General features: G+C 43.8%; 1 long non-coding RNA gene and 1 pseudogene across 1 annotated transcript; one reads left to right on the forward strand and one right to left on the reverse strand.

Moving 5' to 3' along the window:
• Nucleotides 1-18,259: 18,259 nt before the first annotated feature.
• LOC112545528 (uncharacterized) lies at nucleotides 18,260-77,348 on the reverse strand. The gene is made up of 4 exons (XR_003089025.3): nucleotides 77,113-77,348; nucleotides 71,229-71,372; nucleotides 20,759-20,853; nucleotides 18,260-20,126 (listed from the first exon to the last, which is right to left on the reverse strand). It is a non-coding gene; the product is annotated as an uncharacterized LOC112545528 (long non-coding RNA).
• A 4,555-nt stretch (nucleotides 77,349-81,903) lies between these two features.
• LOC149525584 (uncharacterized) lies at nucleotides 81,904-94,163 on the forward strand (annotated as a pseudogene).
• Nucleotides 94,164-144,179: the final 50,016 nt, after the last annotated feature.

The raw sequence follows: 144,179 nt of genomic DNA on the forward strand, positions 1-144,179 counted from the left end.
AAGCTATCAGGAACTCTGAACTTGATTAGGCTCTTCAACTGAGATTGGGACTAGCCCACTCAGTCTTCAGGTTGGCTAATGAGCCATCTGGGCTGCAGCAAAATCACTTGATTGACCAGACCACCTAAATGGCTATAAGAAGCCAGCAGGTCTGCATTCAAACTCAGCAGCAGGCCAGGAGTTGCTCAGTGCTTATGCCTTGTTCCTGTTCTGCTCTACCCCTGTGCCCTCACCTGGCTTCTGACTCCTGTTCTGACCCTTGTCTCCAGGTCCCCAACTGACGCTCTGATCCTTAGCTCTGGCTTTCACTTTTTTTCTGGCTCTACCCATTAGACGAGATTACAGTTCTAATTTCTAGGTCACACTGTACACATCGTGGCCCCTGCTGCAGGGCTGGATGCAGCTGATTCACACACCTAGATTTCCCTTTAGAGGAGTGGCAGTTTAGCTGGGCCTTCCTGAGCTGGTCTGTCTCCTGCCCAGCCTCCAAAACTGAAATAGTCTCTCAATCAAGCTGGACTTTTGCTAGGGGCTGTGCAGATGACCCCATCCAGAAGTCTCCCCATAAGCCTCAGAAAGAGTTTCTTGTTCTTTCTGTGCCCACCCCTGACTCAAACCACTGTAGGAAACAGTGTGAGGGGACTCTGGTGTCCATCTTAGTTGCAGTCCTTTCAGGTGTGTCTGCTAGAGGTTCCATCTGGTGCTTCAGAAACTAGTGTACTCTTAAGTGGTGGCCTCATATAAACAGTAGCTAAACTAAGTGACCTTGTAGAGTACGTAATGGAAAATGTTTGGTATCCTCTGATTTTACAATCTGTTCCTAATTAACACTATTTGGTACTTTATAAATGTCTAGTAGATAAAAGTGAAATTTTTAAAAAATACATATGGAAAAGGGGGAGATTCTAGCTCTTCTCTGTAGTATAAACTGCTTGTTTTGGCACATGGTGGGGGAAGCAATAGTCACTTGTGGTTCAAGATAAAAGGCCAGTGTTTCCAGCTGCTAAGAGATTTGGGATGTTAGAAGTGATCATGAAAGAGCAATTATTGGACAGGGTGCAATTTAGGTGCTGAAAGGACCATCATAAACTGGGCCATAAACAGAGGCAATTAACAGGAAAGTTTCAGGTGTGGATGGAGGGGGAATAGCTGTAGACTCTTTCCTTAGAGGTAGGGGGCCTTGGTGACAAGTTTGTTTATTTGTTCTCTTCAACAGACTGCAGTGAGGCTGTGGGCTACTGCAGAAGCAGCTGAGAGAAATCTGTTTGTTGATGTGTTAGTATAGGCCAGAAGCTCTGATCCTGGGAACTTGGATCAGGCATGTTGTTTGAAGTCTCTGGTGGTAAAGGGTGGAGATGTTCTGACCTAAACAGTGAAACCTGGTATAAAAAGTCACTTGCTAGACAAACTTGAAAACCCCACACATAGGCCGTGTCCAGACTCAGGGGTTTTTTCGGGAAAAGTAGCCTTTTCCCGAAAAAACTTCCCCTGCGTCCAGACTCAAGCCGCGTTCTTTCGAAATTATTTCGAAAGAACGCAGCTTTTCTTTCGATGGCGGTAAACCTCATTTCACGAGGAAGAACTCCTTCTTTCGAAAGTTCCTCTTTCGAAAGAAGGCGTTCTTCAATGTAAAGAGGCCGTCTTCGAAAGAGAGCATCCAGACTCGCTGGGTGCTCTCTTTCGAAACAGCGGATTTTTCTTTCGAAAGATCCGCCTGCAGTCTAGACGCGATCTTTCGAAAGAGGCTCTTTCGAAAGATGCTTTCGAAAGAGCCTCTTTCGAAAGAAGCCTGCAGTCTAGACATAGCCTTAGGCAGCTAGCAGGAGAGTTCAGGGAGTGTGAAAGGCTTTCCTTCCAGGTCCATCCCTATGTGCAATTTCAAGAAGACAAGAGATGGAACAGTAGCAGTAACCTGCAATCGATAGGCCATATTTTCTTTTGTGCCTGAAGGAACTTTCTGTGTATTCAGCACAGGTTGGTGGCTGTACTAGAGGAAAAAAATCTTGGTTAGGAGGGGCAAGTAGAGATGATACTGATAATCAGAGGCACTGAAAAGTTCTTAGACAACCTGGTTCAGGCAATGCCAGTACCCCAGGTTCAAGGAAGTCAGAGGTTGGCCACCAAGGAGTCAGGTTGGAAGTCTAAGAGGAGACCTGGCTACAGCCAAAGCACGAGATCACATCAACATTCATCAAGAGCGCAAGCAGATAAGGACTGACAGGCTGTGGCTATCAGAGAAAAAATGATCAAGAATTGTTTGAATAGGTTTTCTCTAATGCTTTTGCCTTAAAAATAAATGTGCTTGCTTAGAAAGGGTTGTGTGCTAGCTGGGACATTTTGGGATTCATCCAGACCAGTAGGGGATTCAAACAATGTCTGTGTTATAATCCAGAGTGCAAAGTATTAACCCCAACAGCCTACCAGCAGCCCAGAATCCTCATCCTGGCTTTTCCCAACTTGGTTACTCCTGGCAGGCTGAACTTAGTACCCTTCCAGGCCTGAATTCACTCCAAAATTGTACTCCTGAAAGGATCCACTCCCTTCCAGTGGACAATTAAAAGGGTATTAGGTTTGCCGCCTCCACAAAGACAGGTTAACATTCCAACCTGTCAGATCTCTAGAAGCGCACACAAAATAACAAGTTTACTAACAATAGTGCTTGAATTAAGTGATACCAAATAAAAGAGATAAAAGTAGAGATGTTTACAAGCAAATAAAAATGGAAACATGCATAGAAATGTCTACAATTTAATTTTGCATGATACTGTCTTCGCTCACGATAGTTTCTCTGACCCCCAGTCTTTCCAGCTTTTTATGGGCTGATCTGGCCAGGAACCATCACAGAGATCAAATGTCTTGGTTTCTTTGTCTCCTTAAAATGAAGGATAATTTAGAGGTTTGTTTCCCCCCTCTTTATATATAGTTCAATGAAACTGTGAAGTGTATTCTTCTGAAGAGTACCCCCAGATAAAGGTCATTAGCTCATGCTGAGAAAGGAGCCATGAGGGATGGAAAACAAGGCTCCATGCTGGTTCTTCCCTACTGTTGGTTGCTAACTATTATGCAAATTATCTCTTCCTGCTGCAACTTCCAATACAAATGAACAACCCATTGAATTTGGGCCTCACCTACTTTGAGGTGTCAGCCTCTTTCTTTTGTCTGGTTTAAACATTTTTTAGTCATAGACTAAAAGAACAACATAGTAAAACAACAACAAATAGTCCTGTGGAACTCCAACTCATCCGATGAAGTGGGTTTATCCACAAAAGCTCATGGTATATTTGTTAGTCTCTAAGATGCCACAGGACTGCTCATTGTTTTTAAAGTTACAGACTAACATGGCTATCCCTGAGACTTTTTAAAGTATACGATTAGTGATTATTCATAATTTTACAATGACACGACTGACCAGTGTGTTATTGGTTTTTAAATGATTCCTCAGAAGGCATATTTTGTTTTAAAAAAATCATTGCAGTCTGTGTAGGTTGTTAATACAGGGAAGCCTATGGTCACAATAACATCTAACTGTGGGCAATGTTCCCTCTAATCTTTTCCACCTCTGTGTAGAATAATTTTTATGTTCACTGAGGCACATGTGAATGTGCACCACCAACAGAAACAAAACTTAGCTGCTAATTAGCTGAGTGGCATTTGAATCACTTCTGAGTGGCTGCACAAACACATAGCTTACAGGGAACACTGGCTGTGAGTATAATTATGCTGCCCATAGCCTCAGAGGAGAAAGCAAGGCAGGATTGCTTAGATAGTCTGATTTGTGGAAGAAGTTGCAGTGCAGGCAGGAAACTCTGCAGAGGCTAGAAAAAAACTCAGTCAGGAGGAAGAGAGATGAGGGACTCCCTCCTACAGAGGTGACAGCTGAGGATGTGGGAGCCTACCGTGGTTACCCTGCTGAACCATAGGTAGAAAATACGGGTGCAATTTCCCTGAACTGTGACACAAAAGTTTTAAAAGAGCAGGGTAAGATGCTTGCTGCACTGTTAATATAGATTTTCTGTAAGTCTTTGAATCATGTGGATGTTCCAGAAGATAGACACAAAAGGTATGTCTAGACTACATAGCTCCATCGACGGAGCCATGTAGTTGAGTTTACTAGACATATGAAAATGAAGCGGCGATTTAAATAATTGCCACTTTATTTACATAAAAATGGCCACTGCACTGTGCCAATCAGCTGTTTGGTGGCACAGCGGGGCAGTCTGGATGCACCACGGTCAACAAGGGAAGCCTTTGTTGACCGCTCCAGTATGCCTCGTGAAATGAGGTTTACCGGAGTGGTCGACAAAGGCTTCCCTTGTTGACCGCGGCGGGTCCAGACTACCGTGCTGTGCCACCAAACAGCTGATCGGCACAGCACGGTGGCCATTTTGATGTAAATGAAGTGGCAATTATTTAAATCGCCGCTTCATTTTCCTATGTCTAGTAAACTCATCTACATGGCTCCATCGACGGAGCCGTGTAGGCTAGACATACCCAAAGAGTGTATCTACACAGCATCCTACACTCGAAATAATATGCACAATTTGTGCTATGTAGCACCAAATTTCAAATAACGCACTATTTCGAGACATCCTTTAATCCTCATGGAACAAGGGTTACCGGGATGCTGAAATAGCGCACCTATTATTTTGAAAAATATTTTGAAATAATGTGTGGCTTGTGAAGACGCGGGGTAGCTATTTTGGGATACCTCCGGTTTCCTGAAATAACCGTGCAGAGTAGACATACCCAAAGTGAACGTTGTGCAAAATTTTAAAAGGATAAACAGGACAACCCAAGTAATTATAGGCTTGTCAGCCTGAAATTGATCCCAGGCAAGATAACAGAGCATCTGATATAGAATTCAATTAACAAAGAATTAAAGGAGGGTAATATAATTAATGCCAATCAACATGAATATGGAAAAATAGATCCTGTCAAACTAACTTAATTTCATTTTTTGATGAGTTTACAAGTGTGGTTGAGAAAGTAATAGTGTTGATGTAATAGATTTCTGTAAGTCATTTGACCTGGTAACACATGACATTTTGATTAAAAAACAGAAGGATATAAAATTAACATGGCACATATTACATGGATTAAAGGCTGGCTAACTGATAGGTCTCAGAATGTAACTGTAAATTGGGAATCACCGGTAAATGGCTTTGTTTCTAATGGGGCCCAGGAAGATCTGTTCTTAGTCTTATGCTATTTAACTGGACTTCAGCAAGGATTTTGACACAGACCCACATGACATCCTGAGAAATGCAAGCTTGGCAGAGCTACCATTAAGTAAGTGGATACATAATCTGTTGAACAACCGCAAACAAAGAGTAAGTATTAATGTAATGATGTCAGAATGGAGGGAGGTCTCAAGTGGAGTTCCACAAGGATCATTTCTGGGTCCATTGTTGCTTTACCTCTTTATTAAAGACCTGGATGTAGAAATGGAGAGCATACTGATCACAGATGGCAGGGGTGAGGGCATTGCAGAGGGCAGAGCTAAAATTCAGAGGGATCTTGATAAACGGAGATCTGGACTATAGACAACAATGAACAAGTTAAAAATCACTTAGGAAAGTTAGATGTCAGCAAGTCACCAGGTCCTGATGAAATGCATCCCAGGATACTCAAGGTGCTGATAGAGGATGTATCTGAGCCTTTAGCTATGATCTTTGAAAAATCATGGCAGACAGGGGAGATTCCAGAAGACTGGAAAAGGGCAAATATTGTGCCCATCTATAAAAAGGGGAATAAGAACAACCCAGGAAACTACAGACCGGTCAGTTTAACGTCTGTCCCAGGGAAGATAATGGAGCAGGTAATTAAGGAAATCATATGCAAACACTTGGAAGGTAATAAAGTGATAGGGAATAGCCAGCATGGGTTTGTGAAGAACAAGTCATGCCAAACTAATCTGATAGCTTTCTTTGATAGGATAATGAGCCTTGTGGATAAGGGAGAAGCGGTGGATGTCATATACCTAGGCTTTAGTAAGGCATTTGATACGGTCTCGCATGACCGGACATTCTGTGGCCAAAAGAGCTAATGTAATGGTTGGATACATAAATGGGGATCTCAAATCGGAGTAAAGAGATTATTTTACCTCTTTAATTGGTACTGGTGTGATCACTGCTGGAATACTGTGTCTAGCTCTGGTGTCAACAATTCACAAAGGAATCTGATAGAGTGAAGGGAGTTCAAAGAAAAGCCACAAGAATTATTAAAAGATTAGAAAACATGCCTCACCGTGATATACTCATGGACTTCAATCTATATAGATGAATAAAGAGAAGATCCAGGGATGACTCAATTACAATCTATAAATACCTACACAAGGAACAAATACAGGTTGAACCTCTCTGGTCCAGCATCATCGATGGTCTGGCATGATTTTAGTTAGCTGGATGTCCAGTTATCATGGGAGTGGCCAAATTTCCTGTGGTCCCATAAAGTTTGTTTACAGTCACCAGGGCTGGCTCACAGTGTTCTGTGCTGTTATTTAGCTCTGATTTACTTCTAAATGTCGTCTAAGAGCCTAGTAAGCAGTGGAAGTGTTGGTAATGCTGCTAGACAATACTGACCTTCTGTGGTTTGGCAAATTCTCTGGTTCGGTACCAGTCAGGTCCAAAGGGTGCCAGACTAGAGAGGTTCAACCTGTATTTGTTAATTTAGCAGAGGAAGGTCTATCATGATCCAATGGCTGGAAGTTAAAGCTAGGCAACTTCAGATTGGAAATGAGGTGTGATGGGTCTAGTCATAGAAAGCCCCTTGTGATTGTCACTTTATGTACTGAAATACCACCGAGCCCATTTTCCTGTTTCTTGGTTACTCCCTTTATTCTATCTTGCTGAGTGAGGCCCTCTGGCCTCCTCCAGCACTGACAGAGAGATGGGATCACAGCCCTATATAGTGTAATGCAGACCTTGAGATCAGCTCAGCTCTGGGAAGGCTCAGTTAAAGGGACTTGCCTCAGTGCCTAGGTGCAGAGCCCCAGTGGGACCTAAACCCCAGATAAACGTGTCTTAACTCTGTACAGTTTTATGCATGAGTTTTAAGCTCATGTTGTTTGCCCTCTTTCTCCCAGGCCTTGTCTTCACTTGGGCCTGTTCAACAAAACGTTTGTCATTCGCAGGTGCTTAAACACCCCCTCACACTCTGAACAACAAAGTTTTGCCACAGCAAGTGCATGCGTGAATGCTGCTTTGTCAGCAGGACTGTCCTCCTGCCAACAAAGCCAAATCTGCTCATATTGCATTTTGTCAGCAAAAGTGGCAACAAACAGCATTCACACAAGCTGACTTTTAGCCACAGTGCTATGTTGACACAGCCTTGCTGCTAATAGCTGCTTAGTGTAGTCATAACCTCATTTTTACAAAAAAAACAAGACCACATCTCTAAATAATCCTTGCATAGATTTTTAGATATGGTCTGAATATTCAGCTTTAGCTTAAAATGCTTGGATCTTCAGAGATACAGTTTTTTAAATAAATTCTTCAAAAGACCACCCTTATCTAAAATACATATTTTTATTTTAATTACTATAGTACAAAAACTTGCTTCCAAAGTCTTCCTGTCCTTTCTATTCATCCATACTCTCCTGTTGAAGAGAGCCCTTAAAGGGACGACATTGATTTTTTTCCAGATAGTTGGGAAGTAAAGAAAGTTGAGTTTCCCTTTCTTTACTTCTGACTATTTGATGAACTAGTTTAGGAACCCTCCACCAAAATTGGTACTTTACTAAGACATAAAATCCTTTGTTATGCCTAAAATCTTTGGAAAAATACTTTTAACATAAACATATGGTGAAATTTCATAAACATGTCTATTGTTATGGAGATCACACACAATAAAATAGTGTTCCTTTTTCTGAACTTTGGCATGAACACACTAAATCACTCTGACTAATTTTAAATAATGTCTTTGTTTCAGTGTGTTAAATATGTAGTAACCTGGAATGATTTCTTTACGGAGGCTTAAGAGTACAATTGAAATATGAAATCATCTTAGAAAGGCTGATTAAGAAAATGAAAAAGAGAGAAGGGTTGCATCATGCATTCGATAATATTTAATGTTGTATTCAGCAGGACAGCTGACTTGCCTTCATTACAAAGTTTTTGCTAATAAACCTCTGATAAACTTCAGAGTATATCAAGAACCTCTGACTGACATTTTTTATTCCCAAATTTAGTGTTTTAATTAGATACTTTCTGAATATCCAGACTTCACAATCTGCTCCATTTTCTTTAGAAAGAAATTTCAAAAGAGTGGGTTTTTCCCCCAAGTATTTGCTACGGTTGAGTTCAGGTATTTGGCTGGAAGGGGTGAGCAGAGAGTGGGAGGAAAGAGAAGAGGGAGACAGTGGGGGGAGGGGCAATGTGGGGGGCAGGACGGGGCTGAAGCAGTAGAGGTAGAGTATGGGTGGGGCCACAGACTGGGGAGTTTGCTTCCCGAACAACAGCTTCACCCACTGCCCATGATGGTCTGTGCTATGCAGAAGGTCAGACTAAATGATCACATTAGTCCTTTCTGGCTTTGGAATTTGTGAGTCTATAACATGGCTCCACATTTTGCAATTAGTATATCACCACCATAAACACACCTATACCTACATTTCCCTATGCACAGTGTTTATAAGAAAGCTGCTTTAAAACCATTTTCCCTTTTTTTTTTACTTTCTCCTAGTCCTCCAGTCTCTCTCCTCACTTTCTCACCATGCCTTATACATTTGTATCTCTGGCAATGGTCTCTAGTAACAGAGAAGCTATGAATTTCCTCTGGAGATAGTCACTGCTAATACCAGCCATTAAGATTGCTAAGAGAATTGCTTTAATGGTAGAGTTGGGAAATTACTTGCCACATTATCTTCACCATTATTCTTTGGATTAGATGGACAACCATGCCTAAATGTGCTTATCTTCTGGCACCTGGAAATTCCTGATAATATTGGGAAGGCATCAACGATACACCTGAGCTCAATAGTACAGGGTGGGAAAAGCAATTCTTTAAATGTTAAGTTTTTAATATTTTCTGCTGTATCCCTGTATACATACATAGCTCCCTAATGGTAATGTTCAACCCCATAGTGTATCTGACTGAATGCTCTGAACATCAACTTCTTCATGATGTCCAAGAGTTGTACTGAATTTTAAAGGTTGGTCATAAGTAAACACAAAAAGAGAATAGGTCAGAATCCCAAATGAGTCATTGGAGATTTAGGGTGATAATTAGCTTTTTTTTTTTTTAATTTCCTGTAGCTCTACACATCGTCGTTTCACCCCTAACCAGAAGCTGAAGGACTGGACTACCACTAGGAAGTCTGTTCTTGTGGTATATACAGTCCAGTCAAACTGGACTTACTGGTAAATTTCACAAGCAAGTATTTCGTCCAAATGCCCCATCCCATCTTCCAGATCAAACAGGTTCTGATACATGTTCAAAGTTTCACATACTTATATTGAGTGAAACAAACAATTGACTATTTATGAATTCACACAAGAGATAGGTAGCAGATTTGATTTCAACCAATAGGAAAACGTTTTGTGAAATCTTGAAGCGTTCTACCATATTAATCTTTTTGTTGTTTTATTGCATTTAAGACGGTATGGTATATGCATAATCTCTTTTTTCTATAAAATTAGCATTTAGGAAACTCTTTTAATAGTTGAATGGAGGAGATATAGACCCTGTCCAATCCTTCATTTATGCAAAAACTTAACAAAGTACATAAGTGTTTGCAGTACTGGAGTCTAAAGTTTCTTTTTTTTTTTTAAGAATTTTTTCCCAACTTCCAGAAATTGAAACATGTATTCATATTTAGCATCAAATTCAGATTACTTCCCATTAGACTCTTCAGAATTTTCCAACTTCTGTTACTCCAGGGGTACTAAAGATGGTGGAGAGTAGTGATCCTGGGATCTAACCAAGGGTGCCATTTCGGGAGAGCAGGTGGGACAGCAGCCAAGCGTACTGGGATATGGCTTGCTTTTCTTCCCACTCCCTTGACAATAAGGGAGCAAGGGGAAAGTACTTGGGTTCTGTGAATTACTCCTTTGCCCCCTTCCTTCACCAGCCAGGAGTGAGAGGCATGCACAGAAGCCGTGTACTTTCCCCTCACTCCCTTACTATCAGGGGAATGAGAAGAAAAGCAAGCCGCATCCCAGTATGCACGGCTGCTTCCTTTACCTCTGTTCTCCCAAAACAGAGCCCTTGGATCTAACCACTAGGCGGTTCCTAGCCTTATCACCAGGTGCAGGTTAGGATGAGGTTTCTAGGGTCCCGTACATATATTTGTACATTGAAAGTCACACACAGGTGGCTTTTTAATTTTGAGAACATGCCATTGTCATTCCTTGTTTTTTCTCGACTCGCTTTTTCAATAATAGGGGTAGCAGTGGTAGCCAAAAAAAGATGCCCAGGTGCTCCGAAAATCAGGATGTGACAAGGGCCAGGATATTGGCTGTACACTCACTCAATGAGGTAGAATAAAGGGATATCATTTAATGTAATAGCATGCTCTAATATAAAATGTACTCTATTTTAGGTGAGAGTGTTAAAGCTCTAGCAATAGAAAAGAAGGATTATGGTCATTAATTTCTCTGAGCCCAGATTCACCCTCATGTCACTCAGCAGGCGATCCAGTTCTGTAAGACAAAAGAATATTCTGCAGATACTTTGGGAGCAGAAGCTGCCATTCTTTCTGAATTGTCATGACAACAGCCACTCCCTCAGTGGCAATCCACATGGGACAAGTGAGCTGACTGCGTTTCAGAGGAACCAGCTGTAAAAGTTCTAGCAGCATTATAAGGCATTTCTCAAAGGCACACTGATTCTTTTGATCATTGTCACTGCTCAGGACAGTTTGAAGAGACTAAAAATCTATGGTAGTAGCTATTGGAAAACAGAAGGAGATTACGAGGCTGTCTTTTTGCCCAAGAGATATGTATGTGACCAGACATGACTTGATTATTTATAGCTGTGCTGCCTAGAAGGAACGCATGACCTACAAATGGGTTCTGATATGTCTAATTTGTAAATACAAGGGTTAGTGAAATTCATGTGTGGTACAGAAAAGTTAGGACATGAATGCTATGGTGTCTGGCGTCAGGTGTTCAGCCTTAGGCAGTAGATTGTACAACTTCGTAAGCCCTGAAAAACCATTCTGGGCCAGATAGTTTGTTATATGAATGCTAATTTTGTGGTTAATAAAGCTAAAGTGTTTTCCACAAACACTCTATGACCAAAATGAAGCCTGCAGCGTGGACACCAACTGATGTGACAAAAAGATGGCATGTAATAATGAGAGAGTTATGACTACAGTTGAGCTCAAACAGTGACGGTGTGTGTGTGAAAGTTCTGTTTGGCATTCCTTTTCTGGAGAGGTCTTTAGGGCCTGCAGCTCAGGGCCCTGGGCTAAAGGGACCCAGCAAAAAGATCTCCCGGCCACCAAAACTGCAGATCATTTTGCAGGACCCCCTTAGCCCAAGGCCACAGCCACTAAAGACCTTGTGGTCCAGCCCTGCCCGGTGGGGTGGGGAGAGAACACAGTTCTGTGTGCTCTAATTCCTCCCACTCGGACTGGAGCTGCAGTGCTGGGAATCTCTGTGCACTTCCCTGGCATGCAGGCTCCATCCCTGCAGCTCCCATTGGAATCACAGCTCATGGGAGCTACAAGGGGCAATGGACGTAACGTGTAGAGCGGGAATGGGGAACCTTTCTTGGGTCGGGGGCTTGCTGAGCCACAGAAAAATCAGTCAGGGGCCGCACACAAGTGAGAAGCAAAAACAAAACACAACAAAACCCCACTGATGTGGCTGCTGACTAATTTTTCTGCGAGTCAGCAGCCCCTGACTCAAGAAAAGTTCCCCATCCCTACACTACATACCAGAAGTATGGGGGACACAGGCTAATAGATTTTGTGTGCTCCAGCCCCGTGGTGAGGCAGCAGAGGGGCTGGAGCGCCAGCGTGGATGCCCCACTGCTGGGTAGGGAACCCTGAGCCACATGGGCTGGATCCAGGCAAGATGGATCGAGCCCCCAGGCATTGGGTTCCCTAACCCTGATGTAGAGTCATCTGCTTGCTCCACTCCCTGAAGACTGTGCCACCAAAAGAAAGCTGTGCCAGGTAAATGCTCCACTCCCCAACCCTCCTACATCCCAACTTCTTCCTGGACCTCATTCCCCTCACCTCCTGCCTTGAGTTGCCTCCCACACTCCAGCCCAGAGTCCTTTCCTGCACATCAAACCCCACATAGTTGGCCCCATCCCAGAACCAGCACCCCCAGCCCTCACACCCTCTCACATCCCAACCTTCTACCCCAGCCTGGAGCCCCGTTCCACATCCCTTATTTCTGGCCATTCTGGACCTTAGGGGGCCGCACAAAATGTACTAGCTCTGGGTCCTCAGAAGAGTTAATCCGGCCCTGGGCCCAACATTTAACATTACTCCAGGAATCTTCTCAATGGCTGCTATTAGTAAACTCTTGCATCTCCTCCTCAGCATACCTGAATAGTCTTGTGGCTACATGCTCATCTCTGTCCAGATGAACTAACTCTCCAAAAGCTTCAGGGGGGTAGCCAAATAAGTCCGTAACTGAAAAAACTTAAAAAACAATGAATAGTCCTGCAGCATCTTAGAGACTAACAAAACATGTAGATGGTATCATGAGCTTTCGTGGGCACAACCTACTTCTTCAGATGAATGGAGTTATTATAGGTCCAGTTTCTAAATAAATAGGAGATCTGGGAGGAGAGAAGGCAAAAAAAAAGGAAAAAAGTGGGGGAAGAAACAGTCAATTAGAGTGTCCATGCTATATGTAAGAATTAATAGACGCAAATTAGATATCTGAAAAGGCAATGCACAGAAACCGGTTGGGGAACATTTTAACTTGCCTGGGCACTCATTAATGCATCTCAAAGTCACAGTATTGTTTCAGGCCAATTTCACAAGCCAACTCCACAGGGAAGCTTTAGAACGTAACTTCATTTACAAGTTTGATTCCTGTAACAGAGGTATGAATAAAGACATTGGCTAGATGGTCCACTACATTGCACATCCTAATGACATAAAAAACCAAACCATGAATACTTAAGAACAGTTAGTACCTAAAGTAGCATGGACACTTTAGAGTATGTCTACACTACAAAGTTAATTCGAACTAACAGCTGTTAGTTCGAATTAACTTTAATAGCGGCTATACATGCAAACCACTAGTTCAAATTTAATTCAAAATAGTGCTTAATTCGAACTTGGTAAAGCAAGTCTCTACCCCTGACCCAGTGGCCCCAGGATGAGCCAGGCAGCCAGTGACAGCCAGCCATCCCACACCCAGTCCCCCAGCACCCAAGGGCCATCCAGGGGCTGTAGACAGCGCGCGCGCCCCTGGACTAGTGTGGAGGTCATGGATCTCATTGAGGTTTGGGGGCAGGCCCCCAACGTCCATGATCTCCGCACTAGGAGGAGGATTGTGGCCGTTTATGGCCACATAGCAGCCACCATGGCCCGAAAGAGACACAGGCACACCCAGGAGCAGATGCACCTGAAAGTTAAAGACCTGCGGCAGGCATATGCCAGGGCCACCAGGGGAGGCACCGCAGCAGGGGCTGCCACCTGCCCCTACTTCCCCACCCTTGACCAACTCCTGGGTGGTGGGGCGGTCCACACCAGCCTGGGAGGCAGTGAGCCGGGACCGGAGGGCCCTGACCCGGGCGCACCGGAGGGGCCACCGCCAGCTGTTCCAACACCGGAGTCAGTAGGGTTGGCCAGGAAGGCCATACTGGGTAAGTGCCAGCACTGTCCCCACCCGGGGAGGGAGACCAGGGACCGCGTGCATGGGCCATGCCTCCCATGGATCACGCAGCCACCTGTGCACGTGTGAGCACGTGCTATGCCACCCTTGGGCAGGTGGCTCCAGCTGCATGACACCCAGGGGCTGTGGCCCAATAGGCACATGCATGTGTGAAGAGACCTGACATGCTCCCAAGCCCAGAGAGGGACCCAGCAGGACGCTCTCCCTTCACACACCCTCTCGAGGCAGGGGACATCCCCCCCCCCCCGCCTCGGCTGCACTCTACACGGCACAGGGGCATGGGTGCAGTCTTGGGGCAGCTCCCAGTCCTGGGGAGAGCCAGGTGTACAGATAGTTCAGAATAGCTAGCTAGTTCGAACTATCTAGCCCGTGCCGCGTGTAGCCGCGCGGCACGGGGTTCGCACTAGCCGGCTTTTAAAAATGGCGGCGCTGGCTTTATGCTAATGAAGCCCGGGAAATTCAAATCCCGGGCTTCATTAGCAAGTTCGGTATGCATACATTACCCCCGCTAGTTCGAACTAGCGGGGTAGTGTAGACATACCCTCAGGTGCTACAGGACTATTGATTGTTTTTTAACTAACTCTCCAAATTCAGCAGAAGAAGCAACTGTCACTGCCTTACTGTGGAACACCTGCACTTCAGCCACAGGCAGATGTCTCCCACAACAGGTTGGTCCTTCTGATTACATTTGGTAAATTAGCACTCAAGTTTTGGCACACAGTTTTAAGATTTGTAGGCAGAATGATCTGACTGGGAAGTTGCCATAGCTCAGGTATCTGACAGTGTCTTGGGGGAATTTTTCTTTGTAAAACATCATACTGCTAACATTTGATGTTAGAGTAGAATCTCAGCCACTCAAATTAAAAAATAAATCAGTTTCTCAGGTGAGGATATTTAGAATCCCAAACACTGATGGAGGAGGAGACCCAATAGACACTATTGCCCCCCTGTCCCCCCAGTAACTCAGACAATACATAAAATGCAGGCTCACAGCCCTCAGGCTACAGGTATGTCTAGACTGCATGCCTTTTTCAACAGAGGCTTTCTCAACAGATACTGTGGAAAAAGAGCATCTAGACTACAACCAGTACTGTCAACAAAGCAAACCACTTTTTCAAAAGAGAGTCTAGATGCTTTCTTTTGAAAAAGCACAGTTTGCATGCAGTAGTGCCTTTTTTCAACAGAGTACTATCGAAAAAAGGCGTTATTCCTCATAGAATGATATGTACCACTGTCGACTTACTGTTGACAGAACGTGGCGATAGTGTAGACGCAGGTATAGTTTTGTTGACAAAAGCCCACTTATCAACAAAACCCTGTAGTCTAGACACACCCTATGTCTAGACTGCATCCCTCTGTCGACAGAGGGATGCAAATCATGCACGTCAAAATTGCTAATGAAGCAGGGATTTAAATATCCTGTGCTTCATTAGCATAAACATGGCCACCGCTTTTTTTTCCTACATGGAGCTTTTTCAGAAAAAAAACGGCAGTCTAGACGTGAATCTGTCAAAAATAAACCCTTTTTTGACAGATCCTGTATTCCCCAAAAAACGAGGTTTACATGATCTGTCAAAAAAGGGTTTATTTTCAACAGATCCACATCTAGACTGCTGAGTTTTTTTCAAAAAAGATCCGTGTCGAAAAAAAGCAGCGGCCATGTTTATGCTAATGAAATGCGGGATATTTAGTGTGACGGGTACCCGGGGTGCGAGCTCCTCGCCCCTCTTCCCCCGGCCACTCTCGGCCCAAGTCCGGGGACGGGGGCGGGGCCCAGCGTACCCCTCCCGCTGGAACTATGTTCGTTGGTTCGCCCCGCCCGGGGTCCGTCTAGTAGGTCCTAGCTGCGGGGGCGATCACCCCTCAGCCCTGAGGGACTGGGGGGGCTCTGCGACCCCTCCGTCTCTTTCCCCTGCTCCTCTATCTGGCGGAGTAGGGGCGGGTAGTGTCGTGGGAGAAAAAGGGGAGTGGGGGACCCGGGCCCTCCCTCACCTCCGGGTCCCAGCCCGAGGCCCTAAGTGGGGTTCACGACTGGTCGTCGCTCCCCACGGCGGACGGGGCGGTAGCCCTCAACTCGTCCGCCCACGGGCGCCACCAGGGCCCCGCCTCGGGCCCCTTCCACTCCCTGTTGACCGGTCCCACAGGCGGAACAAGCCCCGGGTGACTCACCACGCCGGAGTCGTCGGGCGCGTCCCAGGGCGAGCCGCCAGCTGCCGAGTCCGTCTCGCCGTGTCGCCCCAAGGGCTGGGGGCTTGGTGCTCCTGAACGCCAGGGCGCCCGTTGTTGGAGTCTTCCCCCTTTCTGGCCGGGACGCCCCCGGCTGTTATAGTCGCCGGGGGATGACGTCGGAGGGGTTAGCTCCGCCCCCCCCGGCGCGGCCCCCCTCCCGGGTGTCCCGACGCGCTCCCGGGTGCGCGCCTGTGGTGTCAGTCGGGGCGGCAGGGGCGGGCGCTTCCTGGCCGCTCGCGCTCGGCCCCGTCTCCCGCTCCCGGCTCTTTCCGGGGTTGCGGGACGTCCTGTCCCCAGTGCCGCCGCCTGGGCCCGCTCGGCGGCCGCTGCCGCCGCTTTTCCCCTCGCGGATGGAGTTCCCCCCGCCGGGTCAAGTGCGGACCCTACCGGGTCCGTCACATTTAAATTCCTGCTTCATTAGCAATTTTGACGTGCTTGATTTGCATCCCTCTGTTGAAAAAGGGATGCAGTCTAGACGTAGCCTCACAGAAACAAGGTGAAATAACTTCTGCTGATTCTCCTGAGCTTCCCCACACAGATAAGAGACCTTATTTGACAAAATCCAGCCTTATTTGACAAAATTACTCAGAACTTGTGATTGTATCACTGAATGCTGCACTGGTTTACACTGACATCCAGAATTTAAAAAAAACAGCCCCAGAAAAACACAGAGCAAATGAAATATTCATGGATACAAACTAGGAATCTTTCACAGAAGTGCTTTTAAAAAGGGCAAAATATTCAATAGCTAATTTAGTGTTGTCTTTGTCACACTGTGCTGGTTACTGGACAGAAAGGTTAGAATTTGGAATGGGAGGGAGGACATGCTCCCAAGTTTTAAGAGGTCTTTGCATAATCCTCAGCACTTAACCAGATCAATAGGAGTGCTCTCATTTGTTCTGGAAAAAGCAGTGAAGGTCAGCTTCTGTGTCATTTATTGCTGGCTGCCTTTGTTTACTACTATGTTGGTGACAACCTCTTTAGCTTAGTCCACTACCATGTGTGACAGTCTTTATGAAGAGATGATATTAGGGCTTCTTTCCAACTTTTGTCATAGGAACAAAATATAGAATTTGGATGCCTCAGACTCTGAATTGGGGAAATGTGTTGTATTACTTTGTATTATTCTACAGAGATATTTCCTGGATCTTCAATCTCTTGTTGGTAGTTTGGATCAATATACATATGTGTGTGTAAGGGGACTGTTACCCCTTACTAAAACTCTGTGGGAGTTTTTTGGTTTACCAGCTTCAGAAGGGGAAGGGTTCATGAGACTGACAGACCCCAGAGACAATGGAAAGCAGTCAACACTCCAGCTCAGCCTGACTGACAGGTTGTAAGTGGGGATTGTTCTGGCTCTGTCTCTGAGCAAACAGGGAGCTGAAAGAGCAGAGCGAGCTGTGTGCAGGAGAGGTCCTGCAAAGACAGAGATCTGAAAGAGGAGTACAAGAAGAAGTCCTGCAGCGACAGAACCAGACACAGACAGGCCAAGCAGTGCAGACCCTGTGTTGAGCAGCAGACTGGCAGTGCTCAGAAAGTCAAAAGGAACAGAGAAGCAACACAAAGAGCTGGAACTGGCCAAGCAGCACAGCCTGCAGCTGGATGTGGTGAGCTACTGGGACCTGCAAAGTGTGGGGAAAGGCTCTGGACTGGGAGAGGGGTCTGGCCACTTAGAGACTGAGGCTGTGTGGTCACTGCCAGTGCAAGCGTGTCCAGCCTGCAGCCCCTTGCAGCACATCCAGGGCTTCTAAGGAAGAGACTGTGAACTGTCCTTACACTCTGCAGACTGCTGTGTTGATGTCCCTGTGCTACAGAGCAGGGCTGTGTGTTCTCATTTAACCATTCTCATTGTTTCTTATTCTATTCTCTTTAATCAGTTGATGTTTAATAAATTATATTTGCTTTGAACATTATGAAGTGATCACTGGGCCAAGAAGGCCTGAAGTGTAAAGAGAGCACCTCGGAGTGGGGACACCCTAACTCCTGCCCCTAGTGACTACAAGGTCAGGGATTAAGCCCCAGGAAACCTGGGCCCAGCCTTGTTGGGGTTTCAAGGGCTCTGCTACTCAGGAGAGTGGAGGGGGAGCCCTCAGGATCAGGGAGCCGTGGGGTAAAGGAAGTGGGAGCGGGGACTCAGATCCTTTCGCTGGTTCATTTCACCGGGGTGTATAGAAGCCAGGAAAGTTCCCCACAAGAGCGGGACCATTCCCCTGCTTACATGTGCATGTACATGCACACACACACATGCACATATGCAGACTGTTAACAAGGTTAAAGAAAAAGAATGAAAAAGTAATTAGCAAAATATATTGCCCATTAAAAATCTGAGGCTTCATTCTTCAATAAAGATATTAACACGAAAAGATGACCTTATTAAAAATCGGTATGTGCTTGTAATGCAGACACACTGCTCTTGCAATTTTCCTCGGGTGCTGCTGGTTAAAAGCAGCTTTGTGCAGGAAATATATTACTGAAATAGAAAAACCAGGACATTACTGAAAGGCATTTCCAATCTGTGATCTTCCTTGTACTCATAAGTAACTTCAGAACAGAATAGACACATACAGCCATCTATATTAAAATGCCACAATATAGTTAAAATTAGCTCCACAGATGAGGGCAGAAGCAAGCCATGTATGTCCTTACTACATTTTTTTTGGAGTGCTTGCAGGCTTGAACACACACACATATATTTTATCATAAAGCAATAGTGGAAACAAAATATAGCTGATACAAAAGACATATTTTGCTGAAAGGAGACCATAGTAGGCAGCCTTATCCAGTGGTTAGGTCAGCTGCTAGATTTAGGTTCTTTTACTTATTTTGGAGAAATCTTCTATGCAAGCCTGAGGAAGTCACTTTCTGTCTTTGTAATTCAATTTTCCTATTTGTGAAAGGGGAACTCCACTAATTCTTTGTCAAGCACTTTGCAACAATTGGTGGAAAGATGCTCTGCATCAATGATTACCATCAAATTATTTTGTGACAGGGCGGCCTTGCAAGCTTGCTGCTTGCTTAAGTGCCCCTTGCAAGCCTCCTGCTTGATTAAGTGCCCCTGCAATCTTCCCATTTGTGGTGATCCCTAATGGAGGTTTCTCAGATGGGTTTGCCATGACTCAACCCTCCAGTCGAGTCACACCCCTCCCAGCATATACAGTCCACCCAGGGCCTAACCCAGTACCCCTCTGCTGGTATATCTGTAGCCCTTCCTGGGATCAGTCTTTATATAGTCCTGGCCTGCAATGGTAATGGACCTCTAGGACTTCTTCTCTGGAGATGCTGTCTTTCTCTAGCCCGCCTTAGGCTTGGTTCTTTCTGAGGACCAGAAACAAGTCAGGAGCTCCTTCTAGCTTCCCAGGTGCGTGCAACAACAGTTCTGTCCATGGTCCTGCTAGTGCTGCTGTTGCTCCTTCTGCCAGCCCAGAACACAGTTCTCACTCCTCCAATTCCAGGCACCACTGACCCTGATTAGCTGTTTCCTGCTGCGTCTCTTATTGTCTGCGTCCACACAACCACTGTAGGCTGATTGGAGGAATTCTGTACTGCTCCTCTGTGGGTCAGAGTGTGGCAGCGTCCTGAGGCCTCCAGCAGGGGGCTTCAGGGCCGGCACCACCCCATCACAGGTTTCTTGAAATCTGAAAGCCCATTAGATAGAGTATCAAGTCTATGGACAGCAGTCATTTTTTAAAGTCTGAACAATCCTGTTTGAATTGCAACAGAATAACAAGCTGCTGTAACATTAGTAGGAGGTTCTAGAATGATGACTGGAACTGCTTAATATGTGCTCAGCAACAGTTGGAACAAAAGAAAGTTGTACCTGACCAGACAGGTAGGAATATTACAAGCAGAGCACATGCAGTGAATTTCATTTAGCAGAATCTGATAGTCAGTGAGGCTGGCATTTCCTACCTCTCGATAATCATTACCCAAGAAGCCAGGGATGATGACATCTTAAAACTAGAGATAGTCCCACACCAAATCTCTGCACCAGAAATACAAACAATTTTTAAATAGATGAATATATTGCTCTAGAAATGCTGGCAGGAGGTAGTACATGGCTTTCAGACAGCCATCCAGCTGGAACAAACACACCTGTAAAGAGAGGATAACATAGATAAAAAACAATTATACATGCAGTATTGCCAGTTCCAAGTGTTCAGAAATTTTGATGCATGCCTTCAAAATCATGTAATTAATCAAATGATTAATTGATTATTTTATAAAAATAATAAAATGTGGAGAGTTTTGATTTGCATTCTGAATTTTTTAGGCTTTAGGGCATACTTTGTGATTTGGGTCACAGTTTCAATCTTCTCTCCACAGTCTCAAGAACTAGCTTTTTTTTAATTGAAAGCTAACATTCTCATGTATAAGAAGATTCCTGGGACCAGGGCTTTAAGAAAAATAATCAAAACACTCCAAAGACTGCTGAGCTAGAATGCAGTATATTGTTATGCTGGAATATTAATTTCTGCCTTCAACTGGTTATTTTAGCAGGGGAACTGGAATAATTTTTATAGTGGAGGTGCTAAGAGCCATCAAACCAAACTGTAAACTCTGTATATGATGGACACTAACTTCAAGCCTTCTGCAGCACCTCCCATACTCTTAGTTCTAGCACCTATGTATTTAAGTCAACAATGTGATGCTGTTACAAAAAAGGCGAATGTCATTCTGAGATGTATTAACAGGTGTATTTTATGCAATACACAAAAGATACTTACCCCCACTCTACACAGCAATGGTGAGGTCGCAGAACGAGTACTGTCTCTAGTTTGAGGTAGTACACTTTAAAAATGGCATCAACAATCTGGCAAGTCTAGAAGAGAGCCACAAAAATGATAAAAGATTTAGAAAAACTGACCTATGAGGATGGGTTGAAAAAACTAAGGATATGTAGTCTAACGAAGAGAAGACTGACTGGGGACATGCCAAAAGGATTCAAATATATAATCAATTATTCTCTATGTGCACTGAGGACAGGACAAAAAATAATCAGCAAAGAATGCAGCAAGGGAGATTTAGGTTTGATTTAAGGAAAAACTTTCTAATTATAAGGATAGTTAAGCACCAGAACAGATTACCTAGTGAAGTTGTGGAATGCCCTTCCCTGCAGATTTTTAAGAACTGCCTGTCACAAATGGTCTAATTATACTTGGTCCCAGCTCAGATTTTGGGAGGGGGATGAACTACATGATGTCTAGAGCTTCCTTCCAGCCCTACATTTCTATGATTCTGTAGAGAATTACAAAGCTTGTTGAAGCTGTTACTCTGCAAACTAGATACCAGGGTTCCATGTGACCCCCATGTCAAATTTTTTGGTTTTTCAAATTGTCACTAAAATCAATATATTTCTGCTCAATGGTGTCTAGGTCATTCCTGGACATTTTGGATTTGATTGAATGCAGTGTTCAAAAGTTATAACATTGTCACCCAACATCAAACACATATTGTCACTCAATGATATTAATAAGGCAGCAGGTTTAAAGCAAACAAAAGGAAGCACTTCACACAACACACAGTAAAAATGTGGAACTCCTTGCCAGAGGATATTTTGAATGCCAAAATTAGAATGTGGTGCAGAAAACAAAAAACAACAAAAAAAAAACTAAGTTCATGGAGAATAGGTTCTTCAGTAGCTATTAGAAGACAGGATACTGGGCTAATTGGACTATTGGTCTGATCCAGTATGGGCAGCCTTCTATTCAGAGACATGCCATCAAATGGAGTGTAAGGACCAGCTATAACAGTTAATACTGTACAGCTTCTGATTAGACAAGGTCTTAGTACAAAAATAATTTAAAGAGTCAAGGATTGCTATGTAACCTGGGAGGATTTAAAAAAATCTTTTCTCCTATTTTTGACAGGCATGAGTAAATATTACTGCCAACTCATCAGAATGTGGATTAAAAAAGGAAACACATTTTAATGGCAGTTTTGAATTAAAAAGCTGTTGATCATTAAAAGTTTTTAGAATATGAATGCCTACTGGTACTCTAATATTTTGGAAGTCTATAGCAGATTTCAAAGCACTTCATGATCATTAATGAACTAACCATCATGAATCCTCAGGGCATGTCTACACTGGGGAGTTAATATGAAATAACTCCCCTTATTTCAAAATAACAAGGCAAGCGTCCACACTATTTGGCCTGTTATTTCAAAATAATGGACTTGTTATTTCAAAATAATAACTCCTACTTGTGAAGAGGAATAAGCTTATTTCAAAATAGTTATTTCAGAAGTTACTATTTCATAATAAGTTATTTCAAAATAATTTCCTAGTGTTCACATGACCTAAAATACCTCCCACATATGTTCATTGTTAAATGATATACAAATGTTAGTTGGCTATAATAACTTGGATCGGGTTTCTTATAAATGCAAGAGTTATAATAATTTCAAAAGAGTTTTCATAACTTGAGAAATAAAAGGGGAAGGTGGCAGGGCATAGAGATAATCATCATGATTGGCATGATTTTCCGGAAATGCTTTTAACGGAAAAGTTTTCCATTAAAAGCATTTTCGTAACAGAGTGTCTAGATTGGCATGGATGCTTTTCTGCAAAACCACTTTTTGCAGAAAAGCGTCCGTGCCAATCTAGACGCGCTTTTCCACAAAAAAGCCCCGATCGCCATTTTCGCGATTGGGGCTTTTTTGCAGAAAACAAATCTGAGCTGTCTACACTGGCCCTTTTGCACAAAAGCTTTGCGTAAAAGGGACTTTTGCCTGAACGGGAGCAGAATAGTATTTCCGCAAGAAGCACTGATTTCTTACAATAAGAAGTCAGTGCTTTTGCGGAAATTCAAGCGGCCAGTGTAGACAGCTGGCAAGTTTTTCCAGAAAAGCGGCTGATTTTCTGGAAAAACTGGCCAGTCTAGACACAGCCCATGAGCCTGACTTCTGAGATTTTTCTTATGTAACAAAGGGAGCTCTGTTTTCTTATTCATTGCTAGTTTGTTGCAGTCATGTAAATTCATTATGCTTGGCCATAAGCTTCTTCTATCTATTTATATAAGTACAGTTGGCTCAAATCATAGATCTGTTGGTACAAGATTAACTATTAACCAGTACACTTATTGACACAGGGAAACTGTGAGGAAGGTTTTCCGAAAACAAGTCTATACAGGGAAAGTCACCACATGTTGCAAGAGCTAGATTATGCTCTATTTGAACTTGGGTGAAAAGGAGCATCAACAAAGTCATTCCCTCCACTCCCACCCTCAAATCTCAGAACTGGACCTGGAATCTCCAAATACAACTTTTTTGACCTCATCTCTACTTCCCCTTACTTTTCAGCCAGAGTCATTGGCTAGGCATGAGAGGGAAAGTATGATCCTTTCAGAAGGCTGCAAAATCTTATTTCCAATAGTAAACATGACTAGGTTATAATTTTTGAAGGGTTGTGAAGCAGTTGCAGGGCTGAGCCTAAAAGTTCAATTTAACTCTAAGAAACATGATACATAATAATTTTAAAATGTCCTTGTTTTAGCTTGAGAGTCTCAGAATTGACTTGAGCAATATTATGAAAAGAGTGTTAGTATAATTGTACAAGACTAAATATCATTCTGGTGCATTGCCAGAGAGCCTTAGAACATTGTGTGCTGAGCTTGTGTTTGTGAGTGAGGGTTGGTGTGTGTTCTTTTTCGTTTTTTGTTTATTTATTTATTTATTTTCCCCTGTGTTTGAGAGTGAGGCTTTTTTTCCCCCCACCTCCCCTCTGCCCTCCCCCTCCCCTTGATGGAGTTTGTGCTGTGATTGGCAGGTGGAAACTGTTGGCTTCTAATTAAAGTTTGAATTCTAGAAGCCTCTGCTGATTCGCTGAGCCTTGGTATATAAGGCAGTGGGCAAGTGACCAAGGAGCTTGTGAACAGGTGATTGCTAACAGGGAGTTTTGAGAGGGAGTTCGGAAGGGGAGCGGGAAGGGCGGGAGGTTCTCTTGCCTTTGTTTTTAAATCCCTTTTCCAGGACTGCAGCGATGGTTGGTGATGTGTCTGCTGTTGTTACCTGCACAGCGTGTGCCATGTTTGTCTTCCTCCCGGAAGAAAGAACGGATTTCATCTGCACCAAGTGCAAGCTGGTCGTCATTTTGGAAGAAAAAATTAGAGGACTGGAGGCCCAAGTGTCGACCCTATGCTTGATCAGAGAGGATGAAGACTTCCTCGATAGAAGGCAGCATTTAATCCTTCAAGCACGGCAGGCAGAAGAGCCAGAGAGGGCAGTATGTGACCAAGAAGAGAACTGGCAGCATGTAACTTCTAGAAGGGGAAAAAGGCCAGCACGGGAATCCCCCAATGCTATAGAGGTAAGTAGTCGCTTTCAAGCTCTCTCCACAGGCTCTGCAGTGCTGAAAGCTCTGGAAGGGACCTCACAAGGAAGAAACCAGAAGGGAACACCATCTACTGGAAGGTATGGGATGCGTAGTCCTACGGATGGGGGTTCCACAGCCACCACGCCCAAAAGGAAACGACGGGTGGTGGTGGTCGGGGACTCCCTCCTAAGAGGGACTGAGCCATCCCTCTGCCGTCTGGACCTGGAATCTCGAGAGGTGTGCTGCTTACCAGGAGCTCGCATTCAGGATGTCACTGAGAGGCTTACCAAGCTGATCAAACCTTCGGATCGCTACCCCTTCCTGCTTCTCCACGTGGGAACTAATGATACGGCCAAGTAACACTTGAGCGTGTTACTGCGGATTATGTAATGCTAGGAAGAAGGATCCAAGAATTTGGAGCGCAAGTGGTATTCTCCTCCATCCTCCCTGTTGAAGGGAAAGGTCTGGTCAGGGATCGTCGAATTGAGGACGTAAATGCGAGCTTACGCAGATGGTGTCGCAGAGAGGGCTTTGGTTTCTTCGACCATGGGACTCTGTTCCAGGCGCAATGATTGTTAGGAAGAGATGGGATCCACCTAACGAAGAGAGGAAGGAGCATCTTCGCGGGCAGGCTTGCAAACCTAGTGAGGGCTTTAAACTAGGTTCGTCGGGGGACGGTGACCAAAACCCTGAGGGGAGTGGGAAAGTCGGATACCGGGAAGAAATGCAGAGAGGAAGTGGCAAGAAAGGAGGACCCATGTTTCGAATGGAGAAGATAGGACAATCAACTGGTTACCTGAAGTGTTTGTACACTAATGCGAGACGCCTGGGCAACAAACAGGAAGAACTGGAGGCCCTGGCCCAGACCAAGAAATATGATTTAATTGGGATAACAGAGACTTGGTGGGATGACTCGCATGACTGGAGCGCTGTCATGGAAGGGTATAGACTGTTCAGGAACAACAGGCAGGGGAGAAAAGGAGGAGGAGTTGCACTATATGTAAGAGAGCACTACGATTGCTCTGAACTCCAGTATAAAGAGGGAGAAAAACCTGTTGAGAGTCTATGGGTTAAGTTTAAAGGAGCAAACAACAGCATTGATGTTGTGGTTGGTGTTTGCTACAGGCCACCGAATCAGGTGGATGAGGTAGATGAGGCTTTCTTCGGACAACTGTGCGAAGCTTCCAGATCGCAGGCCCTGGTTCTCGTGGGGGACTTTAATCACCCTGACATCTGCTGGGAAACCTATACGGCAGTACACAGGTAATCCAGGAAGTTTTTGGAGAATGTTGGGGATAACTTCTTGACACGGGTGCTGAAGGATCCGACCAGGGGCCGTGTGCAGCTTGACCTGCTGCTCACAAACAGGGAGGAACTAATAGGGGAAGTGGAGGTGGGTGACAACCTGGGAAGCAGTGATCATGAGATGGTAGATTTCAGGATCCTGACCAAAGGAAGAAAAGAGAGTATTAAAATACACACCTTGGACTTCAAAAAAGCAGATTTTGACTCCCTCCGACATTTGATGGGCAGAATCCCCTGGGATGTTAACATGAAGGGGAAAGGAGTCCAGGACAGCTGGCAGTATTTTAAAGAAGCCTTATTGAAGGCACAGAAAGAAACCATCCCGACGCGCAGCAAGAGAGGCAAACATGGTAGGAGACCGGACTGGCTTACAGGGGAAATCCTTGGTGAACTTAAGCACAAAAAGGAAGCTTACAAAGAGTGGAAACTTGGACAAATGACCACGGAGGAGTTTAAAGGTATAGCTCGAGAATGCCGGGTGGTTATCAGGAAGGCGAAAGCGCAAATGGAATTGCGACTGGCTAAGGATGTGAAGGATAACGAAAAAGATTTCTACAGGTATGTTAAGAAGAAGAAGGTGATCAGAGAGGGTGTGCGGCCCCTAATGGATGAAGGAGGTAACCTAGTGACAGATGATGTGGGGAAAGCTGAAGTACTCAATGCTTTCTTTGCCTCTGTATTCACGGACAAGGTCGGCTCCTGGACTTCTGCGCCAAGTGACGCAAGATGGAATGAAGATGGACAGCCCGTGGTGGGTAAAGAACAGGTTAGGAACTATTTAGAAAAGCTAAACGTACATAAATCCATGGGTCCGGACTTAGTGCATCCGAGGGTACTGAGGGAGTTGGCAAATGTCATTGTGGAGCCTTTGGCTATTATCTTGGAAAAGTCGTGGAGATCGGGAGAAATCCCGGATGACTGGAAAAAGGCAAATGTAGTGCCCATCTTCAAAAAAGGGAAGAGGGATGATCCAGGGAACTATAGGCCGGTCAGTCTTACCTAGGTTCCTGGAAAAATCATGGAAGGGATCCTTAAGGAATCCATAATGAGGCACTTGGATGAGAGGAAAGGGTATGTCTACACTACCCCGCTAGTTCTAACTAGCGGGGTAATGTAGGCATACCGCACTTGCAAATGAAGCCCGGGATTTGAATTTCCCGGGCTTCATTTGCATAAGCCGGGTGCCGCCATTTTTAAATCCCGGCTGGTTCGAACCCCGTGCCGCGCGGTTACACGCAGCACGAACTAGGTAGTTCGGACTAGGCTTCCTAGTTCGAACTACCATTACTCCTCGTGGATTTAACTACCGTTACTCCTCGAACCAGCCGGGATTTAAAAATGGCGGCGCCCGGCTTATGCAAATGAAGCCCGGGAAATTCAAATCCCGGGCTTCATTTGCAAGTGCGGTATGCCTACATTACCCCGCTAGTTCGAACTAGCGGGGTAGTGTAGACATACCCAAAGTGATTAGGAATAGTCAGCATGGATTCACAAAGGGCAAGTCATGCCTGACCAAGCTAATTAGCTTCTATGATGAGGTAACTGGCTCGGTGGACATGGGGAAGTCAGTGGATGTTATATACCTTGACTTTAGCAAGGCTTTTGATACGGTCTTCCACAATATTCTTGCCAGCAAGTTAAGGGATTGTGGATTGGATAAATGGATGGTAAGATGGATAGAAAGATGGCTAGAAGGCCGGGCCCAGCGGGTAGTGATCAATGGCTCGATGTCAGGATGGCGGTCGGTTTCTAGCGGAGTGCCCCATGGTTCGGTTCTAGGACCGGTTTTGTTCAATATCTTTATTAATGATCTGGATGAGGGGATGGATTGCACCCTCAGCAAGTTTGCGGATGACACTAATCTGGGGGGAGAGGTAGATACGCTTAAGGGCAGAGCTAGGGTACAGAATGACTGAGACAAATTGGAGGATTGGGCCACAAGAAATCTGATGAGGTTCAACAAGGACAAGTGTAGAGTCCTGCACTTGGGATGGAAGAATCCCAAGCATAGTTACAAGCTGGGGACCAACCGGTTAAGTAGTAGTTCTGCAGAAAAGGACCTGGGGGTTACAGTGGATGAGAAGCTAGATATGAGTCAACAGTGTGCCCTTGTAGCCAAGAAGGCTAATGGCATATTAGGTTGCATTAAGAGGAGCATTGCCAGCAGATCCAGAGATGTCATCATTCCCCTTTATTCGGCTTTGGTGAGGCCGCATCTGGAGTATTGTGTCCAGTTCTGGGCCCCCCACTACAAAAAGGATGTGGACGAATTGGAGAGGTTCCAGCGGAGGGCAACCAAAATGATTAGGGGGCTGGAGCATATGACTTATGAGGAGAGGCTGAGGGACTTGGGTCTGTTTAGTCTGCAGAAGCGAAGAGTGAGGGGGGATTTGATAGCAGCCTTCAACTTCCTGAAGGGAGGTTCCAAAGAGGATGGAGAGAGGCTGTTCTCAGTAGTGACAGATGGCAGAACAAGGAGCAATAGTCTCAAGTTGTGGTGGGAGAGGTCCAGGTTGGATATTAGGAAAAACTATTTCACTAGGAGGGTGGTGAAGCACTGGAATGGGTTACCTAGGGAAGTAGTGGAGTCTCCATCCCTAGAGGTGTTTAAGTCTCGGCTTGACAAAGCCCTGGCCGGGTTGATTTAGTTGGAATTGGTCCTGCCTAGAGCAGGGGGCTGGACTTGATGACCTTCTGAGGTCTCTTCCAGTTCTATGATTCTATGATTCAACAATAAGAATACAGTATTTGAGTTGTTACCTAAGTCACATGATATATCATGTGCTCCGATTGGACATTCAGATTTTTATAAACAGGTGACAGAAGACGTCACTAGTGGAAGTGCCAGGGAGGTGATGGGGAGCACGAGACAGAGAAAGAGAGAGAGAAGCGTGGAAGCATGCTTGGACATTTTGAAGCACTGGGTTGTAGCTACCTTTTGCTAATTTTGCACTCTGCCTTTGTGGCTTTTGCTGTTGATTCCCTACCTCTCGGCTCCCTAACTGGTTCTGCTGCTTGTTTGCTCCCCTTTCGCTTCCCATTTCTCCTCTATGATAGCAGTAGTGCTAGGGCACTTGGTTGCAATCTCAAACCTTCCAGGTTAGGAGGAGGTGGGCATTTTATTGTTGTCCCCAAGAAACAATCTCTCTTGTCTCAGTGTCTAGCCACACTGAAGGTGCAGAGGCTGGAATATGTTCAACGTATCTATGAGGAACCTATCATTCTGCAGCTTGATAGTCCCCTTCCCATCTCACCATTCTCATGCTTGATCTCACAATCATCTTCCTAAGCCCGAAATACACCGACATCTTAAATAGAGATGCTGGAATTATTCAGTAATGAAATACAAAGAGCAGAGATGTCTTTGTCTCCAGGTGGGGTGGATGATGGTTGCACCTTGCTAATTAGTTTGAGTGTTTGGGACTCTTCCTTCCTTATTTACCAATAGGTTTCTTCCTCCCTGGGTCATTCCATTTTATACATTAGCCAGAGTCCCTGCTTTTGCTTTTCCTCTTCCTCTCTGCCTATGCTGTATTTCTCATCTTACCTTTTCATTGGCTTTTTTTCTCACTACCTCCCCTTTTTTTGTTGACTTGCTCAAATGTAACACAACTCCCCCCCCCCCATGTTCGAGTCCACTGTTCAATTCCAGTAAATTTGAGCATCTTCTAAGTTTAAATGAGTTCACTGATCACTGTAAAAATGTTTGCATGTAAGTAAGAATCAGGAATGTGCAAAGATCTATGAGCTATGTCATTGTCAAGTCTAGCGGTGAGCAACAGCATTCGAAATATCAGGATAAATAAACAGAAGCACATGGGAAAGAGTCACGGCTATTAAAAAACAGCCCATAGAGATTTCTACTTGTTAAAGAAACATATTGTGCATCACTGGTGTCTGGCAGATTTGCACCCGTTAAGTATTTTTGGGCAGCAAAGCTGTCTACCCACTTGAGGTCAGTTTAACAAATGTATTTACTGCACCATGTCTTTGCCTCCCTATGTTGTGACTTGTTCCCCATGCCCAGAATTTAATTAGAGTGAAACAATGTAATCTGACAGGATCACAGTTTGCTGCCACAACGTGAAAAGGGCTAACCCTTCTTTAGGAGAACAGAAAAACTGAGGAGTTAATCTTCACACTAATTAACATCAGTCCAACCCAAAAGATATTTTATGGGCTGTTTATTCCATTAAGAGTCCAAAATAGCAGGTTAGGTTGCAGTAGCCTACTGTGGTCAGCAGACTGCCAGCTCTCAAACCTGTCAATTATTTTCAGGTCAGTCAAAAGGAAATGCTTTATTGTGTCTGGAATATCAGGTCTGTTAATGAACTAGGAAGTCAGAGTGTTATCACAGGGTATGTCTACACTGCAATTAGACACTCTCAGCTGGCCAGTGCCAGTTGATTCAAGCTCTCAGGGTGGTTTAATTGCAATGTAGATGCTCAGCTTTGGGCTTAAGCCTGGACTCTAGCTAGGCTATGTCTACACTGGCAGGTTGTCGCGCCAGAAGTATGCAAATGAGGCTAAGCATGGAATATCGCTGAGCCTCATTTGCATACCTCATGAGCTGCCATTTTTGCAGAAGAGGCTCTTGCGCTAGAAGGAGCTGTCTACACTGCCCCTTCTTGCGCAAGAAAAACCCTCTTGCGCAATGCCGTTATTCCTAAAGATAATCAGCATAGTGACATTACGCAAGAGGGTTTTTCTTGCGCAAGAAGGGGCAGTGTAGACAGCTCCTTCTAGCGCAAGAGCCTCTTCCACAAAATGGCAGCTCATTAGGTATGCAAATGAGGCTTGGCGATATTCCACACTTAACCTCATTTGCATACGTCTGGCGCAACAACCCACCAGTGTAGACATAGCCTAGGATCCTGAGAGTGAGGAAGGTCCCGGATCTCAGGAGCTGTAACATCTGTACTACAATTGAATAGTCCTGTAGCCCAAGCCCTAGTCAGCTGAATCAGAATAGCTGCAGGTTTTTAATTGCAGTATAGACATTTTCTAAGTTAGAAAAAGAGGCTAATAGGCCATTCATAGAACACAATGTTGAGACTTCAAAAAAAGCGCATTTGAGAGTTTGTGTGGTCACAATTTTCAGGAGTAGCCTCTGTTTCTTGGATGCTTCAATTTTTGCAGGCCCAGGTTGAGACACGTTAGGCCTTTTCAGCAATGCTTACATACCTACCTCTGACTCAGTTGGTGTTGTGGGTGCTAAGCACTTCCAAAAATGTCAAGCTGCCTCAAGATGGGCACCCAAAAAAACAGTGTCCACATCTGAAAGTGTTGGTATGCCCTACTTTGTGTAGTATTACAGATTCATTTTGTTGATACTGTGTTTTATTGTCGCAAGATATCAGGTCTTTCTTGCACCAACCCAGTACATGAAGACGTGACCCAAGTCAAAATTGCCTGCAGTACCTGAGAAAAAACCCTTTATCTACAGGTTACTATCTCTGTCCCAGCCCTTTATTCTTCCACAGCAGGCAAACTAAGTTCTGGGATAGGGTTTTAAAGTGAGGTCCACTCTGCCCTACAAGGACAGAGATTCTGTTGCCCTTTTTGTAAGAGAAGAGGTTGCTTCCAGTGTTCTTAGTTTTACAGTGCAGGCCGACAAAGGGCGAATACTGTCTGTGTGCCAGGTGGAGAGTAACAGCTGCATAAGAGATGAAGAGGTATGCACAGCTAGAGTGAAAGAACTTTATAAATAATCATTCAGTCTTAAAGGTAGTATAACTGCTATAGCTTCAATTTCTGAGCATAAAGGGATAATGAATGTAGGCCTACCACAAAGCAATCAACCTACCTCCTGATGCGGAACACAAAATCATTTAAAATCCGGCATTGTGTTTTCTCAATGTCCCTTCATGTTTCTTGCTGCAAAATGTCCTCCTAGCACACAGCAAATTTTGACTGAAATAATCCATAAATCAATATTGAGTTAGTCATAAGGATTATCCTCTCTGAGCTGTTCTGAAAGCTTGGGTTCTCTATTTATCCTGAAACAGTTTCAGGGCACTTTTTAAAATCTCTAGTACGGCTATGGATGCATGTGATATGAATCATTCTCTGTCGATACCAGAATGCTAAACAAAGGCCACCCAAAGAGGATTTACACTATCAAGTATAAAAATGCTAAATGATCAGCCTAGTCCTTCAGATTCTGAATTCTGGTTTTTGTCTTTGAGGAACCTTTGGAGAGAAGAGGCATGCTAAGCTGGTCCCCTCTAATATCATGCCACTTTGCTCTGGCATAATGCACATTAAAACTCTAGCATTGGAGAGTTAAGTACTAGCTGTAAAGCTGTCCAGAACTGGGAAGAGCAAACAAATAGCACTGCAGCCACAAAAAGACAGTCAGGGTTCACCCAGCAGTGCTGCACCAGATAAGTCTCTGTGAAAGGGATCTAGGCCTCTTGAACCCTTGATTTTGAAGGACCCAGGCTCAGCACCCTAAACAATAAGGCAAAGTAAAGGCAGTCCTTCCATTTCTCCAGAGAGTCTAGGTGGCAGAAGCTCTTCAACCATTCCCCTGGGAAGCAGCCCATGCTCTGTGAGGCTCGGAAGCTGCAACTCTGCTTCCATCTGAGGGCCATTTGTAGTGGGCTTGCATCTTCACTTTTAAGGACCTGTACAACTCCAGTTTTGACAGGCCTCACAGCTGCACCAAGCTCAAGCTGACTGGGCCCAGAGGAGCTGTTTAACCCCTCCCAGACTGGGCTGACAAACTGTCCCATTGAATACAGAACCCAAAATCCATTGTCCAGTCCAGACTCCCCCATTCCCTGCATAAAGAAGTGTATGGTATTTCAATTGCCTCTGACACAGGCCCACCAATGGGGCGTGGGGGCTAAGGAGGCAGTTGCCCTGGGGGCAGGTGATTCAAAGGGCCTGGAGCTGCCGCTGGCTGGAGCCCCAGGCACTTTAAATCACCACCAGAGTGCTGCGCCACATGCTCTGTGCAGCTCTGAGGCCTAGCAGGTGGAACTCTGTGCTCTGGGTGGCATGGAGGGTTGGCCCCACCCATTCTGTCTGAGGCCCTGTCTGTTCTGGGAGTGCGAAACCACCTCCTCCCCAATTGCCTAGGGGTCCGCAAAGGCTGTTGGTGCTCCTAGTCTTGCATAATGATGCATCGTAAAATTTCTAGAGCTGGAAAATTAAGTACCATTGCGTAATGACAGGTTCACCTCTTTCACTATGTTTAGTCACTGATGGGGGCATGGTCTATAACAAAAGCAAAAGGGCTACCCAGCAAGTAATACCTAAGGGATCCTATGGCCCATTTGCCTGCTAGTGCTTCTTTATCAACCAGTTATCCTCTTTAGTATTCTACCTTTGATTAAGTCTCTCTGATGGACCATCCTGGTGACAAAACTGCTTGAGTTCCAATTCTGGCTTTCTCAGGTGAAGGCATTATCAACATCCCTTTTCTGGTTTTCCAAGGCTTCATCAGATTCACATAGTAAAGCTTAGTTTCTTTCCACCTCCTGGGCAGGCAAATCTCATAGTCCTACAAAGGCAACCTGACAAACCAATTCAAAAAGCTCCTTGCCGTTTCAGCTAGCAACTTGGATTCTGGCCTGGGCGATAGGAAAAGTTCTCAGTCTGGGCTGGAAAGAACAAAGACATGCACCCTGATTGCATGTTTGTTCTTGTGCCTGAGCCCCTTTCTCCCTCTCTCTTTCCCCCTGCCCCTGCAGACTTTCATGAGCAACACTTTCCTCCCCCGGCTTTCTTAAGGGCTCTACTCCGCCATGTTGTACACACACAGCTTAGGAAGGACTAGAACCCATCATAGGATGGCTAATATTCCTTAAGGTTGTCACCCATTTAAACAGTTCAGGAGCTGAGAAACTAATAGAAGCTTGTGGTACCTCCTTTATGCAGAACAAGGGAAGGATGTAGCTGGATCCAGTGCATGGGACTGGAAACCTAATATCTTTCTTGTATTGCCTTTAGGTTTCTTGTTGAATCTCTCCGCTCATGTGTCCATTTGTGGATGATAGATTTTAGCTGATTGATCTTCAGCAGGGAGCGTAGCTCTTTCATTACCTGGGATATAAAACTGGGCCCCCAAGCAATCTCTAATTGAGAAGCATTTCCTGAGTCCTGGGGAGACAACTGTCATCTTTACAGAGCACAGCAGCTTTGCCTCTGGGTACCATGTAGTGTAGTTTACAGCCACAAGAACATATTGCTATTCCAGTGTACTTTTCTCTGGGGGCCTACTATAACTATCCCAATTTGTTTGAAGGGAGCGTTGATCAGTGGCAGCAGGATGAGGAGGATTTTGTGTTGCCTTTTGGGCTAGTCATCTAGCACGTGGGACAAAAGGAAAGAATTCTCTGACCTCCTGGTGGACACTGGGCCTATAGAAAGTAGCCAACATGCTGGGCACGATGTTCTCCTGGTCTAGGCACCCCGCACAAGGACTGTCATGGGCTAGCTGTAGGAGTGCCTATCGGTACAATTGGGATACTGTGAAGGGGTAGGCCCCAGTCCCAGAGCAGATTCCCTTTTGCTCTGGGAATACACAATCTCTTTTTCCTGGCCCAACGTTCAATGCCCCTCACTCTGGGGTAATACGGCCCTCCAGGCCTTGTCTCTAAAGTTCAGTGCCACTCGGTCAGGGGAAATATGGCCCTTCAGCCTAGTCTCTAAAGTTCAGCCCTTTTCTCAGTCCTGGAGGCTGGGCTACTAGGGGGTGGGAGGGGAAGGTAGGAGGACCCAGGCCTTCCCACTCCACTGGGTCCCAGCCCAGGGCCCTATTGGTAGTCAAAGGATCTACTGCCTGGTCGGCGGGGATGCCTGCCGGAACACGCTGACCTCCCAGAGGTCCTTCCTCCGCCCTGGGCTGCTTCCTTCCTCTCCCCCGATTGAGGCTATGTCCCGAGACCTCGGCAGCTGTATCAGCAGGCCTAGCTCCTGAGGCGGCGGTGATGGCAGGCCTGGCTTCGAGGAAGCAGGGGGCAGCCCAGGATCTCACTCCTGCCCCTTAGGCTACCTCCCCTAACTGCCTGCTTTCCCTGGCTTTGATCTCAGGCCTCACTCTTGAGCATTCACAGCTATAACAGTTGTGCATACATTCTTTCCAGAATACAAAATGGAGCCAATACCTTAGGCAATGAGGTTCCACCACCTTGTTGCTCACAGTAGCAATTGGATTGCAGGTCTTGCTCAGCACTGGAGCCCCTCTTTGGTCAGAAGAAATCTGTATCACAAGTCAAGGCTTCTAAATCTGGCTCTGGCAATCCTCCAGCTGCCACTCCTGCCTGTTACATGGATAGGTGCCTTGTGGGCCTCAATCTCCCCTCAAGGATTTTCTTGTTCTGCCTGGTTCTGCCAGTTCAAGACTTTGGTTTTTCCAGCTCAATGATAATTTTCTGAAGGCACTAGCAATCCCATCTGGTAATGACAGGCCAATGTTGAGGCTACAGCCATCAGGAGCACCTTTGTTTGCCATCGCACACTTAATTGTAGCTCTCTCCTGAGGGTAGGCTTTCACATCCCTGTGAATGCTCTAGATATTGATTCATGAAGGAGCTTCTTTTTTCTGCCACAGTCAAAAGAGTCTGCACCACGGTGTGACTGCACTCAGAGTCCAACAGACCTTGCACTTTCATCCCATTGATCCATACAGGGACAATTATTTTGATGAGTCTTTTCTCCCATGCCTTACTCTCCTCTAGGCATGACTCCATGATGGACATACCTCTTTGGTCTTGTCCTGATTGCCCACAGGTTGTAAACTGAGCCCATTCTCTTGTCTAATGATAATCCTGGCTGTGGCAGGAGTCTGGTATCTTGCGGAATGGGGCTAGGAGTCACCCACTCTGGTTAGTTTCCATCCTGGCATTTCTTAGCATGTTCCTGTGACTTACCCAGAGTTGAGTGCTTGGGCCAGGTGCTGGAAAGCTGAAGACAAAAGATACTTGTCCTGGCCTGCAATGGGTGCAATCCACTGACTGAGCTTCATGTCAGCAGCATCAGCTTCATAGCTGCAGTCTGTCCCCTTCCCCTTCCATTAGTAAGTATGATATTTTCCATCAACTGCACCACATCTGTTAGAGACCCTGGGCAATGCCTCAGTACCCCCTCCAGTCCCTTGCAGGGAATATTGGTATGAATTGTTAGATTGGTACTAATTCAGCCACTTGGGTTTCTCTCTATTTACCCAGTCATGATCACCACCAGAAATGCTCTTTCAGATTTTGGGCCACTACCCCTGGCCTGATTCCCCAGGGACATGTTTCTGACTGGAAGCAGCAGTGTTGCAGTCCTCACTGATTTCAGGAAAGAAGAGCAGCCTTAACCAGTCCATAATCCCATGTGGCCACAGAGTTAAGCTGTCAGTAGGCTGGCTGGATGTGGGGGGCCAGTGCAAAAATCCAATCATAGAATTCTAGAACTGGAAGGGATCTTGAGAGGTATTCAAGTCCAGTCCCTGCACTCATGGCAGGACTAAGCAACATCTAAACCATCCATGATAGATGTCTGTCTAATCTGCTATTAAAAATCTCCAGTGATGGAGATTCCATAACCTCCCTAGGTAATTTATTCTAGTGCTTAACTATCCTGACAGTTAAGAAATTTTTCCTAATGTCCAACCCAAACCTCCATTGCTGCAATTTAAGCCCATTGCTCCTTGTCCTATCATCAGGAGTTGAGAAGAACAATTTTTCTCCCTCCTCCTTCTAATAACCTTTTAGATATTTGAAAGCTTTGAACATATCTCTTCTCAGTCTTCTCTTTTCAAGACTAAATGAACCCAGTTCTTTCAATCTTCCTTCACAGGTCATGTTTTCTAGACCTTTAATCATTTTTGTTGCACTCCTCTGCACCTCCTTCTAATAGTCCACATCTTTCCAGAAATGTAGTGTCCAGAACCAGACAAAGTACTCTAGTTGAGGCCTAATCAGAATGGAGTAGAATGAAAGAATTACTTCTTGTGTCTCACTTATTACACTCCTGTTAATACATCTTAGAATGATGTTTGCTTTTTTTGCAACACGGTTACACTATTGACTCATATGTAGCTTGTGGTCCACTTTGACCCCTAGATCCTTTTCTGCCATATTCCTTCCTAAGCAGATCATTTTGTACATGTGCAACCAATTGTTCCATCCGAAGAGGACTGATTTGCTTTTGTCTTTATTGAATTTCATCTTATTTACTTCAGAGCATTTCTCAGTTTGTCCAGATCATTTGAATTAGAATCCTATCCTCCAAAGTACTTTCAACCCCACCCAGCTTGGTATCAGCCACAAACTTTTACAATGTCCTGGTGCCCATCAAGATGGCACTTATTCCCGCTCAAAAGTGGTCAAGAACGTTTCAGGGATTTTGTCAGGCCCTTTGTTAGTCATAGCGTAATTCCTGGGAGCATGGACCCCTAGTTGCCACCACAACCTGAAGCCTTCTCAGTAACCATTGTACCAAGCCACCATCTCGCTTAGCAGCTGCTGCTCTTGGGTTATCTGCAGCTGTTGTTGAATGGCCCACTATTGCAATAGCTGTTGTTGGACCAGCTGTTACTAGGTTGTTACTGTCCTTGGATCTCTATCTGCTACTTGCACCACTACTCTGGACCCACACTGTTTGGGTTCGGTTTCTCATGTATAGGGACTTTTAGTCTCAGTCTAATTTATCCTTTTATTAAGGTAGGGCAACCAAGTGCTTGCATTCTCTGTCATTTATCATGGTTTCCAAATCTAGGGCTGAGAATGGTCACCTCCCTCATCACAAACATCCTTCCTGACTGTCCGTGTCACTGTAGAGCCAGTCGAGACTATTGCCTTGTAGCCATTAGTCTTAAGAAGGCAGTAGCCTCTCCTGCATGTGTGAAAGCTGTCCAAAACCAATAAGTGCAAACCAAATCATAGTGCAGCTCACAAAACAGTCTGGGTAAGAGGTGACAACACTCTGTGAAAGGGTCTGGCCCCCTCTCCTCCTCGAGTTTGAAGGACAAAGGCTCAGCACACTGGGTACTCAACAAAAGGGAAGAAAATTAAAGATTGTCCCTCTATTTTTACAGAAGGTCCAGGTAGCTCGTCAGCCATTCTCCTGGTGAGCAGTCCCTGCCCTGTGGGGCTAGGAAGCTCTAGTCCTGCCTCCCTCAGAGTGCCACCATTCACTGGGCTTGGATCCTCTTTTTTAAGGACCTGCCCATTTCCAGATTTGATCAGCCTTACAGGAGCACCAGGCTGGGAATGGTTATGCCTGTAGGAACTCATTAATCCCTTCTTGCTTGGCAGGAACATGTCCCACCACAAGAACCAAGAGCTACATTGAGTTGAGACGACTGCTACTTTCTCCCCTTTTTACTCAGACTCAAACTTCTTCTCAATCACTTATTTTCATCATCAAGACTATCCTCCTATTCCTTGCAAAATGGCAGGTGAGCTTTCTCCTAAAACTGTCCAATGACCTAGCCTCTTTAAAATCAATTACTTGTGGTTTGATATACAGAGGTGCTTGCTGATCACCTGCAGCATCCATTGACTTTACCTGGAGATTGGGTGACCAGCTTTTTCAACTAATTCATGTCTCCCTTTCCCAGACATGTTCCCTGCAGCATTGTTTGCATTAGGCACATGTAACCAGGACTACTCAGGCTATGTCTAAACTACAGAGTTTTTCCGGGATACCTCCGGAAAAACTCTGCCGCGTCCAGGGAACACGTCCGCTTTTTCGAAACAGTTTCCGAAAAAGTGAGTGCGTTCTTTCAGAAACCCTATATTCCTCATTTTATGAGGAATAAGGGATCTTCTGAAAAAGGAGGTTTTTTCTCATGTTTGGCCCCGTGTAGATGGGCCAAATGTCAGAAAAACCTCTTCCAAAAAGAGCGGAAAAAGGTACGTAAATTGCAGTTTGCAATTTGCATATATTTTTCCGGAAAAAGAATGCAGTGTAGACATAGCCCTAATAGAGGTTGTGAGCTGAAAACCAGGACCCATTCATATCCCCACCCTAGCTTCAAGCCTCTGGTAAAGGACTATCCCCTCCATTTCTGTTTTGCCTAGACTGGTTCAATGTTGGATAATTACACGGTGCATTTTTAAAAGGGTGTCTGGTGTAATGTAAGCAATAGTCAGTCTCTTTTTATTAAGCTGGTTCAGGGATTTTCAGAGAGCTGATATTCTTGCTCTGCAGGGTTTTGTGAGGACTGCTCCTGAAAGAATCTCCAGGCTCTCATGCAGCTGCTGTAATGTTTGAGGCAATGAACTGGGAGAAAGCACAGAGGAGAGCAAGGTTGCCTTTGGGAGCTGGTTACAAAGGAATCTTTTTCTGTTAGGATTATTCTAAACAGCCCAATAATCTGTAGTATTAGCTACAGCATTACTTAGTGTGAAAAGATTGCTGTATATGGATAGCATATCTTTTGCACATCATCCATCGAGACAGGATACTGCACGTCCTGTCCAGTCTGAAGCCAAACAATCAATGCAGGTAGGATTACAAACCTTCTGTGTTATCAGCTTACATTTCTAGGCTTCTGTGGCATGAAATAATAAAAGGAAAGCCATGGAAAATGAAGTAACTAATATCGTGTTTGCATAAAATCGGGTGGGAAAATGTAAATCTATTCTCTCACACTGCATAGCTTAGCTACGATTACAATGAAATGAAAAGCAATGCATCCATTGACCAGACTGAGCCTTTTCACTATGATAGCCTTCATTAGTAACCCTTCCAATGCCCTCCGTTTCCCATATGTGCCTTCTGCCCACACACCTGTTACTTTCAAGGCCAAGATAATGCAGTGCACTGCCCAAGGGAATCAGACAACTTGCACTGTGTATTTACTTGTCAGAAAGAATGGGCAGCTCTTCTCATAGATCTCATAGATCTCCTGAGGCATTTGCAGATATAAAATATCACCAGGGTTTTTTTTTTCCTGCTCACGTTTATTAGGTATTATTCTCTCTCATAGTTTAACACATCAGCCTGGACCCTATCCACAAATTTGCAATGCCCGTGAATTTTTTGCTCAGCAATGCTCATCACATACTGCCAGTAATGTCAGTTATAGCCACCAGATGAACATTTGCATTCTGCCCCAGTGTTTTAAGTAACTGAAGCCCATTTTCAAGATGAGTCAACCTATTTTTATGCCAAGAACAGTTGGCAGCAGTGCTGATGAACCATGCATGTTGCTGCATTGTGTCCAGTCATTTCAGTTTTGTAACCGTGGTGCCAAATAACAGGATGTGAGTTAATTCAGCTTTCATTATCACTCTGACTAGTTTTAGCTGTTAATGGGACTCAGTGGAAGAGCTTATTAGCCATCCAAGTGCCTAGTGAGTTGGAAGGAAGTTGAAGTTATCTGGCCTATTTCAACATGTATTTATGCCAACCAATTATCCACAATAAAAATTAATTTCTTCCAGATGAGTCCCCATACTGGAGAAATTAATACAGGCCAACAAGGCTAAGGCTTCTGACATGCAATGAGTCAGTCTGCTGAAACAATTCATTTGTGTTCTACCTCAGTATCAACTGGGTGTCGCTATATCTGACTCACCCATTTCATAATAATTACATTGGGATAACAGGGAGGTTAACATGTTCCAGCTTCAAAGGTCTTTACAAATACTGGGCCCAATCCTGGCATTCTTACTCAGCCCTAACTGCCCTCGACTTCTGTGGGAGTTCTGTCTCAGGAAGGAAGGTTATAGGATTGAGCCTGTTAGCTATTTAGCTTAGCACTGCTGAATGGAGCTCAATGAAGAGCTGGCTCCTTAGTGGGCATCACCACTGTTTCAATATGTGGACCACAATTCCCTGATGTTTACTGCCTGTGGAAAGGGTAGGATGTAAGATAACCAGCATCCAAAGGGAGATTTCTCCAATTAAGAACAGCGCTGGCACTTACAGCCATACACAAACCAAGCTGCATTTAAACTCATGCCAGCATCTTCACTGTAAGCTCCTTATGTTCATATGTTGTCATTCAGAAACAATTCACCTAGCTGAAACTTAGCATATTAACACAAGGCCGTGAAAACTGACTGAATGGGTGGGAGGGGGGCGCGGAATCTATCAGCAGTATTTTAGTTAAACAAGAGTAAACAAATACAAGGGAGACATTTCTTTTGTTTGAATCATTTATTGCTCTTATAACTCTAAAGAAGTTTGCAGATCATGCTCCATAAATGGAAATAGGCTTGAGTCACATCCTTAGCCTTGCTTTAATGGCATGTGTGTGTGTTATTTTTATGTGTAGATCGATGAGAAAGAAGTCACTGTGATTCAGCTTGGTTTAGTACCCATTATAAGTATGTTGTTTTGTTGCACATGTGGGGAAGAGGATCATGCTGGCAATCCCTCTTTTTTAACCCGTTCACTTTTCTGTCTCCCCTATTCTCACATAATGACAGCTTAACAGGGCCAGTCACCACTGCTATGCCATCAGCCAAACGGGAGGCGAGGGGGCAAATTAGGAAAGAGATATACTCTTCTTCTTCTTCTTCTTCTTCCTCCAGGGGAATCTTAATGCTGCCTCCACAGCAGTCCCCACCAGTGCCAACCATGGGGCAATGGCCTGCATTCAGAGCACCATGATGACTGTGCCCTGTACTGGCACTACACTGCCAGATTGGTGGATGTAGACTAAACTAGGCTAGTAAATACAGACAAACAGTTCCCTCTGGGAGTTTGTGAAGAGATGAAGTAGGGACACCAGAAAAAGTATTTCAAAAAGAAGGCAGTGAACTCAAGCAAAAAACTAATCTCTTTGAAATATGAGCGAAGCGCCATGTCCTTTGCAGCAGGACAAACTCAATTAAACAGAGAAAAAATGAAACAGCTGTTTTTTCAAAGAGATATACGACCTTATGGTATAATTTTCACACACAGTTGATCAAAGCTCTTGCTGTGATTCATAGACCAGCAGAATGAGAATAGGTTGGTGACACGCTGAAAAGGTCACTCCTTACTACTGATACAGGGTGTTCAAGTAAAATTTTGCAAGAGTCCCCCTAACACCCTTCAAAAACTGTTTGCTACAAAGCCTCCTGTAAGAGAATAGAAAGCAGTAAAAAGGCTGAATATTGCATACACATTCCCAACAACACACAGAACATGTGTCACATGCCTGTATGGTAAGTGAAAGAGGTAGCCAGGCTTCTTAGGGTATGTCTACACTACCCCGCTAGTTCGAACTAGCGGGGTAATGTAGGCATACCGCACTTGCAAATGAAGCCCGGGATTTGAATTTCCCGGGCTTCATTTGCATAAGCGGGGAGCCGCCATTTTTAAAACCCCTCTGGTTCGAACCCCGTGCAGCGCGGCTACACGGGGCTCGAACTAGGTAGTTCGGACTAGGCTTCGGACTAGGCACCAGTCAGTGGAACACAAGGTGAACCGGTAGTTCGGAATAGGAATCCTAGTCCGAACTACCTAGTTCGAGCCCCGTGTAGCCGCGCTGCACAGGGTTCGAACCAGCGGGGTTTTAAAAATGGCGGCTCCCCACTTATGCAAATGAAGCCCGGGAAATTCAAATCCCGGGCTTCATTTGCAAGTGCGGTATGCCTACATTACCCCGCTAGTTCGAACTAGGAGGGTAGTGTAGACATACCCTTAGGTAATTAATCTGTGTTGTGTGTATTGCACTTGATCCAAATCCCAGGAAAGTCACTGGGAGTCATTTTATTGACTATATTGGGCTTTCAGTCAAGCAGATTGTGGAGGAGGAGCAAAACAAAGACAACTAGACCTTTGAAAGACAGGTATTGGACCTTGTTTTTGTCATCAGAACCAGGAGGATAATTTCACCTGTCTCGTATGTGGCTGGGCTCCAATGGAGAATAATGAAGATGGGTCTGAGTGGTTTAAATTATCCTGAGCATATAAAATGGAAGGTATGGATCAGAACCTCAGAAGGAGGTGGTAGTTTTAGGGTATATTTCTAAGTGATCACCAAGCCCCCCACCAAAAGGAACAGTCTCTCTCTCTGAGATTAAAACATGGCTGGTACAAGTTGAACCTCTCTAGTCTGTCACTCTCTGGTCCAGCAGCATTCATGGTCTGGCATGATTTTAGTTACCTTGATGTCCACTCCTCACAGGTGTGGCCAAGTTTCCTGCTGTCCCATAAAGTTTGCTTACAGCCACCAGGCCTGGCTCTTAGTGTTCTGTGCTGATATTTAGCTCTAATTTACCCCTAAATATCTTCTAAGAACCCAGTAAACAGTGAAAGTACTGTATTGTTAATGCTGCTAGACCTCCTGTGGTCCAGCAAATTTCAGGTTCAGCACCAGTCAGGTCCCAAGGGTGCTGGAGTCATGTGGTTTAACCTGTACCACTATTTACAGCCAGCAGAGACAGCACGACTTCTCCCCTATTACTTTTGCCATAAGGAAAAGCTAAGAACCACCAGAAGAGTGGAAGGAGTCATGCATTTGGAATGGGGAAAGGAGAATGAAATGTGGGGTTGGGGAAAACAGTGTCATACTGATTAATTTTTGATGGAGAGAACAAAGAGGAAGAGTATTTGACCAAGGAAATATTATATGTTTCACCAATTCCAATTGACAAATTTTGAGGGAGCTTCTTTTAACAATTCTAGCAGCACAGAATGGTCAGCCAGTTAGATAATAGGTATTTTCATTACTCTGTGTTGAAACTATTGTGTCATGTTGAATGTTGGCTAACGAAATGGGCACACCCTGAATTCAGCTGTTCAACAGATGGAAGAGCTCCTACAACAAAAGAATGTTATCCAATGGAAAATACAGAGAACCATTAAAAAGAGAGAGATCGTTGCCTGATCTTCATCCCTAAGAACTGGCCATGAAACCAAAGTTCAGTTCTATGACAACTTCAGTTTTCAGAAGTTGTTTTCATCCTGGTTGACTTTTTTTGCACAAAAGGAGGATTGTTGTTGTTTAAGATTGTTGCCAGAAGTGTCATTAATAACAATTGACATTTCAGGAGATAAAGTAATGGGAAATTGACAAGAGTTTCATGGCAAGGAAAAGAAGTTCCGGGTTTCATAACTGATTGATATTTTGGGTGTCAAGACCTCACAACAAAATCATTTCTGTTTTATAATGTAATGAATATGTAAGATCCACAGAATGAGGGAAATCCTTTTCCTCCCCTTTTCCAGAGTTGAGCAAATTGTTCCAAAATGGAGTGAATTGATGTAGTGAATTTCAAATGCATCCTCTTTCTGGAATAACCTAAGATACTTAAAATGCTGTACTAGCCATTTCAGTATTTTCTTAATTGATCCATTCCCTCAGAGTTCATCTGCACCACTGGAGCAGATCAAAGAAAATTGACTTTCACTCTCAACTCTACAGCAGAGGCAGAAGCATTCTAATTTGTATTTTCCTGAACATTCAACAATCAATACACAGTGTTCTCTTTTCTCCTCTCTCTTTTAAAAATGTGGTTCCATTGTCCCTTTTCCTGTACCTGCTATCTTTTACTTGAATTAATTAATTTTTTCATCTTACTTTTTTATAATTTTTTCTTTGTTCTATTTTTGCTTCATTTTCCCATTTTTCTTCTACTTCTCCTTCTTCCTGGCTTTGCAAGTGTCTAGTTCTCTCGGCCACCCTGTTTGGCTTGGCCTTTTGTCATTCTGTTCCCTTATTTGTCATTCTATTCCCCTCCATATTTGTCATTTGGTTCTGTCATTCTTCTATAACCTTTTCCTTCCTTGTATTTGCTTCTCCCTTCTTTGCTTTTTGCTGTCCCCATAATTTTCCTTCTTGGTTGTTCTTCCATTTGCACACTGGAAATACATTGCATTATCTCTCTCTCTATATATATATATCTATATTAAAAATATATATTCCTGCAGGATGAGAGTGATGTCATCATGTCAATCTGTGTTCCACCTGCCTCCTCCCTCTCTTCTACCTTCCCCCGTATCCCAGTTCAAACCCAACGTCGCTGCTTCCCCTCGCCACTTGGAATTGCTATTTTAAACCAAGCCCCTGCTCCCCTTTCTCCACTCCCACCCCAGAGGGCTCTCCATGCCAAGAAACACGGCACAGTAACTGGAAGACCCCACATCGCAGCTGTGACAGCCCAGGGCTATGGGGGAAGGATATGGTGACTGGGACAGCAGCCCGGGTACAGGCACTAGGAGTGGGGTTCCCAGCCAGGCTTATGTGCCAGCAGCGGGCTCTTGGGTGCTTCCCTGCTGCCAGGCTCTTGGGGAGCCGAAATGCAGTGCCAGACCACCCAGAGTCCAGCTGCCCCTGCAGAGACTCATCCCCTCCTCAGCCGCTGCACTCACTGTGGCTGCCAGAGCATTCCCCAAGTTGCCCAGGGGTGCTGCCACACCAATCTGTCTGCTCCTTCCCTTCCCTCATGGTGAGCGGATGGGTGGCCCTCAGATCTGCTGGCAGGGCTGGGGTGCTGAGCAGTGCAGATGGGACTACATGGAGGAGAGGTTGGGACAGTGGCCACCCCATACTGCTCCTTTCCCCACCTCAGCAGGCCACACAGTGCACTGGAACACCACATGCACATGGCACTTCCTGACCTCGCTGTGTCCTATGCAGGGCAGGCAGGCACCCCTGCACCTCCTCGGCCACTTGGGTTAGAGTTGGGCCTGGTGTGCACCATGGCCCAGAGGGGGGGTTAGGGTTGAGGGGGAGAGAAGGCGCCCAGGCTGGCGGGGGGAAGGGAGAAGAGAGAAGGGGCCCAGACTGATGGAGAGGGGAGGGAAAAGGGACCCAGGCTGGCACGGCCACAGCCCAGACTTCTCAGGTGGCCGGGGGTGGGGAAGAGCCGGGGTTGCCTACTACACCAGGAGAGGGGGGGTTGGTGAGCGCAGCGAGCAGGGGGAAAAAAACCTAGTTATTATTTATTTGTATTATAAATAGCATTCAGTGGCCCCCCAACTGAGACTAGAGCCCTGTTGTGATGAATGCTTACTTACAGACATATAGCAAGGTATCATCCTTGCCCTCAAGAATTCTCAGATTAACATTTTTCAAAGGCATAAAGATGCTCAAATCCTCACAATTTTTAATTTGAAGTGAGCACATAAGGTACCTGCAGTGCCATAACTACTAGATTACAGCTAAGAGGCCAAAACTAATAGTATGAGGCTTTTCCCCCACCAAAAATGAGAGCCATGACAATAAATAGCATTTACAGAGCACCTCATGGCATAAGCAAGTGTCTTGATTTTAAAGAACAACCCACTTTAATTTATCCCCTTCAGAGGTGCTCTAGTGGGGGGTATCAGCCCTTCCTTTATGGTGAGGGGACTGTAAAAAGAATATCCCCCCCCCCCATTCCAAGGAACACACCTGTGGGACAGAGAAGAGTTGCTAAGGGAGCAGGAGAAGAGGTCTCAGGGTGACAAGTTATTGTTCATGAATAACTGAGAACTAAATCTCTTTAGAGCCTATGTCCCCCAAGGCCACAGTTCAAAGTACTGAAAGAACTAGAACTGTTCTCGCCTCAGCAGGGAAAGATTGCTGAGAAGTGCAGTTCTCTGGCCAACTTGATAACGAGCGCAGAGGAAAAGACACAGATAAACAATGTCTGGAGGAGGAGGAGGAAACCCAAATTGGGGTTTGATTGGCTCATATTACAAACATTGTCCCTTGTTTTAGAAAAATTACTCCAAGGCAGAGCCTAGTGGAGAAAGGTCATGTGCTATTTAGTGAGATTGGGGGGGAAAGCCCAGGGACGGTAAGTTTCTTTTGTTGGATTTTTTTGGGTGGGAGGGGAGGGGAATCCTGCACAAGCATGGCCTTTTGTTTAGTTTTGGCTTGCAGAGATGGTGTCCATCATCTAACATTCTCCCCACTCGCCTACTGAATGGCACATATTTTTATTATGCTCAATGATACCAGTGGAGATGGACAGGACTTCCATTATCCCCTGCATCCATCCTTCCAGTTGTAATTTCTTATGAATGTATTTATGTCTCCGTGGAAGACATCCATTGTTGGTTCTGAGCTCTTGACTATCTGGCCCACGGCACCTGATGGCACTGCAATATTGTTCTCTACACACCCATGCCCAGAATTGCAATATCTTACCTCAGGACCTTAATGCTGTGCAAAATATGACATTTTCACCTCAGAGGGATTCCTTCCGACATTGTCTCTGTTGTCATTCCATGTTCACTGAGAGACATCCCCCAAAGAAAGTTTGGTTTGCTATTTATGGCATGAAAATATGAACAGTGATTGGTTCCAGGTACAATTGTACTCTTAATGGCCCAAGTTAAATCTCTGGTGGAATTCTACCCAAGTGATCTTGACCCAGTGCAACTAGCTAAAGAGCTGTGGCCACCCCATGTCTATTGATTCCATAGAGTGCATCTTAAACATAGCACTACTTCTTGGAATTCCCTCTTGATTTTCTCATCTAATGATGTGTATCCTATTAAGAAAAAGATGATCTTCATGCCTTCATATTACCATATTTTTCCTAGTCAGCTACAGAATTCAGGAATCCCTTCAAAAGAAAAAATGTCAAACGCTCCGGGGTTTAGTCTGGCATGAAAATCAACTATTGCCACAGGGAGCAACCCTTTGCGAAAGATAATAACACAGATCTTTTTCTGCAACTGGATTTGCAATTCTCTATCCCTTTAACTACAATCTGTATAATGACACAGAAATAGTGATAAATTTACCTCTCTTGGGGTTTTTGTTTGTTTGTTTAAATAAGAAGCACACCACATAAGGGTGTTCTGCAGACTACAGATTAAGTTCTCCCAATGGCTAAAGAGTAAAGAAATAAAGTGAACAGAAAATAGGATGTTTTTTATGTTGGGGGAAAAAATTCTTGTACCTTGTTTATTTCCTCTTTAAAGTGTTCTCACAAAAAATGTGTTAGTTTATATGACTTTTAAATGGAAGTGGATATTCTGGCTCTTGGTGGTTTTTAGTCATGTATATTTATAATAAGGACACAGGAAAGAATGTCTATCAGAACTTCCAGCACTTACATACCCATTAATACAATCACAACAGGAAGAAGACCAACAGCCTCTCCTGACCCACAACTCCAGTAAACAGTGAAACCAAGGTTACTTCTAAACTACATGGCTCCGTCGATGGAGCCATGTAGATTAGTTTACTCGGCAAAGGGAAATAAAGCCGCGATTTAAATAATTGTGGCTTCATTTACACCAAAATGGCTTCCGCGCTGTGCTGATCAGCTGATTGTCGGCTCAGTGCAGCAGTCTAGACGGGGATCTGCCGACCCCAGAACCCTTTGTCGGCGGAGCTATGTAGTTTAGACACACCCCAATAGTAGAAATTAAGGCCTACCAGTACCTCACCATTTACCAGCCTAAACAGTCAGGCCCTTACGTCCACACTGCTATTGCATCCTTTTGACAGAACCAGAGGTATCCCAAAACAGCCTGAAATAGCTGTTATACATCTTTTGAGCGCGTCCATTATTTCAAAATATAACGGGCTTGCTTTTCTGACATCCCTGTAAACCTCATTCCATGATGGTTAAGGTATGTTTTGGAATAGCAATTTATTTCAAAATATAAGTGCTGTGTAGATAGCGCCAAATTCTGAAATACACTATTTCGAAATTAACTCAAAATAAGCTATGCAATTTGCATAGATCAAATTGCATAGCTTATTTTGAGCTATGGGTGCAGTGTAGACAACCCCCAGAGTCCCACTCGACTAGACTTGGCTTTGAGATTTGGGAATTTAACCCTTAGCTTCATGGGAATAGCAGTTGGGTCCACAGTTTACCTTTAGTGACCTGTTCATGGCTTTACATCCAATTCATTTTTATGTTTCCTGATGGGAAATGTGAAGTATGTTTTGACCTAGAAGTCCACCTTGCTCTCCTTTTAACACATTTCATCTTTCTTCTCTTGGTCACTTCTGGCTGAAGTGTCTCTCAGACCACAAAGTTTAGCATTTACTCATGAGGAACATAAGCTGGGTCCCCCATCCCCATTTACTTTTCACATTGTCCCCAACTTCAAAATATTGCACGTGCCCAACTACTAATGGTGCTGCTCGCCTATTATATGTTAAATTATGGGTTTCGCATTTATAGGTCATTTTGTCCTCATCAGCAATATAATACTGTTTCACATCATCGTGCAAAATGAGTTTCTCTGCATCTCTGTATGATTTTGGTTTATTGCAGCAGCATAAAGCTGTCTAACATTTATGAGGATTTTTATAACTTAATTAAATAAATTTCTTCAGCTGACCAGAAGCTGGCATTTCCACAGCGCCAGTGTTATTTTCCAAACCTTATTTTCTGCTATATTTGGCCTCACTGAAGTGGCACATTTTCCCATTAAATCTAGCAATATATAAAGTCATTAAGGTGACAGTACTATGCTATTATTGCTGTTGTAGCAATGTTGACAAGGACTTCACCCTGGGGCCATTTGAAACAACTATTACATAAAGCCTCAGGAGATATTGAATGGATTGGAAAATTGAGAACTGCTTTGTTGTAGTACATCTTCTATTCAAATAGCTTAGAAAGATTACTTCAAAAACTCAGATCTTTTTCTGGACAAAGAGAGATGTTTATCAAACACTTCAATTGACAGAGCTAAGCATATTAAAACCTCTCATTCTCTAGCATCCTTCATGAACCAAAATATCCTTATGCCAAACAACATGTTTTTGTCTGCAACTATTTCTGTTCTGGTGATTAAATTTGCATTGCAGCCTTCAGGGCTCTGTTGTTCTTCTTGCATGTTACAAGCTATACTGTCAGAGTACTTTTAGTCCTGCAGAAAGAAAACACCGGGTTTATACTCAACAAATAACCTCAAGAACTTGGTATCAATTTACTAACAAAACCAAAACAGATAAGGAAGTCCATTAATAGTTATAGTACTAATAGCCAGATGCAGAGTTCATTAAATCAATATTATTATTTATTATTTGTATAATTGTAGCACCTAGGAATCCCAGTCATGGATCAGAGTCTTACCACTGAATCCCATGATCTTTGGATTTTGTCCATAGAGAGTTCTCTACCAAAGATCTAAAAGCACTTTACAGATTATGGGTAATCCACATTATCCCCATTTTATAGACAGAGAAAGGGAAGTCAAATGAGTTTCCTGAAATTATGCAGTATGCCAATGGCAGAAACAGAGTGATAGGAGATTTCTATACCTGTATTATTTTCATTACAATTACACTGCTTTACTTTTTAAATGATGTATACCTGAGCTGTGCACCCAAATCCCATTAACAAACAATGGACCTGATTTTCTAGAGCAGTGTTTCTCAAAGTGGGCCAGAGGCCCACTCTGAGAAAGCTGCTAATGGGTTGCTCCAGTTTCTTTACTTACCGACTCCACAGCCATGGAGCCTCACAGCTCCCATTGGCTCCAGTTCACCATTTGCAGCCAAGGGGCCGTGGGAACCGGAGCGGCCCATTAGCAGCTCTCACCGATTGGGCCCATGACCTACTTTGAGAAACACTGAATTCTATAGCCTTGTACCTTGTATAGTCATTTCACCTTTACAAGAGGCAGACCTTTTTTAAAAATTCAAATCAAATTTGACTGATAGCATTTTACAGCCACAACTATAGATGTATGCTCAGGGTAGAAAACAGTACAGAATTAGACCCAATTATATTTATTTTATGTACATTTAAAGTAAATGCAGCTTTGGTTAATAAAAGTTCATGTGTGGGTTTTTGAATATGCTTTTAATCGGGGTGAATACCCATGCTGAGTTTCAAGTTGAAATAAGTTGTGCAAAGCATTAAATCTACCTCAGTCGATGGCATCAAGTTCTCCCTGGCTTCCTCCCTGCCCCAAAAATCAGATTAAAATCACTTGAAATAACCTAGTTCATTTTTTGTTGTTTTGGAAGATTCACAAACCTTTTTGTGAGCTGGCCCAGCCTTCAGATTTATAAGGTTTCTTTACATAGCTTTTGCATACCTTTACTCCTACATAATATATTGTTTCTCATGTCCCCAGATTACTAATGAAGTCCATTATGCGATAATGTATAAATGCTGGGAAATCTCAAGAACATTACTGAGACTAACTAGGATAAAATGCAAGTTGGCTGAGATTGTACATTTTCCAGGGCAGGAACTGCATCTATGTTCTGTAAAGTCTCAGAGGGATGGCCATGTTAGTCTGTATCTGCAAAAATAACAAAAAGTCCTGTGGCACCTTAAAGAACAAGGGTATGTCTACACATACTCCCTAGTTCGAGCTAGAGATGAAAATATAGCCGACCAAAATTGTTAATGAAGAGGGGATTTAAATATCCCACGCTTCATTAGCATAAACTCGCCCGCGCGTTGTTCCACTCAACAGCTGATTCGAACCAGGAAGTGCTCTCAGAGACGCGTTAGTTCGAATCAAACCCCTTGGTTTGAACTAACGTTACTCTTCATTTTTTGAGGAGTAATGTTAGTTCGAACCAAGGGGTTTGATTCGAACTAACACATACTGGAAAGCACTTCCTGGTTCGAATCAGCTGTTGAGTGGAACAACTCGTGGATGAGATTATGCTAATGAAGCATGGGATATTTAAATCCCCTCTTCATTAGCAATTTCGGTCGGCTACATTTGCATCCCTAGCTCGAACTAGGGAGCAAGTGTAGACGTATCCTAACTGATTTATTTGGGCATAAGCTTTCACGGATAAAAACCACTTTGTCAGAGCATCTATACGTTTATGCTCAAATAAATCTGTTAGGGTATGTCTACACTACCCCGCTAGTTTGAACTAGCGGGGTAATGTATGCATACCGAACGTGCTAATGAAGCCCGGGATTTGAATTTCCCGGGCTTCATTAGCATAAAGCCGGCTCCGCCATTTTTAAAAGCCGGCTAGTGCGAACCCCGTGCCGCGCGGCTACATGCGGCACGGGCTAGATAGTTCGAACTACGTAGCTGTTCTGAACTATCTGTACGCCTCGTGGAATGAGGTGTACAGATAGTTCGGAACAACTATGTAGTTCGAACTATCTAGCCCGTGCCGCGTGTAGCCGCGCGGCACGGGATTCGCACTAGCCAGCTATTAAAAATGGCGGAGCCGGCTTTATGCTAATGAAGCCCGGGAAATTCAAATCCCGGGCTTCATTAGCATGTTCGGTATGCATACATTACCCCACTAGTTCGAACTAGCGGGGTAGTGTAGACATACCCTCGGTCTTTAAGGTACCTCAGGATTCCTCGCTATTTATATTCTGTAAAGTGATTCGCACAGTTTAGGTAACATAAAATACTTTCATAATTGGGACTGGTAATATTGCTTATTTAACGAGGCTTACAGGAGTGGTCGACAAAGGCTTCCCTTGTTGACCGCGCCACATCTAGACTGCCGCGCTGTGCCGGATCAGCTGATTGGTGGCACAGCGCGGCGGTCATTTTTATTTTAATGAAGCGGGGATTATTTAAATCCCCGCTTCATTAACTATGTCGAGTAAACTACTTTACATGGCTCCAGTGACAGAGCCATGTAGTCTAGACACACCCCATGGGATGGTTTCGGCTAGCTGATGTTTGAAAAAAGGAAGAAGGAAGTCTGAAAAGGTAATTCTCCAAAGGGAGAAAAAGTTTTAACCTATAAACAGAGTTCTCAGTCAGTTGCCTCAAGAGAGCTATACTCACCCACCCCACTACTTGAGAATGCTCCCAGGGGTTGTAAAATAATTGAAATGGGTAAGGGCTATGTGGTCTTCCCTATCTCTGCACTACATGGTTTGATCTAGGAGAGGATGAGCAGCTTCAACATTCATTGCAGCCTGAATAGTTTCCAACTGGATGTCTCAGGGATACATCCTTTTCTCAAAATTCTCAATAGATCCTTTATTCACTCTGGTGAGGACTCAGCTGGAGCCCAGCAGCCAATGCTGGGCACTACACTTTAGGAATGATGTGGAAATTGGAGAGAGTACAGTGGAGAGTGACAAAAATGATAAAAAGTTTTAAAAACCTGATCTGTGAGGTCAGGTTAAAAACTAGTTATGTTTAGTCGTGAAAAAAGAAGACAGATAATAAATCTTCGAATATGTTAATGGCTTTTATAAACAAGATGGGGATCAACTATTCTCCATGTCCACTGAAAATAGGGTGAGAAGTGATGGGCTTAATCTGCTGCAAGGGTGATTTAAATTGGATACTAGGAAAAACCGTCTAACTATAAGTGTAGTTAAGCAGTGGAATAGGCTTTGAGGCTGAGGAAACCTGTCATCAGTTTTTAACAAGCAAGTTCTGAATGCAGTGTTGCCAACACTTGTGATTTAAATCACAAGATTAGATTATTTGAGGCAGGCATGTCTTATTCTATATGGGATCCCAGTCCATGTCTAGGGCTTCTAGGTGTTATGATAGTACAAATAATAAATAAAGAGTCTTAGTTTTCATATTTTTCTGAAATCCCCAAGTCCTGCAGACCCAGATTTACATGTGAATCTCTGCTTTCTTTTGAAAGTTTCTGACCCCCACAGCTGCAGAGAAGCCTGACAACATGAATCATAAAAGGCTTAAACACCAGAAGGCAAATGAAAAGAACCCAGACTTTGTTTTTGTAAAAATCTCCTGATTTCAGGCACCCAAATCACATTTTTGCAACAGTTGGAATTAGCAATACAGCAAGGAGGATGTTTCTGAAAGTTCTCTATATGAAATCCCAATGACTAGATGTGATCTTCTTTACTATTATCCCAGTCACTTAGAAATGTTACAAAGGGTTTCACACATTCTTCAGACCTCTGCATTCTCTGCTAACAACATGCCTGTTTTCATGGACTGTGTGCCTTTCTGGAATTAAAGCTTTATGAATAATGATCATGTAATTCATAAATTCTCTCTCAATGAACATCACTGCAGATGCTAGCTCCTAGCTTCATGCTACAGATTTAAAGCAAAAATATACATCCTCACATTGGCCCTTTAAAAAAAAAAACAGCTGTTTCCTCTGAGTCCAATCTTATATAAACACAAGTGCTTCTACAGAGAGAGTACCTTAGTTTATTTAGATTAGTTCAGTTAATTGATTGCCTTTTTCCCATAGTCTGAGCTAAGGCCATTATCCTTTTCCATCAATCTTCCCAGCTGTCTTCAAATGTCCTATTTATTGCACTTAAAGTTCTGTCTAATTAGCATTCAATCATCTTGGATGCAAATTCAAACTAAGAGTGTTCCCATGGACTCTTAATAGCTTGTAATACCTTTTCATTGCAGGGAATAGCGTATGATAAATGAACAGGAGAGGTACTGTTAAGGCTGATAATTTCTTCAGATGGATTTTCCTGATGACACTGGTATAAAAAGAACTCCGGCATTTCCACGGGCATTTAAAAGACATCTTCGTATATGCTTTATGGAAGGGAATGGATTGTACCATCTGAAATCTTTTTGGTAGCACAATAAATGTAACAGATTCAATCATTATATTTAAACAGCAGCTGTAGTGTGTAATTTCTAAGCAGAGATTGCACAGAATGGTGGTGGGTAATATGTGGCCCACAGGCTGCATGGGGCCCACTGGGGCTCCACCTGTAGCTTGTGGACCCTCTGGCTGCCTCCCTCCCTCCCCCATGCATCTCTCTCACGCTGAAGCACTAGAGCCCCTCACTTACCTGCTCCTTCCCCTCTCACCCAGCACTTTCAGAGTTCTGCACATTGTCTGATTCTTGCTCTGTCCCTGCTCCCCACCACCACCCTTTCAGAGCTGGAATGTTGTGCTGTTCATGTAGTTCCAGTTCTGTGCGAGAGGGAAAGGAGTGGGGATGGAGCATGAATCAGGTGATTCACGTGCTCTGAGAGTGCTGGGAGGGAGGGGGAGAAGCAAGTAAGTATGGGGCTCCAATGCCCCAGTACATGAGAGTATGAGGGGGAAGGAGGCAGACGGGGCCCACAGAGATGGAACCCCAGTGGACCGTGGGCTGCTGCAGCCCACTGAGGTGAAGGAGAACCACTCATGCCACCCACCCACCATTCCTGGCTGCCCATCCCTGGCATAGAATTTAACATTTTTGGCGTACCCTGATTTAAAGGTTTTTGAATTGTGCAGTCACCATAACTGAGATGGAATCAAAGCAATTAGGGTTTGTTTCCCTGTACCTTGGAACATAACTTGCCAGTCTATCTGGAAAAAGTGGATTATTTCCAATTCAGAACCACAACACTCTCTCCGATGCCACATACAAACTTTGTCAACTAAATTGCATCAACCAAACTGCTCTTCTGAAAAAGAAAAGTAAGGACAGCCTCACTAGCTTAACTTCAAAAGTATTCAACAAGGGCAATGGATGTGGACATAGTTCTTCTGAGACAAGAGACCAAAAACAATTGGACTTTTTTTGCAAATCCTTAGTGTCAGCAATTGGCAGTAAGAATTCAGAATACATATAAACACAGTTGGCAGCAACTCAGTTTGGGAAGTTATTAATATTCATTACTAATATGACACCCAAAACTCTGCTAGGCACTTCAGATGAACAAGTCCCTGCCATGAAGAATTCAGTGCTACACCATGTGCCACTTTTATTTAAAAATATCCGTTCAATTTGTAAAGGACTTTGGGGCCAAATTGCACCTTGCACATCTTCACAGCCTTCTTAGCAATGTTTTCCTTTCCCCTAGAACTTGAAGGAGTTCTTCTGAGAAGGGATGTGTGTGATTCCTAGGAGGCAACATTGTCCACCAACCAACCGTATCGTATTCTCTTGATACCTTAATACCCAGTCTACAGTATCTTTTTCCCACCTTGTGTTAGAAATTCTCTGAATCCTCCTGGAGTGTCTGGGTACAGTAGGGGAGTGCTAATCAACAAACGGAGGTGAATTCGGGAGCTGGAATCCACACTGAGACACAAGATCTATTTTCCTAAAATGGACTAAGTCTTTAAGAATTTACTAGCATGTGACTATGTTTAAACTCAGTCATAGATGGGACACAACTTCTAAACTCATATATAAATTCAAGTATAGGCAAAGCCTATAATTCATTTGGTGTGCTATAGTCTGTCAATCTATAAATAAATAGTTATCTTATTTACAGAGAATGAACCATGTCAGCCTTATTTTTTCCATGATACGTACCTGAAAGACAATTTTCTACACAATTGAAAATATTTACTTTTTGGCACTAAGAATATTGCAATTATTAAAATAATAACTTGCACTATTATTCACTGATTTGTTCCCCAGCTACCAAAATCTTCTGTTTCAAAGTTCCTATTCAAGCTGCAATTATTCATCATCTCTCTTACTTAGCAGGTCAAATAATTTTATTATTGATAACAACAACCTGGACGGGTTGATAATTACTTTCCAGTGACTGTTTAAGTCTCCAGCACTCCATCTAACCAATGAATTCACTTAGAATATATTATTAAAACATTTGCTTAGTGGAGTTATATATCTGTGGTGTTTTCAAAGTCCTCAAAATACAATGAAATGTTGTACAGGCAGTCCCCGGGTTACGTACAAGATAGGGACTGTAGGTTTGTTCTTAAGTTGAATCTGTATGTAAGTCGGAACTGGCGTCAGCCGCTGCTGAAACTGATCAGTGGGATGAGGGATGAGGTTTACCGGGGAGGCCGACAAAGGGCTTTGATGTCGGCAGGGGAGCGTCCAGACTAGCGTGCTGAGCGGACAAACAGCTGATCAGCTGTTTGTCCGCTCAGCGCGGCAGCCATGTAAATTTAAATGAAGCCGTGATCATTTAAATCGCGGCTTCATTTGCCTTTGCCAAAACAACAAATCTACATGGCTCCGTCGACGGAGCCATGTAGTTTAGACGTATCCCCAGTGTGCCTGTTACAGCCTTGGACTCCTTAAAACTTTGTGTTGTAGTCACACGATCAGGAGCCATGACCTACTAGATAATTTGATGCCTCTAGATCAGCAGACCAGAGACACCCAAGAAGCAAAGAAACCCTAGTGTGGGTGTGACAGGGAGGACTCCCTTTGCTGCTGTAACTCAATGGGCTGAAACCCCATTGAGACTGTTTTTCCTGCCAATTTGGGCCCCCAGTATTCTATCCTGGAGTTAGAAACACTAGCCTACTGTAACACAGACACGGGGTTGGAGTCTAGCTTCCAAAGCTGCAGATCATACCTGAAAACAGTACAATGTGACACCTGTCTCCAGCACTCAGATACCCAGCCCCTGTGGTAGCTGAACCCTGGATAAATCCGTCCAATGCTATATAGAGATCTGCACAATATGGCTGTGTCTAGACTGGCAAGTTTTTCCGCAAAAGCAGCTGCTTTTGCGCAAAAACTTGCCAGCTGTCTACACCGGCTGCTTGAATTTGCACAAGAACATTGACGATCTAATGTAAGATTGTCAGTATTCTTGTGCAAATACTATGCTGCTCTCAATCGGGAAAAAGCCCTCGAGGGCCAGTGTAGACAGCTAAAAACTGTTTTGCGCAAAAAAGCCCCGATGGCGAAAATGGCGATCGGGGGTTTCTTGCGCAAAACCGCGTCTAGATTGGCACGGACGCTTTTCTGCAAAAAGTGCTTTTGCACAAAAGCGTGTGTGCAAATCTAGATGCTTTTTTCCGCAAATGCTTTTCACGGAAAAACTTTTCCGTGAAAAGCATTTGCGGAAAATCAGGCCAGTCTAGACATAGCCTATAAGTTTATGGAAATCGCCCTTTTCTCAGTGTAAGGAGATGCACACAGATTCTTTACTTCACAGGTAACAATTATTTACACAAGGTTTATTCATAAACAAAAGTGATGTATTAAGTATAAAAGGTAGGATTTAATCAACTATATATTTTAAAGAGTTTGTGCATCTGTCTGTCTACCATCCATCAGTTCAAGAACTTCTTCCTAAAGGATAAGAGTTTGGACCACTAATTAAGTATGTAGCCCCCTCTTATCGTAACTTAAAAGAAAGGTCAGGGTTTGGTTGGGCCAGGAAAATGGGATGTACATGGAATGTGATTGTTTCCCACCAAACAAAAAGGGAGGGTTGTGATAGCAGGGAACTTTGCTTCAATTCCCTTCCAAGTCACTGAACACATGAAGAATCCTTCTCAGATTACTAAGAAACATTAACTGACACATTCTTTGAATGTTCTACTGAGATGCCAAGTCCTCAGAGGCAGAAAGAAGAATGTTTGCATAGGTGTTATTTTACACATTTTGTACAAATAACGTGAGCAAAAGTAACTGGATAGGTTCTGGCAAATTTTGATATAACATTTAAAATATTAGTATGCTTTCACTTGTCATCACTGGGCTTACAGAACACGAATCTGTAAAAGGGGATGAAGCATCAGTAACTACTAATCAAGCAATATCCTCCCCCCAGTCCACCCCCCAAAAAAGTCACACATGCCGTAACCACTGACATCATTAAGTTAACTTTTGCCAAGCAGTTCTTCAAATACAACATCAGGCTATGATCACACAGTGAAAGACCCTGTTATAATGTACCCGCACAAGAGGTAGAGATTGCCCATGGCCATCAGAGATAATAATGGATAATCAGATGTACTTTCATTTGGAGATAGGTCTGCAGACACTAGGGATATATACACAGATTGCTGTCTTTTATTCTTTAGAATCATTGCCTTTGCTTTCTACTAATGAAATGGCTTCAGATACTGACTTGTTTGTGCTGTACGTAGCCCACATAAGGGGGAAAAGTTTTGATTCATCCCTGCTTAGTCGCCACTTGAAGTCACAGGAGTAACACAAGGGAGAAATCTGACTCAGCATTCGTTAGTGTCCTATAAACACATTTCAGTACTGTGGGACTAAACAAGTGATTTCCCAACAAGAATGTATCGGCATGTATGTACTATACACTGATATGAGATTAATAAGAACACCAGCCCCTCTCTCCATCGTACTGCCATATACTGTGACTAAATTCTCAGGGGGACATTAAAAGGAATGAGCAGCTTTTGTTGTTGTTGTTGTTGGAAATGCTATGATATACAAAATACACCTTTGTAATGAAGCTATGAGAGGATAATAAAGGTGATCCTCATAAGGTAATAGTCATAGGTTTCCTATTTTGCTGACACAGCACTATTAAAAGTCTAATACTGAAATACATGAGTTGTATATCTATCAAAAATGGTGACTAGTTGGCTATATCAGCACACTGAAAATTGCTCCATCAGGGAAGTTACTGAAATAAACTGGTGTCAGTATCAGAATTCCTCAGTGTGTTGAAAGATGCACTAACAAACCACTATGAAGTTATTAAAACTGGTTGGACTTGGTCAAGCTCAAAAGCCAGACCTGCCTACGCAGAAAGGGGTAGTCTAAGATCATACTAAAGTATCTCTTGCTACAAAATGTGCATCAATAACCAACCAATTCCCAGCAGTGACATTTTAAGGAAATATTACCTAAGAGACTTTTGTAGAACTGTCAGTACTCTAGTACACAGCACAGCATATGTTATCAGACATTTAACACAACATTTCCAGTAACTGTCAAATAATAGTTGTCGGGTTTCAAAGCTTTGGCAGATTGCCATTTAAGAATAAAAGACTGTGCTGGGAAAGCTATGTTTTGAAAGCCCCTTTTTGTCCTTTTAAGCTATGATTATTGCCTAAATGTGCAGCTGTTGTAAGGGGTGAAATTGTAGAGTATGTTTTTACAACACAAAGTTGCATTGGTCCTCTCCATGGACCCAATTCTGTAAGATACCTAAAATGCTCTTATTCTGTAAGATACCCAGGGAGGTCCACTGACACTACTAGACACAAGAGCTGAGATTTTTCAGAGAAGACCAGGAGACTGAGCCACACATTTAACTAAGAAATGAGTAGTAGGTGAGAACTGGCCTGTCTCCCAAGGCCTGTGAGAGTAAGGGATCAGTGTCTAGGATAGGTGGTAGATTGTTCATGATGCGCTGGAGGGGTTTAAGCTGGGATATGTAGGTGATGACAGAAGTCAACTAGTTCAAGACAGGCCCAACAAGGAAAATAACAGAATACTACACCACTGGTCTTACAGACCAGGATCTCATTCTCCCCTATAGACAACCACTCATCTGGAAGCAAATTCTTTCCAGCAGCCACATATCATATCTCTGGGTTTGTCTAAACTATAGAGTTTTGTCAGAAAAACGGCCGGTTTTCTGACAAAACTTGAGTTACATCCACACTGCAATTGCAGTCTTTTGCAAGTAAATCGAAAGAACAGAGGGCTTTTTCCACAATTGGTAAACCTCATTCTATGAGGAAGAATAACTTTTTGCGAAAGAGCTCTTTCACAAAAAGGCATGTGGGGACGGGGAAGAGGGAGTTTTTTTAAGAAGAGAGGAGGGAAGAGGAAAAAGCACAGGTACCCTAGTGGCCATTCTGTCTATAGCAATCACTGCTTACATGCAAGATAGCGTCCAGGCTTTTTCGATGCGCTTTTGCAGTGTGGATGCTCTCTCTCGCAATACTTTTTTTTTTTAAGATCTCTTCCAAAAAAAACTTCTTGTGCAAGAAGCCTGTAGTCTAGATGTAACCTCAGGTACACTCATCCAGGAGCCTACCCCTGCAATAAACTCCATTGCTAACTCTGTCTACATATCTATACACGCAACATCATCACAGGACCTAACCACCTAAGCCACCACATTAAGGGCTCATACAACTGCATATCCCCTAATGTGATATATGCCAGCAATGCCAGCCATGCCCCTCTGCCATGTATATTGGCCAAATTGGATAGTTTCTGTGACAAAAGGTAAATGGACACAAATCAGACATGAGAAATGGTAACACACATAAACCTGTAGGGAACATTTTAACATGCCTGGTCACTCAATCATGGATTTTAAAATAGCCATTTTCTGCAAAGGAATTTTACTAACCAATTACAGAGAGAAACTGCAGAACTGAAATTCATTTCTATCACTAATCTACAAATTTGACACTGTTACCTTGGGCTTGAACAAAAACATTAACTGGTTAGTTCATTACAAAGTCAATTTCTCCTGCCATTAATATCTGCATTTCCTCATCAAAAGCTATGTATGGGACATATCCAGCCCACTTAGTTAACCTCATTAACATGGGCCCTAAAATTGACAGGTACTACTTTTGCTATATTGTGTGTGTGTGTGTATATATATATATATATATATTTCTGTTATTTGGACTACTATTCATCTAATGAAATGGGTTTTACCCACTAAAGCTCATGATATTACATATTTTTGTTAGTCTATAAGGTGCCACATGACTATTAATTGTTTTTAAAGTTACAGATTAACACGGCTACCCCTCTAAGATTATCTAAGGAAACACACATTTAAATACCCTGCAATGCTGTGAAACTTTCACTTCAGGATCCTGTGAAGCCTAGGGAAGTTGAGGGTGCTCAGCACTGCACAGGTGCTAGTTCACATCAGCATCCATTAAGTTTAAAATAATTGACCTGAGAATTAACTCCCTCTGGAGCAGAGTAGCCATGTCCCTGCATGGCTTGTGAAATGACTTTAGGCCATTTATGTCAAACTACTAGGGGAAATGAAACACTAGATGAGGTCATTAAATAGGCTAGGTAAACCTCAGTTCTGTGGAACCCATCCTGATCTCAAACCTCAACACAAGTCCTCCCTCATTAAGTAAAAGTTCTCCCCTCTTCTAGCCTGGGCTGCCAGACCTTACATTGGAAATGACTACTGTGTGCTGTAGAGAAAGGCAAGCTAATGGAACCCAGTCACCCAACACAAAGGAGCAAATACTTTTAGAGAGGAGTCTTCTAGGAGCATAAGCAGTCAAGTGTTCATGCACAAAGAGCCCGGCTGGAGCAAGGACAATGAAACAGCTTCTTTTATAACAGGTTTATTATCTTATTGTCTCTCCTCTTGAAGGGATTGCAGCCTTCCTGCATTCTCAGTACTCTCCCTCCCAACACTGTTCGTGTTTTTACAACCCTGAGGCCAACAAGTGCTAAAGAAAGAACTTCAAGGAAATTCCAGGATGTTTTCAGGACTCTTAATAACATTTGCAGCTATTCAAGTAAACAATATTCTTGGATAGCCAGATTACATACGTTTGCCTGGGAGGCACTGTAATTCTTTGTAGACAGTGTTTTATGATATAGAATTTCAGAAAGGCCAGACGCACCATATAATTGTCTTTCCCCTAAAGGACTTGTCTTTCCGTACAGCACTGCAATGGTGCAGTTGTGTCACTATAGCACTTCAATGACCATGCTGCTGTGCCAATAGAAGAGCTTCTCCCCATGGCCTTGTTAATCCACCTCCCCAAGAGATAGCAACTATATCAATGGGAAAAGCTTTCCTGTCAACATAGCTCTATTTAGACTGGAAATTAGGTTGCTATGTTGCTCAGGTGTATGGATTTTTCACAGCCTTAAGTGGCATAAATTATACCAATACAAGTTTGCAGTGTAGTCCGGGCCTTAGTGTTATTTGCACTACAAACACATCCTTTTTTTTGAGGGCACATCCACACTTAAAACACTGCATTGGTGCAGCTGCACTGATGTAGCGTTTTAATGAATACACTTCAAGTTGATGGGTGAGAGTGTCTCCCATTGGCTTAGTTAAACCACCTCCTATAGAGGGGCTAGTCAGGTCAGCAGAAGAAACTTTCCTGTCCACATAGAACCATCTACACAGGAGACTATTTCGCTCAGGCCTGTGGAGTTTTCACACCTGTGAATGATGCAGTTATATATGGATCTCTAATGTAGATGAGATCTCAGTTCTTCCAGCCAGCTATGTCTCTTGAGAAGAACCTGGCACTTAGGCTATGTCTAAACTACATTCCTCTTCCGAAAGAGGAATGTAAATGAGCCCAATCGAAAATGCAAATGAAGTGCGGATTTACAAATCTCACACCTCGTTTGCATAATTGTGTGTGAGCGATTTTTCAAAAAAGGGTCTTTCAAAAAAGAAACCACAGTCTAGACAGAGTTCTTTCGGGGGGGAAAATCCCTTTTTTGAAAGAACCCGTACTCCTCATTTTTTTTTTGAAAAGCGCTCGCATGTGATTATGCAAATGAAGTGCTTAATTTGCATTTTTGATTGGGCTCATTTACATTCCTCTCTCGGAAGAGGAATGTAGTTTAGACGTGCCCTTAGAGAAGTTATACTGAAAGCAGGTCTACATGGAGGTGGAGTATGGGATAAATTCAACTTAAGATCACAACTCCAGCTATGAAGATAACATAGCTGGAGTTGACGTACCTTAAATCAAATTTCTGCATCAACCCCACTGTGGGAGATTGACAGGAGAAACTTCTCATCGACTTCAGTTACTCCTAACAACCCAGTGGAGCACTGGGATCGACGAAGGCACCATCAGCATTCAATTTAGCAGGTCCTTACTAGACCAACTAAATCAAATCCCAGAAGAGCAATCTCAGGAGTGTCAATCTTCAGGTAAGTATAGACAAGACCTAATTTGACTCATCTGAGAATCCAGCCTGAGAAGGGGAAAAAAAGAGGAAATGAGGAAGTAATGTAATGAACTATCTGGCACATAGGTAGATGGCAGTAATATGATAGATTTCAGTGCCATGGAGAAGCTACTTACTCTTTTATTATATACGTATAACAATTTACGTTTATTATCCAATTCCTCAACAACTCTCCCTTTATTTAAATTTGTTAATCTCAACAGTAGTTTCCTAGTAAACTAAATTTTCAATACATAAAATAAACTCAGTTCACTTCCTTTAACAGCTGTCTTTTCACCATTAGCATCAAGTATGCTCATTGATTGTTTATAAAATACTGCACACATACAATGGTTATGCAGTGTTATTAGTAGCTATAGGTGACAGCTTTCTGATCAGATATAAAGCCAGGTCTACACTAAGGGCCAATGTCAAACTAAAGTATGCAATTCCAGCTACATGAGTAGTGTAGCTGGAGTCAACATACCTTAGATCAGGGCTACTCAACATGTGGCCCATGGCCTCTTTGATTGCGGCCCGTGGTGTGCTTTGGGTTTATGCGGGACTCAACACGCAGCCCGTGGGTGGGAGCCAAAACAAAAAAATAGTCAATATAAGTCTTCTGTTGATATGCGTTTTAGTAGTTAAATTCTTGGACTGTCATTGATTATTAAAAGTGCTGTCATATTGGTGGAAATCGGGTAAATATTGCATTTTATTAATATGAGCAGAACTGACTTAAATGGGGCCTGAATGTTGTGTAGTCTTGCCTTAATCTTTGTATTCATGCCTGTCAGTGTGAAAGAAGCTATTTGTGTATATTTGCATAAATATTTGCACGTACATGCAACCACACTTAAGTTGTGGCCCTCAGCAAGTGCTGTGAGTATCATTGTGGCTCTTGGGGCTTCCAAAGTTGAGTAGCACTGTCTTAGATTGTGCTATTGTGGCATCTCCACTGACTTCCCTTCCTCTTTTTGATTTAGTGGAGTTCCAGAGTCAATGGGAACAAGATCAAGTGGTTAACTGATCCCCACAGTGCCAATTTCCTGCTAAGTATAGCATCTTCAATGGGAGATGCTGCTCTCCTGAATTTACTTCTTTCCTTGGTTGGAATTAGGTCAGATCTGTTGACTTTCAGGGCACACATTAAAATCTTTCTCTTTCTCTCTGGGGGAGAGAGGGGGTACATGGAGGACTGGGAACAGTGTGCAGAATGGGTTGTTTCCCATTCTTGTGAGGCTGCTGGATCGGCTGCTGTTTGTACCCATAGAGCAGACCATGGGTGTCTGGTGACTTAGGCAGGGGGGCTTTGTCTTCCCAAACCACCAGGCATGGCCACACCCACACTCTGCCCCCAGAATGCCTGCTGCAGGTGGTCTGGGGGTGGAGTGCTTCTGCCCCCAGCGCTTGCTCTCCCCATGTTCTTGGCCAGAGAGGCTGGAACCACATGGTCTCCTTCCTCCCCGGTGTTTTGAGAGCTGAACCATATGGCTTCTTCCTCTCCTCCAGTGCTCCAGGAAGGTTGGGGAGCCATGTTGTGCACGCGTGCTCCCTCACCTCTCTTCCCCTCCCGCACTGCTCCAATGTGGCTGGGGCACGTGCCCCCTTGCCTCTCCTCCCCTCCCCAGTGCTCTGGGGAGATTGGGGAGTGCTCAGATGCTGCCGCACCTGCTCCCCTCCCAGGGGGCACACTCAGCACATTCCCCTATCTCTTCCCCCCCGGGGGGGCAAGCTTGGCATGCTGTCCTGCCTCCTCCCCTCCCTGTGAGGGTGGGGACTCAGCAGAGAGGGCAAGGCTATAGATGGGGCTGGAGGTCCTGCCTCCCCAGTCCTAGCTGCACCAACTGTCCATGGAGCTGATATTTTAATATATGATACAGGTACTTAGAGCACTTTGTAATGCATTATGAAATAGTAGATACAGATACACTAATAGTTCCCTTTAAATATGATTAAGCTAATAGTTTGCAAAGTGAAAATCAGCTAGATGCTATTAGAAAATGATTACTTCAGAGACTGGAAAACCCCACTAAAACTCACTGTTTGATCACATACCTGCTTTCCCATGTGCTGCTTTCCCCTTCAGCTATAAAAGGAAGCACATCCTATCGGTTGCTTTATAGGCCTGATGGTTGCTATGGCTACCACTACATGTTTCATTTAGGTCTTCACCTGCCCAACTCCTAGAAGTGGGAGAAGATATATTGCTGGCTCAGAAGGCTGTTGGCAATCTGTACTAATTTTCTAAGGCAGGGTGATATACACTGTGATTAAAAAGTTATTTCTGCTCCAAATTTTCCCCATGCACTCAATCTGAATGGCCTTCCAACCTCCTGAGTGCAGAGACTAGTTGCCAAAGGGTCTGCTGTTGCAATGTTCATTGATGTTGACTTGTGTTACAACACAGCCCTATTGCTCGCTCGCTCTCCTAGTACTTATAGAATGGGTGTAGTTCTAATGGAGAGAATGTATCATTTATTTTGATTTACGTGGCACCCATTCCTGAATTTCTGGTACATTGAAATTTCTCACTGCATATAATGGAGGTCAGTTGCTAATAAGCTCTACATGAGAACATATTTTACTCATACACTTAAACCTCTTTAATCCGGCAACTGTGGGAAACAGGGCATGCCGGATTAAGAAAGTTTTGTGAACTATGGAGGGCACTGGGGTGAGGGGTCTCAGAGAGACAGAGAGAGAGTGAATGAGGGGGATGGGGAGTTCACAGGGAACCCTGCTCCTGGGGACACACACATCTCCGCTCTGCTCCGCCTGCTGCTCCCAGGCACCACCCTCTGCCAGTATGGTAGTGGTGGGGAAAAGCCTCCAGCAAAGCACTTTCCTGTGCAACTGGTCCCCCAGCTGGGGAAGAGTGGGAGCATCAGCATGCAGAGCTGCTTCCTTCTCCTCCTATTAGGGTCTGTACACTGTCTAATCTTCTTCTCCCTCCTTTACTCCCTTCCACAACTTCTCAATCTTTTTGTCCAGCCAATCCCAGTTCTCCACAAACAGCCTACCATCCTTGTCAGATCTGTCTCCAACACCATGCTTACTCCCTCCTTCACCCTTACCTACTGCTTTCTCACCTCCTTGCATCTCCTCTGCTGTGCCCACTGGCTTCCCATTCCTATCTACCGCTCTCAACCCCCTATTCCCAATTAAGACTATAAGGAACCTAAGAATGGCCATTCTGGGTCAGACCAAAGGTCCATGTAGCCCAGTAGCCTGTCTTCTGACCATGGCCAATGCCAGGTGCCCCAGAGGGAATGAACAGAACAGGTAATCCTCACATGATCCATCCCCCATTGCCCAGTTTCAGCTTCTGGCAAAAAGAGGCTAGGGACACTTTAGGCATGGTTTTGCATTGCTGCCCATCATAATCAATAGCCGTTCACATCCTGGCTAATAGTCACTGTTCCAATCAACATTCTCCATTCTGGTCTGGTTCTTCTCTCTCATGTATTTGAATCAGCCAACTTTTTCCTCCATGCGTTTCTGGGCTCATCCTGAGTCACCGAGTGGATAAGGGAGAAAAGCTTCCAGCTCTCAAGTTTCCCAATGTCCATCCCCAGTCCAGTGCACAGAATTCCAGCTCTACAATTGCAGGGATAGTCCTGTTCAGCCCCATACAACCTTAGGTTAGAGCATATCACATGCAGATAGGCTCTTCAGGGAATTCATCTGTGAAGCCCTAGCAAGTCTTTATGGCGCGTGTGAGAATTAGGACTTTTCAAAGGCTTATAGCTTATCCAGACTTGGGCTTTTTAAAAAAATTGTATTGTTTAAAAAAATATGTTGAAATGCACATCCTGAAAACAAAGATCACATGTGGACTCTTCTCCTGGTTCTTCAAGTCACTGCGTCAGATTATGTGGGAGAGAGAGCTTCTCAAAGATGTTTTAAACACAAGCAGACCAATGCATTTTTTACTGCATTCTCAGAAATGGCTGAATAGTTTTCCAAAGAGGCATTTATCCAGCATGGAAGTGTCAGGCATCCTACAAGTAAAGTTTTACATGTGACAATCAAGCATGAGCAAACATTTTTAGAGCCCTGCAAATCTGAGGATATCTGCAGTTCATTTCTGCCAATACAGATGCAGATACAAATTTTGTATCTGTATAGGGCTCTAATAATTTTGCTACTGTTAGGAGCACAGGGTGCACCATCTGAAGTCAAGAGACTTTGGAGGAAGGCATAGGGATTTTATGTGGATTGTGGTTATTTTCAGGGTTTTCCACAAACTTTAAAGATACTTTAAAATATAAAAGCTTAATTTCTGATCCTTTTCATGATGAAAACCATGAAACTGAGCCAGCATCGCTGACTTTACCTTGCAGATATGTTATAATATAAGCTTTGAAAGGTGCGAACTCAATGACACCCGAGGAAATCAATAAAATGCAAAATATAAGTCACTGGGAAGTTAAGAGTTAATACAAACATGCCGGTGATGTGCTCATTGAGTGTGTCTGGAATAATCTGAAAGGAATTACCTCAGGAATCAGGTTGCAAATCTAACATGCAAACCAGTGGCAGTCCAAATGTAGTCACTGTTTTCTGTGAATTCAAGTGCGTCCTTTAGCACATGACCCAGGTGGGAGCAGAGAAGAACCACACTACTACAGTGAGAATTCAGGAAAAGGTTGTGCCTCATCAATTCTGCGTCTCAGGACTGTGGGTGATTTCACCTGGTACTTTATTCCTTGAGGATGGGGTAGTTCAGCTACCCCTGCACAGTTGGCCAATGTTGGTGGTGGGAACAGAGAAGCCGGGCCATGGTCTGCCTTCCCCCAAACAATTTCTAGAGTAATTTGTGCCCAGGGGACACTAGGAGGGAGCTGTTGCTGCTCTCAGGAGATAACTACAGGTAGGAATGACCCTGGTACAAGAAGAGGTTCCTTCTGCCTGCCCCCTCACACGTGTGCAGAAGCTCTGGTCACTGTTGGTGCATTTTTAGACACCGTGATACCACATCACCAGTCTCCAGCAACAGTGTGTGCAGGTGACGGGCCATCAGGGGTTGCCTCAGGTTCTCTAGTATGCAGACATTTTGAGTATGTCTATACAGTACTTCTGTGCTACACTAACAGTTCTTTACTGCTTTCTTCATTTCCCCGCTAGGCATTTCAAATCAACGCCAGCCTGTCTGAGCTTGATTCTCTCTTTCGAGTCTAACTGGAATTGTTTTCTAAGAAACCTTGGCCCTAATTTCCTGAAAGAACCAAATTTCCATATGGGAATGTCTAATTCTCTTCCTTTTTGCGCCAATCATCTTTGGTTTGTTATCCTATCTTCATGTGCACAATATACAGATGTGCATAGAGTTGCACGGTATAGGCAAAACATAGGTCTGGAACGGATGGTGCAGGGGGTGCAGCAACACCCTCTTGCTTGGAGTGGTTTCTATCACATACAGGGTTTGCTGTTTGGTTCAGTGGCTCTCAACACCCCCACAATACAAATTGTTCCAGCACCACTGAGATAAAATGATCTTATAAAGGTAATATTTGAATCTAAGTGTCTATCTCAGTGCTTGCTGGTCAATATTACAACTGTATCTAAACTGAAGAAGAGAGTTGAATGAATACTGTAGCTCTTACTGAAATTGTAGTTTTCATTAACACTCTCTGAGCATCTGGGAAACTAACTAAATGGCTTTGTTTTAAAGCGTACATGAAAGCCATACACTGTGGTTTACATATTCATGCCAACCACATTTCTCCTTTCCTCCAAGCCAATGTTATATATTTCTGTTTCCAAAAGCATATGTTTGCCTTTAAAGTTTTGAGCTTGGTGTCTATTCTGTTGGACAGACCGCTGATCACGTCAACCCCAACTGAAGCAGATGGTGGGATGCGCTTCAAGGCACAACTTTGATCTACATTTACACCATAACTGGTTAGCTGCAATTGCTATGCAGGGCAGGATTCAGCTTCTATGCAAAAGAAAAGCATTCACAAGTCCTAAGAGAAATCAGCATATATTCACAACTTTTCACTTAAATTCAGAAAAATCCATTTGTCTGTTTTCATTAGTCTACACTTCAGACTGACTCAGCGATGGCTTTTAGAAAGCTAGTAATTAACTCACTCAGTGTCGGCCCACAAATTACATGAATAATTCAGTGTGCTACAATTTGTCTGATTTTCTGACTCACTAACTGCTTACAATAACCAGTGTATGTCTGATCCATTCGCAACTGATATCTAAATAAGTAACACGTAACTTATAAAATAATAAAAGATACTTAACTGGCTTCATAAACAGAGTCAATTCAGGCAGATTCACAGGTAGTGTAAATCAGCGTCACTCCAGTAGGTAAACCGAAATATAGGGATTTATAGTTCCTGAAGATCAGACCCAATAACAAGCACTTAGCCTTTAAAATACAGCAAACAGAGATTGCTAGAAACTCTAGCCATGATGTAGTTTAGCAAAACAAAACAAAAATCACTATCAGAAAACATTACTTTATTTTATTTATTTATTGTGGGGCAGGGTATACGGAATTAGTTTTATTATTGCACAGAAGAAAAACGTTTATTCAGCCAAAAGCTTAAACAAATAGGGCCAAATCTTGAGCCATACTTCTTCTGTTGAGGGCAGTGGGAATTTGAAATACAGGTCCTCTTATGGATTTGATGCAGAGATTGACCCCCTAAAGGTTAAATGAAGAGTATGACGATATAGATAAGTCTCCTTTGTGTAAGTTGCAGGTGGTATTGGCTTCATTTGATTTCTGTCACTGTTTTCTATCACCAAGGCAACTGCATGCACTCTTAGCATATTCCCCTTTGAATAAAAACTACATTCACTTTTGATTTGTGCACCTGGTTTCAGTTTCCGCTTTGGGCCCAATTCATGTGTAAATTTGCTCCAGGGGAGTAATGCCTATTTATATCAAGGCAGTGTTTGATACTTAATTATCAAAGAGGTAAAGATTTTTTATATATTCAGTGTATAGACAGGGTATGTCCTGAGGTAGGATAAAGAATCCAGCGGACTAGTAGCTATTAATGGGGGTATTTCATTTCACCTGTCCATGCATGTTTTCCTTTTCTAATTAAAGAGATGATGTTTTAAATAGTTTATGGACATCATATCTATATCCCATCCCCTCTTGAATGGAAATGGCATGACCCATGAAGAGTGGGGTGAATATGTTGCTATGTCACCTCCATTTTCTTTTTTAAAAAATCACCACTTTCAGAGATCCATGGGGAAGCTGGGCCTCACTTTTAGCTACTTGAAAATATTAACCCCCCTGCACTTTTTTGGACTTATTATCAAGCTTCTTGGTGAAACATTAATGCAGCTGTGCAGCACATTAGAGGTAGGTGTCATCATCATCAGTGAAATGGGGATAAACTCAGAGATAATGGGCCCAATCCAGAACCCACTGATGTCCTCTGAAAGACCCATCAGGTCAAACCCTGGTACTATTGATGCCCAACATCACACTGACTTCAGTGGTCTTGGCTGAGGCCTTTAGTTATATATACAGAGTTACCCAGTGAGTCTGTGGTAGTCAGAAAAGACAGTCAGTGACAAAACCCAGTGAGCACAGTAGTCAAGAATGATTTTTTTCTTTTAACACCACTGTAAAGCTTATAAGGAAAGGACTCAAATATGCTAACATGCTAAATTAACATATTTAATATTTTTTGTCACAGACTCACATCCCAAGAGAAGATTTTCCAACTGTTATGAAATTGAAACTAGTGGGTGTTTATATTTGTCCTTGAGCCCTACCTGAAAGGGCTCAACAAAGACAGATTTCCTTCAGGCAACACGTCCTAGAAAGCAGCAGCTGGGCAAATGGCACAAACAAGCACAACTTCTTTTCTTCCTTTATGAAGTACCCTATCTTTTGGATTCTCTTGCTTTAAACTGTGTTGCTGTTGGCAGCCTAGCATTTTCTCCCCCGAGCAGAGAAATTAGATTCAGTCTGAGGCCACCACTGGCACATTCTCAAACAGAACTACTGTAAACCTTTCTTTGTTGGGATTTTGGGATATGAGCAACCATCAGCTAGAAAGTGAAATAATAAGTTCGCTCTAGGCCATTGATTAGACTGGAACTCTGTTTCAGGGGGGACAAACCAGTCCATCATCTGCTTTTCTCTTACGTTTTTTCCCTCACCTGCCCTATCAGTATGGCAAGGCTAGTAATGAAGAAAGAGGAAAGATATCATGGTAACTTAGGAAATAGTACAAATCACTTCTTTACAAAAACTGCGAAGTTTACCGTAACAATACGCTGATCCAGTAGCTGGTTAACCTCTCGCTTATGCTGCTGGTGTCACTGAAATTGATGGAGGGACAGCTCTAAAGCCTGTGTACACGCAGAATTCATCCCAGAAGATGCTGCTCCGGGAACAAAAGTCTTGGCCTGAGGAAAGTCAAGGGTAAAACTCCCATTTATATCAGTGGAACCATAATTTCACCCTGTGTGTTAGCTTTCTGACTGAAGAGGCCTAGTGCATTTATCTGACTTGGAAACTAGAAAGCCCACAGAAACCCGAGAGTTAATGACCCAAGAAACAGACTATTAAGTCTCTTCATAACTGGAGCACAGTTGCAGGGTTTGCTGATGATGGCCCTGCATTAAATTATTTAAACTGCCCAGAGAAAGTAGTCGTAATAGTGTTAGCGATTTCTCACAGGAATAGCTGTCTGACCTACATGGTTTATCTGACATCATTTTCCTATATAACCTCATGGTTACAATTCTGAACACTCACTGGAGAAGACAATGGTGGGCAAAGAAATGGAATATCCTTCTCTCTGAGAGAGGTCATGTCCAGGTCATAGTTGAGATATCCTGCTACTGACAGTGCTGTACATGATCTTTAAATAGAACAGATTATTTTTCGGCACTGTAGTAATAATACCTCAGATGGGTCACTCTTCAAGGGACTAAATGTACGCTGGCTGGACCTAAAAACGGGAGCTTCTATTACCTGGACTAAAGAACTGGACTGAATAACTAGCTCTTAAACAGGACTGTGTGATCTAGCCACCAGAAGGGGACAAAGCCATGTTGCATTAGTCATAGTCATTTCAACAAGCTGCAAATTCATTCTTAGGTCCATACCTTATTTATCTTCAGAAAAGACAAAAGAATATTGTGAAAAGTGTTCAGGCAGGAGACTCAACACTTTTAAGCAGCAGCATTTGGCTGCTGTTATTTATATATTTACAAACACACACAACTCACTCTGGAGAACTGGTGAAAGAATGTTCACAGCTATTGTCGGGTGTTTCACACCTAGCAGATTGTACTCAAATGTTTTTCCAATACACATGAGCACTTCTGATCCTCTTAGCTCAGTGGTTTGAGCATTGGCCTGCTAAACCCAGTGTTGTGAGTTCAGTCCTTGAGGGGGCCATCTAGGGATGATACTTGGTCCTGCCATGAGGGCAGGGGACTGGACTCGATGACCTTTCAAGGTCCCTTCCAGTTCTATGAGATAGGTATATCTCCATATTTATTAAGATGTAACCAATAAATATTGTGAATGGGGAGACCCACAGCCGTTCACTTGGGGATTCAGATTTTGCAGTTGATCTCTTTTTCTCTATGCACTCCATGCAGTAAACCCAAATCACAGGAATCTTCCGAATCAGTTAAGGAGAAGTGGACAGTCCTCTTCCCCACAAGGATGCAAGGATCCAAAAACAGCTAATTCCCAAGATTGGACTTCATGTTGGCAAATGTAAATGCAGTTGCTTTCATTTTACCCCAAATACCAGTCATTATAACAGATCAGTTAACTAGACATTAGAACAAGGGGGTGGGAGTTAGTATTTCTAGGTTGTTCCCAGAACCACCATTGACTAATTGTGATAGTTTGACCAAGTCTATAATCTCTGTTTCTCACTTTATATGCCTATAAAACAGGCTGCTGTGCAAAGCTTAGTTATAGAGCCCCAATTGTTATTTCATAGTTCAGCTGTAGCCAGCCTTCCATTATCTCTTTCATTTTCCTCACCTTAGCCTGGTTCACTTTCAAAATAAGCTAGGATGCTAGACTGATCTTGCAATCTTCCCTTAGCTTTATGCAAATTACCTTTCAATGGGTTCCAACATTTCATCATTGCTGAAGATGAATCAGCATGTTAAGTAATGAGATGACAACTCCATTTAAATAAGGAAAGGGAATCAAGCAGATGTGTGAACAGAAGATAAAGTCGGTGTGGGCAATAAAATGGAGACAGTTCACCAGGGTTAGCCCCTGGTGGGATGCTGCCATTTTAATTACCTGTGCCTCTGCAGGTCTGGGTGCTTGTATCTTCCATTGGCTGCAGATCACAGCTCTCAGCCAATGAGAGTTGCAGGAAGCGGCGTGGACTGGGACACCATTTTCCACAGCTCCCATTGGCCGGGAATGGCAATCCGTGGCTAACGGGAGCTGCAAGCACCCATACTTGTGGAAACACAGGTAAATACAGTGGTGGTGGCCTGTCAGGAGCTAACCCTGGTGAACTGCATTCAGCCTGCGAGTTGGTCTCTGACCACCTCTGGAATAAAAGCAGCATGTCATGAAAGCAGTCTCCATGTTCTAATGATTATTGCAGAGTAGTGGCTTCCAGAAATCAAGAGTCCTGCTCCCTGATCTTCCACTGATTCATTCTGTGATTTTTGGTCTCATAACAGCATCTGTTCCTCGGTTTACCCAATACTGAAGTGGGAAAAATAGTCCTTGCCTCATATGGGGATTGTGAAGTAAAATTAGTGTTTATAAAGTGCTTTGAGACCTTCAGATGAAAGTTACTTCAAATATACCAGACAGAGGAAGATATTAATAAATGATCATTAGAGAGTCTATTGATAACGTATGCACAAACTGATTTGATGTCACTTCCAAGTGGGGAAACCCTACAAAAAAAATGGTATCCTTCATTTTACTTATTCACCACAGTCGTCCCCTCTTTGGCAATGGTGTATTGCCAGAGGCTGATTTAGCTATAGATAAGCTAGACAGCTTCCTTGAGTGGCAGATTTCTGGGCAGTTGACAAGGGCAACAAATTTGGCCTGGCTGCTTTTCTGTCATTAGGGAAGGGCAGTTGGGCCAAGTGTGAGTGGCAATGCAAGCCTGCGTGCCAGGTTAGAATGCTACAAACATTCGTCAAATATAAACTTTTTGTACTGGCAAATTCAATGGTGGAACTAGTGTAACTGTATTTTTATTTTCATTTTAGGTAGGGTGGGTGAGGAACAGGATTGGGGGGTGATTTGGAGGAAGGGGACGACTCATGCAGGAGTATTTGTACTGAAACACAAGCTCTATCCATAAATTGTATGATAGACCTTGATTGTTTGATAGACCTTGGCAACAAGTGACACTAAATGGAAGGATCTGTGATCACCATTCTAAGACGCCAATGTTTTAGTCATCAGATCTTGTTGCTCATAGCAGTTGATCTTGAGGCTATAAGAATGCACTCAGGCAAACAAAACATTTGCACTAGTTTATATCACTGCCAAGTTTTTATCTCTTGTTTTTCTTTTTGGTGAATGTAATAAATATTTACACATCTATGTTCCTATAATAAACAGAACATGGAATTGCATGCCACTTGGCTCAAAAAGACTGCTGAAATAAGTAATAGGGTTGTTATGACTGAGTGTCTCCAGTTCCTTAATACTCTTGTTTTTATCCTATGCGAAAAACAAAATACAAAAACAAAACTCATTATTGCAGTGTTTAGTTGCACAGTTTAATGTCAGAGTCCTGGTATCGGACATTCATATGGTTATTGGTGCTGAAACAATGTTTATAGTGAGGCTGATGAAAGCCATAGAACCAAACTGCAAACTCGGTACATAATGGAAATCACTTCAAGTGGGGAGGATGGGGGGAAGGAAGGGGCGAAGCATCCCTAGTTCCAGCACCAATAAATACAGTGTGGACACAGGAGTTCAGTGTAAGTGTTTAAAAATATGACTGAAAGCCCCTGAGCAGTAGATATTAGCCATAAGAAAGACATACATAGATTGTGAGCCTGACCCAGATCTTGCCCCTAGCACAGAATCCCAGCAGTCAGGCTGTGCGCTGAAAGTCATTCCTCCCAGACCATTGATCTATAGACAAGCCGTTCCATGGCAGTTACTGCCAAGTCAGGGATCACACAACATCCAGTCTACCTCTATCTCTGTTTGGCTGACGGAAGAGGCTAGTGATGCCAATTTGCACAGGTTCCACCAGGCCTGTGAGTCCAGAGACCTGCCAACAAGCTGTGCTTGCATGGCAGTATGCAAACTGCCCTTGATGCGCACACATCCCACATATCCTGTTCCTCACCCACCCTGCCTAAAATGAAAATAAAAATACAGTTACACTACTTCCACCACTGGATTTGCCAGTACAATAAGTTTATATTTGGCGAATGTTTGTAGCACTCTAACCTGGCATGCAGGCTTGCATTGCCACTCACACTTGGCCCAACTGCCCTTCCCTAATGACAGAAGAGCAGCCAGGCCAAATTTGTTGCCCTAGGCAACCGCCCAGAAATCTGCCACTCAAGGAAGCTGTCTAGCTTATCTATAGCTAAATCAGCCTCTGGCAATACACCATTGCCAAAGAGGGGACGACTGTGGTGAATAAGCAAAATGAAGGATACCATTTTTTTTGCAGGGTTTCCCCACTTGGAAGTGACATCAAATCAGTTTGAGCAAGTTCCCTTTTGTAACAGCAGCTGAAGCAGGATGGTTCCCAAACAGTACAGATTATTACTTTTAGCCATTGTGCCAAGCTGGCTCTTTAAGGGAATGTAATGTACCTTTTCATAAAGTGTATTACAGGACAAACTCTAAAGAGGCACATTCTTTGTGATAAAAGATTGAGACACAATGTTATTGCTCATTCTGATAAGGCTACAAAGTGAGGCATTAGGAACTCACCTTAAAGTATGTTAAGTGCCTCCTTTATCTGCCATCACGCCTTTTAAAGTTTGTTTTAAGAAACAAGACATAATTTCCCATTACCACAGTTTTTAGAAGGGACTTGAAAGAAATTCATGGTATGAACATCTTTGAGGAACATAAGAGACACAGAGGGCATGTCTACACTCGCGGCTTCTTGCGTGAGAAATATGCAAATGAGGCTAAGCGTGGAATATCGCCAAGCCTCATCTGCATACCTAATGAGCCGCCATTTTTTCAGAAGAGGCTCTTGCAACAGAAGGAGCTGTCTACACTGCCCCTTCTTATGCAAGAAAAACCCTCTTGCGCAATGCCGTTATTCTTGAAAATAATCAGCATAGTGGCATTGCACAAGAGGGTTTTTCTTGCACAAGAAGGGGCAGTATAGACAGCTCCTTCTGGTGCAAGAGACTCTTCTGCAAAAATGGCAGCTCATTAGGTATGCAAATGAGGTGCAGTGATATTCCACACTTAGCCTCATTTGCATATTTCTGGCGCAAGAAGTTGCGAGTGTAGACATAGCCAGAGAGAATGAAAATCAGGGTTTTTCCAGACAATCAGTGTATCTTCAATTATGCTGAATATCACGGGCTGGGCTCCATCTCCCTGAGGGTACAGTTACCCCACTCTCAAAAGAGACCCAAAGGCTCATCCCCTTTCTCAGACTATAAGCAAAATCCAAATAAAAAGCTTCCTCTTTCTGGAACAGAAGGATGGTCCAACAAAAGCCAGCTTCGCTGCTTTGAAATCCAAGCAAGGCTCCCTAACTTAAGTCCGGACTCTGCTCTGTGCTGGGTATTGCCTCTCCTCTATTACCTAAGCTAGAGCTTGGGTTAACAAGTTTCAGCTGCACTTCCACAACAGCCACTTAGCTCCCTGCCTGGTTGGTTTCAAATCACTGCAGTCCTCCTGACAAAAAAAATGGGGAAGGAGAGGAGGGGGCTTTGGCTTTATCTGGACAGCCAGTCATACCTACCCAGATGGATTATATACCTTCTCAGATACTGATCTTCACTAAGGATCCAATTCTGTGAGGTACTGAGTGCCTTGAATGCCAATTGACATCAGTGGAAACTGAGGGCGCTCAGGACCTCACAGGCCCATACCCAACATCCAGCACAACTTACAGATATCTTGAAGACCAACAATACATTTTACCATCTGACCACTGTATCATCAAAAGTATTACAGTATAAAACAAACCTTGTCATTCAAGTTTCTTTAGGTCAGAGCCTGTACCCGGCTGTATATCCTGGTTTACCTCTGGATGCTGTGTTGAGCAGTTGTATTTCTTTAGCCCTGCAGCATCTATTTTTAATCAACTTTGTGTCATAAAATGTCAGCTGTTTATTTGCCTTCCATAGGGACTTAGAGTTGAAAATAAGAACACCTCGATACTGTGTTTTCTCAAGTGCTACCATCCAAGCAAACTGGAAACATACAGGAAACAGAAATAAAAAAACTAGCCGCTTTTGCTTCTGTATATTCTTATATACCTTAACTTTTGAGACTGACACGCTTTATGAGAATATAATGATGGAGATAGAAACTGCTGAGCAAATTAGACCAATGGGGACTTTTTACTGAGTATTTGAAACTCACTTGCTTCAGATTTAGTTCTAGAGGAAAAATACAAGGTTTAAAGCTGGAAGGATCTACTTTCTCCAGTCATGCCTTTTCCTTTTGGACTTAGCTAATAAAAATACCTCTGTACAGCAGCTGTTCAGCCAAGAAGCTATTCCTTTCTCTGGTGAAATACCTCACAAGGTCAAAGACTCTTCCCATCCTGTATCTGCAACATCAGCTCACTAGTTCTCTGCTTCTCCTGTGGTTTATTTTAATTCCGTGAATTAAACAAAACAAATCTTTTTCCCCCTGGGAGAGTAATGCTTTTCTTAAGAAGCAGGGCACTCTGCCTGTTTACATGTACCCATCTAGGCTATGCTATTCTGTGTTTTGCTCATGCAATCTATTTTAGGTATACAATGAGCTCAGATCTATAATATGGTAAATTTATAATTTAGCTGTAATCTCTCTAGGAGAGTCTGTATGAATGGCCTATGTAGGAGATTTCTAGGTAAATGACTTGGATGAGCCACAATTAAGATCCCGCTGCAGAGTTCCTCTTTAATGAGAGCATCTGTTGGTTCTTGGAGCCAAAACATCCAAGGCCAGTCCCACACAGGATTATTAAGATTGTGGTTTAATACTATGCCTCTTTGGCAATGTAATGTTGCCACCATTCCTGCTAATCGGGGTGTTTTTCTTATGCAGCACTTAGTGCTGATTAAGACATGCTGAGGCCCTAAGCTATGTCAAGTCTCAGAGGCCCTATCGCATTACCAAAAAAATGAAATTGAGTAATTTTTTGGATTTAGAGTGCTCTCACAATCTGAGTTCCCAAAATGTGGCTTACTAAGCTTGTTCATTATCACCGCCCAGCTAAAGTTTTCTAGCAAATCTACAACCAGCAAGGAGGGAAGGAATGGGAAAAGGAAAAGCCAAGATATGAAAAAAAGGATAAGGTTTAAAAATAAGAACCCTTCGCAACAAAATGTCTTTTGGCTTTCCGATTTAACTTTGCAATACAGCTAAACTTCACAGGAGCGCCACACTGCTACAAGCCAGCCTCGAACAAGTAGAACAGGGGAGTAGGTGGAGCTTGCCTTTTATCTGAGACAATAAACCCCTGTCTTGTGGAATTTCCAAGTGCTCCATACTTCCAGCTTGGGCACAGAACAACTCGCCGTCTTCTCTTCTGGTGGCTCATTTACCACGGCTCAGGGAAGAACACTCACAATCAGAATACCAAATGCAGATTCTATTTGTAACTAGGGGATTCATGAGAGGAGAGGTGGGAATGATCTATTTAGAGGTGGACATATTACCAGGAGCTGAAGATGGAGTCCTGGCCAGCTCAGATCTCCATTCTTGCTTAGTATAGAAGAAGGGCTCCCCCTTCTCCCTCACCATACCTTGGGGGGGGGCTGCTCTTCATCCTTACTTGGTGATATTAGACCGGGGTGGGCAATAAAATGGTGGCAACTCCCCAAGGTTAACCCTGTGGCTGTCACCATTATATTTACCTGCACATCCACAGGTATGCGTGATTGCAGCTCTGGTTGGACTCAGTTCGTCATTCCTGGCCAATGGGAGCTGCGGGAAGGGGTGCAGACCAGGAGACTGCTTTCCATAGTTCTCATTGGTTGGGAACGTCGATCCATGGCCAACAGGAGTTACAATTGCCCAGACCTGTAGAGGAGCAGGTAAATATAGCGGCAGTGGCCCACCAGGGGCTAACCCTGGAGAACCAGATCCAGCCTACATGGTATTTGCCCACCCCTGAATTAGTCTCACCATGCAAAGCAATCTTCTATGGAAGCAGCAGGTCCTGAGCCAAACCAGGGGATGGAGCAAGAACAGTTCCTTGTGGGAGATGTCCTAGTCTAGCAGCCCCTATTTATAGCCTGTTCTTTGCAGAGACATCTGTCCCTCACGGTTCCAATGTTGTGGTATTTTACACTCATTTGCCTTCACTGTGCAGGAGTAAACAACTACACTGGGCACAAGGCAGTAAAGAATCATCTCCCATTCATCATCACTAAAAAGAATAAGATAGAGATGAAAAAAATCAACAATAAAGCATTTATTAGCCCCTTAATTGAATGAGGTAATAATCCATCATTTTAACATGAACCATGGATCAGTGAACATGAGGTATGTTCTGCCAGAAGAGAAATGAAAATTACTTGTCTGCCTCCCACACCATTCATTCCCTGTTCTGACAGCCAGAGTATGTGGAATGAGCCTCACTTATATCTGTGGGTCTCTGCATTAGTGGAAGCTGCCACCCTCCCCCCCAGATCTGATGGCAGAATCAGGCCTTCAATTGTGAACTATTGTTCATATAATATTTTTAACACGACTTACAAGCAGAATGGCTTTAGGAATGCTTCTGCTACAGCTTGTCAGCCAAGGAGGGCTGGGTCTTGAGACATCTTTGGGATTGTAAATTTGGTTTTAATGCTTTAAGAAGCTGATTTTTCTGTAAAATGCACATTTCCCCAACCGTGATTTTGAAACCTCTTTCTGATATTTCAAAATTGCAACACACTGTGTGAAGTAGTCTCATGCCATGGTGGTGGGAAGTGGATGGGTGGAGGGACACCAAGCTATCCCTAGCTACGGCATTCTGTTGCTCTCAGTAGGATCTGACGGACTGCCTGGGAAATAAAGGACATCAAAATATACATGCGTGGGAAGGTTTTCCAAGAAGAAATGTGTCCAGATTGTTTCTGGAACGAGATGATAACATTATGTTCTCAAATACAGGAAGCTAAAGATTGTAATGAATGATGAAAGGGGGTTGGGGAAATAGCTTAAATATGATTTCTCCCTTAACATTTTAACATTGATTATTCATTTGGGTGCTGTATGGGTGATATCACTCTGTAAATGTGTTTGTTTCTTTTTCCCACTAACAAACACACTGACCTAGCACAGTTTTGAGTCCAATGCCTCAGGCTCTTTCCAAAGCTGTGCAGCTATTGCTTCTTTACCAGAAGGAAACACTGCCATATCTAAGCCTTCTTGGCATTTTATTAGTTAACATAGCACCACCAGGAAATCAGATAGCAACAAAAGAGTATTTTATAGAGAAAGAGAGGGTTGAAAATGTCAGGGCATGCTTCAATGTATAGTTTATTTATTTATTATTTCATTCATTCTGTTTATATAGAACTACAAATATGCCTGGTTTCAACTTTGTGGGCCTGTATTCAAATCCAGAATCCAGCTGTTTGAAACCACAATGAATGCATATTCCCACCATCAGTATAAACTGAAAATAAAAATGCATACAGCATAGCCAGCTGAAAGGAGAGGGACTGCCTCTCTGGACCTGCAGTAAACCCCCTTTTCAAGCCTTTCTGCCAGCATTATTGCAAGGAGACATTTTTGGAAGCTGTAATGACATGGCGCTTCCTTCCACATCTGGTGGAATCAACCTACAGCCATTTTGGGGGACAATTTATCAAATGAAGGTGTGCAGTGATTTTTTTTTTAAGTGAGCATACGCCTTCCTGATCATCTTGGAGGCTGACATCCTGTATTTATCAGTTGAACAAATACATCATGAGAGAGAAAAAGTGGGTGAGGTAATGTCTTTTACTGGACCCACTTTCAACCTAAAGAAGACCTCAGGGCAGCTCAGAAACTTGTCTCTTACCAACAGAAGCTGGTCCGATACATGATATTACCTCACCCATCTTCTCTCTCTGATATTCATGGACCAACATGGCTACAAAAACACTGCAATCAAAAATACATCTGGGCAGTGACATGTAAGTTTCCCCACAGGACCCCACCAATGTGGCTCAACAGTGAGATGCTCCTGATTCTCCGCTGATTAAATCTCCCTTGGACTCACTCTGATCTCCTAATATAGGGGTGGGGAACCTAAGGTCCAGGGCCAGATGTGGCCCTGGTTCATCTGGATCTGGCCCCCAATACTTAGGGCCACCCATCAGCAATAGGAAGACCATACTGGCACTTCAGCCTCCTGCCACCCCACCGCGGGGTTGGACTATGCAAAATCTACTAGGCTGGAGTCCCTTAGGCTCTGGTGTGCAAGGGGAGTGACGTTCTCCTTCTCGGTCAGGGGCCACATCAGGGAGGGTTTGTTTTTGCTTTTGTTTTCCCTCTCGCCTATGTGTGCCCGACTGTTTTTGCTGTGGGTCAGTGGCCCCCAATGCAAAAAAGATCTCCCAACCCTGTCCTAGCACATACATGCCTTTACTCAGACTAGGAGCATTTACATAGCCAGTGTACTTTGGCCCTGATTTGATTCCCACTGACTTTAGTGGAAGTTAGATCAGATTGCACAAGTGTGGAACATTTACAGATAAGTTTCTCCACACTCAAAAGACTATTTGTTTTAAGAACCAGGCTGGCAGAAGGGAGCAAGAGGGGATGAAGTTGCCAATACAAAGGTTAATGACTCAAATAAAATCAATCATTCTTAAGACAAATCAGATCCAAGGTCTTCGCAAGGTAAAAGTAGCCCTTTAGAGCAGGAAACAAAGGCCCGAAATAGAAGTTTTGAGGCTAAGATGCCACAAGTGGGAGGTGATCTGAAGCTGCAAGATAGCACATCACTTTAACACAATGGCATATAAACAAGAGAAGAGCCAAATCAGTTCAATGAACTTTGAGTAACTCCACACCCTGAGGCATTCAGTGGTCTTCTGGCAGATAAGATATTCTCCCCATCCAATCTGCCTCAGTGTTAGAGCTGAGTCCACAAGCCCAAGTCAGCTTCTGAGGGGATCTAGTTTGCTGGGCAGACATACCCTCAAAGGCTCCCTGACTGGCTTGTTGTCTTTGCAGCATTTAGTATTGCCCCTGCTATAGTCCCCAGGCTTCACTTCCCAGCTTAGCAGATGCCTGTTATTGAGCATAACTCCCTCATGGTACACTTGTAATGGTGCTGAACTCACTAGTGGAGGGAGGGAGGCAGATCACATGACAAGGCTTGCAAAGACAATGCTGAAAGCCTTCATGAGGGAGGCAAACTGCAAGAGGTGAGGAACCAGAAGAGGAGAAACTGCAGAGTATTGAGTGAGAGGGAGAGGTGAAAGGGCAGTTATCGGCTACGTCTAGACTGGCATGATTTTCCGGAAATGCTTTTAACGGAAAAGTTTTCTGTTAAAAGCATTTTCAGAAAAGGGCATCTAGATTGGCAGGACGCTTTTCTGCAAAAGCACTTTTTGCGGAAAAGAGTCCGTGCCAATCTAGATGCACTTTTCCGCAAAAAAGCCCCGATCGCCATTTTTGCGATCGGGGCTTTTTTGCAGAAAACAAATCTGAGCTGTCTACATTGGCCCTTTTGCGCAAAAGCTTTGCGCAAAAGGACTTTTGTCCGAACGGGAGCAGCATAGTATTTCCGCAAGAACACTGACAATCTTACATGAGATGGTCAGTGCTTTTGCGGAAATTCAAGTGGCCAGTGTAGACATCTGGCAAGTTTTTCCGGAAAAGCGGCTGATTTTCCAGAAAAACTGGCCAGTCTAGACACAGCCATCTTGTTTCATCCCAGAGATAGCATTTCAATGCTAAGTGGAGTGCATATATTAAAAATACATGTGTTGTAGCACTATCCAGATGTTAAACTGCAGGGCCCACTGGTGCATTACTGGGGAGCCTAACAAATCTTATCTTGAAGTTCCCCTGAAAATTAACTTTAACTTCTTTTACTAGCCCTTTTCCCTGTGATGATATTATAGAGTGTTATCAAAACTTTTTTTTTTTTTGGACACCTCTCCATGATACTTGGCACTGCTGGACATCTTGTAATGAATGAATTACCATTTTAAATTTCTGCAATAACAAGTCTGAATGGAAAAGATTTTAAATCAAAGTAATCACCCATTCCAGTTAAGCATTGGAACAAATTGCGTAGGGAGGTTGTAGAATCTCTGTCACTGTTAGAGTTAGACCAACACCTATCAGGAATGGTCTTGATAATACTTACTCCTGTCTCAATTGAGGGGGTTAAACTAGATAAGCTCTTCAGGTCCCTTCCAGGCCTAAATTTCTATAATTCTGTTGCAGATTTGGTTAAATAAAATTAAGTCCAAAAAGTTGCAGAGAAAAATTCATTTCACTACAACAGCCTCTACCCTTATGACTATCTACAATTACTTTTCCCTTAACTACATGACAGTGGAGTTATCAAAAACAGCATTAGACAGAAAAACAGTAGATAGGGAATATGGCATTAATTATATAGTTTGAAAAGGAGAATGTGATTTCTTTTATATCCCTTATGACTGTGGCTGGTAATTGCTTCTCGTCTCACACCTACACAAAACCCAGAGAGTTTGTCCCCGATGTTGGCAGGAATATAATTACAGCATTGCAGTGCAGAGTTCAGTCAAAGGAATGTTTTTTGTTTTGGATACAAACCCAAAGTGAAGTCATTTCCATTGTAGGTTTGCCTTTCATAGGACTAACATTCATAATCTTCCATTGCTTGGATGACTTGGAATGGCACAAGGCTTTTCTACGCAGCTTGCGAGAGCATGGCAAGCTGGGATGTGAAAGTATAGCACCCACTAACTGGCCATGTGGGCCTACTCTCTGCTACTCAGAGACCTGTAGAATGCTTTGACATACTCCTGAAACAGAGCACACTGAAGCAAGTCTGATGCGAACAGATGTCCTAACATTTTTTCGTTGCTTCATTCAACAGTATGCAAATTACAAGTAACAAATACAGCAACGCTGCAGAACTTCAGAGCTTATCTACCCAGAAGAGATGAATCACTTTCCCTCTACTGGTGTAGTTAAAGCAGTATGGACATAGTCATACCAATATAAAAGTGCTTATGCCATTGAAATGTATTCCTGTAAGGGAAAGAGAATAAGTAAACTGGTATGTTGCACCCTTATGTCACTCCAACTCAATGGTGGGTAACCTGCAACCTGGGGACCACGTGCAAGCCATTGTGGTTCTGTTTGTGGCCCGCAAGACATTTTGTTCACTGCTGCCCACACAGGACTGTCAGATTCTTCTGGCTTCCGTCTGCATCGTTTTTTCCCTACTGATACTACTAAAGTAACCCGCACATAAAGCAGGATCACGTGAAGTGAGTTGCATGGGGATTGCGCACAGTATTGACTGTGAGAGCTATGTGCTCCCTCTGCATCCAGGAAAAGTGCTGATATGGTTCAATCAGCACACCTCACAAATTCAAGAAATGCAAGCACAGCTAGCAAAACCATCGTATCCTGGGAGATCATCATGGTCACAGCAATCTTTGTGGACCACTGAGGAGAGGGAGGGTCACTCATGCAGCACACTCACCAGCCTAGGGTGCCCATTGCTTCTCTAACTGCATCCACACTATGGAATGGCACAACTTTTTCGGCGGGGCTGGAGAGGAATTACACCCCAACATAACTATCCCAGGTCAAAATCTGCATGTAGACCTGGACTTAGACTGAACTAAACACCCACCACGCAGTATTCACGTGACATTGACTGGTTTGGGAACAATTACAGCCCCTCTGCTTTTGTCTAAAGCTCCTAACTATGAAAACTTATCTTCATCAGTTAAGAGGGAATTATTCAGAAGTTGTTATTGCATTAATGCTGTTTGTCACACTTGAGGTTTTCCTGTCGAATGAGTTACTTTAATAATTAATATACATGTTGTGATTAATGCATACTAACACTCTCCTAACCAGGCTATTCTGCAAAAGGATTAGAAGTTGATCAGTTCTGACATGCCATCATTCTTGAACAATAGCTTGGTGATTATTCAGAAATAAATGCAATAGCGTGTGTGAGATCATTGTGTATATCATGTGATAACAAGCTGTGCTGGGACTGGTTGACTAGGATAAGGGGTAACAGTCTCTCTATTAAAAACCTAGTTATAAAAATGGCTAATTAACTAATAAAATTAGCTCCTCTCCAGTTGTTCTTTATTTTAGTAATTGCTCCTCCAGTCAATCTCTATTCAGTAGACCAGTTAAGCAGGAAAAGCTATTGCAATAAAATACATGAAGAAAGCTGAGAAAAAAATAATACTAAATGATATATATGATTGATTGTAAAAGAAAAGACTGTAACTTATGTGGATCAAAACAAGGCTATGTAAATACCTTACATTTCCAAGGAATAAGGAAAGGAAGTCGTGGCCTGAGATCCTGGGATCCTGTTATGTTGAGGTCTCAAGGTCCCTTCCAGTCCTAGTATTCTATGATAACTACAAGTCATCAATAGTGGCTATTATTTATATTTTTTTGGCCAAGATATCAAGTAGAGGGACAAACTCAAAGGCTATGATCCTGCAAAGGCTTGTGGACATAAATAGTCCCACTGAGCTCAAAGAGGCTACGCGTCTGAGTAAAGTTGCTTTTGTGCTTATGGGCTATATCTGCACAGTTATTTAGGAACTTAAACATGTAGCTAAACAACTAGATGGATTTTTCAAAAGCACCTGAGCAGACTAGATGTCAAACTCCCATTGAAACCAATGGGAGTTAGATACCTAACCTGTTATAGGTGCTTTTAAAATTCCCCCGAGGCATTCCTCTGCATTGTGAGATGCCTAAATGTCTGGACCTCAGGGCAGGTCTACACTTAAAACTTTGCAGTGGCACATATGCATCGGTACAACTGCACCAGTGTAGCTCTTCATAAAGACACTACTATAATAGAAGGGAGCTTCTCCCATTGGCATAGTTAATCCACTTCTGTAAGAGGAAGTAGCTATGCCAACGGGAGAAGCCATCCCATCATCATAGCACTGTCTATATGGGGGTTTGGCATGGCTCAGAAATGTGGATTTTTAACACCCCGCCAAACAATGTAGTTGTACTGATGTACATTTATAGGGTAGATCAGGCCTAAATGTACACAAGATTAGGGATTAAATCACAAGATAGAGTGATTTTTTTTCTGTGAAAAGTATTGTTTGGTACACATCTGTTGGCATATATAATTCTGGCCATCTTCTCATAGGAAAGATGAGAGCCAGAACAATAGCTAAACAAAAACTTTCATGAATATTAATTCGAGCAAGAAGATTAATTCATTTTTGCTGGGTTCATGCCCCTTTAATGTTCACTTCCTCTGATCATTCTGTGAATTAGTTTACTAATTGGAATTTGAAATATGTAACTGCAAGTATTTGCATCAGATGCTAAGGGATTTCACCTATCCAATCAGAATAGAGAAACATGTCACGTGACATATTTATCCAAAAGGGAAGTCTAGGGATGGACATAACGAAGTCAAATTCATTTAAACATTCAAATATTTGAGGAAATATTTTTGGTAGAATTACTCAGTGTTGCCTTTAATACTGTTTAGTACTCTGACCAATATAGTATTCTAAACCTTATCCAAAGGATATAGCCAATTAACATCCATTAAAGAGCATGGCATCTGAACCTTTTTCTAACTAAACTGCAAATATCTAGGGCCAAATCCTGAAGTAATTACTCTGGTTTTACTTTGTTCCTGTTCAGTGAAAGGATCCATTTAAATTAATTAGAGTTTCTATTTGGGTAACAAATGAGTAAAATCTGAGAAAGAATTTCAAGGAGTTTTCCTCTGGATCTGGTGAGTAATGCTCACTTTGTAATTAATTTTGATTCTAATAGTTAGTGGTTAGACCTCTGTCCCAGCATGCCCAGAGGTAAACCTGTTGCTCTTAAAGATTTTTTGCTCTGGCAACAGGGACCTAATATTAAAATACAGCCAGTTCATTCAAGGAAAAGATTTGTGTTTGCTCCTTCCTTTTGAAAACTTTTTGCCCTGAGGGAAAGTTAAACTATTTTTGTTCCTGAGAGAAGGAATTCTGTGACAACAGTTGAGCACTGCTGAAAAAGGAAATCTGATATGGCATTAATTTTCTGTCTACGCATCTAAATATTGCATAATAAGAAGTAAAATAGTACCTTTAAAATGTAACTGTCATGTAGACTATCAGAAACAGGAAAAATGTTTTCGTCTCAAAGCTTTAAATGCTCTATATATGCACCAATTAGAGAGAGTAATGTGGACAACAACGTGTCTTTACAACCAAAACACCTGCCAATGGTCTAAGAAAATGTAATGGGTCATGAGGACAAAGTCAGTGAGATAAGTTAGTTGCTACATGATGTGGCAAAGAATTAAAAAAAAAATCCTACAGGTAGGCTCTCTAATCCACACATAAGCACCAGCCATGTTGCCACCTAGCTCCTGTTGAAATGAATGGAGCTTCTGGGTGCTCAATACATTTGAAAATGAAGCAACTCATCAAGGGCACTCTCTCTAGTCTAGGGAACCTCTCTGCAGTATCCTATTTTTAAAAACTTTGCCCTATCGCTCTTTGCTTCTGAGGTGCAAATGTGGTTTAGTGGCTAAACTCAGGCCTGGTGGGGGGAGGGGAAGGTCAGAACATCTGGCAACTACTCCCACTTCTGCCACAGACTTTCTGTATGATCTCAGGCTTGCCATTCCACCTCTGTGCACCTCCAGTATCCTATTCTCAAATGCGGGTACCAACACTCACCTACCTCCCAAGGCCAGAGTGAGGTTTAGTGTCTAGTCCTTCTCTCCTGACATCAATGGAAAAATTCCCAGGGAGAGTTGAATTGTGCCCTTTATACATACATTTATATTTGATAGCCTTAGATGGAAGACACTATAAAAGGCCAAAATACTGTTTCAAGGCACAGGTCAGGCTTTAGGAATTTGAGAGAATCCACCCAGTTTATTCATGGGGAATAATACCACCTCTCTCTCTCTCTCTGCCTATTTGATCAGGATTTGTATACCTCACTCATCACCATGGTAATCTGCATGCTACTTCAATAAGGTTCCACTAGCAAAGCACTGGTCGGTATGCGCAGAGAGAAGACAGCCCCACTCTTCCCAGTCCCACATGACACCCAGGACTGTTGCACAAATCGTGTGGCTGGGAGAGGTCTAAAAATCAGCTCTGTCAAGGCATCTGGAAGGTTAATGTTATTGATACACATTACAGTTAACATAAATGATAAGCACAAGGGAGGGAAGAGAGAATCAGTAAGCTTGGCAATGAAAGAGGAGAAGTAGTTGGGCAAAGTGAATACAATTTAATACAAAGTAGGGACTATAGTGAGAAAGCATGAATGTGTTTCACCAGTGGTTTTCATGTCACTCGACACCCAGAAAACAACCAGCTGCATTTATGTTCTTAAATGCTGTCAGTTATACACTGAATTTTAATTGCCCTGAGACAACTGTGTCTGTTCTGTTGCCTAAAGGCAGCTTACTGTAGTCTCCTTGTAACAACAATCTGCTATCCATGCAAAGAAAATAAATAAAGCAAACCTTATAATTAAGTAGATAACGGCTCCTCTAATCTTTTGTTCAAGGGGTAAAGTAGATCAGAGATACACCAGATAGTGCAGTCAAGCTAAACTGCTCCAGGCTAAACTGTGTTTGCTTTTTCATACCCTGATGGGTTGCATATGATCGTGCTCCAGTGTGGAACACAGGAAAAGGGCATATCCTGGCCTCCTGACCCATGGGTGTGTGCCTCTAGGGCTGTCAGGTTTCAGCATTCAGACATGTGATGAGGAACAAAGAAACCCTTTATGAAGCAGTAATTGCAACATTGGATTTCAGTTTTATTCCCAAATATGAGCTGAAAGCAGCCATAAACAGGCTCTTTAATCCATCCTGGCAAAGATGAAAGCCAGAGAGAGAGCAAAGCAGTGTCTCTGAAAGAAAGGCTCATTTACATTAAATAATTATCCATAAGGAGAGAAACAACAAGGGAGTAATTTTTTAATTATAAAAAAATAATTGCAGTCTGTAGAAATATATAGAATTCCATCTTATTTTTCAAATCTGAAAGTTGCTTTTTTATAATAAAACCAAACCCAGAGGCAAAAAGTACCTATTTGCTATCATTGATCAGAGCAGAATAAACTGCACTGGTTGTGCTTTAGGAGGGACTGATGGGAAAATACTTTTGTTCTCCCTCTAGGTTACTGCACCTAACAGATACCCTTCACCCATCCGGCAGACATATAAATATTGCATATATGAATGCTCAAAATGTAATAGCTAACAAACATTCAGAACTTTGTATCCTGAAAAATCTCCCTAAAATTTGCAAATTTTACTATGAAGATATGTTTTAAACCATTTTATATAAAGGTGTTCTAAACATGCTGTGTGCATTTGTGCACATACAAGCAAGTGACCACACACACATACATCCATAAAATTGGTATATATGCTTCATCTCCCTTGAGGTCACAGAGCTTTAAACAAGTGTGTGAAGTGATTTTTACTCAAATCTTCCCCAAAAAATCACTTTTGTGCAGAGACAAAGCATAGTAGTATAAATCTCAAAGATGACATTTTTCAAAAAGCGGGAATTTATAATGGAAATTGTAACCTAAGCTATAGCTTTAGATCCAAAGATAAGATCCAACAAATTCTCCTATCAGATTTAACTTCTGATACTTCAGATACCAATGTGGTGTGTAACTTTCAAAATATGAGTAGCCCCATAATAACCCCCATCTGCCAGTGTCACATTTGCAGTTACTGATATGCATTTGTATTTGCAGGATTGGGGCCAAGGCTTAACACATGCTCAACTTTAAGCCCTTGAGTATTTCTATTAAATGAAATGAAATTAGCCATAATCTTAAAGTTAAACATGTTCTTAAGATTCAATGTATCACTTACATTGACAGCACCACATCTGAAACACAGGGTAAGCACATCTGAAAAGCTATAAGCATCACTTATGTACAAAGATGAAAATAGAAAATAAGAGATCCCTACTTATATGAGCTGTTCCTTGAAACCTGTGGACAACACATGAGTGTGGACTACAAGACGGGACCCTTTCTATTAGTGCATTTTGCCACTATGTAGAATGAAGTTCAGCCACTGGCAATCTTTTCTGCGTTTCATTCAACAGCAGGCCAATTACTGCATAAAAATGATTGTGGCAACTTTTTAAAATACTCACTTTAAAATGAATGTAATCATTTCAAAAGCCAGGAGGGGCCACTCTGATTGTCTTAGTCTGATCTGGTATATATAATAGGCCATACAATTTTGCCTAATAATTTCTGCATGAAGCACAAAACTTCTGTTTACATGTAGCTTGTCACCGAGAAAGAAATTCAGTCTTGATTTAAAAATTGCAAATGATGAAAATCCATATTCCTTGGTAAAGCTGATCCAATGGTTATTTTTCCTCGCTATTAAAAAATGTGCATATTGTTTCCAATCCAAATTTGTCTAGCTTCACCTTCTAGCCATTGGATTGTATTATACTTTTTTTCTGATAGATTAAAGAGTAGTTTACTAATTATATCCAGCCACACTCCCACTTTGCCACTCCAGAAAAATTCCATTTCTCTCTTGGAAAGGAGATGAGAAGTAAGGCTAAACAACAAACAAACAAAACAAAACAAAACAAAACAAAAACCCCACTTCTGGGAAGCTGGGTAGAGGAAGAGACAAAGCAGCATCCATGGAAAGGAGAAAACAAAAGAGAGTTCCAAGACCTGAGTCCATATCATCTACTATATATTTGAGAGAGTTTGTCTGTCTGTGAGCATGCGTGTCTGTCTGTCTGTCCGTCCGTCCATCCGTCTGTTTTTTCAAGAACTTCTCCTAAACAAGAGCGAGGACCACCAATCTGATATGTAGCTTCCTCTTATCACAACTTAAAGCAAGGTCTGGGTTTGGTTATCCCAGGGAAATGGGATGTGCCTGGAATGGGATTGCTTCTCATAAAACCATGCAGAAAAGAGACAGAATCCACCAAGCAGGTGAAACAAGTTAGCTGGGGGCACACTTCCCCATCTAAGAGTGCCCCAACCCTTAGGCCCCCCCATTATATGGGGATGCATAAAACCATACAGAAAAGAGACAGATTCACCAGGCTGGCGAAAGAGGCTGGCTAGGGGCATGCCCCCCTCCTCCAGGACTATCCCAACACCGAGCCTCCCCTCCGCAACACCGAGCCCTTTAGCTTCCCTCCTCTCCCAATTTGTACAGGAACATTGCTGACTGTTCCCTTTCGTCAGGGAGCGAGGGGAAAGTACACAGTTTGCTGCATTCTATACTGGGAATGGGGAGCACAGAAGGCTGATGAACCTAGACCTGCCCCAGCTGAAGGATATGCACCCCTCCCCCTGGTGTGCCCACTGAAGCTACAGTGACCATGCAAAGGTGTGTCTCACTTGGCCCCAAGCTGCTGCAGTGAGAGAGGGCTGGTGTTGGCCTCTCTCCCTGGGTACAGCCTTCGTACTGAACCCTTCATCCCCAGCACCACCTTTTTATTTTTTAAAAATTAATTGAGATAAGGGCCCGCACAACACTGGGTAAATCTTCTAGTAACATATAAAATAAACTGGCCCTTTTAAAATTTAGGGATATAATTTCACCGGTTAGTAGTGGCCATTTGCATAAACCACATAGCTGCACTTATCCTTTATGGTGTCCACAAAACACCTCAATGAGATTATGTACAGCCCTGTATTTCACAGCTGACTGCCTTAAATTCTGTATGGACACACTGAAATACCATAATAAATGATTGTGTCTCCCTTTAAACTAAAGCAATGCCCTGAGTGCTAACAACTATATTAAACATGATTATTACCTACATGCAATAATCAAGAGTAATCACTGTAAAATTCACAGACCATAAAATTTGCTCTATAGTTAATGGTTACATCTAGACTGGCATGATTTTCCATAAATGCTTGTAACGGAAAAGTTTTTCCATTAAAAGCATTTGCAGAAAAGAGCGTTTAGATTGGCACGGAGGCTTTTCCGCAAAAGCACTTTCTGCGGAAAAGTGTCCATGCCAATCTAGACGCGGTTTTGCGCAAGACAGCCCTGATCGCCATTTTCACCATCGGGGCTTTTTTGCGCAAAACAGTTTTCAGCTGTCTACACTGGCCCTCTTGCGCAAAAACATTTCCGGAAAAGGGCTTTTGCCCAAACGGGAACGTCAAAGCATTTGCGCAAGAAGCACTGATTTCGGACAGTAGAACGTCAGTGCTTTTGCACAAAATCAAGCGGCCAATGTAGACAGCTGGCAAGTTTTTGCGCAAAAGCCACCGCTTTTGCAGAAAAACTTGCCAGTCTAGACACAGCTATAGTGTTTCCTATGTAATGGCTCTGAACTATATGGCTACACCAGGACAGCATTTTCTGAGCCCTGCAAAATATAATGGGCCAAACAGTCTAGCAATACAACACTGTTTTTTAATTGCCGTAAAAGTTGTATTTAAGCTATGTAAGCACCAGTTAGAAGACTTAAAAGGCTCCATAGCTGTATATGCATAAATCAGATTATAAGATATTAAACAATATGTTTAGGTCTCATTGGAATGTGACATTCAGAACTATGGGTTTATAATTACATCTACTGAAATAAGGAATTGGTTCCATCCACTAAAGGGAGTTCTTGGGAAACTGTAACAAAAGATGACGTGCTTAATACATTGAGGTAATGAAGTTTTATCTCTGCAATAAATTTATCTCTTTGGGACAAAATGCCAGTCTTGTTCATTTCTTCTTTGGGATGTTCTCCACTTCACATATTGACCTAATCTCTGCAACTACACATGTGAAACCAGAGTGGAAAAGGAGAGAAAAGGGGGTTCTGAGGGAATGTGTGGAGAGAGCTCCATGCATTTTTAAAAACTAATAAATCTCTTTCATTGAGAAGAATCAAAGGAAATTATTTGTCTACTTTTCAACATTCACTGTGCCATTTAAGGCCTGGTCTATACTAGGAGCTTAGGTTGAACTTGCTGCATTGACAATTTTCTAAACAATGAGGTCACACCAACAAACCCATTTTACCAACTTTAAGGACCATAAAAGTTGATTTTGGTACTTCTGCTTTTCACAAAGAGTAACGGTAAAATGGACCTTGCATGGTTGGCTTTAGGGTAGTACAGATGCATTGCTGTGAAAGTTAAACATTCTTGACGTCTGGGAGGTGTCCCACAGTGCCCCAATGTGACCGCTCTGGCCAGGACTTTCAGCTCTGCTGCTCTCCAGGTATACATGAAAAGCCCCAGGAAAATTTGAATTTCATTTCCTGTTTGGCCAACATGGTGAGCAGATGTCAGAGCAGGCAGCATTCCTCAGCAGCACACCTGACCATGAGTGCCCAGTGTCACAAACAAACTTCAGCGTGGAGCTTGCAGGCGATCCTAGACCTGATTGCTGTGTGGGGAGAGCAATCTGTTCACAAAGAACTATGAAGCAGCAAAAGAAACATTGGTATGTAGGCCAAGATTGCACAGGGCATGGAGGAGAAAGGACACACCAGGGACACCCTGCAGTGGCATGTGACAATAAAGGAGTTGAGGCAGGTGTACCAGAAGACAAAGGAGGCACATGGACAGTCTGGATCAGCAACACATACATGCTGCATCTATGAGCAGCTGCATGGGATTCTGAGGGGCACCCAACCAGTTTCCCACACCAGTCCATAGATCCCTCCCAATACACTCCTCAGGCAACCTCAGGCAACAGCATGGAGGACAGGGTGGGTGAGGAAGAGGAGGAGGAGGAGAATGGTCAGTAGGCAAGCAGAACATCTGATCTTAACAACAACCAAGACCTTTTTATAACTTTGGAGACATCCCCTCCTCCCTGGACATATCGCTGCTGGGCCCTGAGGGAATTTCTGGTGACATCACATTTTTAATCGTGATAAAAGTGGGTTAAGGCAATCGGGTGTGACCTGTGGTGGCCACTCTGCCTCCATAGTGGGGGGGCTCCCCAGAACAGCTTGTTAACGTGTCTGGAGACAGAGTGGGAATCCTCCCTGCATATCTCCAGAAAGCTCTCCTAGAGGAACTTTTTCATCCATCCCCTATGGTAGGATCCATCTTTAATCCATCCTCCATGCCAGCCAGCCAGCAGTAAGTGGTCTGGTGTCATTGCAGCACAAAGCATTGCCACATAAGATCCAGGTTTCTGGCCACATTGAGTCAGTATCTGCTCCCTGTCACTCTTTGTAATTTGGAGAAGACCGATATTGCATGTGGCAATGTGGATGGAGCAGGGGAAGCCATGAAATGGATACCACAGCAGTATACCTCTGTTTGCTCATCCCCAGCAAAACATGGTTTGAGCCTCTGCCCTGCCGCCTTGCTCCAGCAAACCTAGGATAAGCTCTGGACATACTGCAGCATAAGACACATGATTGCTATGATTGCCATGGCACTTTGCTGCTGGACGGGGTCCATTCTTGCCCTGCCATGACGTCTGTACCAATAACCAGGGGGAAAAGGACTCAAAAAGATTTTTTGGTGTTACTTTCAAGTGGGGGAGGGGGGGGGAGAGAGAGGAGGAACATGGTGGGGGTTGGGGACAAGGAGTGCCTGTGCATTACCATTCCCCCCATGTTCCTCTGCCAGAAGGAAGCAGGGAGAAATTTCAGTGCTCCCCACACAACACTTTTCTGCTAGCTTGGAGAAGCTTCTGACACTACATTGTGCTGCCACAGTGAGCCCCCTAAACCAAGGCACTCCTGCGCAGTTGCCAAAGTGGTCCATCCCTAGGTTGGCCCTGCACATCGAGCAGAGCCAGAGAGTGATGGAGGGAGGGATGTTCCCCTCTCCTTGCTTCAGGATAGGTTGGTCCACCTGCTGTATCCCCCATCCCAAACACACCATTCTCTTCTCCCTCCTCCTCCCCCCGCCACATTTCAGTTGGAAAAACCTGCATCATGTGTCACTGTGCCTGCCCCACAAGGCATTGCAAACCTTGCCAAAAGCACCTTGCAGCCAGTTGCACAGTGGGATAGGTACCACAGGACACTGCTCTCTGTGTCAATGCAAGCACTGTTACTGTGGATGCACTCTGCCAGCGCAAGGAGCTAATGGGACATGCAACAGAGGGTTTAATTAAAGTGGCATAACTTTTGTCACCAACCCTTTGTAGTGCAGACAAGGCAATGGAAGTAGTGCCAGGACTGAAAGGGAAGCAGTGGCCTCACTGGATACACAAGGGAACCTGGTAAAGAGAGAAAATCCTGAAGGCAAGATACCTCCGATGTGAAAGCAGAGAATGAGCAAGAGAGGGATAAGCTCATGGAGCTGCTAGGACTCTGGGGAGGATCATGATGTTCTCTATCAAGAGTAATGGCCTTAGTGGAGGAAATTAGGGTGCCGTAAGTCAGGGGTAGGGGACCTTTTTTGGGTTAGGGGCCACTGAGTCACAGAAAAATCAGTCTGGGCTGTACACAAGTGAGAAGAAAAATACCCCCAAAATCTAATCCTCATTGACATGGCCCCTGACTGAGAAGGAGAAAGACACTCCTCACATTCCCCTCGCACACCAAAGCCTAGTGGGGCCTAGGCTAGTAGATTCTGTGCTCCAGCTCTGCTGGCAGTGTGCGGGGTCTGGAGCACCAGTGCAGGGTCCCCAGTGCTGGGGGTAGCCCTGAGCCTTAGGGGACAGATCCAGGCAAACCAGGGGCTGCATCCAGCCCCCGGACCATAGGCTCCCCGCCCCTGCAATAAGGAGTTCTCCAAAAGATAGGAGCAGACTCGGAGTTTGAAGGAGTGGGGTTCTCCTGTGTCAGTAGAAAGGGAACATCACTTCTCACTGGAAGATGATTTTTATTTTATCTCCTAACTGGGTTTTCCTGACTGTAAAACTATCATTGTTATGAATTCAAGTACGTGCACAATTGTAGGCCAAATGCTCATTGCTTTATGTATTAGGAGTCAGTTTATGGCCACTCCTTGTGGATGAAACCCTGCAACACACTGAACAAAAATCATCTGTTCCGTGACATGTCATCTTCAGTGCCTTTTTGACTGAGACTTTCCAGGGACATTTCCAAATTGCTTAAACACTTCTCAGCAATTACACTGGAGTTCTTGCAACATATTCTCTGGGTGCCTGGAGTTCAGGGCAGGGCTCCATTCTTTATTGCCTTTACTGATCTCTTCCACTGCTAAAGGGAGTTTCTGACTTATCCCTGTGGCTAGATGGCTCTCAAAATATTTGTGACTTCTAGCTACAGTATCTTCCTAAGCCCTTCTGACAAGGCACTGCCTTGGCTACCCAGTGAGCCTCACTGCTTGGCCTGTTCAGAGAGTTCTGCAGTCACACGCACACCACACTGTATCTTTCACCATAGAGGGTGTTTATTGCCTTCTTGCATAATACAGGCTCCCTTCCTTCCTTCTAGCCATCACTTCCCCCAGCCCACACTCACTTCCAGAGCTCTTTAGCTGCCTTTGCCACCTGTTTCCTCCCCTTATAGTGTCCCCCCAATTACCTTGTTAACTCAGTAATTGTCATCCAGGTGTTCACAGCCCACCACCAGAAAGTGTATTATTTCCCTCAGGTGGGCCTGCAGCCTTCTCCAGGCTGTAGCACTATTAGTGACCAGGCTGCCACACCCTGTTTGAGGAAGCACATAGGAGTGGGTTTTAGTGTATTCCCATTCAGGGCTGCACATAAGCATATGATTATGTCCCATGAACTTAACTCTAGGCCACACTTTAAGAGAAGATAAAATGATCAGGACAGGGATATGATTTAAAATATTCAGAGTATTAGCATTTTCTTTTCATTTAAAGATATTAAATCATTAAGGCCCAGATTCTGCCATTCTCATTCACACTGAATAATATCTAACTCCGCAAGCCCCACTGACATCCATAAGACTACTCAATGGTGCCACGAGTAGAATGTCTCGAGGTGCAAGATACCTTTGGAAATGTCCCTGGAATGTCTCAGTCAATAAGCCCTGAAAATGATATGTCATGGGACACCCTTATTGTGCATAAGGGTGGCCCTAGAGACGGGTTACATTTTCCATTGTTTGGCCCTCTGAAAATGTAGATTCTTGTTTTCAGAAACATTCATGTCAAATCCTCTTCTTGGATTTTCTGAAGTGCACCCTGCTTCCTTCCCTTACTCTCCTCATGCTGGTATTCCCAAAGTTGAGCACCTTAATGCCAGGAGGGTTAATCTATAGGACAGAGTTAAAGTAAAGTATTTATTCCTATGAATGGGGATAGTGATAAACCTAACTTGTAAGCTCTTTGCAGAGGGGCCAGCTTTTGGTTTTGTGTTTGTACAGTGCCTGACACAATGGGGACCTGTCTGGGATGGGGGCTCCTTAGGTGCTACAGTAATAAATACATAACATAGTAATAATAAGAAATGGGAGGAGTTGTTGGGGTAGGAGGAGAGGTTAGCTGTAGCTAGTTCAACCATCCTCAACATTCATAAATGAGACTTTAGAATATCTGCCAAAAACTACTATCTCTTCAGCTATTTGTGAATCCAAAAGAAGGGCAATGTGAACTTTGGTCACTCAATCAACATAAATAGCTACAGAGCCGGACAGTCATACCAAATAGCTCTGTATAAAAACACTTGCTACCCCGTGGCCTATTAGGAGGCCTATAGTATAGATAAGTGTGTTTTTCATAAGTAAAGAATGCTCATATGAAGGTAAATATCCATAACGCTCCATTAGAAATCAATCTGTTTTAGTAGATTATTGTTGAGACTAAACTCTGATGTACAAGGAAATGAGTGTGAGACACTGTTTTCAAAATAGCCCATGACAGTTTTGTTCAGAACTCTGTGGTATGCCTGTGAGTAATATCCTTCCTAATCAGCTCCTTACGTAATTCCTACCCCATAGTGATTGAACCAGTGGCTACCAAAATGCTAAAGAACATCAGTGACAACCCCCTTGTGAGGGAACATAGAGAAGACAGCTCAGGCAGGTGACCCAATTCCTGGTGTCTGCTCCTGTGTTACAGAACCAATGGCACATCTATGAAGAAGGGTTTGCCCCAGTCTTCTTAATCACATTTCCCTCCTGCTTCCCCTCACCGTGCTGTTTCCCAGCATGGCACTGCATGTGGGGTGCATCTGTCCCAATGTCTCCTACAATCTGCTAAGACAAATATGTCTCCTCAGCTCTCATGATTTGGATCAGAACAAACTCTCTGGGGCAGGGGGTTTGTACACTCCCTAGCACAATGGAGTCCTGGTGCATGATTATGGCTCCTAGGCACTATATCAATTAGTTAATTAATAATGAAGAAAGTCAAATAACTGCAATAAAATTAGAACTATAGGAGGATCCCCACTTGATTCTGAGGTTCAACCTCCAGATAACTCTCAGCTGCAGCTGTTTTCATCTGACATGACTTATTGAAACCTACTGTATAGGCAATTCCTGACTTCCACTGTGCAGTGACTACCCTCCAGTAAACAGTCAGTGAAGAGATCTGGGAGGGAAGGAGCTATACGAAGGCAAAATATATCATTGAACATGGCATCATAGTCAGAGCTAAAGCTCCAGTGAGGTCGTACAAAAGAACAGAACGCTGAGAAAATCAGGTATGTCCACAAGTGAAATAGCCGTCAGGTGTTGGTGTACCCAAGAGCATGTACACCTATGAAGCCAGGCTTCATGAACTGGGCTTGTTTAGTTTGGAAAAAAGAAGATTAAGGGGGGACATGATAGCGGTTTTCAAATATCTAAAAGGGTGTCACAAGGAGGAAGGCGAAAATTTGTTCCTCTTGGTTTCTGCGGACAGGACAAGGAGTAATGGGCTTAAAGTGCAGCAGGGGAGGTTTAGATTGGACATTAGGAAAAAATTCCTAACTGTCAGGGTGGTCAAATATTGGAATAAATTGCCAAGGGAGGTGGTGGAATCTCCCTCTCTGGAGATATTTAAGAACAGGTTAGATAGACATCTGTCAGGGATGGTGTAGACGGAGCTTGGTCCTGCCTTGAGGGCGGGGGGCTGGACTCGATGACCTCTCGAGGTCCCTTCCAGTCCTATGATTCTATGATTCTATGTCACCTGGTTACCCTCTGCCACTAGCAAGAGGGAGACTTGCCTGTGCTATCTGTTATCTCCCTAACACCACCACCTATTAGCCATTTCAGCACTCTCCTACAGGCTACGCCAGCCCAGTCTTTGCCTTGTCCACTAATTCCCTAACCACTTTTAAGCATCCCCCTGTGATATCAATTCCTGTCACTGGATACGCTCAGAAATCCCAGAGCCTCTGCCCCTATCACAGTAGTGTACCCTGCTTTGCATTTTCGCCTTAAACCACCTCTCCTGCGAACTATGTAGCACTTGTCCACACTCATAATAAAATGAAACCAGGATTATTTAAGAAAGATTAGAGATTCATCTGGAAACTAAAGAGAGTGATGGAAACAAAGAGTTGCAATATAAAACAAAATCCTAAAAAGATGAACAAGGGCCTACACATATTAATAGTCACCTTTCCTAGCGAATAAAGGAGGTTTCCCCCAACGTTCAATCTGTTGCAGAGCTGGCTAGCTTCCCTTGAATATGGAACCAAACTTTCATGAATAACTCTCCTTGCTCTACAATATATCTCCTCAGTGACTGGCTGCAGAGTTCCTATCTCCACTCGGTGTGATCCTGAAACAGTCTTTCGCCTTTACTCGAGGCAGGCAATACCTTGTCTATTATAATGTTGCTTTGTGACCACCGAGATGTTTTGATGGTTTGCAATTGTCTTTGATTTTCCAATGACTGTTCTGGGATGGGGCAAAGGTAGACAATTGAGCCAGCCAGTGATGGGTGGCAAATCCCATCTGCAAGAATAGGCCGTCACCATGTAATATTCTTCCACAATGACTTTTTTTACATTTAAATCCATAAGGGCATACACTTCACTACAACTGCATTATTCCTTAATTATTAGCCGTAGAGACATATCATGATTATGAACCTCGGTACATTGCAAGCTTTCACTAGAAACCTTACATGTTACCTTTTATGGATAAATATCCTGTAAGCACTGTATCAGAGGTAGTAAATTTCTCAGGTCAGAGATGAGAGCTATCTGAAAGAAAAGGAGACCCTTTGCTAAGAGGCATTTGTGACATCCCTCACCTCAGGGGTTTTATCTTCTGGATAATCATGCTCAGGTAAAGCAATACTGCTAATACCTTATAGTTTATTCCACTACCATATTACTGCCTCTCCTGCTACAAGAATGTATCCCCACTGCAAAGCTATTATTAGTACCAAAATACTCTACAGTACAGCGCTCCTTTGCTGTATAAAATGTTCCACTGTCCTGGATGGATGTCTGATCTTCCATTTGCCCACAATAGTCAAATGAATGGTATAAACTATGACAAAGAGCTCTGTCGTTAAGGTGGAAAAGGGCCAAGTGAATAGCAGGGAGGGCAATGGGCTTGACCAAAACTATTTCACTGCCCTGCTCACCCAGCTAAGCTGGATAAATCGTCTGACACTCGCCCCAGCAGGCTGAGGGAAGGACAGCTGTGACAAACAAAAAGCAAAAAACGGCAGGGAAAATGGCATACTTCTAGTAACCTGAATGTCACTCGATGCACAGGCAAAGGAAATCAAAGTGTTTGCTGATTATAATTCATGTTATCAGGGTGCCGGCACCATTTGATCTTACAGCCAATATTTAGCGCAGCAATAAAAATGACCTTGCCTTGCCAACTCTGAAAATATAGCAGTTTCTATCAAAAGGTCTATTTGTCTAACAACTGGTTTCTCTAGACAGATGGGAAAAACACCCGTTTTTTTTTTCAAATTTAATCAGAAGAGGGTTTGATCTCCTCTGTGCAAACTTGTTCTTTGTAACCAAATCTCATTTCAAACCTGACAAACTCACTACATCAAATACATTACATACAGGATCCCTCCTTCCTGTCTGTTCCAAAAATAAAAATAAAAATAATAATAAAAAAATCAGACGGTACAAACTAAAGAAAACTAGATTATATGAAAATTGATTAAAGCAGGAAGACTGAGCATATCTAAAATCAAACCCCAAACATGTAGAAAGCTCTTAGTGGCTTCCTGGAAGACAACTAGAATTATTAGTAGAGAAAAACAGGTTGTGTATGATGCATTATTCACAAGGAGAGAATTGTTTTCTTTTACATGAAGGAATTTATGAGGTAAATAAAAATTCACCGTATCCGGTCAGTCCTCCAAACCTAGATAATCTCCCATATGAATCACTTCCTCTGAAGATAAGGAGATGGAGGTATACAGGCATATTATTCCACACACTCATATAAGAGGTACAAAAGGCCTTTTCTTTTTATTTCAATAACAGGAAAATATATAATTTTTTCAATTAAATAGTTTCATTGTTCTGCCCAGGCAGGCTCATCGACAGGGAAAGGCAAATGAAGTGATCACTACTGTGACAGCCGTGGTGGCCCCTTTAAATTGCAGCGGGAGCCCTGCACCCCTCTTCAGGGCTCTGAGGCCTGGGGCACGGTGAGGCCCAGTGCCATGTTCTGGGTGGCTCTAAGGGCTGACTGCCCTCAGCCCTGCCCTCTCTGGCCAAGACTCCACCCCCAGGCCTGGTCCTTGGGCCCACAGTGGCTCTTGGCCCCGGTGTGTCCATGTATTGTATTTGTTGGTGGTGGTACTAGTGAAGAAGGGGAAAAGGAAAGCAGATGAAAGGAATAAATGTATTTTAATATTTGGGATCCCCTTGCAGAGCCAATTATCTGACTATACTTCGGTAATCTTGACAAACACAAAGATCTAAATAATTGCACAGACAATGGAAAAAATTTGGAAAAGTTCACAATAATTCTGCTGTTAATTTTAAAGTCATTCATACATCACCTTCTCCTTAATGATCATGAAAGCCACATTCTCATTTTAATTTCCTTTTAAGGCTAATCTCTTAGGGCCCAATTTTGTGTTTTACAGAGGCAAAACTCCTACTGCATAAAAGTAAAGAATCAGGCCGAAAGAGTTAGTTCTACTCAAGAGGTGCATGTCTAGCAGTAGCTTATGGGAATTTGGTCCTTGGACAACATAAGAAGCTGATAAATGTCTTTCACAAAACTAAAATCCCTTGATGAAATTCTAGCCCTATTGAAGACTGTGGCAAAACACCCCATGTGTATCTACAGAGCAAAGTTATTTCAGAATAATGGCTGTAATTCCAAAATAACTATGTGCGCGTCTACACAGCCATTCTATTATTTTGAAATAATTTTGAAATAATGGACAACTTATTCCAACTTCTGTAAACCTCATTCTAACAGGAATAACACCTATTCCGAAATAGCTATTTCAAAATAAGGCCTGCGTAAATGCTCCACTACTGCTATTTCAAAACAGCCCCTCATTAGGGCCATTCTAAGTTATTCCTCCCCAGTGCCTTCTGGGGCTCTAAATTGAGGTAGCACAGCTACACCAGACTACACCAGACTAACACGGCTACATTTCTATCACTATTCTACATTAGGGAAGTCTGCGTCAGACTAATTTTGAGGCTTCTCTGTAGTGTAGACGTGCTATTTCGAAATAAGCTATTTTGGAGTGGTGGGAGGGAGAGGGCTTGGAAGTGCCCTCCTCCATGTCCAGACCCATGTCCCTCAAGCCTCCTCACTTAGCCCCTCTCCTTGTGCCAAGATCCCACACGCCTACCTTGCTCCTACACTCTCCCTTGCCCTGTGCCCTTCCCCTCACCAGACACCTTATTCCCAGCCTGCTTCTACACCCTACCTTCCACCCAGACCTTGCACCCTCATCTCCTCCCGCACCCCAACTCTTGCTCAGATCTGGCTTTTAAGCTAATTGAGGCAGCAAGGGAGGGAGGGAAGCAACTAATTGACTGGTCACTTACATCCCTACCATTCATTCCCTCTGTGAGGGTTTCATCTGTCCCCCTCTTTTTGAGTTAGTTAGTTGCCGTACGCGCTGGTGGTACGTTCCTTGCTTAATTCCCGCAACGGGAGGACTGGGTCGCGGGTTGGCAGGGTGGGGGGTCTGGGCCCACCCTCACTCCCAGACCCCAGCCCAGGGCCCTAAGGACAGAGTCAGCCTGACCTGTCCCACCGGAGGGGCTATGCCCTAAACCACCGGTGCGCCGGCTCCGTGCCCTGCCCTGGGCTACTTCCACCCTGTCCTAACTTATCTATTTCGGTAGCCTCCCCCTCCCAATCTTCCTCTCTCTCTTCTTAGCCCCCTCGTCCCCTCTCCTTCACACCCCCCTTCTCCCACTCCCCTTGCTCTCCCTACCCCTCCTCCCCTGTATCGACCACACCCTACTTTATATTCCCCGCGCCAGCTTTCCCTGGCGTCTGACGTCACTTCCCCCAGGTACCCTCCCCCGGCCCCGTCACTTCCGGCCGCCATCTTGCCCCGGGACGCCGGATTGCGTTGCCTAGCAACGCGGGTGTCCGTGCGAGCCGTTACGTGCAGGGCAGAGCTGCACGGCTCACAAACCGGCCTTGTCTGCCTGTGCCTCCCTAACAGGGACAGCGCTATTGCCGGGTCAGTGCGGGGTGGGCCCGTTTCCGGGGAAAGGGGAGGGCCCACCTCGTCACATACCTTCCCCCTTACGCTCGTATCATGTGTCATTTGATTTCCTTGCTCCTCCGCCATATTTCGTGAAAAAAAGTCCGCATTCCCATTGGCTTTTCCCGCTCGATGGCTTACTTGGAACCGGTATGGCTGTAAGTCTAAGTACCACCGCATGATCCTGGCGTTGGAGTCTTTCATGGCTAATAGCCATCGCAACGGGGCATGGTCAGTTACCACCGTGAACGTGTTGCCTAGGAGGTAATACCGTAAGAGGTTAACAGCCCACTTTACGGCTAAGGCTTCTTTCTCTATGGTCGAGTAATTCTGTTCTCTAGGCAGCAACTTACGACTCACATACACGATCGGATGTTCCTCCCTGCCCTCCCCTTGTGACAGCACTGCCCCGAGGCCTACCTCTGACGCGTCCGTTTGTAGGATAAATGGTTTCGAGAAATCTGGCTGCGCTAACACCGGGGCTCGGGTTAGGTGTCGCTTCAGGTTTCTAAAGGCCTCTTCACACTTAGGTTCCCACCTTACCTTTTTTGGTGCGGCGTCTTTTGTTAGATCTGTTAATGGGGCGGCTAATGTTGCAAAATCGGGTACGAACCGGCGATAATAACTGGCTAGCCCCAAGAACTGCCGTACTTGACGCTTTGTGCTCGGTGCTGGATAATCACGTAGGGCTTCGATCTTACTGGTTTGGGGTCGAATACGTCCTTTGCCGACCGTATATCCTAGGTAAGACACTTCCTGTTGGCCAAAATAACATTTACTGGGGTTTGCTGTTAATCCAGCCTCTCTTAATGCGGAAAGCACTGCCTCTACTCGTTTTAGATGTTCCTGCCAGGTTTGACTGAAAACAATTATGTCGTCTATGTATGCGGCGGCATAAGACTCATGGGGACGTAGGACCCTATCCATTAGGCGTTGAAACGTGGCGGCCGCCCCTTGTAGTCCGAAAGGCATTCTTGTAAAATGGTATAGGCCAAAGGGTGTGGAGAAGGCAGTCTTTTCTCTCGATTCGGGGGTCAATGGGATCTGCCAATATCCTTTGGCTAAGTCAAGGGTGGACAGATATTTAGCGGTGCCCAGTCGCTCCAACAACACATCTACCCGTGGCATGGGGTACGCGTCGAACTGCGAGACGGCGTTGACTTTACGAAAATCGATACAGAAACGGACAGATCCATCAGGTTTAGGAACTAGTACAATAGGACTCCTCCAAGCGCTATGCGATTCCTCCACCACTCCCCACCGTACCATCCTATCCACCTCTTCTCGGACGGTCGGCCACAGCTTCCGGGGTAGGGGACGCACCGGATCACGAATGGTACACCCGGGCTCTGTCTGGATGTGGTGCCACGACAACTCCGTATATCCCGGTGCATCGGTTAGCACCTGGGGGAATTGGTCCAACACCTCCCGGATCTCCTCTTTCTGTGCCTCTGCTAGCTCCCTTCCCACCTTGAATCTGTCCCCTGCCTCCCCTCCTACGCCTAGTAAGGCCTCTTGCGCCCGCCAGGCCTTTAGGAGATTTATATGATAAATGTTTGTGGTTTTTCTCCGGCCGGGCATTTTTATCTCATAATTGACATCTCCCACCCGTCGGATAACTTCAAAGGGGCCTTGCCACCTAGCCAGTAGCTTGGAGGATTGTTCGGGAAGTAAAAGGAGAACCCTGTCGCCTGGCTGAAAGACTCTCAGCCTGGCTTTTCGATTATAATATTGGGCCTGGCGCTCTTGTGCCTCAAGAAGATTCTGTCTGGCAAACTCCCCTACCTTCTGTAGTCTTTGTCGCAGTTTAAGTATATAGGGCACTGTCCCCAGGGCCTGTGTCTCCTGCTCTTCCCACGTCTCCCGGATTACATCTAAAATCCCGCGGGGTTGTCGGCCGTATAGGAGCTCGAAGGGGGAAAAGCCCGTAGAGGCTTGTGGTATCTCCCGTATCGCAAACATCAGGGCCGGCAGGGCCTTGTCCCATCCTCCGGGCTCCTCATGGGCGAACTTCCGCAACATACCTTTGAGGGTGCGGTTGAACCTCTCAACCAAGCCATCCGTCTGCGGGTGATAAACTGAGGTCCTTAAGGTCTTGACCTGGAATAGCCGGCACAACTCCTTCATAAGGTTAGATGTAAAGTTTGTCCCCTGGTCGGTGAGAATCTCCTTCGGCACTCCTACCCTGGCGAAGAGCTTAACGAGCTCTTCCGCGATAGTAGCGGCGGTGATATTCCGTAGTGGTACTGCTTCCGGATAGCGCGTGGCGTAATCTACTATTACTAAAATATATTGACAACGACTCTTTGTGGGTTCTAATGGCCCTACTAAATCCATGGCTATTCTTTGGAAGGGAACTTCTATTATAGGGAGGGGCACCAGTGGTGCGCGTGGTACTTGTCCCGTCCCGGCCTTCTGACACTCGGGGCACGAATCACAGAATTCCCTGGTCGCGCGGTAGATACCCGGCCAGTAAAATCTTGGTAGCAGACGGTTTACGGTCTTTTCATAACCTAAATGCCCCGCCCAGGGGTTACTATGGGCCAGGCGTAATAGGTCTCGCACGTATTTAGCTGGAACCACCAGCTGTGTGACCGTCTCTCCCTCCTCTTTACCCCCCGTGACCCTATATAACCGGTCCCCTTGTATTTCAAACCTAGGGAACGTCTTCGCTATCCTCTGTTTGTCCCTTTCCTCCGTATTCGTAGTGGCCTGTTCCCACGCCTGTTGTAAGCGGGGGTCCTCCCTTTGTTCTCTCAAGAAGTCTCCTGAGGTGAGAAGCTGCTCTTCACACCCCGGTGCCATCCCCGTATCGTTAGTTAAGAATCCCTCCTGCTCTCTCTGCCCCGGCCATTCCCGTAGGGCCTGTGCGAAACCCTTCCAGTCCCGTCCTAATAAGACCGGATAAATCAACCCAGGCACGAGGGCTACGTAAGCCCACCCCTCCTGCCCTCCGTCCTTTAGATATACCCAAGTAGTAGGATAAGCCTCTATCCGCCCGTGAACACACTGCACATGTACAGGGGGGCCCTTGGGTTCTTCCGCCTTCACCAGCTCTGCCCGTACGAGGGTTTGCCCGCACCCTGAGTCCACCAAGGCAGTGACCTGCTGGTCATTTACTTCTACCGTTCTTAAAATCCTTCCCCCCTTGTTTCCCTCTGCCGGAGCCGCTGTTATGATTACCTGACTATAGGAACAGTCCATAAAAGGACAGTCCCGCTTGAAATGTCCCTCCTGTCCACACTGGTAACATCCACCTGTCGATCCTCGGGTCGGAGTATGGTTCTCCGGCCGTAGCTCTCGCGGGTTGGGCCGAGGCACTGGCTCAGGGGCTATCGGTCGGTTCCATACGGGGGCCAGTCGTCTTCCTACGTTCCTATTCGGACTAGACGGGAGTCCACCCCCCCCTCTTTCCCCCAATCGCGGGGTGGCCTGACCACCCCCTCGCCCGCCCCCGACATGCGGTTCCTTGCGCCCTCCCGTGACCCCGTCTCCCCCTTCGGCCGCCATATAATCCTCCATTAAGGTGACCGCTTCTCCTAGGAGTACGGGATGGTGCCGGCGCACCCATCGCTGACTCTCCCCCGGTAGAATGTTAATGAATTGCTCTAAGACCACTTTCTCGGCGACTTGTGGCCCCGTCTGCTGATCGGGCTCCAACCAGCGCCATCCAGCTTCCCGTAATTTTTGGGCTACTGCCCTGGGTCGGGCCCCCGGGGGGTACTTTTCCTGTCTAAATCGCTGTCGGTAGGACTCGGGGGTCACTCCGAGTTGATCCAGTATTGCCTCTTTTACTTTATAGTAATGTAGGGCTTCCCGGGGGTCCAAGCTCCGATAGGCCAATTGGGCGGGGCCTGTTAAGTATGGAGCTAAAATCGTCGCCCAATGTTGCTCTGGCCACCTAGCAGCGGTGGCCACCCTTTCAAAGGTGACCAGAAACGCCTCTGGGTCGTCTAGGGGCCCCATTTTTGCTAACCGTACAGGTAACTGGGCGAGGGCTCCTCCCTCCATATTATCCCCCCCTAGTCCTATCGGCTGTCCCCGGCCCATCCCACCCCACTGTCTTACCCAGTGTTCCTGGTGGGTTTTATACTGCTCAGCTACTTCTTGGAGTAGCTGCCTCTGTTGGTCCTGCTGCTGAGCTGCAAGCTGCTGGATGAGGGCCGTCTGTTGTTGATGTTGCTGCCTTTGGTTCTCAGTCAGCCATTTCAACATTTCTGCCGTTTCCATGTTCTGCGTTGCCCTATGGGCCGTTAGTGTCTCTTCCCCTCCCTGATCCGGTTCTACCTCGCCTAGTCTTTTTCTTTTCCTACGTTCCAGGGTGGGGGGATCCCCCTTTCTCTCTCCCTTCCAAAGTTTTTTTTTTTTTTTTTTTTTTTTTTTTTTTTACCCCCTGGGATCAGTTACCCGCATTCTCCACCACGTGTGAGGGTTTCATCTGTCCCCCTCTTTTTGAGTTAGTTAGTTGCCGTACGCGCTGGTGGTACGTTCCTTGCTTAATTCCCGCAACGGGAGGACTGGGTCGCGGGTTGGCAGGGTGGGGGGTCTGGGCCCACCCTCACTCCCAGACCCCAGCCCAGGGCCCTAAGGACAGAGTCAGCCTGACCTGTCCCACCGGAGGGGCTATGCCCTAAACCACCGGTGCGCCGGCTCCGTGCCCTGCCCTGGGCTACTTCCACCCTGTCCTAACTTATCTATTTCGGTAGCCTCCCCCTCCCAATCTTCCTCTCTCTCTTCTTAGCCCCCTCGTCCCCTCTCCTTCACACCCCCCTTCTCCCACTCCCCTTGCTCTCCCTACCCCTCCTCCCCTGTATCGACCACACCCTACTTTATATTCCCCGCGCCAGCTTTCCCTGGCGTCTGACGTCACTTCCCCCAGGTACCCTCCCCCGGCCCCGTCACTTCCGGCCGCCATCTTGCCCCGGGACGCCGGATTGCGTTGCCTAGCAACGCGGGTGTCCGTGCGAGCCGTTACGTGCAGGGCAGAGCTGCACGGCTCACAAACCGGCCTTGTCTGCCTGTGCCTCCCTAACAGGGACAGCGCTATTGCCGGGTCAGTGCGGGGTGGGCCCGTTTCCGGGGAAAGGGGAGGGCCCACCTCGTCACACCCTCCTGCATCCCTTCTCCTGCCCAAATCCTGCACTCCCATCCCTATCCAATTCGCTGGCAGCCTTATCCTGCACACTGAATCCCCCATTTTGTCCCCACCCCAGAGCCTAAGGGAGTCCATAAAATCCACTAACTCCAAAACCCAGAAAAGTAAATCTGGCCTATGGGAAGCCCTGAACTTCAGTTTTCCCTGTCTCTTCCCCTCACCCTGTGGGACTGGAGCACCAAAGGAATGAGGTGTCTCAGTTGGGGGTCATATCAGTGAGGGTTGAAGGGGTTTGGAGAAGTATTTTTGCTTCTCACTTGTGTGGTCTCCAACTGATTTTTCTGTGGGTCAGTGGCCCCCAGTGCAAAAAAGGTTCCCCACCCTTGCCATTATACTCCGGTCATCTGAAGAAGTGGGTTTTACCCAGGAAAGCTCACGATACCATCTACAAGTTTTGTTAGTCTATAAAGTTCTACCAGACCATTTGTTGTTTTATAAATAAAGAAAACATTGAAACCTTTTGTGCTGGACATAAATTAATATTTTACTTTATTTAAAATAAAGTTTGATAAACTAACGCGAGAAAGTTAAAATGCTTAATCTGTTTAATCATTTAAATTAAACCACTCTCCCTAGCTGCCGCACTAGTAAAATGGCTCGGGCATAATTATGTAATTAATGGTTAGTTTCCATTAGCAACTGGTGGCTCACAGAAAGGTTTGCATTGAGCCAGGTGGTCCAAAACTTTTGAGAACCACTGCTCTGGGTAAACCACCTTGACAAGAATCATAGAGCTTGCTGCACTCTGGATACAGAGCTAGAGTGCCAGTGTGGACACCATGGTGTTGTACAGCACTGTGACAGGACTCCCTACCTGTGCTGGTTCTAGCCTCTCTGGTCATTGGTTTGAGCTCTACTGCCCTCCCCTCAGATGACCAATCCTCCGATCCGCCCTTTGTATTCCTTTGGAATTTTGAAAGCCTTCTTCCTGTTTGCTCAGGAATATATGGTGTGCTCCCAGTGCATCTTTCCAGGTGACCATGCTTGCTCCACACACCAGGAGATCCCCTACTTGGAGCAATGACGAGATGCTGAACTTCATCAGTGTTTGGGGAGAGAAGGCTGTCCAGTCTTATCTGCAGACAAGCCATAAGAAATATTATACCTACAGGCAGCTCTCCAGATGCATGACCAAAAGTGGCCATGACTGGGATGCAATGCAGTGTAGTGTCAAAGTGAAGGAACTTTATGTGGGAGGCAAACCACCACCTTGGTGCTGTGCCTATGACCTGCCAGTTCTACTAAGAGCTGGATGAAATACTATTGGGCTGAGTGGACCAAACCTGGAGGAAGAAATTGTTAACAAGGGTGCCAAGGGGGAGGGAGACAGAGGATGGCTCAAGAGCCACAGATGCATGAAGTCAGGAACTATTTCTACTCTGGAGGAGGGTAACCAGTTGCAGCAGTCCAAGGTTGGGGAAGCCTCATAAATGGCTTTGATTTCTGGAAGTACTGAAGTTATTGTTGAGAGTGGGAGGGTTGCAGAAAACAAGCTTGGGTCTCTGTGGTGCGAGTATCAACACAAGGCTAGTCAGATGCAGAACAGGAAGTTGATGGACTCTCTCACTTCATGGTAATTGCCCCAATGAACTCCTCTGCCCTGGTGGTTAACTCACCATTTTGGGGGTCTTTTGTCTTATGTGCACTCACCCTGAGACAGCCAGTCAGTGATAGGTATGTGAACAGTGCTTGAGTTTAAACTGGGTGGTGTCTGTGCTCTGTGTAGTGTTAACTACAGGCCCTCTGTAAAATGTAGCATTTTGATTTCCCAGAATTAACTTTGCAATTACTGTTCCCTCTAAGATTTTCCATCCATGAGCAGAGTGAGTTTTGTCTTCTGCACCAATTTTTAGGTCATGTGCGCTTGTTCGGATGTGTGCCACCATGGCACCCATGTAATTAACAAATATCTTATAAATATTTTTTAAAATGTTATGGAAGAAAGAATACTAAAACAGGGGATAATTAATAAGGTGCATGATTTTAAATGTTTATTTACTATGAAGTCAAATAAAAAGAAAATTAATCCTGAAAAATTTTCAGTAGCCAACTTCCTCTGTTTATAGCCCTCTCCCAGGCCCTTCCTCTGCTGGGCTTCCTCCTCAATTAAATCTGGCTCTCCTTTCAGAGAACTGTGTTAATTGGTCTTTCTGAGCTTATGTAGGATACACTTTCCATTGCACACTTAGGCTGTGCCTAGACTACATGCCTCTGTCGGCAGAGGCATGTAGATTAGACACGTAGGCAAAGTCAAATGAAGCCACGATTTAAATGATCGCAGCTTCATTTAAATTTACATGGCTGCCGCGCTGAGCCGACAAACAGCTGATCAGCTGTTTGTCCGCTCAGCGCGCTAGTCTGGACACTCCCCTGCCGACATCAAAGCCCTTTGTCGGCAGCCCCAGTAAACCTCATCCCACGAGGAATGGGACTTTGATGTCGGCAGGGGAGCGTCCAGACTAGCGCGCTGAGCGGACAAACAGCTGATCAGCTGTTTGTTGGCTCAGCACAGCAGCCATGCAAATGTAAATGAAGCCGCGAACATTTAAATTGCGGCTTCATTTGCCTTTGCCTATGTGTCTAATCTACATGCCTCTGCCGACAGAGGCATGTAGTCTAGACACAGCCTTAGGGTACATCTACACATCATTGCTAATTCGGGATACTGGAGGTATCCTGAAATAGCTACCCCACTTCTACACAAGCCGCCCATTATTTTGAAATATTTTTCAAAATAACAGGTGAGCTACTTCGCCATCCCAGTAAACCTCATTGCACAAGGGTTAAGCGATGGTTCAGAATAGCATGTTATTTCAAAATTTGGCACTGTGTAGATGTGACAAATTTCAAAATAAGCTATTTTGAAATAGATTCGAAATAACATACGCAATTTACATAGTGCAAATTGCATATCTTATTTCAAATTTAGGGAACCGTGTAGGCACACGTCTAGATAACAGCTTATTGAAAATGTCTACCCATTCACATTGTGTCTCAGTGCTATACTTTATTTTAAATCAGAGGTGAAGTCAATCCAGCGTAATTCTAGACAGTTCTTTTTATTACAGATAAATAGCCAACTTAGAAAAAGTAGTTACATGGGATGCTTGTTCTGAACACAAGACATATATATCAGAGCTAAAGCTCTCTGATGAATCAAGTGCAGATTGCCCTTGTCTGATCTGAGCCACTCATAAGCATTTTTTAAAGCTTGAATGTCTATAAATAAAAATAATGTGTAAAAAAGGTAACAAATAATATTCTTTGCTTTATGCCAGAGTGCACAGGTACTTGATAGTATCATTTCAAGTGATCAACTCAACTAGAAGAGTTCTTATTTTTTCTCAAAGCAAAGAAGTGTGTATTTTCATAGAAAGGTTATCAAAAGAATTTGTGTAAAGTAAAGCACATACTGGATGGGTTTAATTAATGTCTTGCTGTTTTAAATTAAAATAGATCAAGCAGACAAGAAAACAAAGGACACTTAAGGCCTGTGCCGACACTCCTTGAAGTGAATGAGAATCTTTCCATTAACTTCATTGGACTTTGGATCTGGTTCTTAAAGCTGTTATTTTAAATAAATTGTTTTTAAGTAAATTATTTAACTAAAAAGAGTGATGTACTATGGTATTTACTTCATTTTATGTCCTCTAACAAAGACATTCAAAGTATTCCTAGAAAAATATTTTCTCTACCTTTTTGGATACAGTAGATAGAAACAAGAACTGATAAAGGTTCTTGTAGGGCAAGAACTTTCATGGTCCTCTTTTATTTAAAATAGATATTGAGTAACATTTCTATACATTATGCAACCATTTACCTTGGTGGTTCTGCACTACAGACAACTGCTGTCTGATCATTAATTCCATGTTCTTAGCTGCAAAGTCTCTGGTTGAACATGTGTGTATTTTGTGTTATTAATACAATGGATTGAGAACTTGGATTGAGAACTGGTTAAAAGACAGGAAACAAAGGGTAGGAATAAATGGTAAATTTTCAGATTGGAGAGGGGTAACTAGTGGTGTACCCCAAGGGTCAGTCCTGGGACCAATCCTTTTCAACTTATTCATAAATGATCTGGAGAAAGGGGTAAGCAGTGAGGTAGTAAAGTTTGCAGATGATACAAAACTGTTTAGGATAGTCAAGACAGAAGCAGACTGTGAGGGACTCCAAGAAGATCTCACCAAACTGAGTGATTGGGCAACAAAATGGCAAATGAAATTTAATGTGGATAAGTGTAAAGTAATGCACATCAGGAGAAATAACCCCAACTATGAGTACAGTATGATGGGGGCTAATTTGGCTACGACAAATCAGGAAAGAGATCTTGGAGTTATCGTGGACAGTTCTCTGAAAACTTCCACACAGTGTGCAGCGGCGGTCAAAAAGGCAAATAGGATGCTAGGAATTATTAGGAAAGGGATAGAAAATAGGACCCAGAATATCTTACTGCCCCTGTATAAAACTATGATACGCCCACATCTTGAATACTGTGTACAGATGTGGGCTCCTCGCCTCAAAAAAGATATTTTGGCCTTGGAAAGGGTTCAGAAAAGGGCAACTAGAATGATTAGGGGGTTTGGAATGGGTCCCATATGAGGAGAGGTTAAAGAGACTGGGACTTTTCAGTTTAGAAAAGAGGAGACTGAGGGGGGATATGATAGAGGTCTATAAAATCATGAGTGGTGTGGAAAGGGCCGATAAAGAAAAGTTATTTGTTAGTTCTCTAAATAGAAGAACTAGAGGACACCAAATGAAATTAATGGGGAGCAGGTTTAAAACTAATAAAAGAAAGTTCTTCTTCACACAGCGTGTAGTCAACCTGTGGAACTCCTTGCCAGAGGAGGCTGTGGAGGCTAGGACTATAATAGAGTTTAAAGAGAAGCTAGATAATTTCATGGAGGTTAAGTCCATAAAAGGCTATTAGCCAGGGGATAAAATGGTGTCCTTGGCCTCTGTCTGTCAGAGGCTGGAGAGGGATGGCAGGAGACAAATTGCTTGATCATTGTCTTTGGTCCACCCTCTCTGGGGTACCTGGTGCTGGCCACTGTCGGTAGACAGGCTACTAGGCTAGATGGACCTTTGGTCTGACCCAGTATGGCCATTCTTATGTTCTTATGTTCTAATAAGCACAATCCCCCTAGCACCTGCACCTACCCTTACCACCTGCACCCTCCTGGTACCTCCCCCTTCCCTCACTGCCCCTGTCCTCTTTGCCCTCTTTCTCCCTGGTACCCATCTTCTCACCACCCTTTGCCCCAGTTCTCCTCATGCCCCTTTGTGCCCCCACACATGACCTGCTCCATTCCCATCCTTCCTCATGCCCACCCCTCCTTTCAACCCCTTTTCTCCTGGCACCCACTCCTCCCCTCTCCTCTTCCTTCCTCTTGCCCTCATTGTCTCTCCCTGTGTCTGCCCTTCTGCTTCACCCTCACAATCCCTTTTCCTCTCTCAGCATCACCCTGTCCCATCCCTTCTCACATCCCCATGGACACCTTCCCTCCCTTCCTGCCCTTTCCCCTCATTGTCTCCTCTTGGCCCCTTGGCATTTGTCTCTCCTCCACCCTGTCCCCTGGTGCCTTCCCCTTTCTTCTCCTGCCCATGTGCCCTCTCCCCTCAGCACAAGCCCCTTCCTCTCATCAGTCCACTTTCCCCTTAGTTCTCCTCTTGCCCCTTCCCTCACCTTCTTCCTTCGACACGGTAGGCAGCTGCACAGTTTTTAGGGGTTGGAGGCAGGTCTGAGGAGCTATATTTACTACCTAAGTCACAGCCCTTGAAGCTGCCATGCAGCCCCAGCTGCTCTCAAGATGGGAACAGGTGCTGGGACTGGAGCCAGGGTAGCCTGCAATGATATTTTTAGTACTGTGATCCCAGGGCCAGGACCGTGGTACTAAAAATAGCTCCATGGGCAATCCCCGCTCCAATCCCAGAATGTGGGGCAGCCACCCGCTATGCGGTCCCACCCCTGGAACAGCTGGGGCTGAAGCTGCATGGCAGCTTCAGGGGCTGGGACCACGGTACTAAAAATAGCACCATATCCCCAGCTCCAGTCCCAACACATGGGGCATGGCTGCATGCCAGCTGGCTGCCCTATGTGCCAGGACTGGAGCCAGGGCCACACTGCAGCTGCTCCTGGGCTGGGGCTGTGGTGCTATTTTTAGTACCACGGCCCAGGTTCCATCTCTAGCGGCCCCCTGCAGCCCACTCTGGCTGCAGCTCCAGCCCTGGTAAAGGGCTGAGGCTAGGGACAGGGCTGCAGAGTGTCTACCCAGCTGCTCCTGGGGTGGGACAGTCACTCACCATGCAGCCCGCCCTGAGGAGCTAAGCAGCCTCTGAGTGTCTCTTCTGAGATGTGTGGGAGTCAAATTCTTGGTGCATGCCTGCCCAGGTGCACACCTTAGAGGGAACCCTGCTTGGGCTCCTGGCTTTCCTTGTTATCAATTAATGAATACCTGCACAGGGCTAGGAAGCGTCCTCAGAGAAGTAAAGATGACTTGACGTGCAAGGTTATGAGAATTAAAAGAGTGAAGAGATGATGAGAGGAGGGAGCAGGAAAAAACCACAGAGTGCCAGAAAGAAGCCATGGAGTGGCTCTTAAACATTACGGAGAGTCAAGCTGACACACTTCAAACACTGGTAGCACTCCAGACAGAGCATTCTGTGACCACCTCCTCCTCCTCCCTCACCCCGGCAGCTGGAGTTCCAGAAATGTTTTCTATGCACCAGCCCTCTCACTGCCAACACATTTTAGCCACTATCCTTCCCCAGGCAACACCTGCTGCACTCCACACCTGCCCCTTCACCATCCAGGCCTCCCTGCAGAGTGCCACAAGCACCCAGTGCACTCCACCTCCATCCCTGTGCAGTTTAGCCCCACACAGCACATCACACAACATACAGACACAACTCTGGACATACACAAATCTGTCAACATGCTGCAGCCTCTCACCTCCTTCTTCTCCCCCCACTCCCTATAAACTGCAGATGTGTCACGCTGCGTGCGTGTTCTATGTTTGTTGTTTTCAATAAATGAAACATGGGGTTTTTGAAAACAATCTTTATTCCAATACATGAAAACAAGCAAGCACCCCCCAAGCAAAGCAGCAGGCACTATTGTACTAAGTGCATTGTAGGGACCAATCAGAGCCCTCATTAGCATCACAGCCAGTGCTCTCCTGTGCTTGACAACAAATACTACTGGTTTTCAGCATCAAATTGCTGCCTCAAGGCTTCCCTGATCCTTATGCCCAATGCTGTGCTCCTCTGATAGCCCAGGTCTGAAGCTGTTCAAACTCAGCCTCCAGGTGCTGAGCCTCATTGATCCAGCCCTGAGTGAAATGTGTAACCTTTCCTTCACAAATATTATGGAGGGCACAGCATATGGCTATAGGCATAGAGATGTTGTCATTGGCCAGGTCCAGTTTCCTGTACAAACATCACCAGCAGGCTTTTAAACAGCCAAAAGGACACTCCACAGTCATGCTGCACCCTTCTCACCCTGTTGTTGAACTACTAGCTTCAGACCAGGCTCTCGGTGTATGGCTTCATGAACCACAGCATTAAAAGATAGGCAGAGTTTCCCAGGATCACAGCTGATATTTTTACTTCCCCCAGTGATTTTCTGGTCTAGGAAGAAAATTGCTGCTTGCAGCTTCCTGAACAGACTAGTGTTCCGAAAGATGCAAACTTCATATACCTTTCTGGACCAGCCTGCATTAGTGTCTGTGAAAGACCCATGGCAATCCACAAGCACCTGGAGAACCATGGGGAAATACCCCTTCCAGTTAATGTGCTTGGAGGCTCAGTGGTCTGTTGCCAGAATTGGAATATATGTGCCACCTATCTCCCTCTCAGTCGATTTGTCCAAAGTCTTCCACAATTTCACATACATTGCACCATACCACAGTCCAGAATTCAGATAAAGACAGTATAATACATTAATTATGGAGCACTTTGTAAAGTCAACTTTGATAAAATCACATAAGCACCAATGCATCATGGGGGATTGGGACAAGATGCCCCATGATGCCCCTTCCGGTTTCCCACAAGCCTCAGCAGATATCTGCCTGATGTTCCTAGCCACTCATGCTATGTCTAGACTGCAAACTTCTTTTGGAAGAAGCTTTTCTGGAAAAGCTTATTTCAAAAGAGAACGTCCACACAGCAAAAGCACAAGGAAAAAGCAATGTGCTTTTTCGAAAGATAGCGTCCACATTGATTGGATGCGGTCTCACATTTAAGTTGTGATTAGTATGGATGGAGTAGCCACCGGGGCACCTGTGTTATTTCCTGGGGGCCTCTTCTTTCGAAAGAACTCCCTCTTCCATGTCCACGCATGCCTTTTGGAAAAAGGAAGAGGTTTACCGCTGTCAGAAAAACACCTCTGTTCTTTCGGCTCTCTGTCAAAAGAATGCAATAGCAGTGTGGACATAAGTATAGTTTTTCCGGAAAAATAACCATTTTTCCTGAAAAACGCTGCAGTGTAGACATACCCTCAGTTAAATAAATTCTAGGGACTACTAGCTATTCTTCTTACCCAGAGGAATACTTTTTATTTTGATGAGGATCAACAACTTTATAAAAGCATTTACATCAATGAATAACTCTAGACGAAAACTTTAAAAATATTTGCAAACAAAAACTGCATGAAGAAGACGTATTAGTCATCTAAGGGTAACAATATTACGAGAAAGTTGTAATCGTCTGAAAAACAAGCATCACAAACCTAGGACATTCAGAGTGAAGGTTAAACTTGAAGGAAATCCAAATATGTGTTAAAGTGCAGAAATACAGAGTTAAGGCATCCAGACAATCTTAACTCTGCCCTGTAGTGGCACCATGCAATAACCATATACTGTAGTCAGGTGTTTGTAGCCGTAGATTAATTTAAATGTTTTTAAAAGGCACGTCCATTTTTCATATTTCCACCCTTTGCGTCATTATTGTCCAGTGTAAGAAAATAACATTGACCAGAGTACAGGTAGCACATCCCATCCAGGATTCCCTGACAGTAGTTACAGTAGTCTGAAACAGCAGAGAGAATTCTTACGGAACCAGCCGAGTAGACGGGAGTTCTATGGGTGCGGATACATTGATCCTGAAGCCAAGGAGAGGAGAGGGAATTTCTTCCAGAGCTTTTATCAGTGCTTCTCCTTGCTCCCTTTTACTCCTGCTCTCTGATTGTGCTGAATGAGAAGCAGCATATTCTCCTGTTTGGTAAGTCAGATACAGTGGTTGGATCCTTGTGGGGCAGGGCCATGACTCCACCAGCTGCCTGCCCAGTTGCTCCCAAGGGAAAACATACAGGGTCCCCTGCCTGTGTTCCTTCAAATCACCATGGTGGTGATTCAGGAGGCACAAAGGAACCTGCTATCGGCCTGTATTAGACAGGGGCACAATCTAGCCCTTAATAAATGTTACTATGATTCTCGCCATGGGTCAGAATCCACCACTCTCGCTACACATGCTGAGTAGGAGCTTTCTCTGTGAGTGGTTCTAGTGAAGCCAGTGGGACAATCTGTGAAATGAAGTTCTACTGGTAGCAAAATCTGGCACTGTGTTCTGATATTGATGCCAGCCATTCACATTAAGAACAAAACGATGTAGAATTAAAATCACAGAAAAGCTCCATGCATTTTAGACAAAATCCTTGAAGATTATAGGTTGAATCTTTCTACTCCAGCACTCTCAGGACCTGACCGGTGCCAAACCGGAGAATTTGTCGGACGATGGGAGGTCAGTAATGTCTAGTAGCATTACCAACACTTCCACTGCTAACTAGGCTTTTAGAAGACATTTAGGGGTAAATTAGAGCTAAATAACAGCACAGAACATTGGGATCTAGGACTGGAGGCTGTAAACTTTATGGGACCGTGGAAAACTTGGCCTCACTCATGATAAGTGGACATCCAGCTAACTAAAATCATGCCAGAGCACGAATGATGCTGGACCAGAGAGTACCAATCAAGAAAGGTTCAACCTGCATTGCAAATCAGGGACCAGACCCTGCTTGCCCTACTCATTCAAGTGAGCTTGCTGAAGCCAGTGGGACTGAGGCAGGATTTGGCTCTATCCAGGGAAATCCGCACAAGTTCTGCCAAAATTCCTCAATGATTTCTCACTCTCTGCTTGTTAAATGCTCTCAAGTTGTAACACGATTGATAGGTTAATTTGTGTGTCCAATTTTGAGCAGACCAGCTGTCCATTGTCAGAAACATGAAATCCTATGAAAATGTGTATAAGAAAACATACTCTGTCTTCTAGGAACAAAGCGGCTGATTTTTAATACCGGATAAACTGTAACTCATTTAGCTTATAAATCTGGAAAACAGATTCCGGTTACTGATATATTATTTTCACAGGGCTAAACCTTTTTTCTTCTTCCTTCTCTGATATCTTATACCTTGGGGTTTAAATGTGAGGCACAGTTGTCTCTGCCAGCAGAGTTTATATTATAAGCATCACAAAGATTTACACAACAGGTGTTCTACCAACCAACTGCATTACCATTTTCCTCAGTAGAAGGAAACAATGTACAGTGTAGTGACAAAAAAAGAAAAAGAAAACATTTGCTATTGAGCTCTATGACTTGACTGAAGAATCTCTCTTTAAATGCCTTCCTTACAAATAGATAGATGAAATTAGTCACTAACCATATGAAAAATATGCCTGGCCTTAGCATGATGGTATAAACATGGGCTAACTGGAGGGAATATTTCTCATGGAGTGATTTTTGCTATGGGAGACTGTAGGCTAGTGAGGCTGTTCCTTTGTGTCTCAATCAGCATCTGAGGTGGCCCATGCTTCCTCCAAGCTGGGTCTACAAGAGATTTCTCTAATCAGAACAAATGTAAAGGAATTAGCAGTTCACAAGGGGGGCCCATCCATCACGCAAGGCAGGCCATTCATACACAGTCGGGGCTCAGGCTGGTGACCAGGGCAAGATGCAACCATCTCTTCACCCAGCCTTTACACAGGGTGGGCAGTTACCAATTGAGGCATGGGCCTGCTATCTGGCCTGGCTATGGTAGGCTGTTTCTCGAGCCTTTAACCAGAGTGGAGCAACCAACAGTTAGGGCTATGGCCTACAATTAGGAAGAGCTATAGCCCCAGTCCAATCTACAGGGTTTAGGTTTGGGATGAGCAACACACACAGGCTACGTCTACACTGGCCCCTTTTTCGGAAGGGGCATGCTAATTTTGAAAGTGGGAATAGGGAAATCCGCGGGGGATCTAAATATCCCCCGCGGATTTAAATAAACATGTCCGCCGCTTTTTTTCCGGCTTGGGGAAAAGCCGGAAAAAAAGCGTCTAGACTGGCCCGATCCTCCGGAATAAAGCCCTATTCCGGAGGATCTCTTATTCCTACTTGGAAGGACGCGCTAATGCAAAACGCTAATTCGAACTAGTTTTTAGTTCTAGATGAGTTAGTTCGAATTAGCGCTGTAGAGTAGACATACCCACAGTGAGGTAGTCCAATTCCACCATGTCCCAACCCAGGCCCCTAACAGTGGCACAGCAGTTTACCCATGGGTCAGTGGAGATCTACCTACAACACAGAGACCTGGTTTCAGGCTCTCTCCCTACTAGTGGGGAAAGAGCATCTATCACCAAATGTTTACTTCTCTTTGTTTTTAAACAGCATGCATTTGATTGTTTAATTTTAAGAATGAATTTTAAATGTCGTAGCCCCTCATAATGTAGATGGAAGCCATCATAGCAACTCCCATCATCCATATCTTGATACAGGAAGTGACTGCAAGAGCTGTGAATTTCAATATGCAAGTCAGTGTGGCTTACCTATGCTCTGGTGGGTAAAACAAGCATTACATTGGCCCTACTATGGAAGGTTAATTTGTAAAGGTTTTATGACTTTACCATTGCTAGGGATTAAACATTATTAGAATAAATAAAAAAAGCAAACAAATAGCTGTTTGGGGATGATGGCCATGTTCTTTGCTATTAAGTGTAAGTATTGTCAATAGCATCACTAGCTTCATACCCTTGGGCTTCACCATGCCACAAGACTCATTGAAGTCTGACTTAGAAAGCAAAAATCCATAGGTATTTTGGCTTTTTAAGCCAGAAATAGAGCTGGTTGGAGAAATTTGAATGGAATGACATTTTTTTAGAATATGTGATGCCATAAAAATCAACCCACTTTGCAATGTCTGACTGATTTTGCTGGAATTTCATTTCAGAAAATAACCAGGAGGGAAATGTCCTGACAATATAAAAATCTCTTCCTTTTTGACATTCTGAAACATTTTGAAATTTCAATTTTAAATGACTCTTTGTTTAGGGATTTTTCTTTTTTGTTACAATATACAAGCTAATAAATGCAAAATATTTGCAAAATATTTGGTAAAAGGGAATTTTCCTCCAGAGACTTTTGAAATGTCAGGGATTCATTTAAATTCAGCTTTTGAACTTTTATACTCCTCCACAGAATGTAACTTCCATATTCCACATGGCTCTAAGCAGAACTCCTCTTCGAGCTCACACACAAAGTGCCAAGTATCAAGATGAAAAAAGAATGAAGGGTAGAATACTAAGATTAATTCCCACAGAAACATTCACTTGTCTAATTCATACACACACACACACACACACACACACACACACACACACACACACACAGATGAAACTCTCCAACTTGAATATCCTCCAGAGATTTTTAAACCTGAAGACCACTCCACTAGAGTTGCATATGAAGAAAAGAAAAATGAAAGGAAGAACTAAAAGAATTGACATTTATTTCTATGCAAGATAATCAACCCAACATGAAAAATGACCGACAATGGCTATAACCATGCATACAGAAGACAATGGATTCCATTTAATTCTATTGATTCTCCATTTCAAACAAAAAGCACAAAATATTGTGTCCAAATTGCTGAAAATGACACTCAAAAATGTAGAGAAAAGTTTTCTGTCTTATTTTCTATCCCTTTTTAACTGATTCCTAACTTTCTGTTTGCTTTTTTGACTGTTACTGTACGCAGAGTGGATGTTTTCAGAGAACTATCCGCAATTACTCCAAGATCTCTCTCTCGAATAGTTGTAGCTAAAGTAGCTCCCATTATATTGTACGGATAGTTGGGATTATTTTTTCCAATGTGCATTACTTTACATTTATCAGCAGTCAATTTCATTTGCCATTTTGTTGCCCAATCACTTAGTTTGGTGAGATCTTTTTAAAGCTCTTCACATTCTGCTTTGGTCTTAACTATCTTGAGCAGTTTGGTATCATCTGCAAATTTTGCCACCTCACTGTTTACCCCTTTCTCTAGATCATTTATACATAAGTTGAATAGGATTGGTCCCAGAACAGACGCTTGGGGGACCCCACTAGTTACCTGTCTCCATTCATTCCTCCATTCATTACCATTTATTCCTAACCTTTGTTTCCTGTCTTTTAACCAGTTATCAATCCATGAAAGGACCTTCTCTCTTATCCCATGATAACTTACTTTGCTTAAGAGCCTTTGGTGAGGGACCTTGTCAAAGGCGTTCTGGAAATCTAAGTATACTATATCCACTGGATTCCCCTTGTCCACATGTTTGTTGACCCTCTCAAAGAATTCTAGCAGATTAATAAGACATGACTTTCCTTTAAAGAAACCATGTTGACTTTCCCCCAGCAAATTATTTTCATCCATGTGTCAGACAATTTTATTCTTTACTATGGTTTCAACTAATTTTCCCTGTACTGACTTTAGACTTACCAGTCTGTAATTGCCAGGATCACCTCTAAAGCCCTTTTTAAATATTGATGTCACATTATCTATCTTCCAGTCATTAGGTACAGAAGCTGATTTAAAGGATAGGTTACAAACCACGGTTAATAGTTCAGCAATTTCCCATTTGAGTTCTTTTAGAACTCTTGGGTGAATGCCATCTGGTCCCAGTGACTTGTTACGGTTAATCAATTTTTTTACAACTTCCTCTAATGACACCTCAATTTGTGACAATTCCTCAGATTTGTCACCTAAAAAGAATGGCTCAGGTTTGGGAATCTCCCCTATATCCTTAGCCATCAGTGTTGGCATTGTCAGTGCAGGGGGCCTGATTTATGAGCTCTTGAGGTCCCTTTCAGCCCTACATTTATGATTCTGTATTTAGTGTCAATTATAGTTATAACTGGGAGTTATTTCTTGTTAATCATAGTGAAGGCACCAGTATTAAAACTATTCCAGGTGGGCCATTATTTCACTACTGTAATCATTGTTTGTCTATAGCAAGCAAAGTTGGCTTGGGTTTCTTTCAGGTGGCATGATCTGGCCTTCAGAGCTGTGAAATACTGAGACTTGGTGCTGCTGTGTATTTTTAAAGACGTGCCAGTCTTTAAACAGGGCAGTGTTAAATTCCATTCTTTCACTGGGATCATTACTAGATGACCCCCAGCTTGTACAGATCACAGATGTTGATTTCATTTTCTATTTTCCATTTTAAAATAAAAACTTTCACTTTCTTTGCCATATTTAGATTCCCCCTTGGGTTGGCCCTCCCCTTTCACAGCTGATGGGCATTTAAACCACTACTGGCCTTAAGGGACAGCTGCCCAAATCACCATCCCTGTTGGTGTACTGAATGTGTCCAAAGACTGTTTGGGCATAGACTGGGCTGAGTTATCCTCTCACTCCTAGAGATCAGAGAAGTGGCCCATTAGCCAGGAATTGCAGCAAAGCTTGCAGGGAGAGGATTTTTAAATTGCACCTCACATGAGCACAACATTCACTACAAATGAATACTGTCCAGCCTCACTTCAACACTGGCTGGTTGTACAGTGTCAATGGAGAGGGAGGAAAAGGAACTTCCCGATGCTTGCTGTGTAACTGACTTCTCCTTTGCTTGCCCTTTTGCACTTGCTGACATTGAACACACCTGATGGGATTCCATGGTACCTCATCTCCCTTCTAATTAGATTTCCTGTCTCACATTTACAATTACTGCTGTAGGACAGTGTCCTCATGGTGCTGGAGTGCAAGGTCAAGTGGAAAGCCGAGGGTGGCTTTTGAACAACGTTTTGATTGATGTCCTGTCTGGGAAACAGCTGAGAACGTTACTTATAAGCTCATGGGCGAGTCTTTTCTAATACTTTACTTAGTCAATATACTTCCCGTCTGCTTTTGGCACCTTAAACATGTACCCTTAAATGCTGCAAATGCAAGATCCATTATGTGACAAAGTGCAGATTGTATTCACTCTGTTTGCTTTCTTATATTGCATGTGATTTCTATTATCCTGTAGAAACCTTGTGTGTGCCTCAGTTTCCCTGGGCCCTGCACTAATAGCGAGATGGTGATGGAAATTTGGGTGTGAGTTTCTTCCTCAAGTATACAATGGCTGATGCTTTCTGTAACCTGAGACTGGGAGAGGGTATGTGACCAGGTGACTGACACCTTTTGCATATAGTCTATGAAGCTCAGGTCTCTGAAAAAAATCTTCTGGGAAAAAAAAAATCAATAAACTTTTTGCCTCACCTGACAATATTTGAACTAAAGCGGCATCTCTGAACTTGTTCTAAGCATCTCTTTGATGGTAATTAACCAGTGTTATGGCAACGGAGCAATAAAAAAAGTAATAAAATAAATTGTATGATATGTCCCTCTTCCCTAGTTTGTATCTAGCTTGTCTGTTTAGATTGTAAACTCTTCAGAGCAGGGCTTGTCCTAACCTGTATCTATGCAGCACCTCACATGATAGAACCCCATTCATGCTTGTCACTGGGGCACTATCATAATAAACATAAAAACAACAATGCTGTTTGCATTTATTCAGCAGTTTTCATGTGAAAATTACTTAGTTATGTTAGTATTCGGTGTAAATTAGTATCTACCTTGGAATGAACTGCAGGCTTAAAGCCATGTCTACATGTTGGTTGACATAAAACACTCCGAATCCCTTCCATCAATCTAAATGACCTGGGAAGCCAACTTTAGTACTCCACCTCCACGAGAGGTGTAGCCCTTGATTTGACATTCACTGGTCGACATGGAGATCATCTAGACGCTGCATTGTGTAATTCACATGAATTGGCCTCCAGTAGGTATCCCACAATGCTCTGCTGTGACTGATCTTGAGAGCACTTTCAACTCCACTGCATGTCAGCCAGATACACAGGAAACAGCTGCTCCCCCATTAAAGCCCTGAGGACTTTTGATTTTACATTTCCTGTTTAATCAGTGTGGAGAACTTGTCTGCACAGCTGATCACGGAGATTCAAGGTCACAAACATGCTCCAGCATGGAGTACACAGGAGGTGGGGGATCTTATTGCTATGTGAGGAGAAGAATCTATTCAGGTAGAGCAAAAAAATGCTGAAGAAATGCTAAAATCTATGCCAAGATGGCACAGAGCATGGTGAACAAGGGCTACACCAGGGGCACACAGCAGTGCCGAGTGAAAATAAAGGAGTTTTGGCAAGCATGCCAGAAGGAAGGCAAAGGCAAAGAACAGTCATTCTGGTTCTGCCCATAGACAAGCCCCTTTTATGAGGAGCTGCATGCAATTCTTGGCAGTAACCCCATCACTACCTCAAAATGCTCTGTGGGTACCTCCCAGGAGTCCTGGGCAACTCTGAATAACAGCAAGAAGGATTATTGTGGAAGAGGAGGAAAAGAGTGGGTAGGAGAATGTGAAGCAGAGTCCAAGCCGAGGATCCAATATCCCTGACATTGAACTGTCCATATCCAAGAACTGTTTTTAATCCTGGAGCCCATCTCTTCACAGGACTAGTTGGTGGCGGAGCATGACGCTAAGGAAGGCATCTCTGGTGAGAACACATTTCCAATTAAACTGTAGTGGTTACATGCTAGTATTTTAGATGTTTAATCTGAACAAAAATATAGTTGTAAGGGTTCTCCATGGCCACTCCAGTTAAACAGACTGTGGATGTGCAGGGGGATGGCCAGGAATCCTCCATGGAGATCTCTAGGAAGCCCTGCAGGAGGAGCTCTGTGATCCTTTGCAGAAGGTTTCTGGGAAGGGCTGCCTTATTTTGTCCACCACGGAAGGAAACGTTCCTGCACCACACCATTATTAACTTTGCTGGCATCCCTGCAGCGCACAGCATTGTAGCATAAGGAACAAGCCTGTCCCCAGACGCTTGCAGCATCTCCTCCAGAGGTGGGCAAGACACGGCCCGCAGGCCGGATACAGCTCGCCAAACCATTTGATCCAGTCCACGGCCCACTTTGCTGTGCCCTCGCCCCTAGGCCAGTTGAGACCCAGGAGTGGAGGAGTGCGCCAAGTCATTCGCTGTTCAAAGCGGCTGATAGTTCCCACCCGCCTCCAGGGGTGCTCAGTGCCTAAAGGCAACCGCCCCTTTCTGCTCAAAGCCCCACCCCTTCTACCCAAAGCCCCGCCCCTTCCTGGAGCAGAGTCGGCCTGTGACCATGAACCAAAAATCATGAAGTGGCCCTTCTGCAAAAATTATTGCCCACCCCAATCTACTTCCTCACTGCTTCTGTTAACCCCAGGACAGTGATATTGCAGTGCTCCCAGGGTAAATTTTCAATGCTAGTCCTGAAACTGTAAACAATTCAACAGGTAATTCTCTCCTCCCCATCCCCATCTGGTGAAATATCGGTCACACAAACTACTTTCCCTTCTCAAATGTGCTGTGGCTGTGATTGGGAGGGATCACCATGTACTGTAAGCAGCTCAGGGGGAAAAGGATCGCCTTCCTGTTTGTGTCCTTCCCTTCCCCTGCCCAGCTCAGTTCCATTTTTGTAACACACACACTGTTTGGGGACCTTTACCCTGGTGCCTGTCCTGAAGCACTATGCAGGTTGCTAGAGGAAAAGGGGGCTTTTCTCAAGCTCCAACCTGTGATCCCAAGGATGTCTTCACAAATGCAGCAGCATAAGACCTCTCACCCATGCCTCGTAGCCTTACTCACACCATTCTGCAATTGCTCAGCCTGTGGTACAACCTGTCCATGCCACTGTCCAAGCTGCAGGTGTACAGCTTCAGGAGCCATAGGAGCAAGGGGTAGGCTGGGTCTCTCAGGATCACTATTGGCATTTCAATAGCACTAATAGTTATTTTGTAGCCTGGAAAGAAAATCCGTACTTGCAGCTTTCTGAACAAACCTGAGTTCGTCATGCACCTTTCCTGACCATCCCCCATTGATGTCAATGAAATGGCCTCAGTGATCCACCAGCACTTGCAACACCATTGAGAAGTACCCCTTGTTGTGTAGGTACTGTTTGGCAAGTGGTCTGGTGGTCAGAAAAACCATTCACTATGTTCTGCATGTTGCCCAGAATCACTACCCTTCTTAGCAGAAGTCTGGTAACAGCCCGGCAAACTTGGATCATAACAGATCCCACTGTAGATTCACCCACTCCAAATGGATGCCCCGCTGACCGGTAGCAGTCTGGCAGTGCAAGCTTCCACAGAACTATTGCTACTCACTTCCCCGCTGTTAGAGCAGCTCTCATTCTACTATTGCTACACTTCAAGGCTGAGGAAAGCTCTTCCCTCATTTCCTGGAAAATGGCCTTATGCATTCAAAAGTTCTGCAGCCACTGCTTGGCAACCCATAACTGTACAACACACAGTGCAATCCCACCAGACAGCGCTTCTTTCCCAGCCCAGAAACAGCGCTCAGCCATCTCAAGATAATGTCTGACTTTCACCACCAACTGCCAGTTGCTCTGCTCTATGTCTTCTAGCAGGGCTGCTTGCGTGGCATCACATTGTTCCATGCAGCAGCTCCTGTATTGGCTGTGTAAATACTTCAGGATAAAGTGTGAGGTGTTTGTAATGCTCACAACAGTGTATAGCTCAGTGGGGTCCATGCTTATTTTGATATGGTGTCCGCAAGGGTAATCCGGGTTTTAGAGCCCTGCCAATCCACTTTATATCTGTGGATATCTGCATCCACTGATATCATTCTAATTATGCGCAGCTCATTTTTGTGGCTACAGATGTGGAGGTGGTTACACATTTTGTATCCATACAGCACCCAACCAGGCTTACAAAAAAAGATGTGAAAAAAGCTTGGTTTGTTTGCCATTGATTTCAGGGAGGGAAGCAAGGAGGTAAGTGCACCAATGTTTTGGTCCTGTAAGGTATCGTGAGCCCACCACAAAATTCCACTCAGCTGCATGCATTATGAGATGGCTACCCACCATGCAGTGCTGTGAGTCAACGTAAGCCCTGCTAGTGAGGATGTACACACAACGAGCATAGTGTAGCAACGCAAGATCAAATTTCTTAAATTGGAGGCTTTGTCGTGCAGTGGGTTAGTCAGAGACATTGCTGAATAGCCCACTTGTGACAGTGGGCATAACATGCCACATGTTGTACACTTGCTGTAGTTATCTAAGTGTGGTAACAACCGCTATTACCATCCCCCTCCCCTGTGTCCATATACATGCAGCTTTCACGTTCAATGAGACAAGGGCATCTAAGAGGAAAAAGGGAAGGGCTTAAGGCTCTACTGGCTCCCTGCTGCTAGCCGTGCTGAATTTAGGAGCCAATTCCCCCACATCGGTGAATGTCAGCGAACGGTCCAGAAGAGGGAGATTCTTTACCACACTTGTAACACCCTATAGTACTGAGGGGGTAAAAAGCTTTTGTGACCAGAAAGGCAACGTGAAATCAGGACCTTGGCCGTGTTGTCCACGGGTTAGCTGTGGCTCTGGGGTCTCCGCTTGCAGCATATCACTGCTCCGTGCTGCTTCTTGCTGACTCACTCTGCAAACCCTTCTCATTACCACAATGAGAAGGAAATGATTCATAACCCTGACCTTTACCTCTGCCTGTCCCCCTGGCAAAATGAACCTCACGCATCAGCACTAGCAGAACTGGAGCCATGACAATCACGACTAGACAAACCAGATGCTTACAGAGACTCCACGGGAATAGTGGGTCTGCTGTTTGCTGTAACATGGGGGATGCTGGCAAAAAACAGACTATTTAGCCTGGAAGGAGATGAGATTACAGAAATATTGGCAGGAACACAGATGCCCCCTACTCAGTTGCCTAGCAACCCTATGAACTCAGCTGGGCCCAATAAATTCTCACTAAGTAACTGTGTTTTTTGATAGTCAATAGAAGAGGCAATAGATAATCATTTGAGCCTTATTGCAACAGCTGTACTATAGCTGCTCAGTGCCTTCCTTTCCTCCCCAGCTGTGCCAGACCCACTTCCTGTCTGGCCCTTGCTTTCTTGTCACTGGTTTGCCTCTTGATGACAAATCTGGCTGTGTCTTGTGGTTTTGACTCCTGTCTCTCTCATTGTCTCCAGACCATTCCTCTGGTTCTGCCCTATGATTCTGTTCTGACCACAACGGCAGACTTCTGGTCTGACCAGACTAGTAAATTGTACAGCCTACTCCGCAGGCTACTTGTAGACTTCAGGCTTCTTGCGCAAGAAGCTTTTTTCGGAAGAGATCTTCTGAAAAAACTGATTGCCAAAGAGCGCGTCCACACACAAAAGCGCATCGAAAAAGTGATGCACTTTTTTGAAAGAGAGCACCCAGACTGAATGGACGCTCTCTCGCATAAAAGGTCACCTGGAACCACTTCAGGCAGGGCTTTTAGATCATCAGTTGCTTCTGAGTGCTGGTGCCAGAGCCTTGCAGAGACACATGCTTAAAGGGTCCCCCCTGGACAGCCATTTCTCTGCTTCTGCTGCATGCTTGCTACCTCTCCAAGGAACAGCAAAGCTCTCGCAATTCCTGCTGCGCTTGCCCTGTTCTTTTTGGATGCCACAGCTTTGTTCTTTGTGCCATGGAGCCAGAGCTGCCCCTGGACATGCGATGGCCCCACATGGCCACGCTGCAGTTTTTGCAGAATTTTCTGCCAGCTGCCTTCCTGGTCCTGCACGACCTGGACCCCACACTCATTCTAGAGACCCTCTCCATGGCTGTGGCTGCTCCATTCTGGCAACCACAGCCCACAGTGGAGAGGCGTTTTTGGAGGCTCGACACCAGTTTGGACTGGTGGGAACAGCTGGTCCTGGAACAGTGGGACGACTGGCAGTGGCTCCAAAACTGAATGCGGAAGACCACCTTTTTGGAGCTGTGTACCTGGCTTGCCCCCACCCTCCGGGGACATGACACCCACCTGTGGCCCACCTTCCCCTTGGAGAAGCGGGTCGCAGTCACCCTCTGGAAGCTTGCCAACCCCAATAACTACTGGTCAGTGGGCAACCAGTTCGGAATGGGGAAGTCTACCATCGGGGCCGTCATCATGGAGGTAAGGAGCTCTCGGGCTGCAGTCCCTGCAGGGGGTGGGGATAGTGTTGTATAAGGGGTACTCTTGGGAAAGAGGGCTGGGAGCTGTGGGGGGATGGAGTGGGAGAGGGGGAGAAGCCCTGGCCCCAGGGGCTTGTGCCATCCCAACCTCACACAGCCCTGCTGCTGGAGAGGGGGGTCCTCGTAGGAGGTGGCTCCTGAGATGTTTGGGGGAGGGGCAGGAGAGGGGAGCAGGATTTTAAGGGTGACTTCTGGAAAACTAAAGCATATTGGACAAACTGCAGGAGCAGGCTGGCTGGGAATAATATCGAATGGATTAAAGCTTTAGTAGCATTTCTTCCCCTTTATTCAATACATCTCCGTGTTGCAGTCCTCTGATATCAGTACATTAGAAATCCCCATCCTTCCACACTATATTATAGATATGTATCGACATGTTTTATGTGTCCCAAGTGACAAGGTTGAAGCTAGGCTGCAGAATCATTCCGCGTTATGTAGGAAACACTGAAAAATTCCACATGTGATCCAACCCCCATGGAGAGGTCCATTTTGATATAATATTCAGAAGACTACTAAACGCATCCCTCTGGTTTTCTTCAGCACAAGTCTTGCTCCATAGCTGTATTTAATTTATATAATATGAAAGCAAACAATGCATGCACCTGGACAATGGTATATAGCAGACTGAGATGCACAGAGTTGACTGCATTCAAAATTTTTTAGCAGGGAACAGGGGGATGTTGCATTAGGATTTGCATGGAATTAACTTTAATGGGAGCAAAATGGCTCAGTCTTTGCTTAGGGCACATCCCAGTACAAAAGTTTCCCTTATAGTAAAGCTTATCTGAAGCTACTGCGTGTTGTTACCACTATTATTTGTCAGAGAAGTGGCAAGTAACTCATGACATTATATCAGCAGCAGGCTATATTGCCTTTTAAAAGACGATAAAGCCTGTTAATATTGCAGGCCATGAATAATGGAAAAGAGGACCTGATTTAATCATTTATGAGCCATGTGCCTATTATTATCAGAAGATGCGGAAAATGCAACTCAGTGGTGCATACACTCCGGTGCTGTCTGAACAACAATGCAGGGCTAGATTTTCAAGTGCTCCACACACACATCTGCAGAGATTTTCAAATTATCTCCTACTTAGGCACCAAAAGAGGAGCCAGATTTTCAAAAGTGCTCAACCTCCAGCAGCTTCCCGGGTGACATGTATGGCCAGATATTCTGAAGAATTCATCATGTTGGAGGCTGAACATTTAAAATCTAACAACTTACTTTGGTGAGTAGCTCCTCTGCACATCTTGCTTACAGAGCTCAGAAGTTCTAACAGGAGAACATTTCTCAAGCAACTGGGATGTTCTCGACAATGGATAAATAAGTGTATGCAGGTTGGTTAGCTTTCACAAATACCCTCGAGTGAAAGTAAGTCTCTCACATAACGAAAGCCAAAACAAAAATAACAGTGCAAATAAGCTCTAATCAGCTTTCAAATTAGAAAGCCAAATCTACATACCAATGTGCAGATTTTAAAAGACACTTTCCAGGACACAAAGTGAAATGTATAGTTTTGGCTGAGAAAATACAGCTCTCTGCATCTGTCTAGACATTTTCTTAACAAAATTAAATAATTTTTATCTGAACAGAAAAGATCTCAGTTACACAGCCCAGGAAAATCCCCCATTACATTCTCCATTTTTCTTCTGTGCCATGAAATTAAATTTAACAGTAGAAATCTGAGATAACAATGTATTATTTACAGAGGCAGAGAACACACCATATCACAAATTTCAAAATGAAATCAATACGTAGGCTGCCCCATTGAATTAAATGGAGTTTTGCTATTGACTTTAATGGGGCCATTGACTTTAAAACTTAATCTGTATTTTCCTGGATTCTCAATTAGCCTTCTTTAGCTGCCCCTCCTAAGGATTTGGAAAGGTATATTCATTTAATCTAGTTCTCTCCAAAATATAGGAAATATTTTATGATTAAAATATAGAAATATTCAAACATAAGATCTGTACAAGAAAAATCTATATATTAAATTCTTGTATGATTCTCTTGTTGATTCTTTTACATTTTGTTGTTCTGAGATTGCAAGTCCCACATTTGTGGACTGGTTGCTGCTAAATAGCTGCAGGCATTTTGCAGTAAAAGCCTCCTCTGTTTGTTTTGAGATGTTCTGTATAAAGAGCAAATCACCTTACTGTAGAATGGAAATTACTGTCATTTTAATATAGCATCCCAGTGGGACTTGGAAGGCCAGCAACTGTGGATTGGTTCAACCCTCAATACAATACATGATTGTCCTCTTCTCTTACACTGGTGTAAATCACGAGTAGCGCTACTGAAGTCAATGGAGTTAAAGCAGGACTGAAAGGCCCAGCAGTTTCTGTAATTTGTTTTGACGTCCTTTAGGCAGGCTCCCTCTTACACTACCACCAGATCTAATTATATTAATAGCAAGTGAGAGGGACAGGCCCAGGGCTCCTGTAGGCTCAGAATGAATAGTCCCACCATCTGGAGTCTCAGTATTTCTTAAGCCATTTGACAAATGCACCACTCCCCTCTCACAGAACTGAAATACTCCATATGCTGCAGGATTATAAGGAGGAAGAAGTGCCTAGCAAAGGAAACATTTGTGTCTGCTAACAGAGTCTCCTTCCCACTTAGATGGCCTGCTGGAATAGGAGATTCAATTACTATGGATGCCATGTGGTTAGTCAGAGCAGTGGGTGCCTTCAGCCTCCTTATTTGTTAACCTTATTGTCACAAGCATAAAACTGCTAACAGAAATGTCACCCTCTTAAAAATGTGTGAAACTAGAGGTTAGCAGAACTCAGTGACAGAACACAGGAGAGCTTTCAATTACTCCATCAGTGAAACTGTTGACAGTCTCTTTTCTGCCCTCCGTTCAGTTGCCCCATGGGGCATCTGGAGTGGCTCCTCACTAGTATTGTCTGGATTCATTTGCACCATGACTCACCACAATCCAAACTACCTGCTTTTGCAGAAGTCGTTTATCTGTAGAGCCTTCCATAGCAGCAGGACATTCTAAATTCCAGAAATAATTTAAACATTTGTCACCCTATCTAAAAAATGTTGCACAGAAAATAGTACACAGATACTAAATGAACTGAACACTACTTGTTGAGATCAGGAAATAGGGTTGCCCTATGAAAAACAGCATGAAACAGAAAAATCTAAACTGCCAAATAGGCTGTGATCTCCATAAAGTGTCAAAGGAACTTGTCACTGGCATTATTGTCTGCTTCTGGTTTACTTTTAATGTGATTTATCTCTCAGACAGTCCTTCTTAAACTTCAGAGGGATTTGCCAAGTACAATTTATATTGAGGATCCCCATCAAGTCATTTTCAGCAAAATCTTCAAAATAGTTTAATGTATAAACTATATATATTATAGTTTAAACTTCAGGATTAATCTAACACTGCATTGATCCCCAAATATTTATTATTTTAACATTTGAATATATTAAGATAAAAAACTCTCTTCCCTTTTCATGAGCTGCAACAAACCCACCATGGCTAAAATCTCTGTGTGTGTGTGTGTGAATATTTCTGGAAGACTAATAGTTTAGTTACTAGGGAGACTACATAGGTTAAAATAAACATCCAAAATCTTTGCCTATCACTTATTATATATTACACATCTTCATATGTCCTGTTAGTTGCTGCAATATAGTTACACAATAATTACACACCAGATTACTGCAAATTAAGAGTGGCACTGGAAAACCAGATGGCCCACCCAGAACAAATTGCTCTTTCAGACAACCTTCTGAGTACAATTTACTGCAATACAAATAGACAATAATATTTGGAAATGTATATATTAGAGAGATCCCTTGAGAAATACTTTATTTTGCTGTGTCTTTCCAGCCCGTCCACTGTTTATTTTAATTATTGCATCTGTCTAATACACAGTGTGATGGTTTAGACTGAGGAGCAATTAGAACAGCTTATTAAAAGTTTTGCTGTGTAGTTATTACACCCCCACAGAAGTCAGAATGGCCTACAGATACATTATTAGGTAAGTGACTGGAAAACAGCAACAATGAATTGCTAATGTGGCCTTTTTGATGTTTCATAGATAGCTCATGGGTTCTGGAAGTGGCCTCTCCTTGGGCCTCAGCATAGGTGAGCTGTGCATTTATGACTCTTCAGCCCCAATTCAGCAGGATATATACATATAATTCTATTGGCTTCAAAGGAAGTACTTGCATGTGTAAAGTTAGGCTCACATTTAAGTACCTTGATGGATCAGGCCCTTATTCCTGCTATACCAGATCAAGTATTTCTCTATGCCTAAATAAACCACTAAGTAGCATGTCTTAGAACAGCAGTCTCTTTCCACAATGTACCCCAAACCTTATGCACAGAGATGCTGACTACAGCTGACTTCAACCGGCTTTGGAGCAGGCACCTTCTGATTCTTGTGCTACTGCTGCATAAAGCAAGGGGTTACAGAAAGGCAAGAATAAGGCACACAAATAGAAGAATTGTTGAAAGTACCACATACCAAATAAACAGTGCTTTGAATATCTTCCTTGTTTTTCCGTTTCCTTTAATTTACTGTTGCCCATGGCAGGCACTGGTAAAGCAAAGAATGGATAGGATTGTTGTTAATGCAAACCAGATTACACCTTCATCAGTAGTGTTCAGGAAGCAACATTTTGCAGCTGTGAAAAAGGAAGAGTAAGGCAGTCACTGTAGTATTTGTAAAAGCTTTTAAAAATCCCTAACATAAAGGTGTAGAAAATAGGCCACTGCTGAAAGACACTAGCACATAATTGTCACTGTAGGATTTTTACCTCCACCAGAGTCTCCTACTGCAGGGTTTTGATTCTTCTTTTAAAAGACAGTGTAGTTATTATGGCTCAGGAATGACATCTCTAAGTGGAGGAAATGCCAAAAGACTGTTTTAACCGGTGCTTAATTTGTAATGTCAGGGCTCGAGCAAAAACATTTTTTTTTTTGCATTCATAACTGGTGCAGCAAATGGCCCAGAGGTACCCGGGTTCAGCCCTGACAAGCCCTGGCACAAATTAGGCACTGATTCCAAACCAACTTCAACACCTTCCAACCATTAAACAAAGTGACATTTCCACTTTCTAGGCCAGCCTTAAGCGTGGGAGGCTTGTGACAGCTGAATTCAGAGCAAGCCCCAGCTGTGCTGAAGTTTCATTTTTCAAGGGCAAACCTAACACACAGCCTACCTGAGGCCAATCAAAAGGCACGATTTCTTTCTGGGACACTAATCTCATCAATACAACACACAGGAAGAGACTGCTGAACAGTCATTAGCATTATGGATCACAGACATCTCCCTGTACCTTGTGTGTTCAGCTCAAAATGAGAAGGAATGGGGGGGGAAGGAGCAACATATCCAAATCTAGGAGGGGACTGAATTATTTGCACCATGCAAATAATAATAATTTCGCTAGATTTGAGATTCCTAGCTAATCTTAATGAGTGCCTATTAAATGATCATGATTAAAAATCCTTACAATAATGGTATTTAATTAGGAAAATTAACTATTACAATCCCAGACAATTCAGAGTGAAAGCTGAAGGTAGAAGGCAATAAAACATTTAAAAATATGTAAATACAGACTAAATGCTAGATTCATAAAAGGAGTCAGGAGCCTGTCACTTTAGGTACCTAAATCACAGATGCAAATCCCCCACTCAGCTGACACTGGACCACGTAGGCACCTCAATTCGTCTGCCATGTAAGTTTCCAGGGTAAAAGTTCCCTAAGTGCCCATGGGGGACATGCATTACTGCCTCACTCTGGGCACTGGGTGCCGCAGCCCCAGTGCAATGCTTGAGCTGAGGGATGATGACATTCTTCCATGCAACTCACCCACAGAGTCTACCCCAATGAGTTCAGAGCTCTCCTACTGAATCAGGCCCCTCTGGTTGTGCTTACACAGAAGGCTGTAGAGAGTAGGAGGCCCTTGCTAGTAATTTTTAGCACAGTAGCTGGCATGCTCACCTGGGATACAGGGACACCTGGTTCAGTTCCCCCTCTGCTTGAGAGGAAGAAGTGATTTAACAGGGATCTACTAATGATGGCATCTTAATTCAGGCACATACATTGTAAAATAAACTGAGCCCTCCTGCCCCCTTTCTTACAAGTTATTACCTCTTCTCTGATTCATGAAAATACTCTGCCAACCATGAGTGGCTAACTCCTTACTACTATATTTACTAACTATATTTACTAAAATGATCGTCCACTTTTAGTTCTACAGTGTCACTAATACATTCGGAATGATTCAATCTCCAGCTTGAAAACTGATTGGTAGCTCATCCTTCTCTATATCCATGTGCTCCAAATAGACAGTTTTCTGTAGAAAACCCCACACAAATACCAGACTTTTCTCAGGCTCTCTCAGTGCCCTGGTTAAGAATGCTGACAATCTGCTGTCAAAGCCTGGGACTGTCAGCATTACTTCCCTATTGCTGATCTTTCAGTCATCACTTATATAAAGGACAAGTATGCAGCCCACTGCCTTGTGACAAGAGTGGTGACTTTGTTAAAGAGCCAAGCACTAGGAAAGAATATCAGGAAAACATAACTTAGTGAAACAGGAAATGTCAACAATTTATGATAAAATGAGACAGACTACTATTTGCATTTGTGTTTCACTACATCATTGCATGATTTGCTAATGTTAATAAAATACTGCTAAAAAGCAGAAAAAAAGTTTAACTTTTTCTTTAAGGTTGTGTCAAGAATAATTTTTCTTGTGTTCATCTTACTTTATGTGAAAAAAAAATAAAAAAGCTTCTAGAAAGGTCATCTGCACATTGCAGTAATTTCAGGCACAGGAGAAAGTCTGAAGTATTTTTTCTCGATTCAACAAACAATTTAAGGGGCTGTTTGCAAAAGCAAACAAGCTTGCCTTGTAGAATTCCATTAATGTTCTGCCGTGGATTTAGATAAACCTGCTGTCTTTGAGCTACTTACGTTTCCATCACCTATTTATGTGGGAGAAGGGTAAAGATATATAACGAATGTTTCTGTCAAAATTAATTTGGCTCAATATTTTAAATTTATAACTCAAAGCAAATTGGACACATTTTGCCTAGCAGGTGTTTTAAACAAAACAAATATGGAAAATATTACGTCTTTATTATTTAACTATTTTCTTTTTAATTAGTTCAATGACTGAAAAAACAAAGCTAGGATAAGAAATGTTTCTGAAAAAAAAAACATTTTAAATTATTATGCTGCTCAGAACCTTTACTTGTCTTTGAAATATGAGGGAGATGGAGGGACTTTAATAACTCAGGAAACTGGTAACCATCTGCAGACCCTATCATCTCTAGCTCATTGGTCAGAAAGTGACTAGTGGTGGTAATAAACCAGAAGCTGAATTCATAGCCTAAAGCCATCTGATGCTTGTTCTGAGTCTCATCTGCCACCAGTTTCTAACAGCCTGTGATGCAGATACATGTCTATCACATCTAGCACCTAAGTAGAAGAAAGTCAAGTAAGTTAGGACCCTAACTAAAGACCTTTGATGTTAGCGGGAGTCTTTCAACTGACTTCAATATTATCTAAGGCACAGTCCTCTTATGAGCATGAGAATGAATGAACGACTCCATCGCTGAGAGAAGAATTCGCTCTCGCTCTGATGGCGGCATACTGGGGAGGAAGCTCGCATTATTCTCTGGTGAAAGAGGTGATTTTATTTACCAGGACTGGGGAGGAAGGGTCATCTCATATCAGAGGCTCAAAACAGGATAGCCAAAAGATCTGGGATCTAGTCCTGCCTATACCTTGAGCAAGTGGCTCTCTGTATCCAAGATCCCTCACCAGAAAACGGTGATACAATAAAACAGTAGAATGAGGCACTCCTGTAAGAATTACACATGGAGTTAAAGGCTAGTGAAGAAAACGGGAGTCTTTTCCTTAATCAGCTTCAGATCGGCCCTTTAATCTGTTCCTGGTCTTTAATTCAAAGTATTCTAGAACCACTGTTTTTACTACAGCATGCATTTTATCTTCGTAAATTGCAATCGGTGCTAATAGAGAAAACAATGGGGCTTTTCATTACTTACCACACAGAAACAAACTACAGTCAGTTTGATGATCCCATCTTACACATAACCTGACCCAATACTTGACTATAATAAATGATAAAACATAAAACATATGTCCAGTGATATATACCAGCAATATTTACAAATAGTGCCAAGACCTTTAATACAAATGTAGTGATTTCTTCATCTTGCTGTAAACCAGGAATGAATTATGCCAAATTGTGTTGTAATGTTGGCTCCTTTACATGTAAACCACAAAATACTGTATGTTTTATTTGTAGTGGTTAGTCATTCCATATATATTTACTGGTGTAATCACCATTAGTAAATTAAATCAGCCATTGAAAGATAAAATTGCAAAGCGGGGTTGATACAAATTGTTTTGTTTATATGGAGACTAAAAGACTTACCTGGCCTTGCCTGGATCCTTCAGAGCAGGGGGCTGGCAGTGAGGGAAGTGCAGGTGTCAGGGTAGGACTTTGGAGATGGGGGGATAGAAGTCTGGGGGCATATGAGAGTGAGGGTTGGATGGTGAGAGGGGCTCAGGGCGGGAGGGGGGAGCTATCTCTCCCCCAACCCTGCTGTCCAGCACGGGCCTTCTCTCTCCCCAGCCTTCCAGACCACCAGGGACCTTCTTTCCCCTTCCCATCTCCCTCAGTCATCAGGGCCCTTCTATCTCCACTCAGCTCCCATCCAGCTGGACTTTCTCCTTACCCCCAGCACTGCAGTCAAGGGCCAGGGGGAAGGAGGAGGGGTTTGGAGCAGGGAGTTACTTACTTGATGTGATGGTGGGCAACATGGTAAGCCTCAGCCTCAGCCTCAGCTGCCCACTCTCTTGGTATTGCAGCTGTCCCCAGTGATCACTCTGCAGTGTTCTCCCCAGTGCTCCCTCTGCAATATCACATTCCTCCTCTCTGCCCCTCCCTTTCCTTGTTCTGGAAAACACTCCCATTCCTGGCACTTCCCATTTTCCTGGCACAACCAAACCCTGACCATGCTTTAAGTTAGGGTAAGAGAAAATTGCATACCCAATTTGGTGGCCCTAGCTCTTACTGTTTAGAAGGACTTCTTGTACTAACAGACCTGCAGACGGACAGACTCACAGACATACTCTAAAACGTAGACAGATAGATTAGATTCAGTGTTGTCATAGTACATTTTGTACAAAAAGTAAATTATAAATCATCCAAACAGGAATATCCCAAACAGACATTTCCTGCCAATCTCTGGACCTCACTAGTAGATTATGGTCAAAATGATTTGAAAGCATATACAATTGTATACAATTGTTCTTTTTTAAGTGACAGTAGTTTGTCTATAAAGGAATAAATGATTCCAGTTGGGTTTGTTTTTTTTCTTTATTAACAATAGGGCAGAGAACTATCTTGCTTGGGTTTTATTACAAAATCCTCTAACACTAATGAAAGTGTAGCTATCAAGCCTGGGCATAAGCTTACAGTGCAAGTACTTGGACTGTTATATCTAGCAGAGTGATTTTACTGCACTTGTTTATGGAATTATGCCACCCTGACACAGGATTAAAGGATTTCCTTTATAAATTCAGAATGCAAAATTAGGGAAAGATCCTGCAGGTTGCAGAGCACTCCTGTGTGGTGCTTAGTATGATGGACACTCCCTCCCCATTCTTTATGAAATGGATTTATGGACACAAAAATACATAACTCAAAGATGCTTTGGACAAACTGCCTCATGCAATCTATCAATCTTAACATCATAATCTGCTGCATTTGTATCTCTTATTTTGGTGTATGTATCATTCTTGTGTGTAAAGCTAGATATATGGAGTATGAAATGGATTATGGTTTTAAAAGTGCAAAGGCAAGCCACGAAGGGTGTTTCCCTCAAGGTCTGGTCAACTGTAAACAACCCCTTTTGTCCTTTAAGTCTTAGCAGTGGGTTGGTCCTAAGAAGTCAGTTGACACCCCCACCCTGCCACTGGTAGGGTTTGACCAGCTGTGATTTTTCCATGTAAGGGTGGAATGCAGAAACAGAATTCTTGCCCAAAGGTGGAATCTATAAAACAATGGGAAGCTAGCAGTTTCTTTGCCTTTGGCTGGCGTGACGCTCCCAAGAAAGTGAACCAGGGACCGGAGGGAGAGAAACTTCTCTGGTTTAGAGGCTTAGCTGGAATAAGAACAATTTTAGGGTTAGCTTGTAATAAGTTTGTACTGAGGTTTTAGTGTTAGAACTAGCTATGTGTTTTCTATTATTTTAAATTTGTAATCTACTTTGCTCTGTTTTCACTGACAACCTCTTAAATCCTACTGCTTGTACTTAATTTAAAATCACTTGTATGTACTATCAAGCCCAGTATAAATAATTCTTACTTGGGAGAGCAATCAGTCTGTACATCCTCCTTTCACTGTTAAAGGGGAATGTAAGATGCAACCTAAATAATTCATTTGAGGTTCTGATACCATTTGGGGAGTGGTATTCTAAGAAGTTGTGCCCAAAACTGCATTTTCCTTGAACCTGAAGAGTTTCAGTGTCTGTACTACTCCTGTTGAGCTATGTTTTTTAAAGCACAAAGTAATTTTTACTTAGAAAATAGCATGACTCATTTCATGTTCCAATTATCTTTGCCCAAGTTTTACTGTAGAAATTGAAAGTAAAAACCCAGAATAATGATAAGTTATTCTCATCAGAGCAACTAATTGCAAACAAGTAAATCATTGGAAAAGTGACGTATTTTTTAAAAGGTAGTCAGTATTTTCACGATGATGGGAAAGTTATACTGAAAGCAATCAAAAGTGTCACTCTTTTAAATTCAGTCATTTAAAAAATGACTGAATTTAAGAGATGGTTTAATAATTTAAGTTCTCACAAAGGTACTAAAAAACAAAACAACGCACCCACACACAAAGAATTAAATGTGCATATGCATTTATGCATAGTAATTTATGATTCTGGAGCCCAAGCCAAAATCTATTTTCATCTGTAAAAAGATTCCCATTGAGTTCAGTGGGTTGCAGATCAGACCCATAAATCCTGCGTTTATCTTGCAATGATTCCTAATCTAATATACAAAGGAGAATGTTTGTATATTTGTGCACTAATAACTTGGACCCTATAAGATCTACCGCAACCAAACCTTGCATGGGATAACCTTTTATCCAGGAGAAGGTTTTAAGGGACTGTGGGAGGGAAGAGATGAGAGACCAACACCTCTCCCCGGGGCTGCACGGAGCTTGGCAGTGCGGGGAGAAGCGGCTTCCCAGGGAAGTGGCGGGGACAGTCGCTCACTAAGGCGGGCAGAGGGATAACATGTCATCCAGGAGAAGGTTTTAAGGGACTGTGGGAGAGAAGATATGAGAGACCGATGCCTCTCCCCCAAGCTGCATGGAGCTTGGCAGTGTGGGGAGAAGTGGCTTCCTGGGGGAAGCGGCAAGGCCAGTCACTCACTAAGGCTAGCGGAGGGACAAGGAAGCTGAGGGCGGGCTCGGGCACTGGCAGCAGGCATGCGACTCCCTTCCCCCTCTCTCCCCTCAGGCTCCTCACCTTAGTCATATCAACTGTCAACTTATATTTCAACAATGTATACTGACAAAGCGCAAGGACAGTCACTGAAAGTAGTTGGAATTCATTTGGAGACATTTTGCTTTTCACATGGACAACTCTGTTGCATGCTCAAGAGCTGGAAGTGGAAAAAATGTGTACATATTTGTTAAGAATAATGAAACAAAAAATACAGTTTATAATAAAGTTTTTGATGATAACATGTAAAATGGGTTGTTTTATATTTTTTTAATATATTTTAATCCATAAACCTCAGTGCAACTTTTCTACCATTCAAAAAATGATAATGGACTACTGTTTTTCTAAATTTTGTTCCTCCACTTTCCCGAGCAAGCCGGGTAACTCCCGCTAGTGTTTCCATATAGCATTCTTTCTATCTTACATCAGGGTGGGGAACCTAAGTCCTCGGGGCCGCATATAGCCCCTAGGTTGCCTGAATCTGGCCACTAAGGCTTAGGGTCTCCCCCAGTATTAGTGAGCCCTCACTGGCACTCCACCCCACCACTACCACCTTCCCACAGCCTCCGGCCCATCTACTGATTTTTCTGTGGGTCAGCAGCCCGACCCAAAAAAGGTTCCCCACTCCTGCTTTACATCAAAGTAAGCTCTTTCTAAAACAGTGGTTCTCAAACTTTCAGCCTGGTGACCCCATTCACATAGCAAGAACCTCTGAGTGCGACACCCTCTCCCCTTATAAATTAAAAACAGGTTTACAAATATATTTAATGCTATTATAAATGCTGGAGGCAAAGCAGGACCTGGGGTGAGGGTTGACAGCTCACGACCCCCATGCAATATCTTCATGACCCCCTAATGGGTCTTAAGCCCCGGTTTGAGAACCTCTGTTCTAGAAGGCATTATTAAAATGATTGCCCTTATGGAGGATGACAACAGCCCAGTTCACCTCGGATGAACTTCACTTGTGTGCACAATGCACGTACAAGGCCTATCTACCACTGAAGTCTGACTTAAGGCAGCATGATAGCATTTACTTAAGACTCAGTTGGACATAGCTCTTAGAAGTTGTGCCTTACAAACAGAAATTAATGTCAACCTTAGTGGAGATACTGAGTATGACTAACCATTCATAGATTTTAAGGCCAAAAGGAATTGCGGGGGATTTGACCTTCTGTATGACCCAGGCCATAGGACTTTACCAAAATAATTCTAGTTTGAACCATAGCTGATCTTTTAGAAAACCAGCCAATCTTGATTTTAAATTGCTAGTGATCAAAAATCCATCATGAGCAATCCTTGGTAAATTGTTTTAATGCTTAATAACCCTGGCAGTTAACAATGCATCTAGCTTTGACTTCCAGCCATTAGCTCTCGTCATACCTTTGTCTGCTAGACTGAAGAGCCTATTATTAAATATTTGTAGCCCAGGTCGATACTTGTAAGCTCTTGACAAGTCACCCCTTAACCTTCTCTTTGTGAGGCTAATAGATTGAGTTCTTTTAAAAATTATTTTTGTATTATACATTCATATTCCTTTGTTATCTAGTTTTCTTTAAACATTTTTTCAAGCTACAAATACAAGGTAACAGCTGATCTCAGCCTTTAAAAGCTGTGAGCAACATTCTCAACCTTAGAAGCTTAAGATTTAAGCAACCAAAAACAACAGACACCTACTTTACAGTGGCCTGATTTTTAAAAGTAATTGAGTCCCAGAAGCTCAGAAGGAGAAGTGGTCGCTCAGTAGCTCTAAAAAAATAAAGCTGTTTATGGATCAAAGTGCTTATATTTTAGGCACCTATAGTTGAATCTTCTGGCCTGAACTTTTCTTGAAATATACATTAGAGCAGATATTTTTTGCCATCTCACAAAAGAGAGAGAGAGAATGGTGAACATGTGTTGTTATACATACTGACGAAAGAGCCAGACAGAGAATGAATTTTATGCAACTGAACTTAACATAACTTATAAAGTGCTACGTCGCGACACTCCGTGTAGTAGAGCTTCACTTCACTGGGGCAGCTTGACACACCTGAAGAGTTATCATTCCACAGAGATCCCAAAAGCAACAGTGGCAGTTGCACATTTTTATTTTCATACATCATTCCTTTGCTCATATAAGGAGCCAGTGCAGTTGTAACAGGATACGCCTAATGTTTGAAGTGTCTTTTCCGGGCTATTTAAGGTTGCTTGAAATTCCATCAGAGGCTTTTAGATACTGATAGAAAAGCAACATGGCAAATCTTAGGCTGCTTTTTAGACTCTTATCCAGCTTCTTAACCTCATACATAGCAATTACCATACTCACTGATAAAAGAGTTATGAGGCCTCTGTCCATGTGGGTGGACATCTATGACAATGCTGAAACCAAAGAGCAGTCCATCCTTGCAACAGCTACAAGATCTTGACTGAATACCTTATAAC

Source organism: Pelodiscus sinensis, chromosome 1 (assembly GCF_052426305.1).
Source record: "Pelodiscus sinensis isolate ZL-2025 chromosome 1, ASM5242630v1, whole genome shotgun sequence".
Taxonomy (NCBI): domain Eukaryota; kingdom Metazoa; phylum Chordata; order Testudines; family Trionychidae; genus Pelodiscus; species Pelodiscus sinensis.